Here is a 129,795-nt window from a genome sequence, read left to right as displayed (position 1 = left end):
CTTTGTATGGCTTGGAGTGTGTGTTTTAAACGAAGGGGAGGACATTGGCTTGCTGGCCTTCCTGCATCTGATTTCAGACTCATCTCAAGTGTGCCTTATATGTTGAATAATCATCTTTAGTGTATTTTTAGAATAGGAAATGAGGTAAATAAAAATATGGAAAGAGTCAAATGATGTAATTTACCTTAACTGCCAAAACACACAAACTATTGTTATAAAAATACAACAGCAGACCTGAGCCCTGAGAAACTCCTAAAAATATCAACTTCTAGATGCCAGGACTGAAGTCCAAGGTTCACATTCAGCAGATACATTAATACATGCTTAACTTCAGCTTTTAGTGGGGCTCCTGGGGTATCACCAGGGCACTAGCAAACTCCAGATGTAAGCAGCCTTCTTGTGTCTGCCAATGTTATTAAGCCTGGCTGTGTTGAAATGCCTCCCTCCACTTCTACATCACAACCTCAAAATCAATACAGTTTTGCTTAAATAGGCAACAACAACAAAAAGAATAATAAGGTTACTAATTAAGTCCCACAGTAAATCTCTTAAATACTGCTGCACCATCTTCAGCTTTCCTTCAACCACATTTCAAACATGTTTGTGAGCTGACAATCTTCTAAAATACTATAAAGGTAATTAGAAATGGTAATCATTGTAAAATCCATTTGTGTTAATCTGCTGATTTCTACATGTAGAAGTCTGATGCTTATACATGCCAATTGTAGGCAGCTCTCAGCCACAGAACAGAGCCAAGCAAGCGATTACCCAGAAGCTGCACAAAACAGGACCCCATGTGGTTAAACTGTAGCTTCAGTAAAGACATTCCTCATCTTCAAAGACATTTAACTGGAGTCTGAAGTCCATCTTATCTCTCTCTCAGAGGCCAAATTTTATTAAATTTAGGGCCACAATTGCATCTCTTCCCCCCTTATTAGGTGAGATTTGGTGAAAGAACTCTACTTTTCTGTTCTTCATCTAGGTTAACTTCACTGCCAACTTGAAGGGCCTGAAATTAGATGAGTGAACCTGAGCTTTATTCAGGTTATCTCCCTGCACCTCTGCTCCAAGCTGGCCCTTATCTATTCCACCTCCCCATATGGTTCACTTTGATGAGATGCTGTCTCCTACACACAGACTGGCGCTACAAGTGAGCTCAGATTGTGGATGAAGCATGCAACAGGAGTTGGAAGAGGTTCCTCAGTGTTCTTATACACAAGGCAGCTCCACAGGCTAACAAGAAATACACATCCAGGTGCTACACGTCCTCTCAAAGGCTTATTCATGCTCAGCTGCAAGATAAAACAAGTTGAAGGCACACATGTTTTTCCTTATCACAAAAACTAAGTTCTCTCAGAACTGATGGCAATTTCCTTGGCTGATAGCACAATCTGCTGGGCTCTTATTGCATTTCATGTCCTGATTCATTATAAACTACATCTATTGTTTCCATAGAATTAAAGGTGCTACAGACTCCAGAGTAACTCATCACAATCATTCAGTCCAACTGCCCAGCAAGAGAAGGGCTACTTGTATTTATTTCTATTCTCCTATATCAGAAGGAGAGATGGAGGCAACTTTCCTTGTAACCCCAGGCGCACTTGATAGCCATGAACCAGAAGCACAGCTTCCCTGCTGTCATTCATAACTTGATTGCTACACATGCGTTTGATGTGAGGGCCTTTTGTTTTGCTTTCTGACCAGCCAGTCTAGGGAGACACATTACATTAAGATGGAAAATAGCATAACACTGGAGGCATTTAACCAGCTAAAAATACCATGGGAGGGTCAATGGACATAATTCTGACAAACAGGGTCCTATTTGTTGGATCCTGTTTATTTGATCGTAAGAGGTGAAACTGCTCCAAAGGCAACATTCCAATTCTGTTATGCTGGTGTCAAGGAGAAATAATGACCTTCAGCCCACAAGATTTGCTGTGTTTCCTCACCAGTACAGACTAGATCAGACACTGAGCCATCTAAGATGAAGTTACTGATTTGCCATTAATGCTCTCAACCTCTGGAGTGCCCTTCATGGGTACAATGAAACATGATGAAGTGGTGAACTATGTGATTATACTCATTGAGAGCCTTGGCCTCTCTCTGTATCAGAAGATGGAGCCTACAAACATGCCACCATGAGACTCCTCTGTGATTCAAAGGAGAAGGTCGTGTAATTCCATAAAGTTAAAAATCTTGGGTTAAATATGCCCAAAAAAAAAAAAAACAAAACAAAAATAGCAATGATACAGGAATAGGAATGATACAAAGATGGTAATAAAGATGGTAACAGATATTCAAAAGGTCATTTATGAGGAAAAACTCACCAACATGGATGCCTTCACCGGGAAATGCTGATGCAATCTCCACCAAGGAACAATCTCCAAGAGATGCTGCCTTAGTGGTGGTCAGCCCTTAAATGAGGGGGTGGAGTTGAGCTCCACCCCTTCCAGGAGCACAGCTCTATTACTCTCACCTGTGCTCCCACAGGTGACCCAACACTTGCCTCAGCTGATTAATCAGAGGTTCAGGCTGTGATTACTGATTTCCCATACAATGAGCATGGCAAAGCTCATCTTCAAGGATAGTAGAAATTATCATGGCAAAACTCATCATTTAAGCCATATTTTAATAGCATATTTACCTTGTGATTTAAAACACCTGCATGGCAACTATATCCCAGTGAAAATACATTGGTATAAGTCTCACTAAAGACACTGCTAGTCACAGGCTTGGCTGAACTCCATCACAACTCCAGTCTCTGCTCAGTAGCCACAAATACATCCTCAAAGCCTCATTTGTACAGTGCAGTAATAGCAAAATTACTTTGTAGGGTGTAAAAAGACAGGTGAGGAAAGCATTTGCCATGGAGAAACAGGATGTGGTAGATCTTACCTCTTGCAGAGCCACACAGGAGATGGGGCCAGCTGTTCCCAAAAGGGCAGGGACTCAGAAGTCAGGGCTCACCTTGATGTACCTGAGCTAAAGAGTCCCAAAGGTGGTGGTCAACTTCAGCCAGGAGCCTGTGCTGCCAGGATAATCCATAGAGTACCTGCCCACAGTCAGGCAGAGAGCTCAGCCTGTGAGTCAGTGAGGCTCACAGCCAGGCATAGACAGAGCTTGTGCTCTTCCAACCCAGCTCAGAAAAGGGCTGAAGGCTTTCCCCTAACCTTAAATGGGCTCTTTGGGAGTGGCAGGAGAGCCAGGTGAGGGCAGTCAGGGCCATTAGGGCTTAGCAGGGCCTCTGGACCTTAACAGCAACCCCTTCAGGTCTGCCCCCAATAATGTTATGCAATTGTTTTAAGAATTGTTCCACAATCAGAACAAAGCCTGTGCTTTCTGTGAGTGTTCATCTCTACAGCACAATAGCTTTCAGGTTTAAGGAGGTCAGAAAAGGCAGGGAGGATTTAGATGATACCAAGGGTGTCTGTACATGAGTGATGGAGGGGGACGAGAGGCCACATCAAGAAAAATACCCTAAAGCCACCTATGGCTTTCAAACCTTTGGCTTCGTGCAGTGTAATTGCCTCACAGAGCAAAGGTTTTACAGTGAGGCTGCTTGGCAAGTAGTATGCCTGGTTTTCTACTTGTACTTGAGTTAAAACCAGAGGAAAGGGGATTTTGCAGCCTGCAGAGAGTAGCACAGAAGGCCGAGTTCATTTGATTTTTATGACTAGAAGGGCCCCAGCCTTAACATCTGTTTGTAGTGTGCAAACAAACAAACAAACAAAATCTCTCATTAGACCTCAGTAAGTAGGGGCTTCCAGAAGCTACCCACAAGCAGCTGCCACATGGAAACCCAAGCAACCCGGGCTCCTACACAAGCTGCTGCAAATCCCACCCGGATCTTAAGGAAAAGACAAACCACCATCAGTAGAAAAACTGGTCTGCAAAGGCATGTTACATCTCACAGCAGCAAGGCTTTAATTACCAGACAATAATCAACACAGCAAACTAATTGTCAATGGGGCTCAGACAGTTTCCCCAGCCCTTCCCTACCTGCATCAAGGTACATCAAAAGAACAAAAGTGAAGTGGCAACTGGCTGCTCTTTGTTTTGGGGGTACAGCTGTACAAAAAGGTATTAAATCAGCTTTATTTCTTAAGTAGACTTAACACATTATAGCTTAGAAGATGATGATTTCATGGGAGGAGATTAGAGTGGTTTGAGTCACATTTAATGAAGGCCATCTAAGATCTACATTTTCTGCCTTCTTAAAGTGTAAAGGATTCCAGTGTTCTTCACTATTCAAATTGCTGACTGAACACTGCTAACTGTATACCGCCTTAATACTGTTTTTCCCCATTAATAACTGTATACTTTCCAGGTCTGGAAATCATTGTATCTTAATCTGAACTGCAAGTTGATTTATATTCACTGAAGCAAGCAGATAATCCTCAAGAGCCTATGCTTAAAAATTGCTATTAAGAGTCAGCACAGCCAATGCAGATGGCTGTATGTGAAGGATAATCTCTGCACGGGTTTCATCCATAGAGACTACAGCATGGTTGCACAGCATCCACTCCCATAGGAACCCACGGGTCACATGATTTCAAGAGGCATAAACAAACAAATGGACACGTAAACACACTGAATTGGATACCCAGCCTGGCTGCAGATTAAGTCGAGAAGGAATATTAAGTTGTTTGGGTTCCTATTTAAAAATGAATAAATTGAATCTCCCCATCAATCTGCTTAATGTCAGTCAGATTGACATTAAGCAGTTTAGTAGTGACTTAACCTCACAGGGTAGATTTCTTCCTATGGCACAGGGGTCACATCATGCTTGGAAGATGACAAGGGAAATTTTTGATTTCCTATCCTGCCATGGATCAGTGATGTGGAGGTGGATGTGGAGGTGCTCCTCGTTCTATTTTGGATGCTCTGGGGCCATTCAGAGTAAAAACAATGCTGTCACATAACACCACAATGCTGTAAATATTTCCACACAGGGAGAAAGTCACCTTAAAGACAACAGAGTATAAAGGGGGCTACATCCAGCTGGCCATATGCCCGTTATCATGCTTGGGAAACCATTCTTACCAGGTCCTCAAACTGCACATCCTCACTGGCCTTATGAATGCCTGCAGAACCCGATATGCAAAACGATTGTGTGCCATCACAGCCAGTTTCACTGCATCATATTTTATTGTGTTGGTTTCTCTCTCCATTTCTTATACAGAGCTTAAATCGTTCACACAGCTGAGCTTCCCTGCAAGAGGTGATTTTTCACTCTGCGTTCAGATGTCACACATGCATTGCCTGCACCTGCGCCTGCCTGGGCTTAACCCTTGGGGTCCCCAACTCTTCCCAAGCCTGTGCATCCCTTTGCTATTTGTTTCCCACTCCATGCAAAATGAACACACACAGTGGGTACTTCATGCACTTCCTCGCTACTTTTACTCGCCTTAAATCTTCGCTCCCACCTGAAATGATTAAGCGCTGAGCCTAAAGTGGAAGTTTGGTAATGGTTATTATGGTCTTTAAATGATTTGTTTCCCGGGGCACAATTTTCTGCTTCTGTGACAGGAGAGTTTTTTCTTTGCTGTTGACAGCTATGTCCACAAAATCAAGCCGCCTCAAATATGTTGTGCGACTACATTGTCTTTTGTTGATGACAGCTGATGGTCCAAAAAAAAAAAAAAAGAAAAAGAAAAAAGATACCATTAAAAAATTAAGAGACCATCACAATCCAACAGAATCCATTAACATACTTAAAGTGAGGTCCTGGTGTTAGGCTGGCCGGATGCCCTCAGTGCCTGCCAGAACAAGTGCCAAGACAGTTGTGCCATCCAGTCTGTCTCCTCAGCTGTGCTAAGATTCTCTGGCAATGAACCTAGTTTGGGCATATCTGCCTCCAGGGGATGTGTGCTCCATCTGACAGTGGGATCATTCAGGGAGTGATAGGAACCCTCTGTCCTGCAAGTTCTGCCAGCCTTCACCAGCACTGGACACTGACAGCACAGCTGCACTGAAGGCACTGGAGATGTGCTCATGTAGAGGGTTTTCAAGTGTGTTTTCCACTGCTCCAAATGTTAAGAGTTTGAACCAGCAAGCCTCTAAATTTCTCTGGCCTGCTGGAAGCATCACGAAGAATACACTGCATAGTATTAGACAATAGAGCTGAAAACTGTCGGGGAGGTCAGAAAGAAAGTTGGTGAGAAAGGGGACATTTAAGGTCCAGCAGAAACAGAAGTCTTACTCTTAAAAAAATAGAGCAATTTGTGACCAGAACTGACTGATTTGGAGAAGCTTACACAACTGCAGCATCACACTGATTCCCTTCCTAAGAGCCTTAGATGTGATACCCACTGCAGTGTTTCTCAGGTTTTTTTTCCAGTTAGTGCTCAAACTTTTGGTGCTATCATGCAAAACTCTTATTTTTGCATCCTTGAAAATCTTTTGCATATCTCATTTCAGTTTTTCTTCTCTAAAGTGCAATGGCTCAACTGTAAATACTTCAGAAGTGCACCAAACTGGAGAGTGCAATGGGAAACAGAGGTGTGGGAGCTGTGCTGGCAGCTGCATGCAGTGTACAACACTGCGTATCCATCACGGAGCATCTGCTGGTGGTCCTGCAATGTGTGCCCCTACTCCCAGTGCTGTTTCTGTGCCAATGACTGGAGAGGGGGCTGAGAAATGCAAAAATTCCATTCCTATGAATATTCATGTGAAGCCTTAAGCATGCTTGGTGTGTTTGTGTGCACTCGGTGTTTGTTTCTTGCTGAACGTGCTGGCAAATGACTGGCTATCTGGCAAACATAGGAGAAAGGGTATTCTCTGATGTTATTCCCATTGCACTCAGGAGTTACGCCCAGAATGAGCACAACCTCTGCCCTAAGAAACTCATGTCTAATGCAGGAAACAAGAATCAGATGGGAAAGCTCAGGAAAAAGAGAAGCTTTAGTGGTGATGGTGATGGAGGTGCAACCAGTGGGATCGCATCATATGCAGACCTGGTCATTCTGGGTGGTGTTATTGGGCAGCTGGCCATGAATTTGTGAGAAGGCTCAGGGATGGTGGCTGGAAAAGTGGGTGGCAAAGGCTGCAGAGCCAGACTAAGTGGGGGGACGGATGCTGAGTGAGACAGCACAGCTGTGGCATCACAGCAACAGAAGTCGGAGTTCCGCCCGGCCAGCAGGTCTGTTCCTGCAATCTGTGCAGCCGGTCAGAAAGGGCTGAAATTTGAATTTCAAATGTCAGACGTGAACAGTGACTCGGTCACCAGGAAATTACAGAGCAAGAAGCATTTGTGAAAATCATTTGGTAGTATTTGAACAATCGCTGTGCAACATTTGGGTAAGAGCTCAACCTGTCCTTAGGCAATTTGCAGGTGGAAAGGAATGAATTAATTATTCCCCGGGATTTTGTTTTTTGCTGTTTCGCAACTGTTTCTCTGCAATTCCAAACCACTTCTTTTTGTTTCTCATCTTAATGAAAGAAATACGGTTCTGAGCTAATGCAGTTAGGAAATGTGTTCAGTGATAAATCTCTTCTATTGAGAACTATGTGATGTGTCTTCAATTACTGAGTCTTTGGTGAACAAAGAACTTTTGCTTCCCTATCCCAGCAGACATCAGGCGGGAGTTAACCTGGGTTGTCGTGGTTCCTAGCTTAGCAAATCAGGGGTTCATTTCTCTTTCTACAAACAAAAAAAACCCCAAAGCATTCAACACCTTCTCACTGTAAAAATTCAATTATTTACAATGTCTTGAAGGTGGCAAAGCAATAACAAAGAGCAGAACACCAACCAACAGGAGGTGGAAATTTCCATCAGCAATGTTCCCTTGGATGGCCGGGACGTGATTTGTGGCTGGCTGAATAAATACAGCAAAAGCTCTTGACTTGCATGCTTGAGGAGCCGGATTGCCCCCTTCTCCCCCTCCTCTCTCTCCCCACTGTACTTGATACGTGTTTAATTTCAAAGGTCCTCCAGGGCCTGGCCTCTGGCACCGTGACTGAAATGAAATGTTCTGGTTGGAATGGAGCAGAGGGGATGGGGACAAAGCCCATGGGCTGTGCCTGGCTCCCAGGCTGTCACCGCTCCACCATGACGGACGCAGACAACTAATTAACAGTAGACGCAAATAATTAACGTCTGTGAAGCCAGACAGCTTTGCCTCAGGACCTCAAGGAGCAGAGCAGCCTGCAGCTGCGTGACAAATGCTGTTTTCCAGCAGCCAGAGCACTGTGGAGGGCAGTTATTGCCACTGTGCTTGTGATGGGTGTGGAGATTTCACCAGTGAAAATGCCAGCACGATAGTTTAGTTTTGTAGATGCTGATGCTGTTTTAATGGCAGAAACCAGTGCTGCCCTCTTTATTTCTTTCTATTATTAACTGTGACAAAAGATGCCCAGTTGAAAGGGTCTGGCATTGCAATGTCTGCCCCAACCCCTCCTTCCCAAGAAGGTGATTCCAGACCTGACTAATGTGTTTGTATCAAAATGAATGGCATGCTATCCCTAAGCAGGGATACAGACGTAAGTTTGGGACCAGTTAAGGTCTCATGTTGGTTTTGGGGGCTAGAAATTCCTTCCCACCACCACTTTGCTGTGGGCAAACCGTCACTGCTCCCCAAAAGCCAAGTATGGGCCCTCAATGGCTGCCATGGCACACTGCTGACCTCTGCCTTCTGCACACCCCACTGCTTCAGCAGATGGGCCTTCAGCCTTTGCAGCTTTTATGGTGCCATACTTCACTGAGAAATTTAAATAAATTACAGCTTTGTAGGGCAGAGAATGTTTAGGTTTGATGTTAGATAAAGTGAAGTTATGTCCTTAAAGCTTTATTAATCAGTATGGATACACAAGCTGTCACTGGGAGGGCACACGGCAGGCACCAGAGGTCGGAGATGTGGGTTCAGCACTCCATTAAGCTATTTATCCTCAAACTGGCTGGGAACTGTGATTAGCAGGAAGGGAGGATGTTTTCCCCTTCACTTCAGTAGGTAGAATAGTACTGAAAGCTGACTTTACTGCCCGATTGCCTTCCTCCAGTGCAAAGCGACAGGACTTTCTTCTGGGCTGGTAAATGACATCCCTAAATCTTAACTGTGTGGCAGTGCTGCTAGAGTACAAATTGCTCTTTGCGTGTTCCATGATGATATAATGCAGAAAAGTGAATTTTCATTAGTTTGCAAATAGCTTATAAGATCAGAGAAATAAATATGCCTTTCTCACATACGGAATACTTGGAATATTTGCATATTTCAGTAATGATGATATTTTTATGTGCTGTATCTTGTGGTAATAAATCCATAACGCAGCTCAAGGTTTAATTTCCCCCTAAATGTGATGTGCTTCAGTTTTTCCAAGTTATGATTGTGCACCTGCAATTCATTAAGCAACCCGACCAACTCATTTTGCATTTTGTAGCCACCGTCTTTGCGTGACCTTCTTGGTCCAATGGTTCGAAGATGTTTAATAAATTATCAGAGGAGATTACATTATTGAGAGAGGAGCTCTGTAATTAGTTCAAAGAGTGCTTAGAATCGGGGTGGTTGGAGGCTGCTGAAATTGGACTGGGAAAGTTATCAGTGAAACTCCATCAGAGGAAAGGAAAGCACATACAGAATGAAGACCCAGAATATATTCAGCTTTAAAAATGGCTCTGGGATGGTTGCAGTTCATACCTCTTTCTGTGAGTTTCAGTTGTCAGATGCTCCAAGGACCCTTACCTTCAAGAGAACCAGGACCTGTCCAGCCCCTGTGCTGCAGCAGGGAGCATGGCGGCACAAGGCAGAGTGGACCTGTATTTTAAATTGCAATGCTTTGAGCTGCTGTTCTAAACTCAACCAACGAGCTGTAAGTCTTAAAGAAATAAACATTACTAGTGAGCTAATAAGTGGCAGCAGCGTAGCAGAAAAAGCCATCCTTTCTCATTCATAGAACGTCCCAGCTTCAAATGTATTTCATTACTTTTAGAGTGTTCAATCTTCATCTCAAATCATTTAGTGGCAGTTTAATCAATATGTCAAAATTGTGCACAGTTCCTTCTGCTTAGTGAACAGCTTGCATCAGAAGTACTTTCTGGGTGGTATTATGGAATTGGGCAAATAATTAAATCTGAGACCTAGTGATGGAACTACTTATGAAAGAGCCTCATTATTTCCCTTACAATTTATCTACACACTGCCTTGCTGCAGTGTGTTGAATATCTTTAATCAGTGGACTGCCTGGGAATAAGAGGGCCCTAAAAATAAGCCCAGTCCCAACTCCAAGGTGCTGATGGCTGTGCACTCCAGAAGCACTTCTTCTTTTGTATCTGATAAATCTGATCCTTCCTTTTTTCTCCCAGCACCGTTTGGGAATGTTTCTCAAATTCTGTTTTCTTCACTTTGGAGATAAAACTCAAAAAATTGAGCTCCTCTTCCTCCTTGTATTTTTTCCTCTTCCCCCATCTCTTCATTTTCATCTCCTGCTGCGTCACTGCAGATTAGGAACCCTGTTGTGTAAGGATCAAAATGAAGATAATCAACCATGAGACAGTAATTTGTGAGAAAGGGCTTTTTGTTTTTTTCATTTCTTCTCCCTTGGGATGTAAGATTGAGCCATCCTGGTATGGGCCCTTGAAGGAAGAAGCCCCAGTTACAGACTGCAGCACTCAGATGTTAGATGACAGCACACCTTGCTGCAATGAGATCTGCAGCCCCATGTTTTTCTTCCAGGTGCAGATATGATGGGATATGGATGCACCTACAGCCATTGGGAGCATTAACTGTGCATGAATCAGGCATGGGGTGTAATACACTAAGTATATATTTTTAGTGAATTTAATACATCACTCCTTGCTGGATAAGCAGGGTTTCCCCAAGCACTCCTGACTCAGCAGGCTGAGAGATCCCTCCTGTTCTCAGAGACAGCAATGGGATAACGGCTCAATTATGTTATATATACCAGTACAAACCACGTGCTGATAGAGGGATTTGATAGTGAAAAAAAGCTAAAGTAGCACCTCATCAGGGAAGGTGTATGTCAGCAAGAGTTACACAGTGCCTCCATACCTGTCTGCAGCAACACATCCTTCAGCACACTGTGAATCACTCACACAACTGTGATCTATCCTTCCTTTTAAACAGGGGCAAATCAGCAATGCGTATTAGCCTTTCACTAGGACTTCATGAAACTGTCACTGACTTAATGAAATTGCCATCTTCCCATTCACTTCAAAGAGAGATGGGCTGGGGCCAGCTGTCAAGCAGCCATCAAATTACAATAATCCCATTCCTCTTATTATCAGATTTCTTCTCATGTTTTTAAAGGTGATGGAGAACATAAGCAACTGAATTCTCCTGTGATCAGGTCACTTGCTTGAAGCAATTTTCTTCTGCACTTAGAGCATTTTTCCTTCCAGCCCCAAGAAAGAAGCCAGCAGAGAGCAGAGACAATTTTTTTTTGCAGTATGTCTCATTTTTTACCATATCAGATAATGCAAGAAAGCTTAGCAATAGCCTTAGCACGTGATACACAGGCAATCTCCAGCTGTGATGGCATGAGCTGTGTGATAATTGTTTTCTGCCCTGACGTATTACATGCTGCAAGATGTTGCTCATAGCAGAAGGCACTGATACTGCTGTGATGTGCCTAAATTATTTCGCAAGCATGACAAGGCTCCTGGGGTGGGAGGAATGCTGTTGGTTTATTTGGTGCTCTGCTTTTGGTAGGAAACTACTTCCATCCCTTTTTGTTTCTGCTGCTCATCCAGCACTGTGGTCTCAGTGGGAACAAGGCATGTGTCAGCCTATTGCCTCCGGCTCCTCCATCCCTCACACAGCATCAGGTGGTGCAGATGCTGCGCTGGTGGCAATGGGAGGCTTTGGCAGCCGGGTGCTGGGTAAGGAACAGCTTTTCCTTCCCCAAATGATCATTAAACAGGAGCTGGAATTAAGCTGGTAAATGTGTTCCATCAGAACTGGATGCTTTACTCTCAAAATAGGCTCGTAGGACTTTGTTATTTGGCAGAAAATTAAGGGCTTTTAAAATACAAAACAGACTCTCCCTCCTTTCTTGATATTTATGCCAAAATCGAAGTCTTTGATTACAAAACAGCACCGGGGCCGGCTGCAGCCTGAGCTCCTCAGGGCTCCCCTCTCCCATGAAGCAGGTCTGCTCCGTGCAGCTGCATTTCCACATCAGCCTCATCTTGTTTCAGTTAGAACTGCTTCACTTTTCATTGCAGTACTTCAAAACACTGTTTTGCCATGACCTCCACTTTCTCCAAGGAAAGCCTGTGGACCCCTTTCCCACACTTACAGCGGGATAGCATTAATCCAAACATCCAGACATCACATCGCTACGTGCTTTGGCCTTCACAGGATGATTTTAGCAAGATATTTTGTTCTCTGGCTTGTAAAGTCCATCGTGAGATCAAACCATGTGAAAACCATGTAAGTGCATGGCAGCTTTGGACTTGGAGTGGGTTGGATGCAAGAGCCTGGTGGTGCATCCTTCCACCCTGCACAGCTGAATCCAAGTTGTCAGCTTTCTGCATTCTCATGAGAAACAGTGTAGCTGTGCTCATGGACTCAGTAAACCCCACTTCGTAAGTGGAGGTATCTGCTGAGAGCAGGGGAGCAGCGGGTTGGGAGGGAAATGCCATTTTGGAGTTGTCAGCTTATTTCCAGCCTTGTCAGATGAAACCAACAAAATAGAACGGATTATAAAGAAGAGCTATAAAGCTGAGATTCATAACCCAACAGATTACGTGCAATCCATTTTGGCTATGTATTATTCATCACTATTACATTATTCTGGCGCTCGGCGAGTTCTACATATAAAATGCTGGCACAGAAGAGTGGGGTTTTATTTCGCTGGGCTTTGCTGTGTGAAGGGAAAATGTTATCATTCGAAGGGATCCTGCATAACTAGACAACACAGATGAAAAATAAGCAAGCTTGTCCTGCTGGAGTCCGTGAATTGTTTTGTATATGAAAACCAAGCGAATAATTAATTTTAAAGCACGTTGCCCTTGTTTCACACTGTGAAGCATTTTGACATTTGTGTTGACAGTTTCCCAGTGAAATGCGAATATATGAGTGACATTTGAGGGTAAATCAAGTCAGGTCGTACAGATCTAATTTCTATGAATGTGTATGGTCCTCTTCCCCCCGGGCATCAGAGCGGAGGAAATCCATTCTATTTTTTAAGAGTAAACTTCCATTACTAGCAGCAGCTCCCGATGCTGCCAGAGGTTGTATGTAATACACATCATAGGTACCAAGTAAAAAGGTTATCTCCTTTGACTGTAATCTTTTTACAGCATGAAAGCAGATCCTTAAGCACTTGTGGGGATTTCCAGCCCAGTGCATGGAGGGTGGTGAAAGCCTCCCCTAGGCTGGACAGAGCTTGGGAAGGCTGTGCTGCCTGTGGCAGCAGAACACAGCACTGAGGAACCAGGGCAGGTTGGAGCAGTGCAACATGTAACAAATGTTCGGGTGAGTTTAGGCTGGTATCAGTAATCTCCTTTGCAGAATAAAGCTGAATTTCATCCCAAACTGGTATTTCTCTGGCAAGTATGTACTCAGGGGAGCCGGCCATTTGCCAAGCTGCAAAGATGTTCGTTTCAATGTGCAGATTGCATAGAAACAACGTAAACTTTGTGCTCTGCATCACTAATGCAATGGCCCCAAAAACTGTGGACCCGCCAGGCTCTGGGTGTCCCTTTTAGTGGGACACATAAAAACAACTGAAGTATTAAGAACATTCACCAAAGATGCCAGGAAATGTCTGTCTGACTTTTTATTTCTGCACAAGCCAACAAGATGCCTTGCAAATGCATCACAAATTTGTACAAGTAATAATTTTTGCACACATGGGACTGAGGCCTGGGGAAGTGAGGAGAGGACTGTGGAATTGCTGTGAGCTCCCAGGCAAGAGCAGGGTCTGGGCAAAGATGCAAGGAATCAGCAAATCATAAAGTCATATAATGGCCTGGTTTGAAAAGGACCTCAAGGATCATCTAGTTTCAACCCTCTGCAGTGCGCAGGGTCACCAGCAACCAGACCAGGCTGCCCAGAGCCACATCCAGCCTGGAATCAAGGAGTCTAGGAATCATTGCGGTTGGAAAAGACCACTAAGATCACCTAGTCCAACCTTCAACCCATCACCACCATGCCCACTACACTATTTACATAGAGTTTATGGGAGTAGGGAATGACAATAATAATTCCTATTTTTAGAGACAGGAAACAGGCACAGAGGTATCAAATCTGTGATATTGCCTGTCCTTGACCAAACGGAGGTTTGGGCCCTTCAGGGTACAAAACACAAACCCTGTGCACAATCAGCTTCAGTTTCTCTCTGTCATAGAATTGTTCAGAAAGTTAACATCACCAGACAGCAGATTATTTGCTGTCACAGTTAGTGGCCAGTTACTGTAGGAGATTTCAGTGCTTTCCTCTCTTCTGGGAGATCTGTAGCATTTTCCATCTGCCTGAGGGATGCATAAAGGATTTGACTTTCCAGACAGTTTTGTGCTTAAAATATCTCCTTGCACAGATTAAAGGACTTACTCCCGATGTAGCAAAGACCCCTTGAAGTGTTGGATGGAACACAACATGGTTTTCATTCAGCTTCATCTGCCGGCTTAATTGGGAAGGAATTAAAGGTTGGCCTGATGGGAATTGGTGTTAACTTCAGGGTTCAATTTCCTTTTTGCACTGATGGATGGTGGATGCTCAGAGCCTGTCCTGCTCAGTTAGGCTACGATCTCAAAGCCTGGGAAATTCTGGAGGAGAGAACAGCCCCAAACGCAGCTGTGCAGTTGGACCTTTCCAACTTTGCTGTACAGAGCAGCAGCAGCTCCCATCCATTAGGGCTCAATTTTCTCACTTCCCATGTAATGTTGGAGTTACACATTTCACACTAACTGTGAGCCAGAGCATCTCAGCCTGCCTGGATCCACATGGGCTGAAGGAAAGGAAATACATTAATTTAGCAGATATATATATATAATAGGATGAGTATTTTTGGCTTGAAATCTCTGAAACATACTTTTATAATCAGGAGGTATTCCTAGCTATGCAGGAGCTCTTCCTCTCTCCTATCAGAGCACTGAAATTCACTCTCAGAACTGGAGAGGAAGGAGGAACAAATGATTTATGACCCTTTTTCAAGTTTAGCTTCTTTCTGGTATGTGAAATCTATCGGCTCTTTTTAAGGACTTTATCTGTCCTCCAGACTGAAGAATATTTTGAGCAAGTAATGAAGACATGAATCTTGTAGTGCTTAAAATGACCAGGCATGTTTTATATCCTAAAATAGAAATGCAAAGATTATCACATTTAAGGGTGAGAAAGTAATTTAGTTGCCCATCCTTTTTTTTTCACCCAGAGGGTGGTGATGCACTGGAACAGGTTGTCCAGGGAGGCTGTGGATGCCCCATCCCTGGAGACATTCAAGGCCAGGCTGGATGTGGCTCTGGGCAGCCTGGTCTGATGGTTGGTGACCCTGCACATAGAAGAGGGTTTAAACTGGATGATCACTGTTGTCCTTTTCAACCCAAGCCATTCTATGATTCTCTGATTCTGGACAACACAACTAGTCATTTTCCATCACACTGCTGTTTCACTGACTGTGAGCTGATCTGGCCAAACACTGAAGCACTGCTGAGGAAGATGAACATGCACTTTCAGTGCTGAAGTGAAGGAAGCACTTTCAGAGCTGGAAGAAACATCACTGCAGAGTAACAGATATGGTCAGATCTAACCTCATCTCTCGTGCTGCCCTGTAGCAGCATAAACCAGCTGCATTCAGCCTCTGGCAAATCTTAAAGGGGCTGGATTTTATTTATAGAGTGGAAAAGAGAGATAGAGGAAGAGAAAAAGATGGTGAGTTATAAAAAAATAAAAGGAATACAGCAACACATGTTGCTGCTTATAGGTAATTTATAGCTTTAAATGGTATTATAATTTGATAATACTCCCATCTGATTTATTTCACTGGGTCTAATATGGGTAGGTTTTTTTCTTTCAAGCAACTCTATTTTATCAATAGTGCACAAAGCATTACAAATACTTTTGGCAAGGATATACAGATAGCAAACACTGCATTACTAACCCCAATAATGGAGGAAAAACCTCTTTCTATTGTGCAAGCAGACAGCAATATAACACAGCATTTCCCCTTAGGAATGGATCACACTCTTACAACAAAAGCGCCGTGGAAGTCTTTGTTCTGTTCCCTAAGGAGTCTACGAATTGTCACACAGTCTATGCAGATCAGCCATTCTTTCTGATAACAGACTGCCTTTCTATGAAAGCTAGCTGATGCTTGAATAGCATGACAGCGATAATAGCAATAACAATAAATAAGAGGTGGTTTTGATCATTTGGAAAACTACATGTATTTTTCTTATTCTAAGAAGCTAAAGATCTCTACAATACATGGGAAGCCCAGCTGAATTTGGTAAACCCCTCTGACTTCAGCTGGACCAGAGGAGATGTAACATTCATGAAAGCCTCTAAATATCTTTTGAAAGTAGATCTGGAAAGTAGATCTTTAGTGCTTTCCAGATGCACTCTCTGCTTTCTTGACTTTTAGATAGACTGTTAATGTTCAAACTCTGTTTTGTGGAGATGCATGTCAGCATTCCATACATTTGGAAGCTTTTGTTGTAGTAATACTTAGCATATATTTAATGCTCACCATTAGATTAAGACATCTTCTCTCTTTCTAGATAGAGAACAGTGGGGATGGCACTGGTGCTGTCTGCAGTTCCTTCAGAGAATGAAGCATGTGTGCAACACTTACACCAAGCAAAGTGCCTGCTTGTGACTGCTGCCACAATTCCTGGACATACAGACCCACAGTGATGAAACACCCACAGTGACAGGTGCTTCCCAAAGGCATTTCTATATAAATGGACAAACAGGATCCTGATCATAGAACACGACATCAATTCATTGCAATAACTCAAAGCAGGTAATCATTAGAGAAGTGATCTGTGGTCGTACTTGTTTGTAATAGATAAAAAGTGAGATTTCCATCAATTGGTTTCTTGCAACAACGGGCTTCGTGTTGGAAATGTTTGAATACATTCAGTTTGTTTGTGTGTGTTTTAATCCAACCAATAAGTCCGCATTTGGGGTAAAATATTAGGAGATAAAGGGGAGAACCAAGAAGGTGGGATCTGTACTTCCACTACAGCTATGCCCTGTGCCATCAGGCTGGGGAATTTGCCTTTTGTGTGAGCACAGGGCTGCAGATTGCATCTGCTGCTCCTGCCCGTCATTAGCATTCCCCTCCCGCTCCAGCACCAAAGGGGAGCTGTAATTAAAATTCAATGTGACAGAGCATGTCAAATGCAAAGGGTCCCCTTTGCACAAATCTTTGTTAAGCTCCTGTTCATTTTGTAGCTGTATCAGTTACGTGTGCTGCTTTCTAAGAACACGTTAACAGGAACAGGTTGGGTTTCCATGATATCCTGTGGCAATTTTGTTTAGCTCATTTTCTCGCCCATTAAACAATGTAGATTTATTGGTTGTCTCTTGCTCGTAGAAACAAAGCAGTACTCCATTAATTATTTCTGTTCAGAATCAGGATCCACTCAGCATAAGAGAATGCTGCCCTGGGAATGGGGGCAGCTTTCCCAAGGCCACCCCTTTGCAGAAGGGAGGGTACCTTCCTAGAGGGCAGTTTCCCAGGGTGGAAACCTCTCCTGTTTTGACCGACATGACCACAGATTCAAGAAATACAGGTCAGTGCTTCAGCAAAGGGGCCCTGAGATGATGCTTGTGTAACATGGAGGGCTTGCTTGATCACTGCCCAGGGGAGACACCAGACACCTGAGCTGCATGTGCGCCTGCAGCATGCTTGATAATGTGAAATGGAAAAGCAAAGTAAAGGGAGCAAAGCAAGAAAGGAACATGCAGGGCAGGGGGCAGGGTGGAGCAGGTATCAAGAGGGAATCTGAAGCAATAATGATCTCATACTGTGAGCTAAACCCCCTGAGAGGTGAGAGGGATGCTGGGGTGCAGCAGATCCATCCCCACCACTGCAGATATTCTTCCTTGGCTCATTGTGGCAGACCAATGCTGCTCGCGCAGGCAGGGTAATCAAAGCCATAACATCCCTGGAAAGCAGGAGAGATGTCAGATCTGATGGGGTGATCATATAGTTAATGAGAACAAGCTGTGCCTTGTTGGCTGATGCTGAGGGCAGGTACTAGCAGGTATTTAAGCTGGCAGGCTGCCTTAGAGAGGTGTTTCACCAGCTCTAGAGAGTAGCACTTTTCTGTAGGTATAAAGACATTATATGTTGGGTTAGGAACCAAAGATCCGGTTGGGATCCTCCCCTCTATGTCTGGGGAGATGCCAACTTGTAAAAGGCAGCCCTTGGTGCAGCTCTGAGATTCTGCTTAATTGTAAAAAGGGGATTATGAATGGTTGTGCCTCCAGGTCTTCTGTTCCTAAATTTAGTCATTGCCTCAGCTTAGGAAGCTTCATAGGGTGCAGGCTTCTTATTGTATATTCATAAAGAAATATATTGTCCTGTTCTTTTTTAGACACATGATTTCATTGATGGTTGACATTCCTGAACACAGGGTTAATCCTGATTTGTATTTCTTGATGCCTTTCCCACTTGGGTCTGGATCTATGAAGTCTAGGAGCCTAGGGGTTTAAATAGGCTTTAAAGTACTCCTGAGGCTGTTGCCTGCTCTGGGCAGCAACTACTGTTGTGTTAGGATGACATTTCCCTGCCTGGGGTGAGAGGAGAAATGGTCAGTACCTTCCAAAGCAGATGTCTGTTCTGCATTTTCTCAGCTGGGTTCTCCTCTGGCTCTTCCCAAGCATTCCTGTGGCCTTTCCAAAGAGCAACAGCGTGCTTTGTATGCCACAACTGTTGTCACCCGCTTCATGTCAGCCTCACACCCTGAGATAATCCCCGCTGTCTGTTTGCATTGTGACTTACTCTGCCTCTGTTAAGACTGGAGTACTTAATGCTGCTCAAAATTAATGGTAGGGAGGTTAGGCTTTTGGAAGTCCTGGCCATGATGTTTTAATTACAACTGCCATATTAGCACTTGGGCTGTGAATGTCTGACAGCACAGGGCATGCTGAGCTCCCACAGCTGCTGAAGAAAGCTTCCATCCACCGATGGGGCTCATCCTCTGAGCACAGCCTCCCTCCTCCGTACAGACATCAGGCTTAGACAGCAAGGAGCATTTCCTCCCCATCCTTTAGCAAAGCATTTCTCTGTGTTTATAGGCGTGAAACATAGAAATGTCTGAAAAATGGTTAGTGTTACAAGGTGGGTGTATGATCACTTATCTGTGAGAAGAGGAGGCTGCTGCCCCTCAAATCCCTTCCCCTTGCATTTCATGACAAAGACTGCAGGAGCAAAGTACAGCTCTCTGCTCGCCTGCTTGGCTCCAAGAGGGTTGGTTCAAAGCCTCTCCCTGCCAGGTTCTGACAGCACTCCAGGGCTGCTAAGGGAGTGTGGCAGCGTGCAAGGTATTTGCAAGGCTACTTTGTTAAACTGGATACGTTGTTAACTCTCTCTTTGCTGCCTCTCAAGATGAGATGAAGCATCATTCCGCAGGCAGTAAAAGCTGGTGTCAGCAGTGCCAAAGTCATTTCACACACCCAGGCTAGCAGATCAGTCCATACACACCCTCATAGTTGGGATGGAATAATACATACCAGCTGTATTTTAAAATCTAGCTGGATTTGGACATTATTAAGATATAAGCCAAATTCAGGAAATTACCTTGCTAACAGCTCATTGAAGATTTCCATATATGGTGCTTATTACTGTTATTACAAATGAATTCATAGGAAATTTAATTAAAGTTCTCAAAAAGAAACGAATGGGGTTTTTTATCTCTTAAGCACACTGGCAAAGTTGACTTTTGGCGTATTTCCTTGTCACATAAAGGTTTTCACTGCATTATTTTTCTCTGAGTAATCTTGTTACTAAATTAAGCCTCAGGGTCAACATCAGCTTGCTCTCTCCCATATAAAATGTTGGTAACTTCACTGTGCAGCACTCGTTAAGCAACTGTAATTTAAACATGAAAGTTGCCATTCTCAAATAGCACTTTAGGTAAAGACTGGAGCCTCAGATAGGCAAATAAATGCATTTCAGAAGTGAAATATCAACTTGCATCTCTTCCAGGTAGTCAGAACCTTCCCTGATGTGCTGTCAGAGCCCATGCGTGCCTCTACACCTCACTAATGATGGATTTGGGGCCAGAGAGGCAAAACCAGCCCGGTTCCAGGCTTGAACTCTGTCCCTGGAGCATACATCCCTTCTTCAGGCATTACCTGCCTACTTTCAGGAGAGAGACTGTGCTAAAAGGAAATGAATAATGATGTATATCAGTGGCAGACAGGGCCAATCATTTATGCCCTGCCCTCTGGTGCTTTAAGCCACGAGGAATGATGCGGGAGAGAATGGGCAGAGCTTGGTGAAGCAGCAAATCCACCATTGCTTGTGTAGGGAAGGAGAGAGCATGGCCGTAAATCTGGAGTCAACACTTATCTGCAAAAGGAATGTTACAAACAAGTGCCACGTCTTCTGCTTTGTGCTCCCTGGTATCATGTTGGAGCCTGTAATCTTTTCAGAGAGAGAGAGGGGAATGAGATTATTAATGTAGATAAAAATAACACTGGGCATGAGAAATGTCCTCCCTAAATCCTGTTATGAGCCAGCAGTTACCTTTTCATGAATCTAAGCTGACTTCTTGCATTTCAGCAAAGTCTTTCTTTGGTGCATGAATCACATCACACAAATCTGTTTGCTGGGCTGGAGGGGAATTTAACAAATATTTACTCAAAATGAGCACTTTCATTTCATTTTCTGCCATTGTTCTGCAAGTGTAGGCTGGTCTATCTTAGAGTCCATGCTAGAGAAAGAGGCTTGTGCTAAGATAAAATATCATTGCCATTGCATTTGACAGCTTTAAAACCATACAGGAACTGATGCAGAAATGTTTGCTAGGTAAACAGCAACTTGAAATAGGTGTTTGACTTGCTTCTTGGAAGCTTTAAACTGAATGTCAGATGCTGTCTGCTCCTTGGTAATGGGGATGACTTAGGAACCTTATTCCTAAAAGCCTGTACCTCTGCTTGTAGCCTTTCACCCCATACAAGCTGTAGAGGTTGTGCACCATTCAGTGCACCCCGGCTGGTCCTCTAGCCAGGAGATGACTTTGTCTAGAACTACTCTTAGCTGCTCCTTTCCTTAGGGCTGGGAAGTGCTGAGCAGTGGGGGTAGAACCCCTGTCAGACTGTTACATCACTGCTGATGCCATAAGTGAAAGTAGGTGTACATAGATACATATCCCTGTGGCCAGATTCAGGTGGGCAGCGTGGCAGCAGCCTTGCTGCATTTAACTTTAAGGCATGAAGCTCGGCAGAGGGCACCTCTCCTAGGCTGTGTTCAGCCCTCCTGGGACTTGGTTGCTGCATTATTAGCTGATCTAAAGGAGCTCAGGTGTGCATGTATCCTATGGTTACCAGCCTCCAAGGCTCTTTCTGAAGGTCTCTCCCAGAATTTGAGGCAACTGCTCTGAGTTTGGAGTTATGCTATAGGACAGCAGCATTTACCATCAGGTAAGGCTTTAGGAATTCAGCCACAGCCGGTTATTCCAAGTCGGTACTGTGATGTTTCTACCGCCCAGGTGATGCAGAAAACGAGCTCTTCTGTTTCTGAATGGCCTGAATTCCTGTTTTCCCGAGTTAAAAGCCGGTGCCCTATCGATGCCAGCCTGGCCCTGCAGCAGCTGCGCTGGGGGCTGCGAGCAGCGATGCAGCAGCGCCCTCTGCTGGGCAGACCGGGCAGCAGCCAGAGGCGAGAACAGAAACCTTTATTCGGAGGGGAAGTTTCTTCTCTGCTTAAGTGATAATTACGTTCCAGAAAGTTGGGTTTAGAAGAGTGCTCTCAGCTCCTGCTAGGATCTGAAGTTAAACGTGGGTATTGGAGCTTAAGCGCTGCCCGAAGACCGTGGAACATGCAGATAACAGGACAAGAAGCTCCACGGAACAGTTTGCAGGCGTCTTGATGCACAGCGGTGGGCTGAGCTGGTGCTGAGCGTTGGATGTTAACTCGATCATCTGTTGCCTTGCTAAAATAGGAACTGTCAAGTTTCCACAGAACCTCTGTGGCATTTGTAGTCCCACGGAGGGGTAAAGGGAAATACCCTGTGAAAATGCCCTTGTTCCTTAGTTGGTTGAAAGCTCCAATTTGATCCTTTGAAAGCAGGAGGTTCAGGTGGGACCTCAGCAACTGAAAACTATAGGACAGATTGATTTGTGTGTGGTGGCTGTAATGTGAGTTAGGAGGTCTCTAACTGAGAGGACGGCCTCTGCTGCACTGTACTGAGAGCTGTCTGGAAAACTCTGCTGCCCTTTTCCTCCCTGTAACTGGTAAACTGTTTTCATGCAGAAGAATGGAAAATTGAGCAATGTGCCGAAGGCCTGATCCAAAGCATATTGGCTTCTTCAAAGCCCATCCCAGAAATTTGGCTTCGGACGAATTTGGAATTAAATAATCTCATCCAAATAATCTTCACTTTGAACAATACTAGAAAACAAATTTATTTCTCAGTAAACATAAAGGATGGTGCAGAACAGGTCCAGCAACCACCTGAAAACTTGGATAGGGCTAATCTTGTCATTTGAGAATACCATGGCAGAGGTGATGCTGACAGGACAGGAGTTCTTCACCTCAGTGAGACCTGCAGATGTGAATAACTGAAAAACTTATAGGAAGTTTATATTATCTCCTTTAAACCTTCACTTAGGGAAGAGCAGAGGTGTTGATTGTGCCTGTGGAGCAGATGAAGTGCTGTTGGTGTCCTCCCTTGCACACTCAGATGTCTCTGAAGCTGGCTGTGCTTGGAGGGCTTTGGCCCCACTCCATCTTGCACAACGCTTGCAAGCAGAAAGCAGATGCTTGTAAGGAGACACCCAGAGCAGCCTGCTTGTTGCAACTGCCTTTCAACAAGGCTGCTCTGCACCCAGCAAGGGCAGCCCGGGGCTGTTTGGCCTATCCAAGAATGTGTGCTTCCAGTAAACTCTGCTCCTGAGAGGAAGATGTGTTTAGAAAACCCAGAGCAATTCTATTTCCTCATTTCCACAAGCAGAGATGCACAAAAATAGTAATAATGAAAGGCCTTTAAGTCTATCATGAACTCTCAGTGGGACAAAACATCTGGTGGGTGGAGGATACTGGAAAGGAGAATACCAGACACTCGGCTTTGAGGGGACCCAAGCCATCAGGCAAGGGCTTGCTGGACCAAGAAAACCCCCACTTGCCAATGCCAGAGAGTGTTTGAGTATGTGCCCCAATATCATGCTGTTAGCTGAGCTAGTGAGTGCAGCAAACCTTCTGCTGAGGCTTTGGGAAGGAGTATCCAAAGCTGCTGGGGCAAGAACTTAATGAATTGTTTATTAACTCTTAAGAGCTGTGTCAGAAATAAGGGGTTGATGCAGAACCCTGCACTTTGCAAAGCTCTATCAATGGCAGATAGATAGTAGACACTTGTCACTTGTCTCCTTCCCATCTTCAGTACACTGAGGTCTGGTGGTTGTGCTGGAAGTCAGACTCTGTCTTCTCCTACAAGTGCAAAGTGCATTGGGATCTTAGAGGAAAACTTGAGCTCATCTTCTGTATATTTACTTGGGGGGGGTGGGGGGTGGGGGTGGGGAGACAGGCTAAGGAAGGAGCTGAGATTCTGACCTACAGTTACATCAGCTTATTCAGCTTCAGCAGCCAGAGCACGTGGCTATTAGTAATCTAGTGAAAAATGTAACAACGCTTGCTTAAAAATAAACAGCCCACTCAAAAAAGGAAGTTACAATAAATGAACTGCATGAGAGGCAGCAATAAAAAGTTTATGGCTGCAGTTATAATTTGCTTTAGAAATAAATGTCTCTAAAGTGGGTGATACTGGATATTTTCCTCCCTATGTCTTGCCATTGAATTCCCCACCTGGAATAAAGCAAGTGCCCCTTGGCCAGCAAGCTGTGGAAGGAGACGTTGTTGCACTTAAAGTTACCCCAGTGCTTCTGCCCACACAACTTCCTTTCTTGAAGTCACGCTATTGAGAGAAATTTTTTTCCCTTCCACTTGCTCAGCAGAGCATGGTGAGCTCATAAGGAGGAGACTTCAACTTTCAAATGTTGAACTCTGCCAAGACCTGCTTTGCCTCCTTATGTTTTCTTCAGTAACCTCCATGAACTGAGGCACACTGTTAAACTAATCTTTGCCAGCTTTCACTCCTGATCTGGAAAAGTTACTGCAAAAAGCTCTGATTGGCCTCTGAGTAGTCCCATAGAATTGCAACACTCCCTGAATGTTGTAATTTTGCTAAATGGGACTGGCTAGATGAGACCAGGGCAGCTGAAAGCAGCCCCCATCACCAAAACCTCAATCCAAGGAGAGCACCCAAACAAAATGGCCTGTTGTCCAGTGTGGGAATGGCCAGAGTGTGTGCAGAGTGAACCCAAAGCAAACATGGCAAGTCAGGACAAAGCTCCTGCAGATCACTTCTGTAGAGATGCTTCTTTGCTGCCGCATCCCACCACATCTTGCGGAGATGCTGCCCTCCCACACATGTTGATATTGTTCTCCAGAAGGCGTGTGTTTTTTATTGTGCTGGTACAGTTGGATGAAACTAATGAGTCAATGGCCTCACATTTTTAAACAGATGGCTGAGATATCGCTTTCAATTTCAGTCAGCTGCTGCGCGTAGTTGGCTCTGAGTTTGGGATGGAGTGTTTGGAGCTACACCTGTAGGGAAGAGAGGCTTAACCCAGAAGAACCCCAAGAAGGCTCTGGGCATGTCTAGCAGCATTTTGGTAACTCAAAGTTAGCTTTATGCTGGTCTGATGTCACAGATCCGATGTAGACTTTGCAGAGATGCTTTGGTGGCATAAGGTAAAGCTCATCTCAGGCTTGGCTGGTCTCCAAACTCACTGTGATAAAGTGGGTTCTGTAGGCTCCTAGCATTGTAGCTGATGATATTGACTGGAGCTGCTACTCTATAGCAGCATTGGGCAGCTCACTTTGGGATGGGCAAAGGAAAGGTCCCATTGATAGCGTCTGTTATGCAGACATATTCAAAGTAACAGGGAGAGGAAAAGAATTAGCTATTTATTTAGATAATCCTGAAACAAGGTGTATTAGATGGGAGAAAAGAAAGCCAAAGTGGTACTGAGACAAAGAGATTTACCAGCAGAGCATGAATACTGGAAAAGTTATCAAACATGTAGATATAATTAGTTTTGCCACTTTGGGGGTAATTCTAATGAGTATAATTTAGGCTTTCTGGTGTAGCAAAAGGCATTGTTTGTCACCATGGACCTGTTCAGCAGAAAGTGCCATGTGTCCCTAAGGGCTCCATGGCAGAAAGGCTTGGCTGCCAAATGGGACACATCTCAATGGCAGGCATACATCAACACCACAGATTTTGGGCTTCTGCAGCATTCCCTTCATGTGTATTTCAACAAATCCCTCTTTGAGGAGCTCTGGAGAAACTGGGAATGGGCAAAGAAAGAATTTTGTCTTTGTGTCTTCTTCAGAGGAGCCTGGAAGTGGGAGAGTGCTTTGAGTGGCATTTGTGGAGGCTGCCAGTCCCACATAATTTGTGTAGGAAGTTTCTCACCATTACAGTGTGCAGGGATGCTTCTTCTCCCTTAGTGACCTAATTTTGGTGAGTGAGGACTTTCCTGCCTAACTTTCCAAGTGGCAATGGGAGCCAACAGGAGCCATAGCCCATGTTCAGCACTTCACTGTCTTGCTGACTGCAGGAGGGAACATTTCTGGTGGTCCTTTGACTGCTTTCTGAGAGCCCTGTTAGTGTATGCAGACAAGGTGAAGCTTAATGGACAGAACACGACAGCATTGCTAGAATAAATAGGACCTCATGATACAGAGCAGCCCAATGCAAGCTTCAGATCCCACTGTGAATAACTAGTTGTGGCTTACTGGATTTTAAGAGAGTTTTGCCAAAAGAAAACAACTTTTTTTTTTTTCTTTTTTTTTTTTCCTCTTTCTTTTAATACAAAGCACATGATTTTCCTGTGAAAGACTGTTTACAGACTAGAGCTCTTTGCCTCATCACTCAATGCATCCTTGATATTTTCATTTATGTGGTTTCTTGTTCAACACATGTTTGAATCAGATGACTTCCACTCTCGTTTATCTGCATTAATCTACTGGGAGCACTTTTAAGAGTGAAATGTCAGTCAGGTGCATGCCAGACATGCAATAAGCACTTTTTATTCCTTCTGCTTCCCAGCTCAGTTCCATGGAATTCCCCCTCTGCTGCTTTCTCATTCTTAATGTCCCCTTTTCAGCAAAAGAAAACAGGTCTGGAGCTTTCTCTGACCAATCATTGAGTCATTATGTTTGGAAAAGACCTGTAAGATCATCTAATCCAACTGACAGCCTACCAACAACATTGCCCAGTGATCTGTGTTCCTTAGTACCACATCTACATGTTTCTTAACACTGGGTCTGTAAGGAATGCATTCAGTGAGGCCATGGGACTAACTCCATGCTTAGCATCTTTAGAACATGCCAGGGTGCCCTTTATTTCTCTAATGAGACTCTTACAAAATTCTTTGTATTTCTTCAGCTGATTTCTGGTTTTGCACTGGAGGGATCCCCTTGAGCCTTTGGTGAGTCTAAAACCTGAGATCAACTTGAAGCCACAGGGTTGGTTTGTTGGAGTGATTTTCAGGGAGGATTTTCATTCACCATTAATTAAAAGGCAAAGGACAGGAAAATCAAATAGATGAGGAGTGGTTAGAGGGCAGGCTGAGTGGCAAGCTGTGGGATGGCAGAGATCACAGCACCTCCCATGTGGTAAGGGCTCCTTGTGCCTTTCCATACATTTGGGCATCTGATCTTTCTGATTTCTTGTGATGCAGCTCCATGGGGACCTGAGGAAAAGGGCAAAAAGGGCAACACTAGAATAGGAATGGAATGTCATTATTTATGGTGAATTATTTGTTAGTGCTGAGTGTGGACCATAAATATACACCCTGGCATCTTTTTCATATACTTCTATAAGACTGCATTATTTTGATGAACAGGGGAAGTCTGGAAATCCAGAACAGAATTTGGATAAAAGAAATAGCTGTTTTTTCGGTTTTTTTCCTCCCCATGCTTAAAACAGTATATCTAAGTATCAATAATAGCATGATGGGTGTGCAAGTATGATGACAAAGAATAAGCATGGGGGTGGTGTGATGCTGAGCAGGAACATCTTGATATTTGATGGTGTAAGATGTGCAACTTGATCAAAATACTGCATCTATACTATATGTTTGACATATTTAAACTATACGACATTGCATATTTACTCTGGTTAGCTATATGTAGAACACTTACCTGGCTGTTCTGTGCACCGACATCATAGGCTATCATAGCTGCTGGCATTGGTGCTTATTGCACAGATTGCATGAAAACAGGGCAACATCTGGCAGAGAGCACTTCAGGCCCCGATCACAAAATTGAGTGTGAAAAGGAAATGTGGTTTTGGTGTCTCCTGAGTGCTTTAAAAAAAGCAAGACAGACTCAAGAACAGAACTATTTCTTAATGAGTCCTACAAGTTCTTTCCAGTACTAACACTGCAATGAGCTCAGACAGCATCTCCCTGGAGTGCTGATATGGGGTTTCAAATGCATCTGCAAACAGCAAAAGAACAGTCTTACTGCTGTAACCCATAGCAAAGTCTGTTATGCTTGTCCTGTTGGTCCCAATAGCAGACAAGCAAGAAAGTGCTGCCACACAGCAGAAATCCAGAGGGGTACAACACACTCATACAGATGGGTGTATGGTTAAGTTCTCTTTGCATGTGGGTCTGCTGCTGAATTGTACTGATGGCATCCAAGCCGGGCAAGAATCCTGCTTGCTTGGATCTGCAGTGCTAACGGGGCCTGAAACTTCCCAATAATTATGAGGTTTTGTGATTGCACATTTGCATTTGCTGATGATGCTGACGTCTTTCAGAAGGTGTAGAGAGTTTTGCATGACTTTCAGCTGGAACACAATGTCACCAACACTCCCCCTCCCAGGCTGGTGGAACAGCTCTGATTGCTTGCAGCTCTTATTAATAGACTTGCTAACATCAAGGAAAGCTTTATGAACACTTAGGATATAGGAAAGTGCCAGAGACTACACCTTTTGCTAATAACATGGAGAAAATATAAATAATGCATTTTATGTAAAAGGCTTATGGAGATGCTGGCAATGATTGTGGCTGAAGTGATTGCTTGCAGTTGTGGGTGTGAGGCAAGTACTGGCCTTCTTGGTACTCATTTACAGTTCTGGGTCAGAGCAGCTGTAGTGTCTTGCCCAGGCATTAGCAGGCAGATGAGAGCTCCAAGCCCAGCACAGAACCCTCCATCTTTATCTAGAACAGCACAGGTGAACATGGGCAGGTTACTCAGCCAGGCAAATCTGGCTGCTATGAGTTCACACCTACCCAGTAGACTTAGTGTGCTGCTGAGCAAGGGCTTTCCATGTTGCAAATAACTTTGTGTTAAGGCTTGCTGTGCAATGACATTTTTATGGAAATCACTGCAGGGTATTTTCTCCATTCTCCCACAACAGTACAGAGTGTACTTTTTATTCCATTTTGCCACAGTAATGGCATTAACTTCTGGGAAAGCAGGCAGCATGAACTCCAGGTCTGGCTTTCTTATTGAATAGCTCCTTGGAGGGAAGACAACTTACTTTAGCCATGTCTATGAAAGCTGCTCTGCCAAGTAATTGAGGCCATGTGAAGCAGCTTGAATACCCAGTTCTCATAGTACATCATCTAGAAGGACATGGAAAGTTAAGCCTCTTGTCTGTTCATGCATTCTATTCAACTAACTGTGTAAAATTCGGTCCAGGCAATGGTGTTCTTTTTCAACTCTCCTAATAAACCAAGCAGTGTTGGCATCTGTGCTTCCCAAAGGATTGCCAAGAGTGCTTCAAAAGTAGTGGTTCACTCACTGTTGGTGTCATTGCACTGCATGTGACTGGCCCTATGGGTTACGGTTTTGGTGTATGTTGACTTTCTCCCGAAGTGCATTGTGTCTTCCCTCTTCATGGACCAGAATTGATGGTAACAAGTGCTGGATGAGCACGGAGCAGAGAAATGGAGAGTGAGGATTGATAAGTGCACAGAAGGGTAAACCCAAGGACACAGAGGCATATTACTGACTGGTGGGCAAGCTGCCTAATTTCATGCTTCTTGTATGGATACATTTGAGGTACTGAGAGAAGGGGCATCATCCCTTTATGGCTGTAGGTGGGTTTCAGTTGGAACGTGAGCATCTCAAAACCAGGTATTTGATACATTCCTATGACTGATGTGATCTTCACAAGTAGGCAGTGAGTCTGACAAAGCCCACTTCTTTAATCCAAGTCTCTTGCCTTCACAGAAAGAATCCCTCTGGCAAATTCTCCATTCCAGGCAGATGGAGGCAATGACACAGACTTGCATTGCCTCTTGTCAGATCAATGGCAACCCACTGAGAGAAAAGGGAGAAAAAAGTATTAAATCCCTGTTGGGGTTTCTGCAGTAGACGAGTTATGAATAAAGCACTTAATGACCACTCAAAAAGAGTTTTGGGAATCTTTTGTATGTCTTGGGCCTTTTATGGTATCAATTATCTCTGTGCAGCTTGGAGTTAAAGGATTGTGAAAATATGGATGATGAGAGAAACCAAAGGGATTCTGACTTCAGGTAGGGAATGTGTATCCTAAGACATTTTGAGAAGGTTTGTGCTTCATGGAGTGTAAAGGCCTGATGTGAATCAGGAAAATTAGGACCTTTGTATGCAAGCTTGTGACTACTAAGTACAGACGTTTGTATTTCCAGTGTATAATCCTGAACTCTTAAAAATAATGGAAGTCTTGTTCTCCAAATAGCTCCTGTAATGAAATCTCTCTCAAAAGACAGATGAAGCTTGGGAAGCATTCACAGGTCTGTGTCAAAATAGAAAGCTGTAGAAAGTTCTTACTGTGAAAAAGATGCTTTTTCATTCAAAACTGTTCTTGGGCAGTGGGGAGACAGAACAAACACCTTCCCCCGAAGCTGATTAGATTATGCATGTGTTGGAAAAAAAAATAATAATGTGATTTTGGTCTCACCTTTTATAATAGGATTTTCAGGGACAAGATTAGACCCAAGTGTTGTTGATGTTAAGATGACACAGTTTCTCAAGAAAGCTAAGAATAAGGTGCCTGCGACCAGCACTCCTGGGCCAAGTCCTCTTTTCTTGATGCACTTTGCTCCCTGTTAAAAGCAGTCACTCACATGTCCCTACAGGTTGTGCTGGTTTAAATATAACAGGGAAAATCTGGCAGAGCTGGAGCTCTCTCTTGACTTTAAGCAGTCTAGTTAAGCCAGTGCCGGTACTTGGGGCAAACTCACTGAAACCAGTTAGCTCTATAATCAGTTTAACTAGCACTGATGCTGTACCAAATGATGTTAAATCAGCATTAGAGTTTAACTTGGTTCATTTACATCTGCTGTGGTCTTTGCACTGGTTTAATTAAACAGATTTGTTACACCAAATAAGATTGCCCCTGCAAGCTTTTATTCCGTTGCTTTTGCTGAGTTTTAAAGGGTTGTTCCCTGGTCTAACTGTCACTGTTGAATGGCAATACGTGGTGTCCCACTCTGCTGCCTCTCTCCTAGAGTTAGCCCCCCAGGTCCTCTGCTGACCATGGACCCAAGCAGAGAACCCTCAAACATCTCTTCTCCATCCTGCAGCCCCTCCCCAGGCCAGGAAAGATGACAGAATCATAGAACGGCTTGTGCTGCAAAGGACCTTAAAGATCACCCATTTCCAATGCTGTCCCATGGCAGAGACACCTCCCAGTAGACAAGACTGCCTAAAGCCCAATACCAAATGGCTGCAGGATCTGCAGTTCCTCAGTGCACAGAGATGTGGTGACCTCCAACACTGTCTGCTTGGACTTAGCAGCATCTGTTCACTCTCTTTAACTGTGGAAATCTTAAAAGTTAGTCTTTTGAACAAGAACTGGAAGGAATGACTGAAACCCCAGCCCAGGACTTTTTTTTTGCTTTTCCTAAAGCAGAGTCAGGATGACATTGCTATTGTAGCTTCTGTTTGTGCGACCACTGCTGTTGCTAACCAGTGTCATGAGATAGCATCTGGAAAGAGGAACGCGTGAAAATCGAACTAAGGATACTGTATAGTTCCCCTTGAATTTTTCCATCACCCATCCATTTAAGTACAGAAGAATATGGTAGAGATGAAGAAAGAAAGGGCTAGGAATTAGTGCATGACTCATTAAAGGAACAGAATTCATTTAGGAGCCCAGCTGCAGAATTAATCACCTTCAGTTCTGCTGATAAAACCAGCCTGGGACTGACGGCATTTCAGACTTTGTTCCAAGTATGATGAAGTAATCTTAGAAGCTCTATTTTAAAATACAACTTCTGCTCATCTATCCTGGGGTGCTCGTGTAGTGAGGGGGCCCATTTTAATTCTGAGAACCAGAAACTTCTTCAATGAGAAGCAGATGCAAATCTCACAGGGAATGATTTTAGAACTGGCTGCACATTGTGTGAGGTGAGCAGTCCCACCTGGATGTGGGGGCACCCAGCCTGTTATTCCCTCTCTCAAAAGAATTGCTGGATTCCCCCCAAAACTTCTATCTGCTTCTGGTGTCTGGCAAACCCCGCATGCAAATGAACTGAGTGGAATTATTGCACTCTGTGCAGCTGCTGGCTTTCTTGTACATCAGAGTATTCTGCCCAGTAGAGAGACAAGGTAGTAACAGCTTCTTGCCTTGATCTGCTGGACTAATACTGTTCTCATCCCAGACCTCACAGCATCCAGTACAGGGTATGAGCGCTAAAGCCTGGGAAATCTCTTCAAAATTGTCACATGCCTGTTTGCTTTTTTGAATAGCAGCATTGGCTGCTTCCTTTCTCCTTCAGATGAATGCACAAACAGTTGCTGTGGGGAAATTCTTTCAAATTGGGAACTCTGCTGAGTTGGGTGGCAAATGTTTTGCCTACTGACAGTGATACCAAACGATGTCGCTGCTCCTGATGTCACTAGAGATCCCCAAACTGCACTCTGAGTGACAGTATTGATGGGAGAACAGTTTTAAATGGCATTTGTAGGTCAGGAGAAGAAAAATACAGCTGATGGGATATGTGAGTGAAGCTACTACAAATGAGGGTGGCAAGGAGTAACCATCCAGGGGAAAATAATCATAACAACAAAGCAGCACTGCTCAACATGCTGCCCATGGCTATGTGGCTGTGAGGATGGTTTGGACCTGCTCACAGGTCACAGGCCTTGGAGGAGTGATAATGCCAAAGGAAACCTACATGGGAAAGGTCTCAGTGTGCGATATCTGTAATGCAATCAGTGGAATAAAACTCGCCTTCTGCCACCGATTTGATGTGTGACCAATGACCTTTTTGTGTTTTGTTTTCCACTTTGTTTGTAATTGCTCTTCCCCGCTGGACATCCACAACTGAAAAACACTCAGTGCTCCATAGAATTGCTCCATAGAAATCTAGAACTCGTGACAGCACAACAGCCACATCTTTAATTTCACCTAATATCTCTTTTGAGTTTGATTTCCTTTATTTTTACAGCAAATTAACTGCAAAATTGGCATAATAGGTTCACCTTTAAGCATCATATTTGTTTGGGGGTATGTTTACATATTAATATTCTGCTTTGGCCCGGGGGGAGTATTGTTGCTTTACTCTGAAAGATGAACTCTACAAGAGAATTATAAACACCAATGCTATCTATTACAAGAAGAGCTTTTCATGACTCAGCAGAACACTGTAAAGGTCCCAATTAGCCCAGGTGCAGCGAGACATTGTCCACTGAACACAAACTGTGTGCTGGCCCAGAAAAGGGGTGAAAGACAGAAATAAGGGCTTTGAAAGGAAAGGCTGTGTTCTCTGTGCTGTGAGCTGTACGAGTGCCGTTACTGAAGCTGCAATATCTCAAGAGCAGCGTCATTGCCTGGGACATAGATTTGCATACTGGATCTTTAGAACTAGTGCTATAATTAAAGCAAAGCTGAAACCTCATACGCTGTACATTTTGAACAGCGGAATATATCGTTTTTGCACCTAGAAAAATGGGAAGCCATTACAACCAGCTGCATCCTACTCCTTGCTCCCTTGCACCATCCTTCAGTGACAGAAGCATCCCATTGGGACGGCACTGAGCTCAAGGAGCCACAGCTCAGCTGGAAGCGCAGCTTGGCAGTGGGCTTTTTACAGGTTGTTCTGTTTGTTTGGTGGTTGCTTCCTCCCCCCCCAACTTTTTCCCCCAAAGCAGTTAGCAAACCCACGGCTCCTCAGAGTTATCCCCACCATCTGCCAATGTGGGCTCAAAAAGAACACTCTTTGGGGCCCTATCCAAGTTGTTGCCTCTGATTCAGATTCAGCAAAGTAATTGCTCTCGCTGTGGAGTCGCTGCACGGAATTTGGAGGCTGCAGAGCCATTTAAGACCCAATGCTGAACTGTGTGCTCAACTTTGCTCGTGCGGGGTGCGATTTCATTGATAAATGCATGTAAAACTTGAAGGAAGACTTGAAAATGCTGCGCTAGAAATTCACCCCGCCCTGGGACGGGAATCCCCGGCATTCTGCAGTCACGCAAACCTCACTCCGTGCCGCTTTGACACTTTCCCTGCACATCGTTTGCATTCAGAGCGTCCCTCCCTGCCTCTCACCGCACTCCGAGCCCGTTCCCGCTAGCGAGGGCCGGCCCCCAGCTCGTACTTTTCCACTTTGACCCCGAAACGCGGATTTTCGGGACGTCACGGAAAGCCCCGCCTAGCAAAGGGGCGGTGACGTCACGCCCAGCATTGCATCGAGCCCCGTGACGTCACACCCAGCATTGCATCGAGCCCCGTGACGTCACGCCGTGAGCTCAGAGCGGGGCGGGGGTCGAGAGGTCGCAGGTGGGCACGGAGCGGGGCTTCAGCTGTAGCGCTGCGACGGGCGGAGGCGGCGACCCGGCCCGGCCCGGCCCCGGGGCGGACTCAGTGCCGGGCGGGGCGGATCGCGGCGCTGTGGGCGTGCGGGAGCGGCGCGGCTCGGAGCGGAGCGGAGCGGCGGTCACCTCGCGGCTCTCCTCTGGCGGCGGCGACGATGCAGGCGGAGTCGGGGATCGTGCCGGACTTCGAGGTGGGAGAGGAGTTCCACGAGGAGCCCAAGACGTACTACGAGCTGAAGAGTCAGCCCCTTAAGAGCAGGTGGGAGGTGGCGGCCGGGCCGCGGGGGGGACGCGCCGTCCTGGCGTGGATCGGGGCCTGGGGGAAGGGTACGGGCTGGGAGCGGGACCCGATAAACGGCACCGGACGGGAACATCCCGCGGAGCAGCGCGTTAAAAGCAGCCATTGAGCCGGTGTTTCCTGCAAGAATGGCAGTTTTGTTCGGCCTGCGCGGGGCGGGCCCGTCCCCGCCGTGCCATTATGTAAAGGGCATTGTCGGCGGGGCACGGGGCCGGCCGCACTGTACTGCTTTGCTCTGCACTGTACTGCTTTGCTCTGCACTGCACTGCTTTGCTCTGCACTGCACTGCTCTGCACTGCACGGCCCCGCCGAGTCCTCGCAGTCCCGGCCGGACGGGGGCCGGCAGCGCGGTGCGGTCCGGGCTTTGCGTTTTGGGTGCGCGGTCGCCGCAAGGTCTCGCATTCTGGGCCGTTCTCTTTCATTTGACTTTGAAAGCAGGTGTGTTGTGTGCGAGCGCTGGGGATTGGAAACTTTAGGCGAGGTGTGTCAGCTTCTTCCTGAAGTGTTTTTTTTTTTTTTGTTTTTTTTTTTAAATTATTTTCCGGAGATACGTGCTTTATTCTTATCTGAAGTGGTTGTGTCGCTTAGATATGTTTTTGTTTTAAAGGGGAATAAAAACACACAAGGTTCTATTTGTTGCGGTGTGTTATTGTGCCCCCCGGTGCCCTGAACCCTCCTCTGCCTTCTGTGTGCCTCCACTCTGAGCCCAGGGCTGGGAGCGAACCCTCACCCCAGCGTCAGGCTCTTGCTGCGGGTGTATTTCATTGCAGCCCGGGCTGTTAGCCTGACTTCACAGTCATGGCTTGTGCTTCTGAACAATGCTCTGCGTCCGTCTGTGCGTGTAGCTGGAAAATGAATGGGAAAGTAAATATTAAAAACTGCTGGAATGAACTTGGATTGCGCTGCGTGTCAGACTGACTTCTAATGAATTCTTCATCATGCTCTGAGTGCTGAGGAAACACGGCAGTCTCATAGTGAAAGACATGAAGGGTGCAGAGGAGGTGGACCTGCTGCTGGGGTGGCATGGGGTCAGTGACCGTGTTGTAGCAGTCACTGTGTAGGTCACCAATGCACAGCTATCAGCCTGGATTGCAGCAGCCTCAGATTCCAGCTGGTGTGAGAGAGTTGTACCTTTGCAGTCATTTCCTCTGTAATCTGTAAGTTGTCTTGCACCAGTGTTACAAGCACTTTTGGCTTCTGTGATTTGATGCCTTGCTGTCACTTTGAGCTCCCCTGACTTTCCCCAACATGTGGGCTGATGTGCTGACCTTGCTGTGTCACCTGCTGCCTTGTGTGCAGCTGTCTTCTCCAGGTGAGTCCCAGCATCTCCTGGCCCCATTGAAGAGCCAAGGACCCAGACATCCCTGTTAGGTCCATGTAAACCCAGCCCTAGAGCCAGACTGATGGAACCTGATAATGGGTAGCAGAAATTGCTCACAAGCCTGCTTGCTTCATAGCATGCAGATTATAATCTGTGGGGACTTCAGAAGTCCTTCAGCACTGCTCAGGCCTGAACCCAGTCTGATGGGTGGTTGTTGGGGAATCCGGCATCACTGTGCTGCTTTCTCCTGTAATGCAATCAGAACAACAAAACAAATCAAACGGTGTCATGATGGGGCTGTGGCAACTAGAATTGCTTTCTTACAGTCTTCTCTGTTCTGCCTGCTTTTCTAGGTAAGGCTGTAGATGCAAGCACTGGTGTTAGGGGATGGGGCTTAACAGTGATCTGCTACTTTCCCCGGTGAGAACTGCTGATTTCCTAGCAACATTCAGGGCTTTCTCTGATGCTTTTTAGCAGTAAGAAGTGAGAAGCATCCTCAGCTTACTCATAGCACTGAAATTGTGAGTAGATAGAAAAGAAAACCACACAACTACATAGGAGTGCCAGTGGCTCTGATCCTAGAAGAAATGTTTTATTGGCACTTGAACTCAGTCCTGGCTGCCTCTTGTTCAGGTCATGTTCTCCTCGTGTCTTCCCCAGTTGCTTGTTTTCCAGTGTATGACGTCCAACTCAATATTCCTCCTTGCTGTTGTGCCTTCTCAGTTAGTCCATCCATATTTCATAATTCAAGTCTGCAATCCAAAGCCACCAGGGGTTCAATAACAAAAGCTTTTTGCTGTAAATACTGTACGAAGTTAGGCCAAGCCACAACTGAATGCTAGAGGCCAAGGAAAAATGTCAGCTAAAAGCTTTAATCACAAGAGACAAAGAGAACTCATTGGACAAAGATGCATCATTTCCAGCCATGTTTCCTAAACCCTTCAGGTTTGTGAGAACCTCGCTTCTTGTACCAAGTGCTAGATACACTTAGGGCTCTCTGGAATTTGCAGTGGTTGAACATCTTTGAAAACTGAGATGATGGTTTGGTTGGTTTGGTTTGTCTGCAGTGACTCCTTGCTGTGGGAGGAAACTGGATTTGAACTCATGTGTCAGTGGCTGGGCTTGTTTCCTTCCCCCTCCTCACATTCGTAATTTATTCCTTTACTGCTTCACTTTTGGAGGCCAGTAGTCCTAAATTATAAGTACACACTCTTGAGTACATACCTGTGTAAATGAACAGGTAAATAAGGTTTCTTTATTGGTGTAAGCAGTGCACAGTGAAATGGGTGGAGTTTTATTTTCAGACAATCAATTGAAGAAAGTAATCAGCGATTGTTAGAAGTAAACACAGATGTCACCTCTGCACGCAGACACCAGAACACTGTTACAGTACATCTGTCACTGTGCTAATGTGGTTTCTTTAAATCATTTGACTTGTTAAAGCTCTGCCTTGGGTATCAAACTGGGATCTGCAAGGGAAGGCCTTGCAGCCTGCTGCTGTTGCTCTCAGTTGCTGTAGTATTTACCTTGTCTTGTTGCCTATTCTGCATGCGGTTACCACTTATTGACCCGTCTCCTGCCCTGTTCTGTACACGTTTTCCTTTGGGTGAATATTGAGTGAGTACCACTGAAGGCACAGCTTGACCCACTGAGATGCACACAGTGCACTGAACTGACCCAAATGTGGCAAAATAAATAAACAAATAAATTCAAATGCATGTCTCTTTTTTATTCCCTGTAGTGCGTGTGCATTGGTATGAGCTGCCTCTGAAGTTCCAGGACATAATTATCAGCTGTTGTCATTTACTTCCTTGCTCTAAATAAAGCCACGTACCTGCAGTTCAGTTGCTACTGGTTGTGCTATTTTCTTTTACCCTTTTGCAGCCAGTTTATGTTCAGACTGGTTTGGAACGATGCAGCGACTGGAGTTATTTTTAGTGGAAAAAATTATTAGGAAATGCTTTTAAGTTGCGTGTTGCTTGTAGAGGAAGCTTGTTCTTGCTTTATGAGCAATAGCATCAAGCTGTTGAGTTTGTCATTGCTGCAGCAGTGATGTAAGCTGTCGGTGCCTTCCATCCGCTTGTAGCTCCCCTTTGCCCAGCTGGGATCCCTTGGTGAGCACTTGCTTTCTCCTGGTGCTCTACTGAACACTGAAGACTGAATTTAATAACAGCTCTCCTTATAATGCCCAGTATTTGTTGAGGAAATGTTAATGTAACCAGAAGCAAACATTTGAGATGTGTGCTTACTGTGGAGCCCAACAGGACTCTCCTGAAGTGCCTCAATCTGCAGATGATGGAAATTAAATTTTGCAAATGAACTTTGCAGCGTGATTAAATTTGAACTTGATTACATTGAGGCTCTTCAGCTCTGAATTTATGCTTTACTGGAGGTAGTCTTCCTAGCACTGCTATTTACGGATCTTATTTGAGTGTTTTATATTCTGGTTAGGTTCTGCAATGCAGTTTGTTCAGGCTACTGCTTACATCTGTTCCAGTTGTGCAAGAAGTGGAAAATAGACTTTATTTAGAACTGGTCACATGTGCTTGCATCCAGGAACTGTGTCTCAGCCTGCTTAAAAAAAGAAAAATGTATCTTGGAGGAACAGATTTTAAAAGTTCCTGAAATATTTTTCAGTCTGTTACGAGGATCGTTATGTATTTGAAACTGAAAGGTAATAATGTCTGAGTTGGAAGTGCTGTGCAGTTCATGTTGGCTGAAGGCAATGGTAAGAGCCTGAGCTGAGGGGCAGTGGGAGCAGAGCTGAGCCAGAGGTCTGTGTCTTTGAAATGTCTTCCATCGTGTTTTGGTGACTGAGTCTGTAATCCCACGTTTGTTCTGCACCTCGCATTCACTTCACTCAAAAGGAAACCCTATTAGCCAAATATTCCTGTATTCGTTTATTTTGGAAAACAGACTTGAAAGGAAAGGCTGTAATTGGCGTCCCTGTTGTGTAAACATATGGAGACAATAAGAAGTTGCACAGAAAAATGCTATTTCTTTTGTATTAGGAGCTGGTACTGATGTTTGTAACAGAGCATTTTCCATCCTGAAAGATTCCTGTGACCTTTTCTCTTTAGAAGAACGCTCCCTGCTATTTGCAGTAGGCCTTTGCTGTTTAGCACAGAAACAGAAATAGCCCATGAAATTCTGTTCAGCATTTGCTTTGATAGGAGCTATTAAACGTTACCTTTTCACTTCCCCAGCCTGCTTTTCTCAGGAGAACTGTGCTTGGCTGCCAAGCTCATCATGCAGCACGCAGATATTTTGGGATGGAGCTGACTGCACTGACTCTGCACCTTTGGGCAGATGCACATCTTTTGGTTTCGCTTATCAAACTATTGGCTGTGTTCGTTGTGAGTACATAGACTCTACATGAAGTAAATCCATACCTCACTGCTGAGCCTCCCTCGCTGGCTAAGACTGATTTTTGAGAACCCAGGTTACAACTGGAATTGTTATATTTTTCCATGGAGCTTGTTCTGTGCTGTGTATGTGTGACATATAAACACTCTGTGATCATCTCGGAGGGCAGTTCCAGAACTGTTGGAGGCAGCATGACCAATTCCTGTTGCACTGTGTGGTCAGGATCTAGAAGAAGAGAGCAAAAGAGACCCTTGGATGCATTATCTTACTACCCAATTTTTTCTACTTATACACTCTAGGATTAGAAGTTTAATAGGAAGAAATCCGTACAGCTGTTAAAAATGAGGGTACAGGAGACAGCCCCTGTTTCTGTTCACGTTCCCTAATGAGCCACTTTGAGATGCTGAGAGTGAAATGAGAATAATCTGTTTACTTTTCTGCTAAAATTGAAATTGCATGTTGACTGCTAATTGTCTTTGGAGCACAGTCTGCCATTTCAGCTCTGGGAACAAAATGAGAGTCCAGCTTTCATTAAGCTGCTCGGGCCCTTGGCCATTATTGTCCGTCTCTTTCTATTTAAGATTCTAAAAGTTTTCAAAATGGATTATGGTAGTGTTTGTACTTGATAAAATTTGTCTTTTCCTAACATTTTTGCTGGAACAAAGACAGTGTGATGAGGCAGGGTGGCCTGGCAGATCTTGCTGTACTGTTAACTACTGCATCACTATATATGATGCTCTTTACTGTTTTGCTGCTGGGAAGCACAAGGCAACTACTGATTTGCATATAATTTCACACTTTATCTTGTATGGGGGGGCGGTGGGGGTGAAGGAAGCATCATATTCTAGACTTGTGATAAAATAATGCTATTGCTTCACCTGCAGCAGCTGTAAAGTGCTGCTGCTGATTTGAGCTTCAGGACTGAAATAGTGTGTTCCCTATGAGGCCTGTAGTGTGCCCAGGAATGGCAGGAGGTGCTGCTTTTTCTCCAGGCTGTTGTGTGCCTTCTTAAAGCACTCTGTCTCAGTAACGTTGGCCACAGTGTCACCTTGTGACTCACAGTGGCCTGGCAGTTGATGTCTATGGGCTTCACCTGAAAGTAAGGCATTTAAAGAGGCTGTTCTTCCAGCGTGGTGTAGGTATGGCTGTTACACGTAAAAGAGTTGTGAATGTGGATAAGAAAGGCTTAGAATTTAGCTGCTAGTTAATACTTCAACCACTAACAGCGTGCTTGGATCATGCTCACTTTTTCTGGTAGCATCTCTGCTGCAAGGGCTGCTGTTGTGTTTGTGCTAGCAGCTCTGTGCTCAGCGTGCAGCTGTGGCTGGGTGGGTTGTTCTGTTTCCTTCAGTTCTCAGTGGTTCTGAGCAACTGGTGTGCAGCCCCCTGCCCTCCCCGCTGCCAACAGCTGCTGCGAGGACCGGCCAGGCAGGTTGAGGGCAGAAATGTGTTGCTGCTGTATATAATTACAGCTTCCAGCGTCAGCCGGCAGGGCTGCTCGCTGCGATGATTGGTGCCTGTACTGCTATGTAAAGCAGAATGCGAGCTTAATACTGGGTTTGGGCTACTATTTTAATATTGTAATTAGCAGCCTTTAGCAGTAAACAAGCTTTTTTTTTTTTTTTTTTAATCAGTTCCGTGAAGATTATGCTTTCACAATTTAAGCAGACGAGCATTTGTGGGCATGGGGAGTTTGTTTTGGGATTTGTGTATTACTTGGAGGAGAAGAGCTTTAAGGACAAACAAATACCCTGTGTTTTTTTTCTCTCCACCCGCTGCATATTGGGTTTGGTTTTGGGCAGCTGGAGGGTGATCCTGCAGTCTCTATTCAGTGAGAATGTTTCAGCTGTAAGAACAACTGACATGTTTGTGGCAATGTGGCAATCTCTTGGATTCATCCTTTTAAATGCTTCCCAAAAAACCATGAGCTAGTTTCACAGGTATGTTCTGTTTCCCTTTGTGCTGTTCTTTAGACACAAAATGAACTTAAGTCTCTCTCAAGCTGCTGCTTTTGTTGGTTGCTGTGCATCAGGTTGGATATTAGGTTGAATTTCATCTCAGAGTCGTGAGGCATTGGCACAGTGGTGGGATCACTGTCCCTGGAGGTGTCCAGGAAAAAGGTAGATGTGGCATTGGGGGATGTGGTCAGTGGCCATTGTGGGGGTACATTGGGGTTGGGCTAGGGGATCTTAGAGGTCTTTTCCAACCTTAGTGATCCTATGATCAGTAGACTCGTGTGGCTGGTTGAGCTGAGCCAGCTTGGCTTTTTCCACCTACTGGTTGCAAAGAGTGAAGAGATAAGAGGGCTGAAGTTGTAGAGAGCAGGAAGGTTTGTATCCACTCAGAATTTCATTGCTGTACATGCAAGGGTAATGTGCCTGGTTTGGCCTGCTGTTCCATTAAAGAATTTTCTTGAGACGAATCTGAAGAGGACTTTGCATGGGGAAAATTAGTGTTTTGGGTATATGGAAAGATGTTAATCACCTTTGAGATATTTTAGGTGCTGGAGGCTTGCCAAGTTGATGCGTCTCTAAGCATTAGGCCAATAAGAGGTACTGTAGTTTCAAAGTGTGGATGCTATGACACTGTTCCTCTTCTTCAGCATGAAGTGCTATGCAAAGAGTAGAAACCTGGCAGGGCAGGGATTTTTAGATCAGAGAAACCAGAGGAGTAACAAGAAAAAGAAGTGGGAACCACTGGAATGTTTTGAATGAGGGATGCTTCAGAGAATGGAGAAAGGGATGATTAATGATCTTTACTAATCTTACTCCCAGCCATCCTGTTGTAACATGTAAACACATACAGAAAATAGGAGTTACTGTGATTCTTTCCGGACGAGAAGAAGGCAGCTAAAAGACTTGGGATGGAGCTAACTCAACTTTGAGCTTCTTCAGGGTGGGGAGATGGGAGCAGGCACTGGGAGCTGCCAGACACTGAGAGGTGAGGAGTGGGGGCAGGAGGGGGCTGCGCTCCTGGAGCTTCACACTGCCAAGCTGAGATAGTGCCAGGAGCTGAAAGGGGATGGTTAGGAGATCTGGAGTGGGAGGGCTGGGCTCAGCCTGTTTTGTGTACGTTCACTGCTTCTTTTAAGGATTCTTTGAGGTTTCTCTAAATAAAGAAGGAGAGTTTGTGTAAGACAAGAATTATTTTAGAAGTGCTTTTTCTGGACGTGACCCTGAGTGGTAATAGAAGGTGGTAAAGCCAGGGAGAGTAGCAGTGCAGAGAGAGAGGGCACAAAGCAACTCCTTCCTTCTTACAGTGCTTGTGTACTTCACTCAAATTAAATAAGTTACAACCTTGGAGTGTGAAATCAGAAATGAGATATGCCAACATGCAGGAAGGAGGTGATCTTACAGAGAAGGAAAGGAGAGAAACTTGCTGTGGGCTGCTAGGAGCATAGGGAAGTGTGAGGCCTCTACAGTGTGTTCCTTGGAATGCCATTAACTATTGTTTGGGTTTCTGCTCTGCAATCTTTATTTATACCAAATGTTTACAGTTTTAGCAAGCTCATCCTATCCATCCCGGGTATCACTTTGCTTTGTGAAGGCATGGGCACAGTTAAAGAGTCGTGGGGATTTCTTGTTTATTTATTGCTGCTGTAAGACAAAAGTTGCTATCTGATATTCTGCCCTTGAAGAAGGCACAGTGTAAATCTATTAAGCTGCTCCTTTGTTTGTTGGTTTTGTGCATAATGAGTTTGGAATTTAAGATTAGTGGTGTGCTGTGCAACTGCTTATTTTGTGACCTCATCCTCCCGTTCTGCTTGCCTGCTTGTCCACCTGTCACATCCTGTTGGGCACCTAGGGCTATGTTCCTTTGGTTTTGCATTGCATCATCTCATTTTTTGTGTGCTCTGCTCCTTAGTGGGATTAGGAAAAAGAAAGAAAAAATAAAAACAGCAACCAAAAAAAGAACAACAACAACAAAAACACCCTGCAAAAACAAAAGAAAATACACCCACATGAAGTGGGTGTCTATATTCATTACAGAATGCGTGGGGGAAATGTGGCTTCAGAGAACTGTGCAGTGGTTTGTTCTGGAAGGGACCTTTCAGAATCACCCAGTTCAGTCCCCATTCTCTGAGTTAGGAACATCCCTCACCAGACCAGGCTGCCCTGAGCCCTGCTTCCAAGGCCTTGTGGGGTGTGGAATACTGAGCAGAGCATTGCCTGAGTCAGCCAAAGGGGGGATGTAAGGATACATATTGCAGACATCCATGTTGTTTGCCTTCAGTGTGACCACCACCCTTCAGAAGTGTTCAAACCAGTGAGCCATGGCTTTTTCAAGGTGTGTCTTGAACAGGCGCTATATCATTTTACCTTGTATAATGTTCATTGAGCTTGTAGGAGCAGGAGTGGCTTAGGAACACAGTGAGCATTCACCTGGGATTGTTCTCATCCTCCTCGAGAAATGATTTTTTTGGGGTGGAACAGCTCTACCAGGAAGCATGGAGGATGTGCTCACAAATTAGATCTTTTTCAGCCCCATCTGTTCCTTAAAGGCTGTTAGCCAAGTTTCAGCAATTGGGGTCGCAGCTTGAAATACAGGGAGCTACATGAACCCTGAGTGGCGTTGTTTGTAGCACAGGCAGTGGGATGAAGGCAAAACGTTCCTAGAGTTGTGGGAAGCAGAGGGGTTAGCAAGGGGTGAGGAAATTTACTCTGGAATTGGTAATTGAAGTGCTTCTCTTAGTAATATGTATTGGTAGAGAAGAATATGAGGAGTGAAGGCTCATACAGGTCGCTTCTTGGAAGCACTTAATCTCTTAGGAATGTGAAATAGTGTGTAGAGTAGCAGGAGAAGCTGGAATCTGTAAAAGCGGGTAATTTCCAAGGAGTAAAGTGAACAAGGCAGGAGATAGAGCCATAATCTCATTCTATCACAGACTTGTTTTTCTTTTTTTTTTTTTGAGTTTAGCTTGTTGCACAATTGACAGTCCCAATCTAATTGCAAAACTATTCTGCAAGTGATAATTTGGTTCCCAGCTAACGCAGCTTTTGGTATTTACCACACAAAACGGTCCTGGGAGCTGCCGGCCCTATTGATGCTGGGGTGACTCTTTTGTGTGTCACAGAGAGCTGCATGGAACCTTTGCCCCTTGGGAGCATCTGGGAGGTAGCGGTGCTGCCTCGTGGCGATGCTGCAGGCAGAAATGTCTATCTTGAAATGAAATGAAGTTCTGCTGTTGGATTTGAATGATTTCAGAGACTGTCATACCATTATCTGGTGCGTGTTTCACATCTGTCATTTAGTACCTTTGCGCTGAGGAAGACCAGGTTTACAAAGTAGCAAATTGTAGAAAGTCACAGTATGTGTTTGTTATTGTTTTCAGTGTTTTTATTATTGTCTTTATTATTGTTTTTACTTCTTTCTTGTGGCAAGGACTCTCGCATCTCTTGAAATCCAATTTTATAATCGCTATTCCCTGTATTGACGTGCTACAGTATCAGGCTGTGCTTTTGGGAAGTGCTAAACTTGGCTGCTTGCAGACTCATCCCAAGTACAGAAGATGTTCAGTAGGCGCCGTTTGACTTCATGCAGTGCTATAAAGAACGCTTGGCTTTGGGAGCTCTGATGGAAATGTAGTTCCTATCTTCTGTATGGGAGAAATCAGCGATGAAATTAGAAACTGCATGAACTTCATTTGGTGAGGCTTCAGTAGCCTGAAGAACACCCTTTGTCGCAGAAGGACGGGTGCTCTGGAACTGCAAGATTGTACTGGCTGTATTGCATTTCTGCTGGAACAAAAATATAACTGGTTCAGCACTTGCACGTTCCATTTGTGTATTGTTTTCGCTTTATTTTGTGCATTTAGAGAATGCTGTGTTCGGCAAACTGCTGCTTTAGTATTTTCTGTGGAATGGAAACCATCTGGATAATTTAACTGAATTTTATCTAAGGTCTTGGTAACAGGCACTGTTCTGTTTCTTGGCATCTTGCTTGATGAAGATGAGAATTTGAGTTAAAATTCAAGAAGTTAAATATGGGCTGGTTTATGACCTGGAATTTCAGAAGCAACTTCTGCTTATTTGAAATCTTAAAGGTACTTAACGTATTAAAATGCTGTCCAGTCTCTCCTGAAAACATTTTTCCTGAGCAAATGCCTCCTGTAGGGCTTTTTTCTTTATTTCCCTAATGTACTTTGAATTCTGTGTGCTGTGGGAGTTGCAGGTTAGGAAAGCATTCAGCATTTGTGCCGCGGCTGCTTTGAAAGAGAGCTGTCATAAGCACATGTTAAAGTTAAGCATATGCTTAAAGGCTTTTCTTAATTAAACCGCAGTTCAGAAAAACCCTTCAATGTCTTCTTTATTTCAGAATCCGAATTAAATCAATTGGTTTTGTACTCATAGGTTTAAACTTGTTGCAGCCCTCGGGTAACAAATATGTGGAATCTTCCATGCCTGATCCAGCAAACCCGTAGTGCAGGAGCTGTGCTGCTGTGCTGAGGTTTCAACACATGGCTTAAACACTGTTGGATTGGAAGAGTAGTGTTCATGGTGTGGCAGGTTGTTCAATCCAATGGACTTCTGAGCCTGACGCTGTGGTCTATTTCACTTCCATTGACTGCATGAGAAAGAAAAGTAAGAAATCCTCCTAGGAAAAGATAATGCATTTGTCTTTGTGACGTGAGATGCTTCAACAGGAAGACCACCATCAGTCAGACTTTTCTATCCCCCCAAAAAAAGATTTAGCCACCCATTTAGTTTCTGATGTCCTGATGATAACACTGGCTTGTGTTATTTAATTTTGTTCTGAGTGAGTTGAAGGGAAGAGATAACATTTTTAGCATTGGTATGTTGTAGGCGTTGGGGGGAGAGGCAGTTAGATTTGCCTTAATTGCGAAGAATGATTCCTTGAATGCTGTGTGTACCCATGGTGTTGGCACATTCTGGTGTGGTTCATCCAGAGGAAGGAGTGGTTGGTGATGGCGGTGTTCTGAATGGGAACTGTGCTGCTGGCCTACTCTCAGATCTCCTGTGGAAAGGTTCTGCACTTTTGGATTAGGGCTATTTTCAAGACTCTTCACCTTTTCCTGGTGGCTGTGAGGAGTCCAGCTTGGAGCCACATCTTGTTGGCACTGGGTTCTTCCAAAGGTGGAGACCCCACAGCCTTGCTAGGGAACCTATTCCAGCATTTGACCATGCACACAATAGAACTGATGTATGTTTATTTATTTATTTTTGCTTCACTTGTCCCTAACTCGGATGGAAACTACTTGTTGAATTTTGTATCTCTGTGTTGAAATTTTGTATTACTGTAGGTTTGCAGGGGCAGAACGATTTTACCTCAGTTGTGCTGTTTCAGCTTTGCTTTTGTATGCTGGGCAAGGGGAGTTATTTCTTAATTTAACTGTTGCATTTGGCCATTCAATCAAGTGGTTGTCCAAGCATTGGTAGGGTGGGCAATCCTTGCATCCTTTGCCACACCATGGAGGTTGCCAGGTTTTCTTCATTGTTTAGATTCCTTCTTGATTGACACAGAGCAGTTCTTCACTGTGTTCCTCTGCATTATGGTAGAGATGCAAAGCATGTAGTGAGCACTCCAGCTTTGATGCAGAGGTGTCTGGTGCACAGAGCTGTGCCTCAGTGCTGTTTGTGCAAAGCGCCTGAGAGATGCTCATCACTTGTGATGTTATCAGCACTGCTTAACTTGTATAATAATAATAATTCCACAAGGCTGTTGACTAAAATATTCCAGCTCTTTGATGCACCAGCACTAACTTGTCTGTTATGAATTCATACATAAAGTTAGAATTGCTTTTAAAATAGTAAACATGAACTTTGGTCGTTTCTTGCTCTAAGGATAATTCTAGAATGTGTTCTTCAGTGCCTTTTGTAATGTGGAATTGCTTCTGTGTTCCCCAGCACAGCATACAAGCTTTGTTCAACAAATAACACACGGAGTTGAGTATCTTGACTGTTCTGGCACTGGTTGTCCCCTGTGAAGTTATCCAGGGCTACATTTCAGTGTTTGCTAGTTTGCTTTTGGCAGCTTAGGGACCAGCAAACTGGAGAGCTTACAGAAATTAAGTGCAAATCTTTAACAGGGCTGTTAATTGCAAATAAGAGCTGGGTGCTGCACCGTGCCATAGCAGTCTTTGCTTGGTATCAGAGCAGTGAATGCGTGCTGACTGTACAGGCTCCAGTTTGTGCTGTATTGTCAGGCTCTGACATGTTTTGGTAACTGTAGTTGACTGGGAATAGCAAAACAGCAAGTATGGAAAATAAACCATGTTTACAGCTCCAGCTTTTGTTCCTTCTGCATTTCCAGTAACTGTTGAGAAATGAGCAGAAGTTAAGGGTGGATGCTTTCCCAGAGCATCACGTTCTGGGGGAGAGGGCTGATGTCTCTGGAGCTGCTTAGAAGCTCCGAGGGAAGCTGAGACCCTGATTTGGGTGGGCTCAATCACTGTGTGAGCTGCTGCTTAGGAAAGTTGTCCGGGCAGTTTAACTCTGCAGTGCTGAACTTCAATTAAGTTGTCAGGTTTAGCATTGCTTTAGGCATTAATAGAGTTTTACTCTCACTTAAAAATCTGGTTTAGTAATTAACCTCCATGTTATTCTGGAGTTCAGAAGTTGTTTGTTTAGTGCAGCAAATCTAGTGTCGTGTGAATTAAAACATGAAAGATGCTCAGTAATGAGAAATGGAAACAGGAAAGTGCAGAAATTGGATTATATGCAGTTTCCAGGGAGCTGTGCTAGGTGCCCAGTTCTTAATTAAGAGTTTAATTCTGAAGGCACTGTTTCACCTCTGCATTTGGATAGTTGAGGAATGTTCTGTTTTAAATGGGAATTGAATAATGGATTTTGCTTGTTGCACGCTGACTTATAGTTGCACTCATTCGATGGTACAGCTTTTTCTGCATTGTGGGTTTGGGTGGCAGTGACAGCACAGTTACCAGGAGGTGCAAGGTGTTCATGTGCTGGATGAGAAGTACCAAGAGGACTGAGGCTGCCGCAGTTCTAACTTGCCCCAGAAAATGCCAGGCTTAGAACTGGCCCATCAGTGCAATAGTACCCATGGCTTCTTATCTGTTACTTAGCTACTTTACTTCCAAGGCAGTAATTTGAGGTAAAAGTTCATCTGCTTGCCATCAGGACTATGCACCGCTCAGGGTGTGGCTTTGGGCTACACCTGCTGTCCCACAGCTGCAGGCTGCTGCTGGGAGTGATGGCTGTGCCCAGCTGTGCCCCCAGCCTCAGGCTTGCTTCCTCCCTGCTGAAGGAGTGAGCAGGTGGGGAGAAGGCTGAGGACTGTACGGAGAATCATGGAGTGGCCTGGGTTGAAAAGGACCATAATGATCATCTAGTTTCAACCCCCTGGCTATGTGCAGGGCCACCAACTGCTAGACGAAGCTGCTCAGAGCCACATCCAGCCTGGCCTTGAATACCTCCAGGGATGGGAGGGTAAGTCTCCTCCTTCCATAGCAGCTTGCATTTACATAGAGTTTGGTGGGACATAAAAACCGTACTACTGATTTAAAATTGAAGTGGTTGCATGGCAGCCAAGCCTGTGCTTGGTTTCTTTATGGCTGAATGTTGCTGCCTAAAGCCAGTATTCCTGTGGGAAACATGACATGTATCATGCCTACATTCAATGAAATGAATGAGTTTGATGTGATGACTTTGTCATTGTTTTTTAATGAACCAAGTCTCTTAAATGAGAGAGTGGTAATGCCAGCATTCTGGTAACCTGACGAGGCTCCCCTCTTGAGCTTTATGCTGTTCTATAGGCGTCACATCCCAAATGCACTGAGTCACCCAGCTAATCATCTTATGGCTCGTGCATAGTTGAGTTAATTCTGTGTAATAGTTTACTGATGTCAGCTATGCTGTGGTAGTTATCTATGTGCAAAGTCCTGGTTCATAGCAAATATGACGTAATGCTCGTTAACACAAACCTCTCTGGCCGTAGGCTAAGCTGTCTTGGTGCACATTTGCTGTGATCTATCTAACAGCACACGTGGCTGTGCTTGCTCCTTAGCTGCTAAACGGTAACTTGTTAAACCAAGGTGTTTAGGTTGGCTGCTTCGGTCTCCCTACCACCATCCAGATCTGGAGTCAGTTGCTTTGATTGTGTCTGTGATGTCCAAGCCATCCTACGTTAATTAGTTTTCCATAGAAGACAGATGTGTTTTCCATGGGAGACAGAAAATGTGTATAATGGATGAAACAGGACCGAATTCTTTCAGTGTGTAGCCAAGGCTGGTAACTGTGGACTAGTTTAGCAGGGTTCACATCTGTGTTAGCTTTCTGAAGACAACATGAAGCTATTATGCAGTTACTACCCACTCCAGGATTTGCACATCAATTAGGAGAGGCTGCTTACTCATGCTCCTCAAAAGTTGTGCCAAAATAGCAGTTACATTATGTCAGAGCCCATATTTTCATCCATAACAATTAATCAGGATGTAAACCTTGTTTCTCCTCAGAAGCTTTGTGTATGTGCCTGGGTCTTTGATACAGGGTGCTTCAGAAGGTTCTAGAAGGCTCCTCTGTAGTTGGCACACACCAGGGAAATTATGATGAAATGTGATGTTATTTTTCCAGCAGTATATCTGGGAAGTTCCAATAAGAAAGTCCTCTATAAACAGCTTTGTTCTGCAGTTGTGATTTATCCTGCTTTAACACTCAGGATCCCTGCTTGGGGACCTGTGTTGCTGTGAGGTGTTCGTGAGCTTAGGGTGGGGAGGTGCTTCACAGCAAATCTGCAACCTGAGAGGAAGGCAGGGGAGACAGGTGGCTGCAGGGGGAAAGCATGAGGTAGTGCTGCCAGTGCAGCAGGGAGTCCTTGCTCCCTGAGTATCTGTCAGCATCCCATATAGGTACCTTGCACCTGCACGTCTGGGATCCTGCTGCTTAGATCCTTCTTTCATCAGCCTTTACATTTCAGGTTGCCCCACGATCCCTTTGGATCTTGTGGTTTCCTGGTTGTTCCAGGATGTCATCCATGGTGATGTAATGCTCCTGCTCTGCTTGTATGTGCCGCAGAACCACGTCTGTTTACTTTCTTTATGCAACGCTGCATATGAAAGTTCTGCAGACAGATCTTCAGTGCTGCATGGACCTCTACAAATTAATAAAAGCTGTGAATCAAATCCTGGCTTTTGCTAAAGCTGGTGACTTGCTTGTAACATTTCTTCTCAAATTTCAAGGGCCTGTGGTTCTGGATGCCAGCCCTGTCTCCTTGGGCACTCAGTAAAACTTACTATGGTTCTGAGACTGATGGTAGCAGAGCTGAGGACAGATGCAAAATGTCAGTTCAGATGTGATGCGACAAGGAAGTAGTGTATTTGGAGAAGTGTCAAAACATGATGTAATGAAAACAGGAAAATAGTGGCTTTACTGAGGCTTCTGGCCTTAGTCTGGAACCTGGAGAACTGCCTCCTGACCTTCCGGCCTCTCTGCACATATGACCTGCCTTATGTGCTGTGTCAGAGCTTCTTCTAAAGAAAAGGAGAGGTTCAAAAGTAATCCCAGGAGCTGTGTGTGCTGAGCCATGTGCAGCAAGACAAGGGTTCTTTAGACAAAAAAAAGCACTGCCATGCTGAAAGTGTGGCCGAGGTCTGTTCAGTAATTCTTGATCCTGATTCAGTCTTCTGTCTGCTTTGCCAAATGCCTTGTAACGCAGGGAAAATGATAACTGAGAAAAGATGATGTGCAATAAAAATAGTAGTGCTTGTTCCAAATCCTCCATACGCTAATGGCTGGGTCTGCAGTCAGTAGATTCCAGTGAGGCGTGCCAACAGGCTGCATACCTGCCTGTGATGTGGCCCTCTTTCCATGAAAAGCCATTTGGGTTAGAGACAAGGGTGAAGTCACCAGGAGTCTGTGGTATCTCTGTGAATTAGATCCAGTCATGTAGATTCTTAGAAGAAATGAAGCAGCATACCTCCTGAGGTCCTAGATGAGATTCTTGCTTTAGGAATCCTCTCCTGTTTCCATTTATTTCTTCCCTATTGGAAAACTCGTAGTGAGCATATAAAATCATCTCATTAGACACCATCTGGAAATAGCTACAACAGACTAAATTATGCCTGATAAAAGCTTTCTAAAGACCTTTTCTCTGAGAAAAGGGAGGATGGAAGCCTGGAAAAAGGTTCAACAAAAAATCCAGACTGTTACGTTAGGGTCCTACTGTATGAAAGTGTGGTAATATTTTCATTTGGAAAAAGCACAGAGAAATTAAATTATGATTGAATGGAAATGCTGAAACATTAAAATTCTACTTAGCCTGTGGCTGTTCAATTAGTTTATTTTGTCCCCCTACCTCCAAGATGCCATCTTGCCTTCAACCATACCATCATTTGACCTGTCAGAATTAGAATAAAATTAAGTACAGGTAATACAGTAATACAGGTTTGTGAGGGAAGGAGTAAATTTAAGCAACTAGTCAACTCCTGGATTTGGTTGTCTCAGAAGGCTGTGGAGGTTTTAGTAGGTTCCAAAACAAGTGAGGTGTTGGAGGCACTGGAGAGCAGAGCACATACAGCAGGAAGGTTTGTAGAATGACTTAGGTTGGAAGGGATGTCAAATATCACACAGTTCCAGCCCCCTCTCATGGATGGGTTGTGTGCTTGTCCATTGCAGGGTAGGGTGCTGAGCTGGGTGGAAATGCAGAATTCTACTTAGTACATTTGGTCAGCATCTGGAATTTGGGTACCAATTGGCTGAGCTCTGGGCAGGTTTGACATTTGGTTCCTTCTTTCTTTAGTTATTTCAAAAGCAGGAACTAGTCATCAAAACCTGGACTTAATGAATCACTGTGAATGTTTGATATGTTGGCAGCTACATGCCACTCAGCTTCACATTCTGTTCTGCTGCCATCATTTTAAGAAAATATTGGAACAATGCTCCCCCACTCAAAAAACAAGCAGATCAAACCAAAAGTATTCAGAGAGCTGGGAATTAATATGCAATCCTCCTTCAGTTTATTTGTATCAAGTGTTTGGGAAGGCCTTGGGTAGTACTCCCAGCTGCAGAGCAGGTTTTAGTCAAGAAAAGCTTGGCTATCATTTATTCTGAGCAGATAAATGAGCTAGTTAATCCAGGACTGATGAAAAAGCTCATCTGAGTTGAGAATTCAAAGACATCTGAATCTCTTAGTCCATGTGAAAGGGCTCTGGGGTGGCTTGCTTTAGTTGGGGGATTGGTTGTTATCCTGCCAATCAAGTTTATTAGTTTGGGTTAGAGTTTATTGAGATGGCTCTCATGTCTGACTGTGCTCATCATTGCACACACAGTGCACAGGAGGCTGGTGTGGTGTCTTAGGGTATTATTTCCATTGTAACCAAAATCTTTCCTTCCGTCAGCTATCCATCAGATTTTGACTCGCAAGGCCCACTTCATTGTCCTTCACTGTATGTGTTAAAACAGCTTAGCTCAGAACTTGTGAAAGCCTGTGTGTGTGTCAGTGGGAGGGGGGGGGAGGGGGGTTGGAATGGAGGGGGAGAAGGTGTTTTGTGAGTGTGTCCTGCTCCCCTCAGCTTGGCTGAGGTACCTGAGAGGTATTTTTGCCTTCAGTGGAGAAGAACAAAGGAGTTAAGGTGAGTTGACCTCTCTTGGCCAGGTACATGGTAGGTTTGATATTGACTTTCTATGTCCAAGTCCCACTCAAACTTCGAGAGCATAAACTTTATTAAAGGCTTAGGAGTAGGACAATAAAACCAGAACAAACAAACAAAGTGCATAAACAATGTCCAATCTGTGTAAGCTTCTCTTTGAAACTGAAAGATCAGATGCAGATAATGGAACAGCCGTGGGTGTATTTAGAATGTGTAATAATGTTCTCCAAGAAATTAAATCTTTTCCATCATTTGAGAATTCACCCTGCAGCTTGAGGTTCTGCCCCATCTTTTGACTTCTGCAGCATCAGGGAGAGAAATAAATCTGTAATCCAAGTAATCTAAATATAGCACTGCTAGCTTACAAATGAGACTTCTGATGGCTTCAAAATGGATTCTGTAATAAAAGGAAATGTATTTGACTCTGCCAGAATGTACAGTCCCACCAGAGGCTTGTGAAATAACTGTTACAACAAACATTCTGGGCTGTAACAAAGCTTGTTGACGCATGCGGGTTACTGGAGGGTATTTCTGACTGTTGCTATGAAGATGAGTTAGCAGGAAAAATACTTTCTTTGCAACTGCTGTGCAGCCCTGTGTGTACCGTCAGCTTTTAGAAAGAGACTTAAATGGTTTAAGAGGGAAACTGCCTTTAAAAATGTGCACCAGAATTATGATTTGTTGGGGCCAGAAGGAAGAGAGTGTAAGTTGGTTGGACAGCTAGAAGCAGTATTAGCCTGTGTCACTCTCAACTGACCAGAAAACTGTTTTGCTGGAGTGCTTACATCTTGCAGGCTTTGATTTTTATCTTTTTTTTCCCCCATCAGAACCGTAGGTTTTGGTTTCTCTGCAGTTGTTCCACAAGTGAAGGTTCCAGTTACTCCCACATGCGCTGGTAATGCTTGCAGGTGGTCACTTAAAATGTTTCAAGAAGAGCTCACAGCGCTTTTCTTGTGATGTCCATAGATGCTACTTCAAGCTATTGGGTGAGATTTGAAATCCAGATCTAGAGGTGAGGTTTGCTCTGCTCACAGTTGTCTTTTTCGCAAGACCTTGGCCAAGTACTGAGTGATTGTTCTCCTTCCATCTGGCAGTACTTTGTTCACAGCAATTGTTTGCAAGTGCATGGAGAGCTCTGGTTCTGCTCAGTACAATAGGGGCAGAACCATAAGAAAAGGCATTACAACTGGGCATACAGTGCCATGGTTTCTGCTTGGCTGCACTGGAGGTGCATCAGGGAGAGCTTCTGTCTGACTTAGCAGTATCAGCAATGGGAGCAACTGCAATGGGAGAATTTTGAATACCACTGATGTTAGAATGAAAAAAGAAGTCTGCAACCGACTTTTTATCCTACCTGAAGATGTTTTTTATCCTACCTGAAGATGTTTTTCAGGTTGAAATGATGTAGTTAAAAGAAGTATTGAAGCTAAACTCCGTGTAGTCTGTTTCTATGGGAGATCAGGCTGTGTGCTGTGCCTTCTGCCATGCTTTTAACTTGCACGTTTCTGATGCCCACGCACAGCCCTGGATGATGCTGATGAGCCCCATGCTGCAGACCACTGCTTGGGCTCTGCTCCTTTTCTACAGGTGTCATCATGGCCTGTTGTTGATTTGGGATGTGATCTTACCTCTGGCTGTGGCAGCTACGTTAATACAAGAAAATGCAATGAAAATACCTGCTTGAGTTCTCAGAGATGTTTCAGGTTATATAAAACTGAATTTAAAATAGTAGCCTTTTCACAACATTTGGGGCACGTGTTAGTGAATATGAATTTTCAGCACAGTGCCAGCAGAGTTAGTTTAACAGATGCAGAACTGCATTGCTAAGAATAGTTTCTGCAGTTATCTCCCCACACAGATTTTCTCTTAAGGCATTTGCAATGTGCTTATCTGCACTGCAGAAGACTTGTATGCATCTTCAGACTTTTTTTGTTTTGGTTTGGTTTTTTGCAGAAACTAATCTGCAAGCTTTCTGCTCTCAGAGGGTATCAAAGCATGCGTTTCTGAGGCTGCATTGAGTTCCAACTGGTGAATCAGAACTCTGCACAGAAGAATTTGGATATAAACACAATAAGGAAGTTTAGCAATAGCTTTTTTTTTTAATTCTCTTTTTTCCCCCCCATTCTTAGTTTCCCTTGGTAAACAGCAACACTTGCTGGCAAGAATGGGAATAACAGATCAGTCTGCTGATTTTCAGTTGTTTGGTTCATTTATGATAGTCATCCAGCTCTTCTGCAGCTGTTACCCAGTGCAGAATTTACCTGGTGAGCAGGAAAGTGATGCCTTAGCACAAGATGCAGCCTTTGTATCAAAGGCATTAAGGTCACGGAGCAACAGAAGTCAAATCTGCAGCTTGTTTGAACACAGCTGAATTCTGAGTTTTCCCACTAAAGGAAATTGGAGTGCTCTCATGAGAGAAGCAAACAGAAGTTGGTCCCAGTAATTGCACAGAACTGTCCTTAAGCAAGAAGGGAGGCGTTAATTGAAGGCTGCCTCTCCTTGTTCGCTAGGCAGCAGAACTTTATAGGGTGTGAAACTGTGGTTTTTAACCAGTTAATGAGAGTAGACTCGGTGGTTACCAGGTGCTGTTGGTTCAGGCAGTACTGCTGTTTTCCAAGTGCTGCAGTGGGACCTGAGTGCTGGGGGGACGGGGATGGAGGAAGTGCTTTGCTGGTGAGCATGTGTTTGAAGAACGTTATCTACCTATGGGCTCCCAAATGCATCTGTGTTCTGAGTAGCAGCAAGAAAATGCTTCCCCGGTATTTGACTTCTGGAATTTCTTTTAAGGTATTTGATGATAGCTGGTGGAACTGGTGGTGTGACTTGCTCTCATCTTCTTAGTCTGATATCTGGTTTGTTGGTATCACCAGCTGTGTGAGGCCCAGCCTCCTTTCCAATCTTCCTGTCCTCCAAGGGTTTCACTGAGGTTTTTTTCATCAGTTTCAAACTTCACTTTTCCCAAAGGTGGGATTGGCACAGGCTGCCTGCAGAGGGGATGGAGTCACTGATTTTGATGGTGTTCTGTAGATGTGGTGTTGAGGGACATGGCTAGTGGGCATGGGCTGATGGTTGGATTTGTTGATCGTACTGGTCTTTTACAACTTCGATGATTCTGTGGTTTATCTTGCTCAGTTATTACATGCTGCAACAGCATTTGCAGCAAAATGGGCATTTCTTAAAACAGAAGAAATGTGTTGTGCTGGAACACTCACAGGATTCTCTAAACTCAGAACTATATCCAGTACAGCTGTAAGCATTACACCCTCATTGCTCCATAGTGAGTGCCAACCTGCAGACCTACGTCTGCATTCAGGTTCATCTCCTAAGTCACTTTACACAGTGGCTTTGGGAGCCAGGGGTGGCTGGGACAAGGAGCCTGGGGCCTGCTGTGCCTGAAGCTGCTCCATGAAGGTCTGTAGGACTTCCCCCATTGAAACAGGGAGTAGGAGTATGGGGAAGCAAAGGGAAGCTTGGGATTTTCCATCTTCTTGTGCTTAATTTAAAACAGTGATTCAGACAGCCGAGCAAGACTGGTTATCTGCTCAGCTGTAAGAGAGGCGTTGCCTCCTCTTGTGCCAAATACTTCTGAAGATACATGAGATGGGAGAAGACAACAAAGGGCCTTCTGGAAGCCTGCACAGAATTTTGGGGGTTTAAACAAAATTAAAGATATTATTGTAGATTTTTGCCTTTATATGTGGTAGGAGAGAACAGGGCTTATGATAAATCCAGAATTAAAAAAAAAAAGCCTTTAATCAATGAATATACCTTTGTTGAGGGATCGCTCATTTATTTCTGTCTGACCTGGGTGACTTGGTATGCTTAGTTCCTTGGGAAGGTTACTATGCTTGGGTTTGTTCCTTTCAGTAGCTGTGGTAACCCGTAATGATAGAGTGCTCTGTGCTGTAGGTCTGAGATAAGCGTTGAAAATCTGCATGTTTCTCTGAAACACGACACAAATGTAATAACTTCAGAAGATGGGCTATAGATTAACAAATACTTGGTGAGTCATATGTTCCCCTTGCTGCTTTCTTCTTTTGCATGTCACAAACATTGAGGAAAGCTCATTCATCCCAGATAGGTGTGAAATCCATCTCTGATGCATAGGGTTGTGACTCAAGGAATGGAAACAAGAAGGCCACTTGGTGTAATGTCTGCTGCTGTGCTCTTGCCAAATGCCTTGAGCAGAGTGGGAGATCTGCTGTAGTTTGTTTGGAAGATGCTTTGGAGATTATAGATCTCTTGCATATAACATACCCCAATTAAACGTGATTAGGAGTGTTGTAAGTAATAGCTCTGCTATGAGGATGAAAAGAGGATGAGAAAGGTGAACAGCACAGGATGTGAAGGTATTGGTTGGATATATGGGAGAAGGCAGCACAGTAATGGGAGCTGTGTTTCAGAGGAAATGAGGCAGGGCAGCGGCAAGCAGTCAGGTCACACAGGAGCATTGGCTGGCGTGATCTAAAGCATATGTGAGGGACTGGGTGAGAACTGATTTCAAGGTGAGTCTCCACTTAACCTCCTTGTGCTATCTTAGTCCCCCTCTTTGCTTTTTACAAGACTTTGTCCCTTTTATAATAGAGTAATTGAGTATATAAGATACATCTGTAGCCTGGAGAATTTGCTCTGTGACATCCCTCTTCTGAACCCATGGGCTCCCCTGTGCTTGCTATTCTGTCCTGGAGGGATTCTTGCTTGAAGTTAACTGGCTGTTGCAACTGTAGATGTGCCTTTCACATTCTTCTATACCCACCTTCTGAGGTCACTGTTCCAAATCCATCTCCCCTTACAGCACTTCTGCTGCCCCTGCTTGAAGCTTTTGCTGTGTTCACCCATTCTGTCCAACAGTCTTTACCCTCACAAGCATTTAAAAATGGTTGTGTTGATGAACTGTGCTGCAAGCTGAGGAGATGGCAATATGTTGCTATTGTGTTTTAGAGCTGTCTCAGTGTGGTATATAAGAACACCGTTTTGTTACCAAATGAACCTGTGGTGTTCTCCAGTGGATGCCTCCTACTCCAGTTCTTGCCTTGCTCACCTCTTAATCTCTTTCATCCTGGCAACAGAGGGCTGCAGGAGCAGCTCTCAGGGTTTTCTTGCACGCTGTATTGTTTGAGCAGTGGAGATGCTCTTGTAATTTGCGCGGGGCAGACAAACAGGCTGCGGATTGCTGTGATTGCCCAGGAAATATTCTGCCAGCTCCACCCTTTCTTCCTGATGCACAGCACTGCCCTCTGATCCAACACTGGGCTGAGCTGAAGAGAGGAGCAGAGACGTGGGTGAGTCAGCTTGTGAAGCCTTCAGACAGATGCAACTCCCTGCCTCTGCCTACCTTGCTTGCTTTTCTAGCACCGCTGCCTTCTGCCTCATCCCTTCAGTACCTTTGCATTGCTCTTTTTCTTCAGAGCAATTCATCAGTCTTGTATTCTTTCCTTCAAGGACTTCAGGTTGCCTGCAAAGGAGGGTAAATTGGCGAGCAGAGTTGCTCCTGGACTTATTACAGCAGAAAGCATTGCACAAAATCAACACTGCTGATAGAAAACAAAGGGTGGGTTCTGTGACATAGAGTATAGGGAGGAAGAGCGAAAAGATAATCAGCTATGAAGCTGTAGAAAGCTTCTGTCTGTTGATCTTGTTGCATCATAATGAATTTACCACTCATTTTAGTATGGAAAAGGTGTAGCTGAGTATTTGCCTTTCCTTCCAAGGGAGGAAGAGCTCTATGGTAAGAATTTTTGACTGAGTCTGAAAGAAGAAAGCTGTAGTAAGAGACCTTCAGCAAGTCCACTTTGGCTTAGGCTCCTCTCTTTGACTCTTCCATCTCTGTAAGGGATGATGTGTGGTTTCTTTTTGCAATGTAAGTGTTTCAGGAGGACATAGCTTCTTGGTGGAAACTATCTAATTAAAATTATTAGGTGCTGTGCTTATTTATAACATGTATGAATAATTATTACTCAGAAAGTCTGAGTGTTATTTTCTTGGGAAGTCCCTCATTAGAAACTCTGCATCATCGAGGGTGAGCGGTACTGTTACTTAACTGGTTTCGGTTCACAGCTGGGCAAGGGGAAGAGGGAAAGCTATAGAGGCAAATATAACACATAGAGGCAAATATAGCACACAAGGAATAAGAAAGCAGATCTTCCAGCATCCCAAATATATGCTGTAATTATTTTGCCTTGTAGTATGGAGCTTAAGCCCAGCTAGTGCTTAGCAGCTTGGGCAGTGGAGTGTGGAGAGATGCTGCTGGGAGGGAGGCAGGGGCAAGCTGGGGGGCCTGTGTGCATGTGTGTGTGTTGTTCTTAATGCCAGTGCTGCTGGAGCACCCTGAGCCTGCCACGTACTTTATACCAGACTTTGTACTCTCAGTGAAGCTATGCTTGGTTTATACATCCAAATAGTTGGCCTCTTTCCATTTTCTTTAGAACAGGGACCATTGTTTGTGCTTGGACAACAGTGGCTGTGTTTTCTAATTCAAAAAGTGCCTTCATCATTATTCCTGTTTTGCACATGTGGAAACAGAAGCGGCAGAAGGGAGCACTAACCCTCAGGTAATATGGAATGGCAGCAGTCGGGAGCAGAGCCCTTGTCCTTGCCAAGTCCTGTTGTTATTTCATCTATTAATAGAGTCACCAAGCAAAACTCTCCTGTGAGCTTCTGTAGATGAGGTGCTATTACAAAATATTGCAAAACATAAACAACTCTTCCCTAGCACAGACAGAACTTACTTGGTCCTGCAGTGCAGTACCATTACCAGTAAGCAGGTCCTTAGGCTTGCCAGCAGTGATGTGCTTTAGTGGGTAGGAAAAGCTGAGCTGGAGTGTTGGGGCTGGGGAGCCAGAGCAGGCAGTACAGACACAGACCAGACTGTTGCCTTATTCGTGGGGGCACTGGGGAAGAATCTTCCTGTATTACCTGTCTATGGAAAGTTCTGAGAAGTACTTTCATATGTGGTCCTTTGCCCACAGTGTATAGGAAAATAAGGTGTTCTCATGTTTTTTGCTCTTTATCTTCTGTCAGCCTGTTTTTATGGTCACAGTCCAAACCAGCCATAATGTGTGCTTGTAGCTGGCCTCTCACTGTGATTTATTTGTGCTCTGCTCACTAAGAATTGCTTGCTCCTGTGGCTAGTGGTGGGATTGCTAGTGTTCAGCATGAAGACGTAAGTACTCTTAAAGCCTTACCATGCCTCTATAATAGGAAGGGGCAGTAATCAGATGTAGTAACTTCATTTAACCATGTTCCCATCATACAATTAAGGAAAACTTGTCAGCTGGATTTTAAGTGATGACTTGATGGACTTAGGATTATTTTTTTGCCATAAATGATCCATTATTTCCTGCCCCTCTCCCCCCCAACAGTAATCACATTTAAGCAATGTTAGTTTTGCATCTAAGATCTGTACTTCTGCAAAACACATTGAAAAGGCCTCAATTAATGTTTTTATGGCTAAATTATTAATTCTTAATGCGAGTTCAGTTGTTCCACAAGGGCAGCTTCTTTCTTGGTTGTTATAGCCAATGGCAGGTGAAAAATCTCAGCGTTGCTCATGCTGATCCATCTATTGATGCTCTGTGGAACAGCTGCGTGCTTAATGGTATTTTAGATTTGGTCTACCTTTATGTAAGCATTTTCTGACATGTACAAGTAGATGCCAGAGGTGGTAGACCTGGAATATGATTGTGCTGAATTCATGATGGAGAAAATGTTGTTCATTGTCCTTTCTTTTTCCATACCCCGTTTCTATCTTCTGTGAGAAATACCCAAATGAAAAGGGCTATTTTGGCACTTGGATGGTAGTACCTGTGGGCTGGAGGAAGAATTTGCCCACTGGAGGCTTCCATCTCCCTCAGACCCCTCCCCAAAGTGTTTCTGTTGATCTAAAGAAGCAGTCTCTGGGATTGCTCATATCCTGTGATTATTGGGGCTGTGAGAACATTGCTCTGTGTTATTGCAAGGATATAACTTCTAATGCTTCAGGTGAGTGGACTTATTCATCAGCTGCTCTTAGGAAGTGCTTTGTGGATGTGTCCCCTGGCCATCTGTCCTGATCTCTTTTGAATTTGGGGAAGGTGAAGGAGATGTGCTGAATGCTGTTGAGACTGAACAAGGGCTGTCTGCTTTGAGGTACTGCGTTCTTACCCCAAACACCTGAAGCAAGTCTAGGTGTAGATGCCTACATTCATCCCATGTTGCCTGCAGCCTGCCATTCTCAGCTCTGGGTAAAGAAACACAGAACTGGGAGAGCAGAAGGGAAGGAGAGAGGAGGGTGGGCTTGTTTTTTCCTGATAAGACTAAGACACATGATTTGCATGAGGTTCATTTCTTCAACAATTTGTGGTCTATTTAAGATGAAACCAGCTTGAGCAGCATGCCACTTTTGTGTTGCTATGAAGTACTGAGCAGAAACGCTCTGGGTTTGACCTTGCCTGCCTGAGGACGTGTTGCTCTGGGGTGGATCGTCCCTCTGTGAGCACCAGAACTATGCTGCAGCCCTGCCTCAGAATGAGCTGCTGCTGGAAGGCTCCCATGGGTATGGGAGCAGCTGTCCTTGGGGAGCAAGCTCTGCTGTCTTCAGCAAGGAGTTCTGTTTGGTTTCTGCATGAAATTAGAGCCCTTGGTGAACACACTTTTAGTTTGAAGTGTATATAGTTTGCAGGAAGGATGTTGGGAGTTAGGTGCTTGGTATGGCAGTGCATGCTGATCAAGCAGCTAAATGGCAGCTGTCCATCTGTTCTTAACCTTCCAAGATTTAGACTTTGTTTCTTGTCTCAGTTCTAAGTCCGACTTTATTTTTTTTTCAAATCATGATTAATATTGGCATTCTAGCCAGCAGCAGCACAGTTGAAATCAGAGGCAAGTACCAGGGCAGCAGTATCTCCCTCAGTCACTGATGTGCTAAACAGTAACCAGAGAGATGAGAATGTTCTCAGGATTTTGGGAAGACTTGCTGTCAAGACACCGAGCTGTGGACCAGGTGGCTTGAATGACACAGCCAGATGGATGCTGGTCTCAAGTGCCCCTGGCTGCTGGTGGGGTGACTGCATAACTGAGCACTTAGTCACCTTGTAGGTGAAGGCTTTTTTTTCTTCTCATTTTCTAAATGAGGCTTGCTAAGTTATTCTAAGTGTATGAGGTACTGCTTGGTTTTTGTCTCATGGGAACAGTAGTTAAAAATGCTTAAAAAGAGGATTTCTCAGTATATTCTTTGGTCTGTGTTGACTTGGAATTGCTTACTAACTCGGTGGTGCACCGAGGCTGGGCTCTTAAATAGGTTGTTTAATGCACCCTCTGCTCTGGTCCTTGCTGTGTGTTTGTTTGTTTCCCTTAAAATACTGCAAGAAGCACAGACATAGCTGGAGTCAGGGACAGAAATAACCATGACATTACATTAGACTTGGGCACCGTTCTGGCTGGTGTGCTTTGATAACGTTGACATCTAGTATTTTTAAGTAGACTTTAATGTTTGAATTGTGAGAGCTGTAGCCTCTCCTCACCCAGCTTTTTGCTCTGAGCTTCTTGGTTCTGTTTGTATCCTCTAAGTTCTCATTACAGAAAGACTGTGCTTTTCCCTGTTGATGCAGAAGTGGTGGCTGTGCGTGTTGTCTGAGCTACCAACAGCACACACACTTCTTGCAGAGAAAGGTCACAATTGCACAGATTTTGCACTTGACTCTATCTGCTGCCTTACTAAAGCAATTTTGCAGCTCTTCTACCTCCCTTCCTGTGCTGAAACTCCTAAATTTAGTAACATTACAGCCGGAGGATTAGAACGGTGCTGTGAATTTGTCACAACTCATTTCATTGGTATTGTGCAGATGCAGGCTGTTAGATGGTTGTTCCCGCTCTCTGCTTGCATTGAGGGAGCTGCCAGGAGCTCGCTGGCAGCATTAGATGACCACTGCTGCTCTGGATCCACATTGCTGCTGTGCCTTCCACTGCACACCAGTGGCTGTATTGGTGTTTGCAATACCTCTAGCTTCAGCCTGTCTATTTTAAGCATCCCTGGCATGCTGTAGCCTTTCCAGAACATGATTTGAACTCTCAGGGAAAATGAAAGATGCATCCACCAGAAAGTAGCAACCTTGCAGAAGTTTGGATGTACATCAAGTTTCCTTGAGGCATACCCTATGAGAACTGACTGCTGGTTATGAGTTATGACTGCTGGAGGATTTATAGCACTTATAGAAAGGAACGAGGAGATTCTGATTGATTCTGCATAACGGTTTTGATGTATGTATATTGGTGAAGTACTTCTGTTTTCAGTGCTCAATAGCTATTACGTCAAAGACTTAAATGCAGTGCATTCATGATGTAGAGTAGCATTTGGTAAATTAAGTTCTCTGCCGTGCTCTTGCAAACTTGCTTAGGGATTATGAAACAGTGATCTTCAGCAGCGGCACTGATGTGAAGCATCATCTTGCTGAAGGACTTGTGTGTTGTCTGCCATGCCCTGATGCTCAGCACTGGCCTGTCAGTGTTGGAAGGAGGCGGTCAGTGAGAGCTGCTGTCTGCATGTGCTGTTCTGCACCAGGCCTGGCCGGCTGGGTCCTGGTGGTTGTCAACAGTACTAGAAGTTGAGATCACTTCTCCATTTAATTTCATTAAAAGTGTTTGGATAGATAGCAGGTTCCTTCAACATCTGGATGTCTGAAAGCTACAGTAGTTCAATGGGCAAACTTATAGATGAGTAGTAATGAAAATATGATAGCAAAGACCCTGTGAGTAGATAGCCCATGTCCAGCATGCTGAACTCCTGGGTCGCTCATTGGCCATCAGTGAGTCTTGTTGCAGCTGTGTATGTTTCTATGTATCTCCCAAGGGGTGATGTAACACCTGTGCTACATTGTTTTTCATCCCTTCTGCCATGGGTGAAAGTTTTGTAACTTGGATTAATAAAATGTTTCCATGCTTTTAAGTAGGTGATCTGTTATTTAAGAGAGGAAGGCTATAAGCTTGGGTGTTTCTGTGCCAAGTGCGGACTCTTACAACATCATAGATAGGCAGCTGCGTCAGTTCTGTGTAGAGGAAAAAGTTCTTATCAGGAGTGGTGAGGCACTGGCACAGGCTGCCCAGGAAGGTGGTGGGGTCACCATAGGAGTCATGTAGGGAGGTGGCACTGAGAGATGTGGCCAGTGGACAGGTTGGAGTTGGCCAGGGGGATCTTAGTGGTCTTTTCCAGCCTTAATGATCTGGTGATCTTTTGCACTTGGGCATATTCCCAGTGTCTGAGCAGTGAGCTCATAGAGCAGCAGGGCCATGGGGTGGTTGCTCCCCAGCTTGCAGGCTGTGCTGCTGCACTCGAGCCTGGGTGTGCGAGGTTTCAGAGCATCTCACTTGTATTGGTATGTGCAAAAAGAGTTGGTTTTCCTATCGACAAAATCAATTGCTGTGCAACTTTCCATATTCTTACTTCTCAATTTTGCCACTGAATGTTTTCCAGGACCCATTTTTCTCCAGTAACAATTTTGGGTTGGAAAAGCTATCGTCTGTTTTCCTTTGCAGCTCAGTGAGAAGCAGCGAAAACACTGTGAGGAAAAACTCATTTACGTTTTTAGAACTTGCGGCTGATTAAGTTTTCAGTAACAAAGATTTTTTTGTCTAAGTGCTCACAAAATATGTGTACACACTTCAGCTGTGTTGGAGTGCACAGAGATTAAGGCAGCTATAAATAGCATCTTCTGCGACCCTGCTGGAATTTTCGTTAAGCCTGGAAGCACTGAAGTGTGTGTTTTGTCAGTTTCGAATCGTGAACCCTAGAGAAGAGCTAATGAGTTCTTATTCCTCAGCCCTAATCTCTAACCTAAGTGCTCTCGAAACAGTCTGAAACTGCAGCTCCAGCTCCTGCTGCCTTATTTGCTCTGCTTTGCTTGCTTTGCTCATTGGGTCATTTTCTGCCCCAGTTGGTGTGTTTATGAAAATAATTAATTTCAACCCATATAAGCAAACCCATGCCACCTGTTCAGTGGGTGACAGTTCACAAAACCTACTTTATTTCCTGTTGCACAAGCTTTTCCCCTTGGACACCTTATAAACCACCCCGGTGAAATGAATGGCTTTCTCCTGTTGTTTGCCTAATGAAGAGGTGCATCTGGGAATGAATGGTACCTGATGGGCCAAAGCTGTGCTCTGACAGCATTCTAGTTCTGGTGAAGCATGTCTGTGCTCATCATACCCACAGGTTGGCTGAGATTGTTAGCTCAATTCTGTTGCTTTCATTCAGTGACACAGACAGTGAGCTCATGGAGAAAAAGCCCTGGGAGCATTTGTAGTAGAAAATGGGTGAAGGGGCATAGAGACCCATACCTAAAGGTCATGCTGTCACTGTGGGGCTGTTGGGTATGGCTCTGTACCTCTGGTCTGGCAGCTGTCCAACGTTTGTGAGTGAGTTAATCATTTCTGGTGGGGCAAAGCCAGCCAGCTTTGCTCCCTGCATGGCCCTGGGTGCGGTGGCTGTGCCCTCCTCTTTTTCTTCTTGCATTGCACTGGGTTTGCATGAATCTGTTTGTACTCATGTTTGTTGGCTCTTCTGGTTTTTTGTTGTTTTTGTTTGGTTTTTTGTTGTTGTTGGTTGTTGTTTTTTTTTTTTGTTTTGTTTTTTTAAGAAACAAATCTTACCCACATTAGTTCTATATCCACAGTGAGTAATGGAGACATCAGTGCTCGTTAATGATTCACTTGCACGTTCCCGGATTGCAGTTGCTCAGCCACTTGTGTTGCTGTTATCTGCAGGAGTAGTTCTGAGTGCTATGCTTAGCCCAGATTGCCATGGATCCAGCAGGATTATGGCAGTGAAGGGCTGCCTGGGCTCTGCCTATGTGATGGATAATGTGATTTGAAGTATGTCACTGCAGAGCTGCTTTTAGGGATCTCTGCAGGCTTGGGGAAGTTCTTTGCCTTTGAAACTTGCAACTTAAGTGGTAACTTAAGTCATGTTGGCGCTATATGAAGACCACTTTTAACAGCTGAAAGCAGACAAGCAAACACCAGCTCTGTAGTAACTCAGTTGCAGAAACCCAGGCCTGAAAGTGATGTGTGGGGTGACCGAGTGCAGCCCTTTGTCCTGGACATGCCCGTCATATCCTCTCTAGACTGGTGGAGTTATGCAGGCAAAGCTTGCCTAACAATTGAACTTCCTATTTTGTAACAGGCATTGTTGTAAGCTCTTTCATGGTGACGCTGTTCAAATAAACTTAGAAAAAAAAGAAAAGAAAAAAAAGAAAGAAAAGGGCTCTCACAAGAACAAGGGGATGCTTTTGCTGCCTCTGGCTTAGTTGCTTCCTGTTAAAAAAAAAATAAATAAAAATCATTCACTGTGTAATGCTCGGTGACAGCCAACCCAGTGGTAGAAAATAATCTACTGGGGGGGAGGAAAGGGCTAGAAGCTTCAGGATGCTTTTCACAGCATGGAAGTGCTCAGGCCTGGTTTCAGAGCAGCTTCACAGCAGCACAAAGCCCGGTTCAAGGTGGCCTTAGGGCTGCTGCTGCAGCCAGGGAGCAGATCCTGTGGCAGAGGGCTGCAGGAAAAAAGACTTGGCAGTCTTTCTGATAACAGAAGTGATTTGCAAGGTGGTTACTTCTACTGTAGCCAGTTTTGTTGTATGGAGAAAGAGTTCAGGGTTTGCATGTGGGAAGGGTTTTCAGTGTCGCTTGTCCAGAGTTTGTTCATCCTTAGCGCTGGGGCCTCTTACAAGAAGCATAAAAAACTCTAGGTGTTTTTTTATGGAAAAACAAACGAACCCTGCAACCTGAAGCTCCCTATATAATGGCATTTTATAGGCACAAAATCTGATTATTTTCTCCCTTATTTATTTTTCCCTTTGGTGAATATGAGATTGCTCCACATTGTGTTCATACCTGCAGGGTTTGAGAGCTCCATGCTAGGCATGTATGGGCAACCTTTGGCCATGAACATTTGCTACAAGCATTTAAACTCATTTTTGTTTTAGTATAGTGATAAAGGGAACAAAGCTATTATTAGTGACCATGGGCATGGAAGTTTGCTATAGCAGCAGCACTTACTCATCTGTTTTCATTTGCAGAAGTCTTGTAGCGAGGGCAGACAGAGGTAGTAGCAGGGCAGTGGGGTGAGTGCTAGCAATAGGAGTACAGCTGAGTCTGGGAGCTTACTGGCACCTCTCTGCACAGCCCTTTGGTTTGGTGGCCACCAGCAGCACATATCTGCCCCTCACCAGCCCCTACTGTGCTGGATTGTAGAGTGAAAGGATGAGCACTCTGGGTAAGTTCTGGGATGTTTGTTTTTTTTCTGAACTTCAGTGTTGCACAGTGAGGTGCTCCTCCTGTCTCCAGCATGCTGTGGGGCTTGCATTCAAGCTCCTGCTTGCAGCATAGACAGAGCTGGAGACTCTCGGTTTGTGTGATTTCCAACTTTGTACTCTGATCAGATAAGAAAAATTAAAAATTATCTGACATAAAAGCACCAAAACCAACAAAAAACAGACCTTGGTAAATGTTTCCTTGCTTTGTTTTCTCTGTACAGAAGCATAGCAAGCATGCACACGACCTTTTTATGTGCTTTAATGTTCAGCCATTTGTTTCCATGGTTCACACTGTTGTGAGTGCTGTGAGCTGCAGGGCTGATGCTGCCCTTGCTTTGAGATTGCTGTTCTGGTGCAGTTTTCTCAGGTGTACAGAGAACAGGTGAGTTTGCAGCTGAAAACATAGAATTAAGAATGAAATAAGCTTGCTGATTCCCCTGGGTTTCGAACAACGTCCCCAGTAACTTGGTTATGATGTGCTGAAGTCAGCTCGAGTTCAGCATTGTAATTAAATGCCTGGTGAAAGTTTGCTGTTTAATAAACATATTAAAATCAGCCTCTTTGTTTCCCAGTCCTTCACCAGTTAAGAATCCGGTCTTGCAACCTGACTTTAAATCCCCAAGCTACTGGGACCAAATGCCTTGAGAAAAAGGGACAGAAACTTTTCCAAGTAACTCTTGAAAACGGGTGTTTGCTCAGATGTCTGCATGATGAAAATGCTGACTTGCAAATAAAACCAAACCCCTTCGGTTTGTTACACTTAAGAAGAAAGCAGGAGTGGAGGATGAAAACTATTTGTGCATTGAGGTGTGTTGGGATGGCTGAGCAATGGTGTAGGAAGTTCCAAGTGTTTTTCTGCTGTCTGAGACGATATTGTCAGTGGTTTTAGATAGCAGATAAATGAGGGGGGAATAACTGAGCTGCTTTATCAGGCTGCTTACAGAAACTCGAAGTTTAGCACGATAGCTGAATAAAAGGTCTTATCTATATTTATGGTTGTTAACTGTCATCTAAGGGCATAGATTAAGTAATTTAAGTAACTCTTATGTTTTATTTTTATTCGAGTCATAAATGTTTTTTTCATGCCTTTTTTCTACAAAATATTTATTCAAAAAACATGCCTTCTCTCTTGCCCGCATGGGATAATATTTTGCTCTCAGATGCCAAGATTTTTGGGAGTGTAGACTGTTAGAATGGGAAGAATGTTACCTTTGGTGGCGTATTTACTGAGTTTTTAGCAGGGCTTTGTGATTTTTAGGATGATTTTCTTAATCTGTTCAGTTTTTTCTTCTTGTTCTTCCTGTTTTTCTTTGACACAAAAGATTTTGAGATCACTACCACTTCCTTGTCTTCTTCCCTTGCTTCTGAAGGTCCCCAACTCCCTTTGAAACAGCTACAGTCACCCCTGTCATTGGAATGGGGAGAATATCTGATATAGCCGTTCTAAATGGCTTTTGCCTTGTTTGCATGCATGATTTAAGATCCAAAGAGTTGCTGCTTTTAATTCTGAATGAAAATTATGTGGATGAACCTTAGTCTAGAATGCTTCATGGTTATCTGCCAAACCTCTTTTTGAGGGGGAGGAGGGGTGGGGGAGTTGTTTTGTTTTCTTGAGCTGATGGAAAACATTGCAGAGAAGCTCTTGGGTATTGTTTCGTGAAGGGTAATAATCCAGCAGTTTATGAAATGATGCCACCATTGAACAATGCAGTGAGAATATGATAAACTGATTAGAAATCTTGTGTTTTGAAGCAGCTGCAACTGAACTGAGAACATACAGGCCCACTGAACTGAAAGTATAGAGGCCTGCGTCAAACCAAAGTGACTTCTTAGGGCTTCTGGAGCACAGTTGCTGTGCCCCTCAGGTGGGAAGCATTCCTACTGCCTGCCCATGTAAGTCAGCAGGGAAGGTTCTTTTCGGTCCCTCACACTGTGATCTTTTGCATTTATTGCCATTTCAGCCTTTTATTGCCCTTTGGCCTAGCGTTATATTGATGTTTTCCTAAAATAAGGAAGGATCCAACTTATTTTACATAATAGCTGTAGCATGGTTTTATTGATTGTAAGATACCTGCAATCAGTCTTGAATGCCTCCCTTGCAGGTGCTTGATAGTGCTTCATTGTAATGATTCTGCAGAGGTGTGTGTTGAAAGCTGACTTTTGCCTTGGGCTTTTTTGCTCTTGTTTTAGGGGAATTTTTGACTCTCAGCCTGGAAAGATTTAATATGCTGGCTCTTTAGTAGTACTAAGCCTGTTTGCTTTGAAAACTCCTATCTCAACATTCGTTTGTTAAAGACCAATTTCAAGTTACTTGTGTATAGACATAATAAAACATAAAGAAAATCAAACACGTTTATTTCAGTTCAACACTGTATATTTTGTAGATCCTCTCAGCTTGAACTATTGTCAGTGTTCCAGGAAAGTGCTTGCTCTGCCAGACAGGAGGGTGTTATTCATGTTCTGTAGTGGCATTTTGTACACTTCTGAAAGGGGGGAAAAAGGCAAAATCCAAGAATACTTCAGACTATGTTAAAAGAACATTGGAGGCTGATGATCTTTGTTCCCAGACTAGAAATAACATGGCCAGTAAAGTTGTTCATTCTGTTCTACTTCTGAACTTCACTTCAAATCTTGGACTACAAACCTGCTAAGACCAACAGAAAGGAGATGCCAAGCATTTGGGGGTTTTGTGCTGATGTGGAATGGCAAATGAAGGGGTGTGGTAAGATTCTTGAAGGCGGGCTGACTTTTAGTTCTTTTCTAGCTGACTTCCTAGGAAGGAATGAGAGCTTTCTCCCTCTATCAGAATCTGCTGTAAGTCAACACATTTCTGACATGCATACACCATTTAAAAAACATTTGACTGATTTTTAGCTGTCCATCTTGCTGTTTGAAGTGCCCTGGCCTGTCTGTTGTGTGGAAACCAGGGGAAGCCTCAAGGAGAATGAAGTAAGGTTGGAGTGCTTTTGTTTTTGTTCTGTTCCTCAGGTGAAAAAAGAAGCAGATCTCTGCCAAAAATGGCTGATCTATGAAAATGTTTGGTGTAGGGAAAGCTTTCTGGAGCTGACTTGGCAGGCCAGTTAAACTGGGTAGTGTGGTAGGGTTGACAGAAAGAGAATAGGGACTGAGACAGCTAGTTCTAATGTTAATGAATAACAGTTTATGATTTTTGTCACCTGCTTCCACACTTTTCTTACTCTAGCTTCCTTTGTGCACTCTGATGTCGATCACTTATACCTCTTTCTGTGGGGGGTTTTGTGGATTTAAGAAGTACTAGCTTGGAGGAATCTTTGCATGACAAAAAATGACCATTATTTGGAATCAATTTTCAAACCTTTTTCTAGTGCTTGTACTTGAAGTTGGTCTTATTCTTTGACTTAGTCACTCTAAATGTGTGGCTGCACCAAATTATGGCACCGCTGACCAACCCCCCCCCCCCCTCCCCCCCCATATTGTTTGGGGCAGAAATTGGGCAAAAAGCATAACAGCCAGCCTGAGAAAAGTGCAGTCAGCTGAACTACAGGCACTTGTTTGCAAAGCAGTGATGTAGGCACTCAAGTTGTTTCCACATGAGACGAAAAGGAGGGGTTGCATTTTTGAGGCATTATTTACTGCTCCAGTTCCCCACTCCTGAACTCTGGCTCACTTAGCTGGGTCAACGCATGGGAGAATGTAGGCAGTCCCAAAGCTGATGGCAAGAGTGAAGATGATGGTTCCAAGAAATTGCAGCACGAGGGCTGCTGATGCTTACTTTCCAGCCTGTCCAGAATACCAAGTGAGAAGAGTAGTATTAGTTAGTGTCTGAACTTGCTGTTAGCTCTGGAAGAACATCTGTATGTTGGTGTGACTTGTTAAGAAGCCAGCTTACCTTCCAGATGTACAATGTTTGGCTGTGCTGATGTATGTACAGGCTACAGTTTAATACATTGCTAAATTCCAGCACTGCTGCTCTGTAGGTGTGCTTTGTCCTGTGTCTACCCCATTATGGCCTGTGGCTGGAGGGCATCTTCTAAGTTACTGTTACTGGCTGCTTCGTTCTGCAGTGAGTCTCTGAAGCAATGCACGCTGTTCTTTTGATAGTCCTCCAGCTGGAAACTGTTTCAGGACTGGACTTCTCAGAATATAACTGGTACTAATTTAATCTTACTCATAGCTGGTTCATATCACTTGGGGTAATGCCAAGGTTGTTCTTTTCTGGGTGTTTGTTTCTCTGCAGTATTTATAGACAGCAACACTCATCCCTGTCAACCTCTCCGTTTTGTGAGATTCAAATGCCAAACTTTTCTTTAGCTTCCCACTATAAAGTGGGCTCTGTTCCTTTCATCGCTTAAGTTTCTTGCTCTTGAACAGGGTGCCCAGGCATGAGCCTTTGCCCATGAGGTCTTACATAGGTGTTATATACCAGCAACACCAATGATTTGATCTTCTCTTTCATGTGACCTTGCCTGATGCAACCTGCATCTGCTGTTTTTCACTCTAGCTGGCCATTTATGATATCAGGAATAATACATTCACTTGGCCTTTTTTTCTGTCCCATTGAGTTTAAAATTCCCCCTTTAAATACCAGTGGTGGAGCATAACCTGCAGTGCTTTGGGAAACATGAACAGAGTTGTGGCAACCTACCACAGAAGTCAGGCTAGCTTTCTCATACTGCTGTTTCATATTAAAATGTGTAGTAGGGTTTGCAAAGCATTTACTGTTGCTTCTGACCGAGCATTCCATACATCAAAGGTATAAGTTAAGGGGTGTTTTCCTCTGATCAGTGTTGTTTCCCAACAGTGTCAGTGGATCCAAGGCTGGAGCCTTAGTAGTGGCATTAGATACCGATAGCTGAGGTTACTAGTGAAGAGATGGAAGAGCTTATGTTAAAAGAAAATGAGTGGGAATAAAATCATAGAATCATACAATCACTCAGGTTGGAAAAGACCTTTAAGATTAAAAAATAAATAAAATAAAAAGGAAGACCCAGGAGAACGAGCAAAGCAGTTCAGGTCTGTAATCTGGTAATGAGTTAAAACACTGCTCCTTTGTAAGTTTTGTCTGCTTTCTTTACTTGGGGTAACAAGTGTGCTTCATCCTTTACCCTTTTTATCCACGCTGTATAAGACTGCAAATAAAGCAGTGCAAGCTGGCAGGCTGGGGGGATACAGGGGACAAAGCTCCATCTAGTGTATAAAATGAGACATCTGAGAGCTAACAAAAGAAGAAATCCTGCAGAAGATGGCTTTGCATAGTCCAGACACGGGTTCTGTGGTTTTTGGTAGCCTGTGAAATAGGATTGCAAGCATTTTAACTGTGCAAGTGTTAATTGAATAACTTTGCTGTTCTGCAAGCGGATATGCCTTTTGTCTGAGTGTGTATTTACATACCCTGGCACACAAGGTGGTTCATATTGGCTTTAGTAACATTTTAAGTTGTCTAGAGTATCATTTCTCAAATATGTTCCTTCTATTAAGGTTAGGAGTTGTGTGGCTAGGCTGTAAGTCTGCCAAGAGAAGGAAGGCAAAGAGAAGAAATGCAGGAGTATAATCATCTAGAAAGGTAATACTTCTTAGGGAAAAATATATATATTTTTTCCTCTTCCTGACTTACACAATGTTAAATCTATTGTAAATGGTAGATAAAACGTGTTGTCCATTTATACTTGCATTACTGCTTGCTCTTAAAGACAAAATGAGAACAAGAAATCATCTTGTTTGTTCTGGAGGTTGCTAAAAATAGGCTTCCCCCCCATGACTATTTGGAAATACAATTGTAATTCCCGAATGGGACTCTGCAGCATCCTTTAAAAGGGTGGGATAAATGTCCTCCATGTAATAGATGCAGGTTTGGCAACTAACCGTCAGGCAACTACTGAATTTATAGCTAAAATGAGCAAATAGATTATGGCCAAAACAAGCAGCTGTGATCTAAGGTCCAGATTTTCTGCTGTAGATAGTGAAGGAAATATTTTTTACTTAATTCCCCATTGATATTCCATCCTTATCCAAAATCATGTTTCCTGGCCTGGTAGTGCCAAAGTCTGATTGGCAGAACATGTCATTAGTGGCAGTAGTGGTTCTTTGAGATCTGTGGGAAATTTAAAACCCAGGGAACTGCGCTGAACCTTTCTGAACCAAGGGAGTTAAAGAAATGGGGGTCACTTTGCTGTCAGCAGCAGCTTATTTGCCAACCGTTTGTTTTGCAGTAGCATGCAGCTGCTACCAAGTAGGACTAAAAGCAGTTGGCATGAGACTTTTTAGGGATAGCAATATCCCATTGGCTGCAGGACTTGGGCAATTCTGAAATCGTAATCTCCAGGTGACTTTGTTGCAGATCTGTAGAACTGGTTGACTGATGTAATGTTGTGTAGCTCTCAGTTGTAGTCTAATATGAGAGAAGGTGAGGATTGCTGTGCAGTGTTAGTGGGCTCTCCCACAGGTACTTTGCCAAGGTCATGAGCACTAAATGCACCAGATTAAGCAAAACCCTGTTGCAAGAATTCATTATTAACTGTAGTCTTTGCAGGATTTATTAGTTATAAACTAAGTGCCTGCCTTTATTTTTCTTTGTCCTAGTAAGGCAGATGTGAACTTCATGTCCAGTGAAGCATATTTTGGCACTTACCCCTGCTTGCATGATTCAGGAGTTTGCAGTAGCTGCACAACAAATATAGCTGTATCTTTGAATAGAACTAGCCATTCAAGTGCTGCCATTCTGGCAGTGCAGAAGGAATTAAGAAGGTCTAAGAAAAAGCTTGTAAATAATTGGCAGCTTATTTTCAAAAGGAATTCAGTAGCTGCAGTGTGTTTGGAAAAGTGATATTCATGCAACAGTTCTATCTGAGCACATTACGTAGATGTCATGTCATAGTTGTCATGGGACTGCAAAACTTAGTGTCTACTGAATGGTTTTAATATAAACTTTCTGTAGGACTGCAGATGTATTAACTTCCAATAACGTGTTTTGTTGCACTGAGTTGTTTCTGAGGATCTTTACTGATGTCTTTCTTTAGTGCAACATAAGTCGCTTGCAGAACAGAAAGAAGATATCAAAATAAAATTAAGGCAGAGTATTAGGCTGTATTTATCATGTTCTAAAGAATACTCTTGAATAGAGTAAGGAGGGTCTTTTCCTATATATAATGACACTTTATAAAATCAGAAGGTATAAACATTGCTTGCATGTTATTTTGAATGAAACTTCATTTGTATCACTTTTTATTTTAAATTTTTCTATTTACATGCTCTTAAGTGTAAGTAATCATCTTTTTTTCCCTCTCCTTGGTGTTATTCATGTCCAGAAACAAGGTGTGGAATTGTTTTTAAAAGAGGTTTGATGGGGAAGTGGCAGAGCAGTCCCTGCAGATGCCCATTCCCCAGTAGTCCAGCCATTCACAAAAATCTTTAATATTGATTTAAAGGCTGTGGTTCATGTAGATGCCATGAATTTATAACAGAGCTATGTCTGTTAGACAGCAGATGAAGAGGCTCTGTAGTCCACATTTCCACTGCCTTTCCCCAGCCTTTCCCCAGCCATCTAGTGCCAGCTGCAGAGCAAAACCCGAGGTGAGACTGATATGACCTACAGCTTGTGCTTGAGGACTGTGAGCATGCAGAAAGGATACCCATTTTGAGAAATCCCTGAGCTGGGAGTGGTTGGAGTTTGGAAGCTTGCTTAAGGAGGCCTCCTAACATGCTTGACTTGTTTGCATCTCATTTCTGGTTGCTTATCTAATGGGGTGCTCTGCTAGACAGACTTGGAGCTGGCCCTTAGCAGGAAAGAAGAGGCACTGTGAAGCAGGGGACATCATGCTGGATGTGGTTCTGGTGAGGATGCTGCTGATAGTATTGCAGCTTTAACTGTTGGACTGCTGGCTCCTGCTTTTGATTTGAAATCATCTCATGTCAGGGATTTTGCTGATTGCATTAAATAACCTATACAGAGGAATTGAAGGTCATCTCTTCAATAGTTGTTTGCAGTTTGGCACTGCTTCCATTGAATGACCATCGTCTTACTTGGCCTCAATGAGCATTTGTAAACATCACTACTACTTTCTTACGTGGACGGCTGGAACTTTTCCCATCTTGCTGTCTGCACTGTGAATAACCGAGGCAGCAGGAGTGGTATATCTGTCCTGCTATTGAAAACTGCAACTGCAGTGTAAATATCCAAATGGTAAGTGAAGCAAATGTTGTTGAATGAAGGCCTTTTTTCCCCTCAGTAGTTCAGCCTGTACAGTAAAATAATCCTCTTTATCCCAATAATTCTTCCACAAATAGCCAAAAAATGTAGGACTATAAGTAACGTTTAAAGACTCTAAAACTAAGTCTGTTTAAAATGTGTGGATGCTGAGGAATTGGTTTCTGCAGTCTTTTTAGAAAGAGAAGTTGCTAAACGCACTCCCTGATCAGATCCTGTATTGGCCAGCTAGCCCTGTGGCTACGGATTGAAGTGGGAGTTTGCATAACATCTGTCCAAGGTGATTTTAAAGTTCTAAGTAATGTGTTAGGTTCTCCTCGTGAATTTTGTATTCGCTGTAGTGAGCGAGTCATACACACTGATAACACAGACCTGTCACAAGCATTGAAAATTCACCTTGTGGTTTTTCATTATGAGTGTTGGGGGTTTTTAATCATTTAAGGCAAATCTTCCATAAACACTTTCTCTTTTGCTTCTTAAGATCCTGTTTGCTCAGCATACCAGAAGGAGGATGTCATCTGTGTGAGATGAGATTTCAGGCTGCCCTCTGCATTCTTTGGAAAGAATTAACCTAGTGCATTGACAAGCAGAGTCAGTAAGCAGAAAATCAGGGATGAGTAGAGGGATATTCAGATTGGGAATGATTGAATTCCTGCAGACCTTGGGAAGCCTGTTGGGTTCTCAGTTTGAAGAGCTTCCGGGTAGGTAAACAAGGTGTACAAACTGAACACAGCATGTCTGAGCTTTGTTTGCTGTGGGTCTTTTGAATAATCTTGTGAACTGACTGTGAGATTGATACATTGTTGCCTAAATTTAGATGCAATGAGAAAGGAACCTGAAGTCAGATTTTGGGTCTATGTAGTTAAAAAGTATCAAAAAGTGTGGTGATGTATGTACTTCATCTTCCCTATTGGCGACAGTGTTATCTTCTCTATTTACCCAGATAAAAGCAAGTAAATTCTGCATTGCAAAATCAAGAACTACAAAGGTTATTAATGGAGTGTTATCTCCTTGCTTTTTATTTTATCACTTCTTGGTTGTTGAAGCTATCTGGCTTTTTGTTATAGACGTTTTGCGAATGTGTGCAGAATTCTTTAGAGAGGTAAGTACAGATAAAAGGCGAGCAGCATCTGAAATAGCTCAAAAAGTCTTCAGCAAGGTGACGATTCACTCTGTCAAGCAAAAGGTAAATCTGCCTTGTGCTTTTTCTTTTTTTTTCCCCGTAGTATCTTTTCTGTTTGTGATGACTTTGAAAGTTTGAGAAAGACAGCGTGATAGGACAAGGGAGGATTGGTTTTAAAGTTTAAAAAAAAAAAGGGGGGGGGGAAGTTTAGTTTGGATGTCAGGGGAAACTTTTCACTGGGAGGATGGTGAGGTGTTGGCACAGACTGCTGAAGGTAACTGTGGCTGCCTGGTCCCTGGGGACATGCAGGGCCAGGCTGCATAGAGCCCTGGACACCCTGATGAGCAAGGGCTTGTAGGGGTTGGCAACCCTTCATGCAGCAGGAGGTTGGAACTAAGGGTCCATTCCAAACCAAGGTGTAGTTTCACTGAAGTGAACTTTGGATATGCAGGAGTTATCCTGCAGAAAGCAAGTTATCTTGCACCCATCTGTTCCCTTTTGTTGATAAAGATCCTGAGAAAACTGTGTTCTTGTCCACCCACCCCTCTGATGGCCTTATTACCCTAATCACACTCCTTTTAATTAATGAATGGGGTAAGTGCTTTCAACACCAGTGCATATCTCCTGCTCCCAGGGATGGGTGTGAGGGCAGTGCAGGCTCCAGCTTTGTGGTATGACCCCACAGCACAGCACCGCTGGGCTTTTCCTTTAGCTTCCCACAGGCCACGGTAGGACACATCTGTTCCTTGCTCTGGGCCTGCTGCAGTTGGTAGTTTGTGCAATACCCATCTTGGAGTGCCTGGGCTGCATGGAGCCCACTGTGGCCATCTGAAGCATCACCTCAGAAGGTACTTGGCTGCACAGGCCTGCCTGCTCTGATCCCAGGGGCTGATGATAGCAGGGCCTTTAGTTCTGCCTGGTTCCCTGCTCTGGTTGGGGATCAAGTTCCCAAGCTGTATGTACTGAGAGCTGTGTCCCCAAGTAAACAGGCATTCGAGCAGATCAACTCATGGCATTTTATTAAGTCAACACTCATGCGAAAGCCACCTCCAGAGCTTAATAATTATTTACTGAGTGCTGCTGGGTCATGAGTGAGGTTTTCATTAAGTTCAGAAAGCATTATGCTAGCAGCTTGTGAACGTGTGCTTTAAAGACAGGAAGAAAAATGGAAAACTACTAAGTGGTATGCAGCTACTTTAAAAGGTGGAGGGTTAAATTGTCTGTGGCTGTGAGTGTTCCTTTATTTACTAATGTAAAGACAAGTGCATCTGCTAAACTTAATTCTGTTTGTAACTCGGCCTTGAGCTCCTGGTCGTGGACCTGCATGGAGGGCAGTTGAGGGCTTCACCTCTTCCCCTCTGCAGACTGACTGCTTGGGGGTGGGCATGTGATGGTGGGCCTGGCCAGGGTTAGAAAGCTGGAGGGAGAGAAAAATGGTGGAGCAAAAGCAAGCAGTGTGTCTCTTCACATGTGTAACCTTCAAATAAAGAATCCTTTAATAAAGAGGGCTGAAACACAGTTGTTGCTGTATTGTAAAGGCTGATGAAAGCCTCTGCGCTGTTTATGTAATTGTCAGCCTTACTGCTCTGCCCTTGACAACAAAGGACATTAAAGGGTTGTTTTTTTTTTTAACATTGATACATTAATTCAGTGCCAACCAATTGGCTTTCTGAATGAAATGTCACTGTAACTCGCAATCAATTATTAAATTTTAGGAATGAAGCACAAAGTGCTACGGGGAAAATGCTGTGGTACTTTTCCTTTAAGTAGAGTCCCTTGTGATGTCTGAAGATGGAAAAGAGACTTTTTATCTGCTCCCCATTGTGTTAATTTTGATTTTGCTCTCATATGGTATCCTTCTGTTTTTTTTTTACCTCTGTGGCAAATGATGATGCTGACTGACAGGTTAGGTTAGGTGCTGCTAACATGTCTAGTGCTGGCATTTGTGTCCTGAGGTGTTTACTGCTACAGGGGCCGCAAATTGCACCTGTGTAGACAAACCTAGTGGTGAGAGAAATGATAGCACTCATTGAACAGAAGGAGTGTTGGAAAGGGAGTTGAGTTAGCAGCTTCTGACAGTATCTTCTGTAGGTCAGGCCAGATGTTTGAATTGTGTTGGCAGACCTTCATCTGCTTGCTTGGAGGATCAGCCTTGTCTTGAGCTGATGTCAGATACTTCAGTGTGGGTTGCTTTTCTTTGTAAATAACAATGAATGGAGTAAGGGTAAGGCATTAAATATAGGTATTTAAATCGCATACTGTTTCTGCTCTGATCTCTGAGAGCTGATGCAGCTCCATGGGGTTCTGGAGGTGCTACATCTTATGCTTTTGTTGGCTGATCTCAGAGATAAGTCCATAAAAAACATCATATCTGGATGTTTTTCATGGTGCCTTCAGAATGTCTTCTACTGAGTGTCACCTCTGCCACGTAGGGCAGTTGTGCACACGCTTAGCTGAAATATTTCAGGTATTCATTTGTCAGATCCTGTCTGGAGCAAAATATCACAGGCTGTTGCTAAAATTCAAAGAGAGTGATGGGGAAACAGGTGTGTGGGGCTTTGTTTGTTTGTTTTGATCAAAAATAATTTGGAAAAGCTGGGTGTTTGAGTAGTTTGGCATATGTTTTCAACTCTTGTAATGTTTTATTCCAACTTAAGGGCTTTCGACAGATGAAACTCCTGTTCCAGATCTTTTAACAAGTACGTGGAAAGTGCAAAATATTGTAAACCAGACGAGTAATGCATGTAAACTAGAGATCCTGTCTATTGAATTTCTTGCTCTGAAAACAAAACTGGCTAAAAAGAGACTAGTTTGGTGTTTTGTCCATGGAGACAGAAGTGAAATATTCAGTACCCATCTGGAAAGATAAATTAGGCTTTAAAATATATGGTCTCTTTAGTCACTTGAGTTGATAGCAGTGAAATTAAACTTGATTTTAATATGACCAGTTGCTTTTTATTATGCAACAACTATCTGCATTATAATGTATGCATATAGTAACTAACATTTCCCAGGCATGTATGCAAAGGATTTGTAATTTAGATTTATTTGTTAAAATGTTATCACTTAATCATTAATTGAATTGGCATATGGCATTCATAACTAATAACTCTGCCTGTATTACACTATGCTTATTAGACTGCTAATGGATAACTGGTTTAATCATATGTCAATTAAAAGCATGAGTCAGTTTCATTTATTGCAATTAAATGATATCCATAGACTGTGTTTGCAGGAAGTATCTCAATCACATCAGGTATCAATTGCCCGTGTGGGTTCTGTTACTGACTGTGTAACGCCTCGCTGAGTCAGTTCATGTATGTGAGCTCTGCTGGGTGTCTGGGTTCTGCATCGTACTGCAGTGTATTTCTCTGTGCTCAGCACTGAGGGAAGATCTGTTCATGTGGCAGAGCTTAGAGGTCAAGCAGCTTCAAGTATGATTTTTTTTCAGTATACTTTTGACTAAGCCTTTGACATCTGTCTTGAATTTTGGTTTATGGCTTTATTTGCTTTCCAAATAGTATATGGTGATGAAACCCCAGCACCCTTCCATTCAGTCAATGCATCAATCTGCTGGGAGGAGCCGATGGAGTGGGGGATGAAGGCTGAATTTTGCATATGATGAGAGAATGAAATACTGAGGGAAATTTCAAATGCTTCAGTTTCTACTGTTCTCTGTGCTGCTCTCGCTGAGTTGTAGCAAGTAGAAGGAAAGCTGTGTCAAACCTTAGTGTGTAGAGAGGGCCCTGAATAGACCAAAAAGCTTCCTCAGGTGATAAATAATGGGAAATCTGAACAGCAGGAGCTGCTTTGTTTGTCTGTTTTCCTCATGAATGGAGCATTCTGTCTGGCAGGTGGTGCCTGATAGCAGCACAGTCTGGAACAACTCAGTTGGTTTCTGTGCCATGTAACATCACCGTGCACACACAGCAGTGATGTGCCTGCTGAGCTCACTACGCTGTTAAGCTACATTGCTTTCTGGCTTCTGCTTTGCAATAAGGATGAACAGGACATTCCGTAATCTCACAAGCTTGTTTTCTCCTTCAGTTGGCCCCCAAATCTGGTGGTTTGGATGGAAGATCAGGCAGATCAGGCTCTTCTTCCTCTGGCCAGTGTCTGCTCTTATTGTGATGGTTGTTAGGAGTACATTGCTCGTTCTTGCGTTACCTCGTTAACTGCAAAAGAATTTGAGATGAACTGTTGGGTTATCAACTTTGCAGCATTAGGTGTCCGTAAGAAATACCAATAGTACACTAAAGAGAAGTCTGCTTAAACTGACACAAAGAAAGCTTTTCTTTAGCATGAGGAATGAGTCCTTCCTTAAAAGCTGCATTTCAGCACTTTTTTTTTGGTGCTTATCTATTGCAGTAAACCACTAAAGTGAGTTGTGTGAGGAGAACCATTGGGGTGCCGGGAGGAAATGTCAGCACTTCAGTTACATGAGTATATAGGCCATAAATATACCTGTACTGGGGGGTGCAGGCACAATATCTTTTTTTTTTTTTCTTTTTTTTTTTTTTTACTGATTGGGTGTGTTTGATGAGAATGATTTGGAGACTTTTTTGGAGCTCTGTGATTCTCTTAGTTTGGGAAATGTGTGTTTCCAAGCTGGATGGGAACTCTGAGTAGCTCTTATATGCACTCAGATGTGAGGTTCTGATGGGAGAATGCTCTGTATTAATTGGGAGGGTGGTGTTTTTGCAAGTATCACAGTCATTGACTTGTCTTGAGCAGCTAATTAGTGCGATTATTCCACAGCTGCATTAGTTTCACCACAAAGGTTTTCTCTTGTTTTATCAAAAGGATCAGTGTCTCTGTGAATGTTTCAACCTGACAGGTCTTAAATAGTGAGGCTGTCTCCTCCCTCTGCTCCCTCCCTGCCCCCAGAACGTGTGCTCTGGAAGAGCAAAGTTTGATCTTTGGTGAGAGTAAGCATGGGCTCTCCTTTTGCATTTTCATGGTGAACACAACATTGATCCTAAACCAAGCTTTCAGCAGTGCTCCTGTTGGACAGGCTCTCAGTGTCCACGGTCCTGAGATGAGAGCTAGAGAGATGCTGAGCCCTGAGCTGCTCTGTGTGCTGCCCCAGCAGTATTGTACAGGTAGCACTGAAACTCAAAAGCCAGAGGTGGAGTCTCTCTGCAGGTTTCCCAGGCACACTGTGTATCAGTTTGGTCCGTGGAGTCATGGATTCCTAGCTGCTTCTGACTCCTTTCTCTTAAAGGATGTGTATTTTGATGTTTACCTTCCTTCAGAGTTCTGCTTTATAGTCATGTCTTATAAATGGAGTCTTACTTCTGAGGGTGAACAAAATGATTGGGTGTTTCAGAAGATGTCTCTGACTTTACGGCAAAGTGCTGTGCTTATCCTGTGCTGCCCAGTGTTGATGGCTCTTGAATGTCGCAGTTTAGCTGAATGTTAACCTAGCTGGCTCAGCAGGCTTTGGGAAGGGTGGCTGCTTTCATGGTAGACGTAGACTTATTTATTCTGAGCTCAATGATTAGACCTAGAGTATTGTCTGTACCTCTCAATGAACACAAGTCATTCTTCCCAAACTTATTTTAAAAATTATGAATGTGAGTGCCTGCTGCTATCTATAAAATCTCTTGTTTTTCTAACAGTTGGTTGCTGTAAAACTTGAAACGGTGAAGCACATTTTCCAGCTGGATGTTGGTGTTTAGAAGTGGTTGGTTGCAGTCAGGGCAGCACAATGCGGCTGCTAAGTACCCGCAGTAGGTCAGCCACGCACCCGTCTTAGTGCGGCATTTCCGTTTGGATTCTGCTCTGTGGTTCTGCAAACCCTGAGCCTGGGAGCAATGGAGCCCCTGGTAGAAGCTGAGCCGTCTCTCTCTGCTCTTCCCACAGCAATTCTGAGCATCCTGGCGCTTCCAAGCCTCCCTTAAGCTCCTCCAGCATGACCTCACGAATCCTGCTACGGCAGCAGCTCATGCGTGAGCAGATGCAGGAGCAGGAGCGTCGGGAGCAGCAGCAGAAGCAGCAAGCAGCCCAGTTCATGCAACAGAGAGTCCCCGTCAGCCAGACACCTGCCATCAACGTCAGTGTGCCTGCCAGCCTGCCCCCTGCCACGCAAGTACCCATGGAGGTCCTCAAGGTATGTTGGGTCCCCGTGCGCCGCTCTCACTCACTGAAAAATGGGCATTATGCAACTGGGATGTGGGAGAAATATTTTCAGTACCAAAATCTTGCAAATAAGCTTCACTTTGGCTTGATTTGCGTTTAGTTTGGTGTCACAGTATTCAAGATGGAAAATCTTGTTAGCTTGTGGCCTTTTTTTGTTTAAACTTCAGGATCTTGGGAAGGAGGTTTTGTTACAAAACTCCTGTTTCTGTTGTTTTCCCATTGGAAGCCATTGCTTGCTCTTTCTGATGCTCAAAAGGAAGAAGATGATAATACTCAAGTCAATAGTTCATTTTACAAATAATATATATATATGTGTGTGTATATACATATGCTTTTAAAAAATTGAGTCAAAACTCATTGCAAAAAGAGGCTTCTCAGAAAGTCTTAATCTGAAATACGGTGAGTTTCCAGCCCCGTGCAACAAGCCTTGGTAATCCTTTTTTGCTTAAATGACTTGCTGTTAGAAGCTCTGGGTTCCTTGTCCTATTGGAAGCTGTAGGAGCTTGTTAGTATCTCTCTGTCCAAGGGGATGTAGCTTGCTAATTACTCAAGGGAAATCTTGAACAATTAGAAGAAAAGAGATAATTTCATGCTCAGAGTAAGTTCGCTTAATGTAAAGTAATGTTCGCTTAAAGTAGTGTTAGTAAAAGTGCACAAAAAGTAATGGAAAGATATGATGATATATCTTGAGAGAGTAGAATTTTCATTTGTTTTGTAAAGTTATCTATTATCTTTGTATTATTGCTGTATCTTTTTATTACAATTTTATATTCAGTAATTTTTCTCAGACAATAGGTGATTTCTTACAGGATAAGTTAACTGGGTTACAATGCATTCTTGTATTTTGCCCGTCTCTGTTCTGTATTAGTGATATATAATAGAAGATTTAAGCTTAAAACAGACTTGCAGGCACAGTATTCCTAGGCAGTCTCAGTGTGTTTTATGTAGGAGATGCACGGTGGTCTCGTATATTGAATCTGCATTATGGTGTTGTGTTGACAGTGCTGTTACTAATACTTAGAGGAATACTAGGAATATATAGCCCATGATGTAGGAATAAAACTGATTATCAACCATATATTTAATTTTTGATGGGAATGCATGTGTAAAGCACTTCTGGCATATGTGTGTATACTAAGGAGTTTGAAACTGACTGGGAGAAGCTATTTTGTTTTAATGTTTGTGCATCCTGAATTTGCTAAATTTGTTTCCATATTGTGACATCCGAGTTACAGTGTGGTTCTAGCAGGTATATAGGTGAGGTAGTTTTCTATTCATAATACACTTGGTTAAATAATTGTATTTTTTGGTAGTTTCGTCCTAATTCATCATGACATGAAATGTAGGTGGTTTTGTTTTTTCCTTTTCTAACTCTCTCTGAAAGCTTATAGGAACATGTTTAATTCCTGGTGATACTTAATTGTTAAGGAAGGTGTGTAATGTCATGAAGTTTTAGCAGTCGTTTATGTTGTCCATTTTACTGCTGCCTCTTTACATGAGAGAGAAAGGGAAGGATGTGAAGGATTCAGACTTGAACCCTTGTCTTTTGGGGTCCTAGAGGAAGCATCTGTCCTCATTCCCTCTACTTGGCAGGAGAGAGGACACCTCCTTGGCAGTCTCCTTGTGCCCCAAAGGCAAAGTGCTTGACCTAAGAGAGAGGAAAAACTAGCAAATACACACTTACCTGGTTTGTAAGTTGAAAGTAATGCCTTACAACAAATGCCTTTTGCAAACAGACAACTGTGCATTGAAGTAGTGGCTGGGGAAATGTGAGCTACTTGATGGAATAAAACAGCATCTGACTGTCTGTCACCTGCATTTACATAGCGTTACAGGCAACAGGAGTGAAACTGCATCCTTGTCATCCTCCTACTCTGCATGAGACAAGACTGCTTTGCTGCTTGGCTCAGAAGTTGTGCCTAACAGTAAATGAGGATCTTCCTGGTGCCGATAGGCTGCCAGCCAGCTGTGCCTGGAGTATGCCTTGCTGGTGACATCACTTCCCTGGAGCTGCTTCTTATACTTCAGTTGTTTTTAGCTGTAGACAAATTATCTGTATAAGCCAAACAGCATTTTTAATTAGATGAATAGGGAACTACATGTGGTAATTTTATTATCCAGATGGTCTGGATTTAGTGACCTTAAAGAATGAGAGTGTAAAAATGTCCTTTTTGTCTTTCAAAAACGTTAATCTGTGAAGCACTTTTCTTTGAGGGAGCTTTTTGAATGTTACTTCACAGGCAAATAATGCCAAAAGTAGCAGCTGTTTTATATGGTTGGCTTTGGTGATTTAAAATCACATTACAAGCGCCAACCAAACAGAAAAGCCAAATAGGTAAATTTACTGTTTGTATTTTGTAATTACGCCACATGACTGGCCCTGTCTCCTCTATCTCCCAATATTAGGGGAATAGTACTTGACTGGGGATGGTATTTTGGGATGACTAGCTTAAAAAGAAGCTGAAACTGTTGATGAGCTTGCATTTTGTATTTTCAAGATGCTTAAGATGTCATCTAAAACAGCACAGAAAGAGTAATATATATTAACCTATGTCACATTGCATAGGAATCTCCAAGTTACATCATGTGGTCATTATGTTCAAGAGTATATGAATAAATAGGATTTTATTTTCTTGAGTAATGACTTCTTGCATCATTTCTCTGCTATGTAATGTAGCTTGGCAAGGTAGGAAATGACCTGTTGGAATTTAAATTTTGTGTTGCTTTGTAAAGTGTAATTATGAGATGGACTAGGAATAGGGCTAATTCATTTGAAATAACATCTCTTCTGATAGCAGGATGAGGGTTTGTTAGGGCTTCCAGTTGTCCTCCTTCACCACTGATGCTAGTTTCACTGGCATAAAGGTTAATTTATCCTTAAGCACCTTTCTCATCCATATCCTACTAGTGGTTGAGGAATGATGCTGCAGAAAGATGTCACAAGGGGTTCCTTGCTTCCACTCTGCTTCTGGACTTCCTTTTTGGTAGTAGTCCTAGCAGCTGATGCTTACATGTGGGGAGCATCTACTGTTACTGCTTTCTGCTGATGGTAGCTTTAATGCTCCCTTCTCACCTGTTCCCCATCTCCTTTCTCTGTGAGTAGCTTGTTCTAAAATGAGTGATCTGCTGTCTGTGTCACTGATGGCGTACAATAATGTTGGTAATGTGCTGGGTACTTTGAACATTTATCTGTCACAGAGGACCTCACTTAGGATTCCTCCTGCCTTGCTGCCTAGGTGAGTTTCCTCATGGTGTATGCTAACTGCTCCTTTGGTGCTAAAAAATACAGCTCTTGACTGCTGTGAGTTGTCATTGTTTAAAGAAAACAAGCCACATCTTTTCAAATACTGGACCCAGATGCTCTCTGTGTTTCTGTCCTTCCTTCATCATTCCAAGAGTGTTTGCCTATTGTAGGGCAGTGTTTGCAGGCTGACCAACACAAGTCCATTCATCTTTCCTAGTGCCATCCCTGCAATCACTGTAGTTTGTGTTATCTTTTGCCTTGAAGTGGCTTTTCCAGAACCAGCAGGAGCCCACTCTGACCTCTTGCTTAACCCTTGTGGCATTGTTCATTCAGACTTTAAATGCACCACCATGAAGAACTCTTTGCATCAGACACCCTGTATTTGTTTGTATTTGAAATGCCTTCTGAGTGATGCTAATAATTGTGGATGTATATAAAAAAATACCTTCTCCTCATCTTTTTGCAGTGTGCTCTGTTGCAAACAGTGACCCATGGTGTTGTTGTAGTCCTTCTGTTACTAGAGAAGGCTGGGCAGTTAGAAATGGTATTCCTTGTATAGTAAGTACCATGAAACTCCATTGTATAGCAGACCTATCTTACAGTTCTGAAGAACAGGAACAATGGGATGTCAAGATAAGTGCATGGTACCATCTGCTACAGTAAGAGTGTGTTTGTGGAAATGCTTATCTGATTCCAAGTTAATTTAATCAAACCTGACAATAGGAGATAGTGGTGTGTGCCAGTATGTTAAATAAGTATGGCTTGTATTTGCAATTATAACTTGGAGAAGTGATTTGCCAGAACAGGCCTTGGTGAACTACAGATACAGCATAGCAGAGCCAGTGAACATAGCTGAAGCCTACAGCAAATTCTTCCTTAGGAAAAACTAGCTTTTAACTAGACAACCACTGAAGCCTGTCTTGCCTGCTAAGCCTTTACGTAAGTAGAAGCATCTCTTGTATCTTCAGTCTTTTGCTTGATTAGTGAGTTGTAAGCTACTCCAGAATAAGAGATGCTCCTAATGTCTGTAGTTTTCACAAGATGTGAAATGTAACATCTTTATTAATACAGGGGTTATTAGATATATAGGTTTGGGTGTTTTCTGGGGAGATAGTGCTGTGAGCAGAGCAAGGAGCTGTAAATCTGCTGCTCCTTGTAGAGCTGGTGCCTTGCACACAGCCAGCGTGTTCCAATAAGGCAGTATGCTGCTGTGGGGATTTAGTTGGCACTCTGCATGGGCGTGCTGAAGGACCAGATCTACCTGGTAGCTTGAAATAGAACTTCTGACAAAGATGAAGCATGATAACCTCTCCAAAGGTAAGGGGAACTTGCCAAGTTGGTTCTGCTACTGCTTCAAAGTTTTCTTTCTGCTGTGTTTTCTGATGTCTGAGTTACCAGGCTTTGGGAAAACTGAGGCTCGTTATGTGTTAGGGGCTGCTTCAGAACTGTAGGAGGTGAGTTATCTTCTCAAAGATTTGTGGGTGCTCATAGCTGTGGCTGTTAGAAGCATGGAGGAATTTCTGCAGCCCACCAGGTAACAGGGTTTAGCAGGCTGTGTTAAGTACTTTTTCAGCCAAAGTTTATTAAAAAACCCACCTTACTACACTGTACTGGTTGAGCCCAGATTGTGGAAAGAAGCAGCACTGCTCAGTGCAGTTGTGCTCATTGCCTGCACGGTTTCCTTGGACAGAAAGCAGTGCCCAGAGCCCCCACAGAGCTGGAGAACAGGGAGAGTCATGTGGAGGTCTGTGGAAGCCTCTGTTGACAGCTTTGATAGACGTTAAATGTTAAAATGTGAAAACTTAGATCTGCTTAAAGTAATCTTTAGGCATTATGTATACGCACAAATATTTCAGTTCTTCAGCTAGTTTGGCAGCATTATTCTCCAAGACACTGAACCTGTATAGTGAATGTATTCAAAGTGACAAGCTAGAGACATTCCTGCCATTCAGGAGAGGCTTAAGGAATTTCTTATTGGCTAAATTACAAATATGTAGCATTTTGCCCAGCACTGCATGGCAGTTTCAACCTGCCTGACCGTGACAAGATTAACTCTTTTCCTCCCCCTCCCTGGCAGTAATATTAAGGGAAAAAAAAAAAATAGATTAAGAAGTACCAGGCAGAGATGCAAAAGCTTGAAAGAGCAGAAACCAGCCTTACCTTGAATGATTCTGTCTGTCATTGGATTGGTTCCTTAATTAGCCCCATGTCCTTTAACCTCTTGAGAAATAAGTAAGGGATAAATTTGGGGATAAAGACAAAGACGTCCAGAGATTTACCACACACCGCTAGGTAATTCATCAAGGAATGTTGGTAATTAGCCCTGCCTCTTTCCTTTCTGGCTCATTTAATAAAACTAGTTGATTTAAAATAATGCCTGCTGGTTCATTATCAACTACTTTAAGAGCCGAGTTATGAACTTGAAACAAAACCCAGCATTGTGTTGTCGATAAAGGACATGGCAAGTGTGTTTTGCTTTGTAAAAACAAAATAATTCTGTCCCCCTCCCCCTTTCCCCCCTCCAGATTATTAGATATTACTTTGCTTTTGGATTACCGTTTGGCTTTTAGGGTGTATTTGTTTCTGATGTCTACTACTGAGAGACAGATAGGAGAAAAACATTCTAAGATCTTGATGTCAGCTTGTGTTAAGAAAGCATGGCCTGATGGAATTCAGCTGAAGACTGACTTTACAATAGTAGCAGGCCAGCTGAGGAAATGAGTAGTTGCTTTAACCCTTCATACCCCTTGGTACAGGGGTACCTATAGGAGATAGGTGCCAGGTTCACAACTTTTTCTTAAACCAAAAGAATCAGTCTTAGTAATGCATCTCTATGCTTCTTGCAGTGGAATTGTCCCCGAACTGGGGATAGAAGACATCTGGTTTGTCTTCTCTTAGGAAAGTATTTATGCAGCATTCTTCAGTTAAAAGTATTATTGAAAGTTTATTTCTTCTTTATAGGTAGAAAAAACTAGATGAGAGGGTCAGACTAGAACTGGATCAACAGACTGCTGTCTTTGCACTTCTGTGGGAGAAGAGCTCTGTACTGGATTCTTTACATCAGTTGCTAGCCAGTGGGTCTGGTTAGGTCTCTCTGTCTGATTTCAAGAATTAAACCATTGTTACTGTAAATCTTCCTTTAATAATTAATGGCAGACTAGGATTGGAACACTCCTGAAACTGCTGTGAGCTAGAGGAAAAGTAGACTGTGATAGCATTCTGCTTAAATGTTGAACCTTGGGCTTGGCAGATCTTGACTCCTTCAGAAGAACAAATCCTTTAGAAGACCTTATGGTAGTACCTTTGGGGATAGACTTGGATATTGTGTTTTAGTGCAACCATGGAAAAACACCTTCCTTGCTCATCTTCCGTGCATCCCCTGGGCTGGTGCTTGTTCTTGGAGAGCTTGTGTGTTGTTGTGACCCAGCAGAACAGTGTGCCTGATTCTACATGCTTGACAGACTGTTTAAATTAAATAATATTAATATGGTGGTCTTTGTAGAATCATTACCCTGCCATTCCTTGGTTCTCGGTAATTCTTTCATCGCCAACTACAATATTATCTTGTTGCTGTTGAACATGTGGGATAAGTTGACTTGTTGGGATACAGATCAGCCCTGCAGACTGTCCATAGAAGCACTTCCATTGGTTCCACACTAACCTATTTATTTGAGACTTGTTAATATACATCTGTAGTTTAATCAGCTTAGACTTATATCCATTTTTTCCAAGTTTGTAATGATGTAGAGCTCAAAACAGAGTATCTTAAATTTTATTTTATATTTAATACCAATGTTTTAGAATGTGTAAGCCAAACTAATAATTTGGGTGGCCCACACATCATACCCTTATCCTTTCAGCCTATTGGAACAATATTTGTATTGTGGACCTCTGTTCTTTAGTGTCTTTGCCTTGCATAATTACCAGTAGGCTGTGATGTTTCAGTCCTTTGAAAACTCTAGGATAATTTTTCCAATCTAAGCATTTTTTTTTCTTTTCTTTTGAACTTGACCCCAAGCAGCACACATCAATATTACAGTAATTAAACTAGTACATGAAAAGCTCTAAGCACTGCAGAATGCTTTCAGGAGTCATTCATTGCACTGCACTTTCCTAATCTCTCAGCAGATGGCATTGCAGTTTCCAAGAGCATCAGTTGGGGAAGCTTTGAGATGCTTGTGAAGTTGCCTTTCTAGACTGTTCCCTTCTCTGATGAAGGCTAATAGTCAAGTGACAGCAACCGGCTTTCACACGTTATTCTGATCATGATGTTTGTATTACTGTGTTTTGTTTCCACCGACTAATATCTCAGAGGTGCCTTTAAGCTGTTAACTGATTGAATGTGGAAAGTCTGTGAAAGTCTGCTGGTGGCATCGCACTGGAGCAGAAAACCTGTTCAGCAAGTACAACTTGAATGCTTTGAATGGGGAGGGGGGGAGCAAAAGTGATAAAACAGGAGTGCATTTTCCACTGAACATTTCCTATCATCAAAGCTGTGTACGGCACAATTGTATTGCATTGAATTATTCTTCTCTTTCGTGCTTAGTGCTACAAATCCTGTTTTTGTTTTCTCATAGACAGTGTCAGTGTTAAGTTTCTTTTTAGCTAGTTTGGGGCTATAACATCGAACTGTGTATACTTAATGGTAAACTGTTGCACTTGTCTCTAGCCCGGCTTCCAGTGCATGTAGTTATTTTCATTGCTTTGTTTCTGACACTGTTGTAGCAAAACCTCTCTATCTTCCCACCTACCCAGTAACTTCCATCTCTTGCCAATGTCAGATTTCTTTTGTTTCTGCTCTTTCCTTAGTGCTGAATGCATGCTTTTCATTTCTAGTTGTGTTTAGGGCTAAGGACCAAGGCTGGGTATAGCAAGTATGTTATGATAGCCTGTACTTGTGTGTTGCTGTTTGCTTTCAATTCTTTCTACACACACCATTCCTTTTGCAAGGTGAATGGAAAATCGGTTAAAAGAGTATGTAACAATATATAATTACATACTAAATATTTCTGTGTTCAACAATTAATGTGGATTACACAACCCAGAAGCCATTGGGCATCTTCATGCACCTTACTTACTGGAAGCTGTGGCTTCTGACAACAGAATTCTTGTTCTTGATTTGATTGGAATCAGCCTCGTCTCAAAACGAACACATTGACATCAGCAGGCATGTCTTATGTGTTTAAAAATCCACTGAGTTTCAAAGAGCAGTTTTTCTGTCTTGGGGCAATGTAAGTCTTGTTCGAAAGGAGAGGACGGATGGATAGATACAATGACATAGGCATATCTGCTCACCAAAATGCATCATAGCGCAAAGGAGTGTGACAGACTGCTGAGCCATGGTGGCTTGGGAAGGAGCTGCGTGGCAGTAGCTGGATGGGGCTTTGGATCTCAGAAGCTGCTGAGCACCTTTAAAAGGCTCCAGTTCCCTGCTCTAACCTCTAGAAAATCTTCACGTTGAGTTTCAGGGTATTTTTTTCTTCTCTGATACTGGCTTCTCTTCTTTTATTCTACCTAGTTATGGTGCAATGCCTTCCTCTAAATTAGTATATTGTACTACACTTGCAGTGATATTAGAATGTTTTCTGTTCTTAATTCAAATCAGAATTGAACTGTGAATTTGGAAGGAAGTTTGTACATCGAGTGGAATGAAGACTTTTATTTCAGGCTTTGTTCCTAAAAATCACCTGGTAATTCCTGGTTGAAACAACTAAAACATTATGGACTTCACAGTTGATTAGGAAGCAAATTTCCTTTCCTTTTCAGAGGAAGAGATAAACAGGCAACCAGTGGAAGTCCTCTTTTTCAAAGCGGGTGGAGCAGAGCTTCTGTTATTGCTACTACAGCAATAAGGGCTGTTTTGTTGAAGCTATGTGGTGCTCTGCTATCGCTACATAAAGTTGGTTCTTCTCTCATTAAATAGAAGTGAGACTTCAGTTAAAAATCCAGCAAGCATCTTTATCATCATAACTTGTTAACTGAAAAATCTTCATTTGAGCAGTCTAACGCTATCTTACTATTTAGCTGACTATTGTATGAAAATTAGGCTTCTTGGAGCCCATTTGATATCCATGTGAAGATTTGTCATGTCTATAAAGTTCACTTTAAAAGAACTTTAGGGATTCTCATAGGCTTGTTTAAAGTGACCCAGGGAAATGTTATATCTTTTCTCCAACCTAAGTTCTATTTTCATAATAAATAGTGCTTTTGGAGAAAAAATCTTTCTGGCTTAAGTTTGAAGTAATATTGAATCCTTAAGTATAGCACAAGCTAACAAAATCCTGCTTCCTAGCTTCCACTGGAATGGCAGCCTTCTGAAATAACCACCATAGTCTGGGTCTCAAAGAAACAGTTTGTTCAGGGAAGGAGTAAAATGACCTTGAATGAGTCAGCAGTTATGTGCAGCAATTGTAAGCTTTCTAAAAGGAAATGAATCGTGGCCCACAAGCACCATTCGTTGTACAGCAGTTAATGGGCTCCTTTCACATGAAAGTTCATGTATTCCTTAAGGGTTCAGCCTTGTATGGTTTGTTGTGTAAAAGGAAAACTAGTATTTAATCACGCTACTGTGGCTTTTCAAAAGAGTTTATGCTTTTCTGATGTACGTTGGCTTTTGGAGGGTAGAAGAGTGGTGCCATCTGCTCTGGAGTGCTTCTCACTAAACAAGTGGTCGCTCTGTGCTAAGTGCCGTTTCCTATGGGATTGCTGCTCAGAATTGGCTTTCTGCTTTTCCCAGGAGTGTTTGATGTAAGCAACGAGGGAAATGCTTCCAGACAAGGCTTCTGCCTGAGCCCAGGCTGCTTGCAGGACTTGCCCTTAGAAAGCCTTTATCTCTGAGATTCTACCTTCTCTAGGAACTGCTATTAATTCCTCTTATCTGCGTTGACTGAAGCTGGTAGGACGAGTTTAGCAGACTGCCATGACTGAACCCATCCCGATCGTTCAGTGTGATGCAAGCAGTACATCTAGATTCTCTGCTTTGGATGCAGTGTGTACCAGGGAGTAGGGGCAGATAACTGTTAGAGAACTACAGCTAATCTAGAAGTGCATTTCCTTCTCTAATTCCAGACAAAGTGCCTCAGCTAAGTATTGCTTCCAGCTGTCTATAAGAAATAGGCACCATCTGGAGTAAGGCAGAAGCAGAATTGACGGCCCTTGGCATGAGCAGCAACCTGCTTTTGCAGTAAATTCCCTGTTGTACCTGCTTATTAGAAGCTTGTTTATTTTTATTGATGAATACTAGTTATGTTTGTGTCAAAGGGAACTAAGCAGGGAGCCCTCCTTCTCTCTAGCCAGGACAAGGAGTTCAGCCTGTGAGAGCAGTCTAGAGCTGGTCTCGTGTGAATGTCCTTGCAATGCATGTGGTTTTCTGAGCCATTTCCCTGCAGAGCTCTGTCTTGCACTGTGCTGCAAATGTACATCAAGCTATGGGGTCCTGGATATCAGCTGTGAATAGACCTGCTGGTGTCCAACCCTGCTGTTGGCTGTTGTGGATGTGCTGGCATCTGCTCTGATTCCTATTGCCCTTTAGTTTTCCTCTGTTCAAACTTTCAATTAAAAGAAACACAGTTCATTGTGAGCTTATTTGCATTTTAAAGCATTAATATCTCTAAAGGCTGTTCTGTCTTATAAAGAAGTGACATACTGAAATGGATTCATATCTGAAATATAAAAGGGGGTAAGAAAAGCAGGGGGAGAGAGAGTGTTACTATATAGTTAGTCCACATGTAATCTCTAATTACATCCATCTAACTGTCCAGGGCCTGCTTGCCTTCTGTTGGGCTGTTTCTGTCCTGTCTCTTGGGTAGGTAAAACTTCTTATCATCCATCAGTAGTGAAAGGTATTTCATGGAGTACGTGCAGTATCAACTGTATTTTCCAGTGGCAAAAAGTGATGTGTATATTTTTCACATATCTTCCTTGACTGGAAGATACTATCTCTGTTTCCCCTTGGGATCATAGTTCTGTTCCTATAATAGCATTTCTAGGGTTAAATTAGTGTGGGTCAAGTGTGGTTTAAAACAGGATTCTTTTGAGACCAAGCCTGGAGGCCCTGGATGTCTCTCTTAAGAGACATTTTGATCTTCTGACAAAACCAATACTTCTGAATCTCTTGGCAGTCCTGGTTTGCAGCTAACCTTTGGAGATCTGGGCTGATAGCACACACCCGGCTTTGTATCTCATGAATGTGCCCTCCTGGTGAGCTGTTCACTTGAGCTTTTATTTCTTTTTTGAAGTTCAGATGAAATCATTGAAAAGAGTTTTCTGTAAAGTGCTTGGGAAGGTGGAATTTGTGGTACTGCGTTATAAAATCATATTCATGTCCTGTAAAGAGAGTCCTAATGCTGGCACCAGCAGGACTCTGCAGTAGGGCATCGAGAGCTTGCAGGCCCTTGCAAGGCTGAAAAGGCTTTTTGTAGGGCATGTCTGTGTGCTGGAAATGCTGAAGTTTTGGACATTTCTTTTGTGTGACATTATTTTCATAGTCTTTAAGTATTCCTTCAGGGAATATTCTTGTCCAACATCTGTTGAAGTAATGCTTCCGACTGCAGTTTCTTGTTACGGTTGGCCAAACAAGGCTAATGACAGCTAGCTGAATTTTTGTCAAAAGATTTCACCTGTTCAGCTGTTTGTGCTGCAAGTTCTCCTTCCTTTGGCCTGAACAAGGGTCACTTCTGTGGACAAGATCTTCTCATCTCACAGTGTAACTAATTATTTATCTTCCATATGTGAAATAACACAAGGCAGAGAGTTTTCAACAGCTCATGTCTGCAAGACATGGGAAGGCAGGTGTGGGGAAGGTTATAAAAGTGGCTGAGCGGCTGGATGTTGTTTTTGTCGTTATAAAATAGATCATGATGCTACATCTCTTACATATGTCAGGCTTGAGATCTTTAAAGGGCTGAAATGTTGTTGTCCTTTATTGAATGAGCCTCTGGTAGTCTGTCTTCTTCCTGGGAGCCAGGAACTAACTACCATCTGGCTGTAACAAGAATAAGTTCATGGAGTACAGAGGTGAGGTCACGCAATGTAATGGCTATTTGCCATAAGTACATCTTTTTGATACAGAAGTATTAAGGCAGTATTCCCTTAGCTAAGAATGAGCACCCCCCCTGCTTTTTACTGTGGTTTAAAATTACAGTGCAATAAACACATGTAATTTTTTTTACTTCTGTTACCTTTAATATCTTGTTAGAGCTGACATCACAGTAGACACACCTTCTCTATGAGTGAGATGTCAGGAAATAGGATGTGTAATTTATGGAAGTGTCAGGGACACGAGCACTCTGCTCCCTTGGAAAAGTAATGCTGACAGTGCAGGCTTTCAGTTTTGATGCTCTATGGCATCAACTTGGCTGGTTGGGTTAATCTTTCTCTGGAGCAGTGCATTGCCTCTCAGTAAGGCCTGCACGTACCTTTGTGGCTTGCCAAAGTAGCAGAAAAATGCCAATTCTGGTATTTAGCAGAATGCTTCCGATCGCAGCCAGCTGAGTTTGCATGAAGGTGACTTGGATTGTCTTACATTACTGAGCGTGATGATTGAACGCTCTGAGCTACTGAAACTGTTTTATTACAACCCAGTAGATTTTAATACAGCCATAAATAACATCACACCTCGTCGAACAGAAGGATAAAAATCAAGCAGTTCAGTGGTAAGCCAGCGTGTGTTCCTTTCGCTTATATGAAGTCAGCTATTTTTTTAAATAATTTTTGACTATTTCCAATAATCATATTAGAAGCATGAATAAAATGGATGCATTTAGACTGCTTTAGTCTTTGGCTTATTCAGGCCCTCCGTATTAGGGCTGCCATGAGACATCGTAGGCTGTAGGCAAAGTTTTATAGAGCCCAGTAAAGTCTTTCTAATTCTTTATTAACTGTGACATGTAGAATCTCAGGGCAGTTTATCAAGTAAAACCGTGAAACCATTTTGAGTTAACAAAATGCTCATTCTCTTGCTAAGTTTTTCTCATGGCACTGCCATAAAGCAGATAGCCCCCAAACAAGCACCTTCTAAAACAAGTGCTCTTTGTGCTGTGTAGCAGTGTGGTGCTAAGCGATTTGTTAAAAGAAGCGGTCCTTTCAGAATTATTATCACTTTTATTTTTGGATGTTCCTTTGCAAGCTTCAGTAGGAAGGTTTTTCAGTTAATGGTGTAGGCCAGACACTGCATGTACTGTGCAGTGTTTGTTACCTTCAGTGTATGTTTTCAAATGTTGATCTTGATTAGCGATGCGCTCTGGATATCTGCTTTGTAAGTGACCTTGAGAGCACGCTGCCAGTCCCTGAAACTGTGTCAGCAATGAGTGGAGCTTCATCTAGATCATTTTTAGCTGTGTGCAACAAGTGGAGAACTCCTGATGCACAGTGTGTCTCCGGAGCAGGTTTTTCCTCTTGAATATAATAAACCAGGCGTTGTATCTGAGCTTACAAATAACTTCTATTCTAAAAAAAAAAGAAAAAAAGAAGAAGATACAAGTATGATTTTTCTTGTGGCTTCTGGCTATTAAATAACTTTTGATCTGGTGCCATCTCTACATCTCTCTCCCTATCTTGCATTCCTCTGCTGAATGTTGAAATTCTGTAAGTAAATACTTCAGTAGCCTGTGGGCAGTGTTCTGAACATCACTTCATTTTTATATGCTAGATTTGTGGATTTGTAAGACCTTTAAATCAAGCACATTCCTTGTTTAACCTCAAAGAGCTGAAGATAATGTTCTTCAAACTGGAAAGTTACCTTGGCTCAAATCTGCATCTCGCAGTCTATTAAATGGAGCAAGTTCTCACAAACTAATAAGATTGGCGTTGAGGGTGTGAAGTTTTTAGAAACCAATGTTTATTTTATATTTTTTTTTTGCTATCATATACTGTTTGAGCAAAATTACCTGTTTCAGCTTCAGTTTCACCTGCGTAGTGTCAGTGTTGCACAATACATATTAAGTCCATGCAAAGACTAAGTAGGTTTATAGGATTGAAATTTGTCCTGTTTACAGCTGATCAACCTTAGCAGAACAGGGCCTGTAGGGCAGTGCTTCTTCTCACCTGTTCAGAAAGTCTCCTCGGAGCAGTCTGGATTTTGAGGCTGATGTTCTTCCTTCCATATACCGTAAATGCATGCTGTCTCATCCACAGGTTTTATAATTCCATCCAGGATTTCTGAATTGCTTGTACATAGAAATGTTCATAGCTTTAAGTTATGTTCTAGTATGTCAAGACGCTGCTAAGGAGAAGGGTCACAATTCTGCATTTCTTCCCTTCCATAAGAAGTGCAGTAGAATTAAGCAGTTTAAAGACTTGCAGTGAACCAGAGACCTGGGATGTGTGCAGGTCTAGCAGGGGTTACTGGGGGCTGGAGTTGGGTACTGCAGTGCTGTGTAACTTGATAGTCTTGTTCAGGTTCTAAATATGTGATTGCAGGTCAAAGCTGACAGTGCGTTTGGCAACCTTAGGAGGAAGGTAAGGTTAGACAAACGTTTTAACCTCTCTGAAGTGACACTTTGAAGTCAATAGCAACTTATGTTAGTGGTCCGGATAAATTCTATGTTGGTCCTGCTGTTTGAAGGGTAGATGATATTGCTATGAAAGGCCAAAAGATAAACCAAGAACAGAGGTGGTTTCAGACCATCTGTACTGGCTTTGGGATGACTGAAGTGTCTAGTCCTGTCGTTCTGCTTCCTTGCAAGTTAATGTCCTACTGGTCTTGCAAGAGAGCTTATGGAGCAGCTTTGTGTCTATCCGTTTGTACAGGGGAGTCTTTCACACCCTAATGCAAGCAATCTAAAGGACTCCAGTGCAGGTGAGAGGGAGGAGGGCAGAAATGGATGTAGATTTGAAGTGCCTGAATCACGTGTTTGGGGTTTTTTTGTTGTTTGGGTTACCTTGGTAGTAATTCAGGCTTGTTTTTCAGATGCACTCTTGTGGCTGATACTGTGTTCCGTTAGTCATATTTACACTCCAAAGCACCTGGTGTATGTGAAATCTATTGGTGTCTGGCATTTGATGGAGTCAATGATTTGCCTGTCTTGAAGTGTAAAATAGTTTTTTGATTCGCTATTGGTAAAGTATATAAAATAAAAATATGTGGCACTTACATCTGGAACTAAGCAGCAGAAATGTTTGTTTCCTATCAGAAAACTGTTGCCATTCAAAGGATGAGGTTCTATCTGAAGACCACACTTACGAAATGGCAGCTAACATGTCACTAACCTGCAAATTACATCAATTCCCATTGTCTTAGGCTGATTGGTTAACCTCTCTTTAATTTCTTTAGATAATGTTGTCATGTGCTTCCATATCTAAAGCACAGTTTTTAAGTACTAATCCACAAAATACTTTGTTCTTTTCGTCTGCTTCCATGTCTTTCCCTTGGAGGAAAATGTCACATTACACAGAGGAATTTTTGGTGATGGGCAAAACAACTCCCAGTTCATTCTGGACAATGTGCCTTTTCATTTTTATAACTGTGCGTAAGAAGATGTCTATTGGATGCACATAGATTGCAATCATACTGCTGGATCTTAAATAGTCTTTTTGTACCTGCCTTGGGTTTTCATGTTCAGAGGGGTTTTTTGGATAATTTAAGTAGCCAGAGGGTTTTGTTAAGCACTAATTGATGCCATTTCTTTGCATTGACTACATCTTAAGATAAAATACTCTTTTTTTGCCTGTTGTTCCTCAGTAAGTAAAAGTTAATCATCAGGTTTCTTTTCTTCTTGGGCCTTCTGGTCTGCGTTCTCCTAGTCACTCTACCTGGGTTTTAGACTGAAAGAAAAGGGAGCAAATAATCTCTTAAAAAGATGGAGGGGAATGGTAAAACAGCAGCCAGAGAAGTTATTAAATAGATTTATCTCTCTGAATTCTCAGTAACCCTATAGGGGATAATGCATACTGCAATGCAATCAACTGTGTTTTGTTTATGTTTCAAGTGAGGTAGCTGTTACATCTTGGAGGAATGATAAGGTTTCCAAAAGTGAGAGGGCTGAACTTCTAATGTGAAGCTACTTTAGAACGCTGATGTCCTTAATGAGAAGGAAGTGAAGCTTCCTTCCTTCCTTTGAATACTTCATATGGGAAGATGTCTTTGAAGGTTGTCTTGCTGGTTGTTTGAATTTTGGAGCCAGGTAGTGTAAGAGTTCTTCCTGGTATTTCAGTGAAAACCCATAATTGATACCTTAATGAAGTAATTGAGGTTGTATGTGGTATTGAAGATTTCAGCAGATCAATCAGTGGCGGATATTGCTTGCAGAATCTGGGTTAGAAAACTTAAGGAGAAGTTAATTTAAGCACTAGAAGAAAACCCACTGGAATGGTTATGTATGTTTAAGATTAACTTACCAGCTACCCCAAATCAAGTTAAATGAGTATGCATGCTTTGACAGTAAAATGGAGTCATATTAATGCAAGAGGCACTGATTGTTCTTCTCCTGTTCTTCTCAGTCTTTTCCTCACATGAAATTATAGGCACCTGTTAGGACAGCTTAAGAAGCGTTTGCTGCTGTTGTTTTTTGTCATCTCCAAACGTGATGGGTCAAAGCAGTTTGAAAAAGTAACTTTAAAGGGCTGGCCCAGGATGTTGAGCTGGCTTTCGGATGCAGTGGGCCTTGCTGAAGCCTGTAGCTGTTACAAAACATGCCACTGGATGTGGTTTTAGCCTGTTTTTCTTTGTGTACCATTAATTGTTAAGCAACGCAGAATTTTAACCTTTTTTAAAAATCCCATGACATTTAGCTGTCTAAGCAACAAAAAGTTCTATTGAAGGGAGAAAACTGACCCAAAAGTATTTTATTTGTGATTATTAACTGAAAGTCCTAAGGCAATTTACTTGAAACAAATGGTCTTTTAATTAAAAAGAAGAAAAAAAAAAAAGAAAAAGTAAAGAAGTGGGGATGAGGGGATGAGGGGAAAAATTCTTCCTCTCACTTGGTTATCTGTCTCCTCTAAATCTCCGCTATGTTCCTGTGCCTTAGCCTGCCTCTACGTAAGTGAAGCATTAAGTGGTTTGGCTTGCTCCCACAGAAAGGTTCAGTGGTGTTTTTGATGAAGGATCTTCTTATGTGTGTGATGTCTGATGCTAATGGAGGAAAAGGACTGCAAATGCTGTCAGATGAGCAGGGCCCATTGTCAAAGCAATACATTGTAAGATAAGAGTTACAGAAATTAACTCATTTACTGGAACTTAATTTTTCATCTTCAGAGTAGATCAAGTGAAAAATAAATTTATCTGAGTAACATAACTCTTACTGGTGGTGAAAGGGAAATTGATTATGTAGCTGGGGACCAACAAAGCAAGTGCCGTGCTTATCATAGCAGACTTGTGTATTGTGTTGCATTGCGATTTAGTGCAACAAATCTGATTAAGCTCCCCAGAAATGCTATCTTGAGTATGCTTTGCTGTGCAGCAGACTTTAGGGAAATAACTTGAGCAGAGCAACTTCAGGCATGTATGCTTTAGCACAGCGTTTCTGTTGGGTATAGAGGATAAGAAAGGGCTGGAAGGTGCTGGGACTGGACTCGGTGACCTTCAGTGGTCCTTATGGGTCCCTTCCAACTTCGGATGTTATATGACTGTGGGCAGTAACAGGGCAGTGTGGATGAAGGTATATCCAGGTTGTGCCTTAGCCTGTTGTCAGCTGTTCCTAAACTGGGAAACCTCTTCCAGCTGTATGGTAAGCTGGAGTTAATGTGGAGGTTGAGGGAGGCTGAAGAAGTGGCCCAGCACCTTGAAATCCTCCTCCTGAGCTGCAGGTCCTCTGTGGAGCTGGGTGATGGGCAGCCGTGGCTCTAGGCTGAGAACAGGGCAGTGCAGCCCTGTAGCTTTGCCCAGTGTACCCCATGGCTGGTGGGTGTGTGGTTGGCTTGTGGGGTTTATTCGGTCGTTTCCTACTCTGTACTTAAAAACTTTTAACCTTAGCGCTAAAGAAAAATACCATTGTCTATTAGTATGACTGGAACGAAAGATGAATTGCGAGTTAGCCTTGAGCGAACTGTCAATCTGACTTTGATAGCCCATCACTTAAAAGGTCCTTTTATGTTTATGAAAAAGCATGACGTCAAAGCCAGGGGAAAAAATACCAATACTTAGGGCTAAACTTGCACGGCTCCAAGAAGAGCCCTTGTGAACTGTTTGTTTCTCTACATGCGTAGCTAATTACCGTAGGTTACTATAAGTCTGGGCAGTGGCATTCAAGTGCTTCTGGTTTGGGGCAGCTTTTTCCATGGTGCTTCCATGCATGAGTCTCTGACTGGAGTAGCATAAAGGAAAGGATACTGCAGTTACTTCTCTCACAACCGTATGAGTATTATGCTGGAAATGCTTGAGTATAATCATTATCAGGTGAGTTGTTATTTGCAGACTTACTTTAAAACCTGCTGCTAGGAAGGCTTAAATATACAGGAAATCCCTTTCCTCTGATGTCTAGTATGCTTTATTATAATTTCTTCCACAAAAATGAATGGGGACGTACATGGTCAGATGTAACGGCGAGAGAAGTTGCTTTAATAGAACTTTTCAAAACAAAAAACATTTCAGAGAACTATTATATCTCAGTTTCTCAACCTTTCAATACAGACATTAATGATGCAAGATACATGATAGTGTTTCCAAGATACAGTGAAATTTTTGCATGAAAAATAAAAGATCTTTCTTCTCTTGCTTACTTAAGGTGAACGAGAGTAGTTCAGTGTGATGGATATGTTTTCAAATATATATGAAATATTGCACTTTATTCAGCCTGTGACACTTCTTGTCTTGCACTGTATTTGTTTAATGTGCTGTTAAACAGAATGTCTTATTTGATTTGATTAGGCCACGTATCTGAGATATGACTAATCTGGAGGCAAAAAGGTGGCATATTCTTCTTTTTTCTAAATAATTCATTTGATATTTAAAAAAATGTAACGTAAACTAAAGAATGTAATTTGTTCTTTAGTACCAGTCTGGTAAGAGACGGGAACTGATCAAATTTGGTTTTAGTTGGTGGCTATCAATGAGTAAAACGAGTTCTGCTATGCTACTTATTTTTCCATATTTGTGTAAAAATAAAGCGTCACATATCTGAAGGTCTAAACAGGGGAGTGCCATTCTGGACTATCTGCGTAAACTGGAGAGGCCAAGCATGGATTTTAAGTGATAAATCTTGTTACGTAGAAGAGTAATGAGAACTTGTTGGTTTACCGTTAAGAAAGTTATTGAAACATTATCTCATAAACTCATTCTTCGCCACTGAATGTGAATTAGCAAAGTGCTGAGTTCCTCGGCACAGCGCAGGTTTGTACTTTGAGTCAAATGCTGCTGGGCTGGTGTGTGTCACAAACATATAGCCCAGCTTGGTTCTATATGCAATTATGCTGTAAAACAATAAAGCTCTCTTAACTCCTGTCATACAGGTGCAGACTCACCTTGAGAATCCAACCAAGTACCATATTCAGCAAGCCCAGCGGCAGCAGGTAAAGCAGTACCTCTCTACCACTCTAGCAAATAAACATGCCAACCAAGCCCTGAGCTTGCCATGTCCAAACCAGCCCGGTGATCATGTCATGCCCCCTGGAACTGGAAGCAGTGCACCCAACAGTCCAATGGCTATGCTCACCCTCAACTCCAACTGTGAGAAAGAGGTAATATGCTCTCATTGTGTATATTCTTCATTGAAATGAAATCTCATTCTGCCTTCTTTCTGTTTCAAACTGTGTTTGCTCATCGTTAAGTTATGTTTGGCTTATTTTCTGAACTGTGTCCCTTGAAAATGCAATTACTACTTCCCTGTCTCCCTAACGAATATATTTGTATACAACAATTGAGCACAAAAACTGTCTGTAACTTCCTCCTCTGTGAACTATTTTACCCAGTTTATGCTTATTAAAACTTCAGTCTTTTTCTTCTCACTTGCTCGATACACACAGTGAATAATTGACCTTTGGAAGAGTACAAAGCAGTTTTGTAAGCTGCAGCTTTCTGGAATAATGTTATTTATGGCTCATTCAGTATAAAGGGAACAAAGAGCATAACAAATAATAACTGAAAAAATCAGATATTTTTTTCTCTGTGTGAAATATTTTAAAAGATTTTAGAAATTCTTGTAGTAAAACCTGAACAAGTCTCTTGTGTGGCTGGAATACCAGATGATCTCAGCTAACATGTCAGATCAGATGTTACTAATTTGCTGTTTTGGTGCTCAATGCTGCTAATATGAGACTTCTCTAGCCTATGTACAGAAGTCATTTTCCATCTTAATCTTTGCTGGCGCAAACTTAGATGTGTGTTTTATGCACTCAGGTGTGGAAGGAAGATTACGTGAAAGATAACAGCAGTTACACGAATCATGTTAATAACTTTGCATCTTGACAAATCATAGAGAACTGTAGAGTTGCCCTTGTCCTCTGGCCTTTATGCCAGAGTTTTAATACAGATGCACTCTGCGCTAAAGGAAAGCATTATCCGGCTTAGAAAAACAGTGATTGCAAAATTGCTTTCACGCATACAAGAGAATGTACTTGTGCTCCATAGCTTCAAAAGAGGTGAAAATCCAAGTTCCATCTCAGTTGCACCCAAATACATATATATTTTTTCCTCAAGTTATTTACAGCTTTGCTTTACTGTGTCATCAGGCCCATGTGTGCATGACAACATTGAAATATGGTGCTCTTTTTGGGACTGAGGCTGTGCCATGAACTCAGATCCATGCTTTGCTTTTTTTCTTTTTTCTTTTTTTTTTTTTTCTTCTTTTTTTCCTTTTTATTTCTGCAGGGATTTTATAAATTTGAAGAGCAAAGCAGGGTCGAGAGTGAGTGCCCGGCTCTGAATACCCACTCACGAGCATCATGCATGCAGGTACTGGATGACACAGGACTTGGAGCACTGAAGACTTTATGATGAGAATATTTATTTGAAGTGATAATAAACACTAAACTTGCCCAGTAATGTTCTTAAGAAGTTGAATGTAAAACAACAAAAAACATTCTTAAATCATAAATCTGCTGAATCCTTACATATTAGCATCAACAACCTGAAAAAGCTTATCATTTTCTGTAACGTTAGTGCTACGACAGTATAACAGTATCAAGCATGCTTTAGGGTTTTGTTTCAGGAAGTCTTTCTAAATCAATTTTTCTGAAACTACATGTATGTGTTGCTGCCTTGATAGTTTGGAAGACCCCATTTCTGTGTAATATATGTGCTTATTTGGGGAGAAGACAGAAACATCTTTAATCCATCTGTGATAAGTTGTCTTTTTTACAAGACTTCAGACAGGGCTGTGCATATTGATTCTTTTCTTGCCCTCTCTTCTAGACAGTGTTATTTATTCTTGACCATGCCTTCTTAAGCTGATTTGAAAATCCCCTAAACTACTTTCAATTGTCAGTTTTGCTTGTTTTGTTTTTTACTGTTACTTAAGCTCCTTTGTCTGTAGTGAGAAAAAAGGAACAGGCAATCTGTAAGACAACTTATAGCATCTAAGTGGGTGCTTGGAGGACAGTGTTCCTCCAGACTGTGCAAGATCTTGCAGAAGAATCTTCCAGAAGATTGCTTGCACCACATAATCATTACTGAGCTGCTCTTGGATAGTGCTTCCTGGGAGGGTGTATTAGGTCAAATAGACTCTAGTGTTGAAGAAGGGCAGCCTTTCATCAGCCTGCCCTAGTTTTGTTTCATTCCCCATGAAGATACTGGGGGCTCAAGCATTGCTGTCTGTACACAGGTTTTTATCCCACACTTTGGCTGAGACTCAAGGTGAGCTGGCAGAGCTGGAGCCCTGCGTTTGGTGACAGGAAAGTGTTGGGACTTGTGCAAAATCAGGGAAGAGTGTTTCCCGTTCCCTGTGACTCATATGGGCATCAATATTCTGTGCTTTTCCTGCTAGGAGCAGCTTGTATAATAATCTAGTGACTGCTGATTGGAGACTTGGGTTAGATCACTAAGCCTCAAGCTTTGTCATGGTCTGGCTCCCTGGCTAGTTAGTGGGATTGGATTTGGAGTATAGCAGAGTTGGGAGAAACCTCCTCTGCTTTGGCCCAAACTGCAGAGAACCAGCATGTTGCTGAAGTGCTTTGTTAGACCTTTGTATCTTGTTGTTTAATGATTTTGTAAGTTTTATTGTTTTTTTTTATATAACTTTTATTATTTTCTTGTTCCCTTTTACTGCTGCAGATGGATGATGTGATTGATGACATAATTAGTCTGGAATCGAGTTACAATGAAGAAATCCTTGGCTTGATGGACCCAGCCTTGCAAATGGCAAATACGGTACAATGGTCCTTTCCTTTTGCTTTCCCTCTTAAGCCTAGTCGCTGCTTCTGAAGAGGATGCAAAACTAGCGTAACTATTTTCCTCTGAGCAATTAAGTAGTAGTTATCGTGCTGTCCTGTGGAGGTGTAATGAGGTTTTCTTTGAGAACCTTAACATATACAGTTGCAATGAAAAGTATGAGTTTAAAAATGCAGGCTGGAGTCGGGAAGAAGAAATACAAAGGACAGTTTTGTTTTTCTTATTTTAAATTCAAGTTAGTTAGTGAGAAGATTGTAGTAGTGTAGTGAATTGAACTGAAAAAAGCATATAACCCACTGATGTTAATGGATGTGTTAATCAAACATCAAAGTTGACTTCAGAAAGCCTAGAAGGAACCTCTGGTGCCCCTGGTTTCCTTACCTTGCTATGTGAGTGTAAGTAATTGAATGCTACACTTAAGCATGTTTTACCATCCTTGTCCAAATCTGTTGTCATGCAACTGTGAAGCTTCAAGATCATATCCTTTGCACAGCCTGATCCCAAGTGGAGAGAAGACCCTAGTAAGATGACAACAAAAATGATACGAAATTCAAACAGAAAGAGAACAAATGAACAACAAAAAAGGGGGGGAAAAATCCTTGTCCAAACAAACCAAAGGTGGAGGAATGAAGCTTAAAAATTGAACAGGGGAGGAAAGGGTGTTGGAATCCTGGGACAAAAGGCAAGAGTGCTGAAATGTGCAGGTTGGTGAGCAGGGGAGGGTGGTATGCAACCTCCAAGTTGCCATTTCTGTTTGCTGTTTCACATTGCTGAGAGCATTAACATAATCGTACTTCTGGCATAATCTTATTTTGATCTTTTGTGGAGGGTAGCTCTAGTAAATTTTTTGCCTTCGGCTTAAGTGCTGTTAGATCTGGCTGAGTAGATGTCTGCCAGTGCTGGCGTCTGGTTCTTTTTTTATCTAGTGCCAAAATTTACAGCTTACCACATAGCATCAATTTAGCAGCACAGGTTTACGTTTACTGAATGTACTTGTCTGATGTCATGTAGCCTAGTGCCATGCTCCCACAGATTCCCACAGCCCACTTGGAGGCATGGTGCATACCGCAGGAAGTGGCCTACCAGACTCCCTTATTAAACAGTGCCCTTTGAGTAGACTGAGAAATAACTGCTGTGTCCTACCAGAGAGAAGAACTTCCATTTAAGATGACTTCAAAAGAGCATAAGTCCAGGCATTTCAGAGGAAAACTTAAAAACCCATGAGAAGGAAAAGTTTTCAAGACTTGTTATTTTCTGTAAGGGTTGTTTGAGTTCGTCTGCAGTCCTTTCTTTGAAGTTCCACTGGATTGGAACCCATTACATGAGAAGAGACTCGGACTTGTTTGTGCTTCTCTTCCTTTCTCATTTTACAGGGACTTCAGTAGTGTTTCTTTCCTTCCAGAATAACACCTAACAGCATTCAGTGCCCATGTAGTCACTATTTTGGATAGTCCTATGTCTTTCCTTCATGTTGCATGACAGCAAACATTATAAAGTTTTCCTGATCCATGTTTGCTTTGTGTTTTTACCAGTGTACGTGCAAGTTTGCTATCAGATTGTTTCTCTCTTCTGGTGTTCTGTTGCCAACCTTTTCATTCTTAGAAGAGGTGCCAGTCCATTTAAAAGAAGTTCAAGTGACTTTTAAACTTGAACTGCTCGAGTTGTTTGAATTAGCTAGGAAGCAACATTATGCTTTCCACTTTAATTAGTCTTTCAGAAATTGTTAATGTGATGTGGATGTAAAGAAGGGATATGTAATAGCAGAACTAAGTATACTAATACTCTTAAAGTGCTGGATTAAAAATAAAAGAAAAGCATATTTCAGTCCTGAATTAACCTGGTACCAATCCTGAAAGTGATGGAAATGGAGCCATGTTTCTGAAAATAGGTTTGGGGAAAAAATAAACCTGATGCAACACATGCTTTTCTTTTGGAATAGGCTCTTAAAACACAATGTTTTACTAATGAGGAATAAATGTCTGTAGACTGAGCTAAGCAGAGGTAGAAAAAAAGTCAAGAGAGGAAATGGTCTAAAGAGATGCAACCTATAAATAGCTGTGCTGAGACTGCAACAAAGGCTGCTATTGTTCTGTAACCAACAAAGAATGAAAGGACTGGTTTGTTACATTTGGTAACAGTACTTAATTGATAAGCAAAATCAGGGGTTTACATGTAGAACAAGCTGAGGGACATTTCCAAGTACCTCTTAATTGAAAAGGGCTCATTGCAATAAATGCCTATGGATGTATTTGTAAACTTTAGTACTGGGTCACAGGTTAACCAGCTTTGCTTCTGTGGTGTACGGTGTCACAGAATGGTCACTGGTTTTGCTGAGGGGTTTTTCTACTTAGCAATTCAATTACTAACTCACATCTAGGTACTGTGTAAAATACTTGCGTATGTTGAGTTGAAATGGCAGCTCGTTCATCCAGCCGATAACTTCTGGCAGAAAACTTTGCAAGTGCATGCTGCTCCACTTCTAAAGGAGACTTCCCTGTGGAAGCTAAACCTCACAAGTAGCAAACAGTTGTGTTTCAAGAACTGTCACTGAACACGTGCTTATAGATAAATAAGGGAGCAACACACTGCATCCTGGCTAACAGAATCCTTCCAGTGAGTAACCTGCAGAATCTTACATAATAATCTCACACAGTGTTAACAACTATGGTGCTTGTATGGTGTGAAATCACAAACCTCTTGTAGCAAGCAGGGGTCCATCTTGCATCAAGTCAAGCAGCATGGTGACCTTGATTGTTCTCCGTGTTTCATTATAACCTGATCTCTTTACCCATGGTTTCAGATGCTAATTTCCATTTTTTTTCAGAGGAATTTTTTGCCTTCTGCAAGATAAGTTGTAAGTTATAAGTTCTGGGCTTATAAACAAGTCCTTTGTGCTCTCACCGTACTTAAGAGCACGAATAGAAAAAATACATCCAAGTCAGAAGGCTGTATGACGCTGTTGCTGCTCCTCTATCATGGCTGTATTGAGGGAACATAAGATATCAGGGTGAGCCTTGTAGAGCAGCAAGCAAGATGACAGTTGCAGTGGCATTAATGCAGGTGTGCCACAACTAGGAAGGACCATTATGAAGGACAGCTGGGCATTAGATTTATTTGATGTGCTTTTAATACACAATTCTGTATTGAATTCAGAAGCTAAGGGGGAGCTCGTAGATTTGTGGCTCAAGATCTTGGTGAGAATTCAGGTACATTTTTCCTCTGTTACCTTAAGAGTCAGTCAGAGGACATAATTTTTGCTGTTGGCCACTGTCTGCTCAGGATTTGTCTCAGCAAATCTCAGCATACCTTCTAGGTGATGGTACCTTAATGAATTCATATCAGCTTTGTTTCTTATGGTAGCTCTAGATGGCAGATAAATTTTCTTACGTCTCGGTCTGTCAAGGACAGTCAGTAGGAGTTTAATAGTCTATGCTGTGACTCACTCCATTGTATTCCGCAGCGTTATTTACACGGGTGTAAAGTTAATAGTCTAATCTGTGCAGGATCAGTGTCTCAGAGGGACTGGTTTTCTTTGCAGCAAAGATAGGTGTTGCCACTCAGATAAGATATGAAAATGTTTTACACCTGTCTTTTCAAAAGCTAGTTTGAAAACAAAGAGTAGACGGGTAAAATGATCAGCTCAGGAGAAATATAAATTTCTTTAGGTTTATTTGAATGGAAAGGGGCAGTTCTGATCAGTGTTATTGGAACGATTTCTTAGTATTTCTTCATAAATATCTTTGTTCAAACATTCCCAAATATGAATTACAAAAGCAACGAGTAAGTGAAGAAACAAAGTCAGAATCATCTTCTTCCAACCGGTGCTTATTTTATTTGATCAAGGTGAAAAGCAAATTGACTTGAAACCTACAAAATGTTTTCAGTGCAAGGAGCTTCCAAGTCTCATGAAGAATGTGATTGATGAGTAGTGGTTTCTGTCAAGCAGGTAACGTGCATCGACTTGGTTGTACTGGAAAAAAGGAGGCATCCTCTGAGAGCTTTCTGTAGGCTCTTTCAGACTTTTTTGCATAAGAGAAGTGATGAGGGTGGAGTACACTGAAAGATAAGAGGGAAAAATACCACATTACTGTCAGCCAGAGTTACCTCTTCTTTCTTAAGACTTTTTGTAACTTCAGTTGAGCTGTGCTTCCTTTAAAGAAAAGAAAAAAGAAAGAAAGAAAAGGAAAAAAAAAGAGTAATATCTGCACATTCTTCAAAAGAGAGAACATAACTTTCCCAGTGTAGGTGGTTTATTCCTCATGCCCGTGCATTATGCAAAACTATTGCTGGCCTTATTACAAACTCTGTTTGTGTGTGGAAAAGTGCACAGATTTCTTAGCAGAGGTTAACTCATTTCTTCTGTGGGAAGCTTTTTATGAGGGCAAACTAAATAATCATTTTCCTTGTTTATCTTTTCCAGTTGCCAGTGTCTGGGAATTTGATTGACCTTTATGGCAACCAAAGCATGCCTCCTCCAGGACTTAACATCAGCAACTCCTGTCCAGCTAATCTTCCTAATATAAAAAGGGAGCTCACAGGTAAATACATCTCAAATATCACCTTAGAGGTATGGTGTAATTGTTTTGAATTCAAGTGATCTTGGACATAATTTCTGTTACAATAAAGAAAATATGGACAAAAAGCTCTGTTTTCCTTTGCAGCCAGTTCTTTAGCAGCAGATGTATTACTTGGTGATACAGCTTGTGTTAGGTGTGGGTTCACTGTGACAAATTAAGACGATGCCCTTAATTATTGCAGTCAGATCTGCTCGTTTGAAATGTGTCTTAGGAAACTTGCATGTAACTCTTGCAGTGCTGTCTTCTAGTTTGAACTTATTTCTGTGATCAGTGTTAAACTTTAACAAGTTGACACCTGGAGTCTCTCTGGGATTCATGCTGAGGAATGCTTCATGGTGAGGGTTTCTTCTAGTAGGGGACAGCAATGTACAAATAACTTGTAATGTGGAATTTGGGTGTCAGCATCCTACGCCATGTGAAATGTGACGCTAGAAAGTATTTTGAATTGAGGTGAAAATGAAATGTCCTCTGAAGTTCTTGTCACATCATTTCTTCAAGTAGCAAAGTTGATCTCATCTGAATAAGCTGCAGGAGCTAAGGGGAGGAAATGGGGACATTACTAACTTAGTTTAAAGGATTAGAAGGGAAGCTCTGAGTTCTCAAGCCTAATTTATTTTTGCTGTTTTGTTTTGCCTGTAGATAAAAGGATGTAACCACATGTAGGATATGATATACAAAGCAAACATGTCTGCAAAAGATAAATGGAGATATGTTGTAGAACCAGTGACAAAGTCACTGTAATATCCACAAGTGTTTGTTCTTAAGCCCAGCTGAGAGTCGTGCTATATGCTGACCTGGTAGAGGCATAGTTTTCTTGTCTATCTTTCAGTTGTGAAAACTCACAGGCTGACTCAGTTGCAGAGCAGGTTCTGGTCAGGAATTAGTTTAAGTAGAGCAATTCTAATAGCTCAGGAGTCAGCTTCTCAGGAGGAAATGCCACATTTCTGAGCTGGTGGATATTTGTGTTTATATAACAGCACAGAATTTGAGTTCAGTGCCAAAGGAAGATGCAGTAACTGCACAGTGACTTGTGGAAGTTAGAAAAACTTGGTCACCATATTAGACTATGATGACATCTGCTCAAGGTCCTAAGTTACGCGCGGCTTAATTGCTCCAGTTATATAAAGCTACAGGTGACTGTAGACTGAGCTAAATGCCCAGCTTACCAGATATCTAGACTGGTGGATTCACTACAGATGATTGTGTGAGACTTTGGGTGAAGAAGGCAGAAAAAGATGAGATTAATGGGAGAAATGGTTTCATGGAAGTCCTTAATTAGTCAAAATAACATACAATGTCAGTGTTCAGCCTTTACCTGTAGACAGAAATGGTTTAGGTGAATGCTTTTTCTTTTCAAAACACATGGTAGGAGATTACATTTAACTTACAAGGAGTTTAGTAATTAAACTCAAACTTAACAGCAGCTGCTTTGACATAATTGATAGTGTTTTCTGACAACTAGTGACTTTTAATACCCATATGGTATTGCAGACAGAAGTCTAGGTAAGAATGATTTCTTCTTTATGTACCACAGAAATTTTCTAAAGAGACTGTAGTTTAATCTGTACACATACAAGTGTCGAATAGTTTTTGGTTCTCCATTTCTTGATAACGCTGTTGGAACTAAATTGGAGCTAGCTTGTAAAGTTTAAATCTAACATTTGTCAAAAACCTTTCTTCATCCTACTGTGTAAACATCAAAATGATAAAAAAAAAAATCAATTATTTTATCCCAGCATCTGATGCTGATGATTGTTGTAAGTTGTCAGCTGTAGTTATTGAAGCATTTAATGGGAATCCTGCTCAGCCTCAAGTGCAGTTTCAATCAGGGTTGTCCTTTCAAACCTCACATCTGGTTTCATAGAGGAATGTCAGATTAAGCCCAGATTTCTTTAAGAAATGCCATGATCTTTCAAGCTTTTTTGGGATTCTTTGGGAGTGTTTCATTGAGAAGCGTATGTCTTGTTATAGTGCATGTAATGCTGGAGTAGCCAATATTCAGTACTCCAGGGGAAGTGCCACTAGTTTTTGTGGATTGAATGAGACTTAATTCATGTTCCATTAAAAAGAAAATAATACAGGAAAGGATCTTACTTGAGTGAAGGCTCAAGGATTTCACCTCGCCTTTTTCGAAAGTTTAAAATGAATTAGAATAAATGTTAAAGTAGCTGAAATTGTAGGAGAAATGTAGAATCAAATGAGAACTGAAAATGCAGCATTTTTAGTAGGTCACTTAAGTTATACCTTCTGTGTTGTGGTGATGTGCATACATTGCCATGAAATGGCATAGTCTTAATTCCCATGAGAAGAGCTTCTGACTCCTGGCTGCTTCACATCCTGTGCTGGGAGCAATGCAATAAGCATGTTGTTCCTCTAGTTCAGCTTGTGCGGTATGTAAGCATGTTGTCTGCATGTGTACGTAGGACAAGGTATGTTGGATTTCAGCAACACGTTGTCCTCAAATACCCTGCTGAATCAGGGCCTCCGTGGGAAATGTTCTCATCATGTAAGTCAGCATAGGAAGTGTGGGAACAGAAGCTCTGCAGGTTAAGCTGAATACCAGCACTGTGTTTTAGCAAGTACAGCTTGTGTTACAGGCCCTGTTCACTTCTTGGGGAGAGTGTAATGATTTATTTGACAATTATCAATCAGTCTGCCTTCTCTAATGTTTCACAAACTGAAGTGTTGTGTTTGAATTGCTTTAATTCTAATTACTTCATTCACATGCACAGCATGTATTTTTCCTACAGAGTCAGAAGCGAGAGCACTGGCTAAGGAGAGGCAAAAGAAAGACAATCACAACTTGAGTAAGTTCGATTCTTCACTTTTAACAGTAATTTTAGTCCTTATTTCAGGCTTTTATAAGTATTGAAATGCTAGGTTTATATATCCCAATGATGCGCTCCGTGAAGTTTGTAATAGTAGTTCATTATGTTATTCCCATGGGTGAAATATCTCTAATCCTCTTCAACAGTGTGCTTAAAACTACTATTCAACTTCTACTTTTTGGGGGGGGGGGGGGGGGAAATAGTTTAATAAGTGGTATAATCCTAAGTAGGATTCTGTTTATTAGGACTTTGTCAAAGTATGTTCTCAAAGGTGCTGCTGTCAGCAGAGACGCCAAGGGCAACATCTAATCCAATTGCTCTTAACAAATTTATCTTGCACAGTTTGGCTTAAAAACAAACAAAACAAAATCTAAGATTTAAGATAAATGGTCAGTTTATAGCGTTAAACATCAGTGGATGTCCTCAGTGTGACGTGCATGTACTAAAAGAGTACATATTACAGGGTCTCTGTTCATTGCAGGATTGTTGGCCTTCAGAGGCCCCTTCCAACAATAAGGATTCTGATTCTATATAAGCAAGTCTGTATTTTGTGTTCCTTTTCCTGTTTTGGGATATACTTGAGCATGTAAACTCCTGTCTCTGGATTTTGTTACACTTTTCCCTTGGAAAACATGTACTTCTCATTCTTCTTGGAGTCCTATGCTAGCAACCATCGTATTTTCAGAGTCCCATTTTAGACATGCCACTTCAACAGCCCCATGCTTTTAAAGTACAGATAGAACTTTTGCTTCAGCGTGTCCACTTGTAGGAGAGCAAAATACATTACTATGCCACTGAATTTTAAGCTTCAGGCAACAATTTCAAAGGAGTTTAAAGAACTCTTTAATGAGAAGCTTTATACTTTGTCATTAAGCGAATATTACTTGTAACATTTGTGCTTTTTTTTCCTAAAGTTGAACGAAGAAGAAGATTTAATATTAATGATCGTATAAAAGAACTGGGCACCTTGATACCCAAGTCAAATGACCCGTAAGTATGATGTGCCCCAGGGGTCTGTGGGAGGGAAGTGTTGAAAGAAAAAAGAAATCTTAGGGGATAGAGAAAAAGCTTTCATGCTTTAAAACACTAATAAGTGTTTGTGGTAACTTCCCAGTAAGGCAGGTTGTAGTTCCTTTGGGTGATTTCAGTGTTATTGATTTGTCATAACTTTTACCTAATGCTGGTTCAATAGCAAGGAGCCCTCCTCACTCCAGAGCTTCAAAAAGCATCACTTCAATCAGAAACACTGAGGCTGTGGGGGAGATTTATATAGTTAAATAGCTATGAGCTATTTAACTCATAGCTTCTTCCTTAGAGGCTTTTTAGCTTCCTCTAAGGCAAGGCAGCATTATGTATTATCAGCCTGCAGAACAAGTGGATCTCTGGTCTGTAATCTATATTAAACTTTTTAGGAGTCAATGTGGGAAAGAAGGTGATGCAGGCAACCTCTGTGTGTGGTGTGCATATGTGAGAGAGTCCCTCACTGAAGGAGCTTCACACCCATGTTGCAACCTGACATTTGTATTCTTTAATAACTAAGTTTAAAATTTGCTGCTTTTTTGGACCTTTTTTCTTCCTGCTATAACACAGCTGTGATGCAGCGCCACCAGAAGGATTACTGCAAGCTCATGACATTTTGAGTGGTGTATTGTGGCTTTTATTGTTGGCTATTGTTGCAGAGAGGACAGGGGGAAGAGCTCTGGGCGTCATCCCTGTGTGCAGTGCTGCTCACTGAGCAGAGGGCAGGAGCTGAGGGAAGCCCCAACCTCATGGGTAGTGCCTGAGCTCTGCGTCCTTCAGCTGGGATCGTGCTCACTGTGATTTGCCTTGCAAGAGCTGTGCTCTGGCCCCCTCTAGCGCATTTCAAAGGCCTTCCACATTCATCAGCTTGGCAGGAATGTTATATAACGTGGGGTGTAATCCTAGCTGCTGGTATGAAGGTACTGACTTCCACACGAAGTATCTCTGAGAGCCTTAGCTTTTCCTTTTGTGTTCATTTCAAAGGGATATGCGCTGGAATAAGGGAACTATTCTAAAAGCATCAGTGGACTACATTCGTAAGCTGCAAAGAGAACAGCAACGCACCAAGGAACTTGAGAACAGACAGAAGAAATTGGAACATGCCAACAGGCACCTGCTGCTCAGAATACAGGTTTGCTGATAAATAAGTTGCAGGTGCTCTTGATGTTGTAATGTGCAGCTGCAAAATAGTTGTGACTGAAGCTTGTTAATAGGAATTTGGGCTGGGGGGAGCCACAATTCTAATTAATGGTAACCAGTACTGTGATGGCTGCAGAATTTTTATGGAATAAAGCAGGATCCATTCGTTTTCAAAAGTAAAAATAAAAAGCCAAACATACCAAACAGCTGAAGCCCTCTGCAGGCAGGTTGCTGTGTGCCAGGCTGGCTACAGGAGAGCCCTGAGCCACAGCTAATCTACAAAGCAGATAATGAAGCTAGAAATACCTGAGAGTCAAGTGTGGCAGCAAACAGCTTTAAAATAGAACAGCCTGGAATGAGCTTCAACATAGCTTTTGTGCTTTGCTGAGCAGTCTGTTTGCTTGAATGAGAAGATAAGGAAACACGGTCCTTCTGCAGGACAACATCAAGCAGTGGCATTTCAGAGCTAAGTCACATCACTTTTTAAGCATCTTTTATCTTCCTTTACCCATCTGCTCTGGTTCCCACTTCAATCAAAATAATGTAAAGAAACAAACAAAAACAACAACAACAAAACATAAAGCCAACACACAAAACAAAACTAACCCATGAATAGTGGGAAATGTATCTGCCAGCAAACAGCCTAAAATCTCTATCAAAATCAGCACGAAAAGGGAAAATGAAGTGGAATAAGGAACTCCTGTGTATTCTGGTTTTGGCACATTATCTGATAGAGTTGCTGCTTCTACCTTCTCTGATCTTACAGCATGCCATTACAAGGTTGTTGTCTTAGTGTGGAAATGGAAAGGGTTATTAATCAGCCTTAGTGATAAGAATATCCAGGAACAGGGCAATCACAACAGTGATTGTGACTGCTTAATGTGATGCATAAATAGAAGCAAAACATCTCTCTTACTGCCATATTTGAGAACGGGCACTTAAGTGAATTATTTCACTATCTGCCTTCAGTCAAATGCATCTGTAATTAAATGGGAGAGTGAGCTTTAAGCCTTATACAGCCAGGATTCTTGAAAACTTTGTGTGAACTCTAAAGCCTTTTTATGACTTTCCTGTCATAGGAATAATTTCTAGTGCAAGAGTAACATTGCTCAGTTCTGGCTGACCTCTTCACTTTTACCTTTATGAGAGCTTCAGAGTGAGAAGTGTGCACTGCAGTGTTGTAGCAGGTAGTAGCCACCTCATGTGGACAAACTCTACTTTCCTATGCAACATTTAAAAAGCTCGTAGCCTCTCTTTCTGCTACTTCAGTTTTTTCAGCTCTTTCAGCGTCCAGCTTCTATAGCATGACACTGGTTTGAGAAGGGGCCTGAGGGGTGGGTGGGAATGCATCTGTTCTGCAGGGCATTGAGGGAGATTCCAAGAACTGTGAAGGACTTGTGTTTGGTAGTATTCATCCACCTCTTCAGAAGAATATTATTTGGATGGAAATCTGCAGGGCAGGAGTATGCAAGGTGCAAGTGTTTGCTGTTATCACAAAAGGAGGAAATAGTTTGTGTCCAACAGAAGGAAACTGTAAGTCACATTACATAAGATGTAAATCAGATGATGATAGATTTTACTTTCAGATTTTTAATTTCTCCTTTTATCCTCTTTCCCAGGAACTTGAGATGCAAGCTCGGGCACATGGACTGTCCCTTGTTCCATCCACAGGCCTTTGCTCCCCTGATATGGTCAACAGGGTCATCAAACAAGAACCTGTGCTGGATAACTGCAACCAAGACCTCATGCCGCACCACACAGACCTGTCTTGCACTACCACCCTTGATCTCACTGATGGAACCATCACCTTCAGTGACAACCTCGGAAATGTGACTGAACCAACTGGCACTTACAGTGTTCCTGCAAAAATGGGATCCAAACTGGAAGATATCTTGATGGACGATACCCTCTCCCCTGTAGGAGTAACTGACCCACTGCTTTCCTCTGTGTCTCCTGGAGCATCGAAAACGAGTAGCAGGCGGAGCAGCGTGAGCATGGAGGACACTGATCATGCTTGTTAGCAAATACTTGGCACGCCTTTCATAAACTGCTTTGGTTCTTGATCAGTAGATTAAATATTTTGCCTTTTGTAGAATTTTTTTGATTTTTTTTTTTTTGTTTCTTGTGCTTTATCAGTAGCCCAGTGTGTGCGTGTGTGTATATATTATATATAGAGGATTTTTTTTAGAATTTTTTTGTGAAGAAACTTGTATATTCTATTTTAAAACTACCAATGCCTCCAACTATATTGTACAGCAGATGTACAGTATCTGTGAACTGGATTCAACGAGAACTTTGAACTGGTCAAATCTACTCAAAGCAATAGAATTACAAATGAAGAGTCTGCTTCTGTTTGGGGGAGGGGGGGAAAGGGGAATCATAGAATTGTAAATGCAACCTACTTACGTGGAGACAAAATGTGAAGTTACAGAATGTAAAGATACCAAAAAAGAAGTCCAATTTGTAATTGTATTGATTTAATAGTGCTGCCTTAAAGATACAGTGTCTCTCCAACTTTGATCCTTATAGACAAGCATTTAGGGAAGAAGAATAAGCAAACCACTCTGAATACAATAACAAAAGTGTTAAGAAATCCTCTTTGTGTTGACGATGATATAGAAATCTCTTGCTGAAAATGAAATAGAAATCGCAGCGAGATGTGAGTCTCTTCCTCAGAGTGCTCTTTGATTTTACACTGAGCTGATTTGGGTTTTCCTTTTGATCACGGTACAATTTTCTTTTAGCCTTCGGTTTTGTTTTGTCACAGGCATTGATGACTTGCCTCCAGTAAACCAAGAAAGGAGCACTATAGGTTGGTATGCACTCTTTGGACGGTAATAATGGATAGGTTTTAACAGCTGGGCACATTACGTTGTACATATCTACTTGGCTTTATTTTTTTTAATGGCATTGTACAGTTTATTCTGATTTGCATGGGTTCCTCAGTTACCTTCAGCCTTTTGTTTTAAATATATTTGTATTTCCTTTGTCAATTGGCCTCTTAATATTGCAGCGTTTCTTTCTGACATTTTAAGAACTCATTGGAAGTTTTCTGCGTTCTTTGTAAACACTTGAAAGGAAGCTTTTATGCAGGGTTCTGTGTTTTAAGAGAGATTTTGGGAATATTTTGTATATTACAGTCTCACTTTGAAGATGTTTTTAAACACGTTTAAGGTAGAGTTCAAATGTAGGTTAGGTAATAAAATGACTTGTAGAGAAACTGAACTTACATATTTATTTTTAGTGATACAGAAGAAGTAGTGATATGCTTGGAAACTTAACTATGTAGTAGATATACCCGTCATAGTAATTTGTGTTTTATTTCAGCACTGACGCTGACATAAAAACAAAAAAACAAAAAACAAAAAAACCACAAAAAAAGAGTAAATTACTGTATCTGCAAATAACTGTTACTTGATAACAATGTTATTAATTTTTAACATGCAACAATGTTGTAAAAGTAGTTTGGTGCATTATCTACTCAAGTGTAGTCCTATGCAATAACGGTAGTTATACTTGTATTATATCAAGCCTAGATGTTTTACAGAGATGACATATGGTGTTATGAGCTAGACTGGTTGAATGGATTTCTCAATAGCAGCCTACAATTGACTTGCAAGTGGCAGGCAAGCATATCTCATTCAGAATGAAGTGCCTTAAACTCTAGTTGTAGTCTTCCCCAACTAGCACTGACTGAAGTGTGACATAGAAGAGAGCGAAGGGTGGTGTTTGTAGGAGGCTGAAGTGTGGCATGGTGCCTACGTGTAGAAAACAAGAGCTTCCCATTCTCCTTTGTGCTACACTGGAAATGATGGAGAATAAAAAAAAGAAAACTCAAATAACACAGCAGAACAGTTAATGACTTGAGCGCCAGTTTGGCAGGCTCTGCAAGGAAACCGTGGTCACGGCGGTTGCAGTGTTCAGAACTTCAAAGTGAATCGACAGGGATGGGGCAGCCCTGGGAGTTCTGTAGCTGTGCTGGGGCTTGCTGAGCTCTCAGGTGAGCATTTTCCCTTCAGAGGCATCCTTGGAGTGCCTGGCCCCATGACTCCTGGCGCTGGCGGCAGTGCTCGTGGGGCTCGGGAGGGCTGCAGCTTTCTGTGATAATAGTGCTTTGGGGTCCACAAGTGTTGCTCTGTCCCTGCATTAGCCTGGGTGCAACTGCTGAGTTGTGGCTTTTTTGAAGGAGGAGCTGGAGTTATGTGATAATGATGCCACATCTCAGACAGATTAGGGGAACTGTGTCTTTCCTTCAATGGGTGAAGCTCTGGACTAGGGAGGATGTGCTACATCCATCTGGGTACTTAGGGCAGGAGGTGCTCTGTTTCTGCAGCTCCAGGCTGAGCGTGCAGGTATGAGCTTCTGGTGTTGCTGTTTGGTGATGGTGACAGGTGAAGAAGATCAGGGCTGTGACATGACGTGCTTGTGGCCGTAAGGCAAGACTGCATTACCCTTCTTGTTAAAATGGGGCAGTTCTGCAGCATTATGCAGTGAAATCGGGGTGTGCTCGCATGGGGTGTAGAAACTGTAAACCACTGAGTATATTGGATGAGGCTTTTAGTTTGATGTCTATGCTGGTCATTCAGAAACTGAAGTCTAAACTGTGGTATATAAATGCTCTTCATGCTCACATGAAGCTACTGGTACTCAGCAGCAGCCCTGACTTCTGAGTTTTGGCTCTGTGCTGTGTGGAGGTAAGGACTCCAAGCTGTTGTATCAAGAGCTGTGTTTCTTGCTAGAAGTGACAGCGACTGCAGCAGTGGGGGCCACATGTTCTCTGTTGCTTTGGGGTAACACACAACTCAGCTGTGACAGTTTGTTGTTCCCCCAGCCCATTCCTGTAGGCCACAGCCCTCTGAGTTTTCTCATTTTTGAGTGGAGACATGTTCCTTGTGCAGTGGGGGCATCTCCAGGAGATGCAGACCTCTTGGGTACGTGGTGATGTTATTTCACTTTTGTGCACTGTGGGACATGTGTGACCATGATATTTTACAGGGGATCCTGAACAGAGGGCAGGGACAGCAATTTAGAGGCAGGGATGGCATTAATGAGATGGAGCTGGATGGAGAGTTGTTGTTGCCACTCTGCCTCTCTGATGACATTGTTGTGTGTGACACTGGGCCCCAAGGGATGGGGTGCTGTTCTCACTTTGCCAAAGCCATGCAACCAAGAGGAACGTGCAGAGCACCGTGGAGTTCTTCCTTTCTGCTTTTGGCCTAGAAAGCAATATTTAACTCTTAACGACCTGCAAAAGCAAAAAAGGTACGCAAGGAAAGCACAAAGCACAAAATAATGCACTTACGTTTATATTTGTTTGACATAAAATGCACTGGGGGGGAAGCTGATGTTGATAAGAGTATAAATACCTATATTTCTTGAAAAAGTGACATTAATTACTGCCTCTTGCTATAATGCTTGGTACTGTAATGTTGATATTCATCTGCTGTTGACTGCAGCAATAATTTGTGTATGGTCCATAGCACTGTAAATTATGGATCAATATTAATGTATCCAATGAAATAATTTGAACTGTTGTTCTTGATAGATGGATTAAAGCATTTGGTTTTTCACATACGTGTGTGTAAGCCACTCGTTTTCTGTCTAAGTGAACCTTGTTGATTCCTTTGTGCGTTCGAAGTCCCAGCTGTCTCCATGGCCTGATGGTGAGTGTCTCCGTGTGCCCAGTGTCACCCCGCACCTCTGGCTGCACCAGGGTTGTTCAGTTGTGTGTGTATTGCTGTAGCACCAGGGGCTGGAGCTATAGAACAGATCCCATTTGGGAAAGACATGTTAGAAAGCAGTGTTTAACTCCAAAACGCTGTCTACCGGATTGACCCAAAATTGCAGCCAAGTGTAAAGAACAAAACATGGGCACATGTCATTCTGTCTGTCCCCTTCACTGGACTCTTGCCTCATACCCCCATGGGGCTGTCTGCCCAGACCACCACTACTGGCTGCCACGTGCCAGGCATGGGCTTGGCAAGCCTGTGGGGCACCCAAAGCTCTCCCACTATCACTGCTGCTGGGTCACATCTCCTGCTGCAGCCCTGCACAGCCTGCCTGCTGCTCACCCCCAAAATCTCCTGGGTCATGCCTGGAGCTACAGCCAGAACTGGTGAGGAGATGACATTTGTTTTGTCCTCCACCCTCATCACTTTACTGTCTCAGGTGTTGCTCTCATTCATTCCTGTCCTGTTCCTCCACAGGCTGTGCTCACACTGTGCAGTCCTCACCTTTGTGGACATTGCTGTAGCAGCAGGTGTAGTTAATGTATCATCTCAGGGCTTTCCAGCCCAAAATAATTATAACAAAATGAATAGAACTTTTGAAATTGGCCTCTTAATAGACAATGGATTTTTGAGGTATACAAAATGCTTGTTAATTCGAGTGAATTTAATTTGCAAACATATCGATCCACCTGACTTTGCTAGGAAGAAGCAGAAAAGCACTGCACGCTCTTTGCAGAGGGTATTTGAGTTAGAGGTTGTGAGTGCCTCCAGCAGGGCTGTCCCTTTGGAAGTTCAGTGTGCTGTCAGGACATGGCAGTGTAATTCTGCAGTGGTCAGTTTGGTTGTCAGAAACACAGCATGCTGTTTCTAGGTTAAGTTGAAGTAGTTTGGTGTATTTTGGCTTTCATGGGATCAGCTCGGTCAGTGCTGTGTTTTGGGAGTGCCTTTCTTGCTGGTGGTGGAAGCAGCTCTGCTATCTGTGTGCCATTTGTGGCTGGACTGCAGGACCACAAGAGGAGTAGGAAGAAAACGTGGATGGGATAAGAGCTGTAAGAAATCGGTCTATTCTGGTGAAAGATGGCAGCTGTGCTTCTTAGAAACCTTTTATTTCCTTTGGACAGGACTGAAAAATTCTGTACAGAAGATGAAAATGGATGAGGTTGTCAACACAGGTAGGGCCTGGTTTGCAGCTGTGGGCAGTGGGGTGCTGAGCTGCAGGGCTGGACCATGCAGTGCTGCATCCTTATGTCATGCTTTCCTCCCAAGGGACTGCTTGGTGTCCCCACTGTCCTATTTGGATGGAACACTGGACATTCATTAAAGCAATGGGACAGTGGGTGTGCAGTTTTAATGAGGGCAGCTTCTTCCAGTGGGCTCAGTGCTCAGTAACGATGCTGGCTGCCCCTCAGTGTCTGCAGAACCACAGCATCTCCTGCAGCTGCTGTTGTGCTCAGAGATGTTTGCTCAGCCAGTTTAAATACATTTAGCCAGAATCTTTCTGCATTATGTTCCAGACCCCTGGCCTGATCCCTGTTCTACATAGCATTGAACAGTGCTGATAGTCACAAGTAATAAACATTCGACTGTTGGTCACTAACAAGCATCAGAACCCTGAGAGCAGCTGAGAAGTAGTTTGCAGAGCAGACAGATGTGACAGAAGTCGCTTCAGAGCTTGCACATAGTAAAGGATCCCAAAGGCTCTCCCACCACCAATGCAATGTTGTGCAAACAGCTCTATGAAGAACTTGGGCAGAGTGCAGCTGGATCCTGCATGGCTTTCTGCACCTTGGAGCAACTCACCATAGAAGGTAATGGGGAAATAGCAGTGTTTCTAGGTTTAATGTCAATAGGTCAATTTGAAAAGCAGGAATTAAAGATGAATAAATGAAAAAATATATGTTCATAGTAGACGTGCACACACACAAATGCATTCCATACAATGAGGTGTATTTTAAAAGTCCCTGCTTAATTAGCAGTATTTTCTGCCTCCTTCCCCTGATCTTTCAGTGACAAGCCTGGCAGAGGCACTCTTTATCAGATGCTGAAGCAATTTAGTTGCTGTCACATGCCTTTCTTGATCTACACGTATTAGTCACACAGCCTTTTTATGTTCTTTAGCATATTTTAGTATGTAATTAAAAACGTGGCTGTCTGCTGCCAAGCAACCAAGCATGTCAGAGGTTGATTGTATTCTGTCACCTGCAGCAAGAGGAGGATCAAATCATAATCGGCGTTGTTTTTTTTAATTGTGCTCTGGCTCCTGTGATGTGTTGTTATACACACACACACCAGCTCATGGGGACGGCAGGCAGTGACCCGCAGACAAGTCCTCATCACCAGCATCAAACAGCTCTGAGGTGTTGGGTGTGTAAGTTGTGGCCCTTTGGGTTCCTTCCTGTTGGGCTGTGCAAAGTGGCTACTTGGCCTCTCATGGGGCTAAAGTGCCTTTGGGCCTTTAAGTGTTCACGATGAGTAATTAAGTGGATGTTCATCTGTCGGTCTCTTGAGCACAGATACACACATGTGTGTTCCGTGCAGCGATGGAATCATTATTCTAAAAGCTGTCTGGTATTAATAGCTTTTATTGCTTCAGCAAAACAGAATCCAGTACATCAGCACAAACTGATAAGACAGAAAGAAAGAAACAAACAATAATGCTGTAAATAATTCAGAGGCTGTTTGTGGATTGTGATTCTTCTGATTCAACCTCCAGGGAGAAGGATGACATTGCCTTTATGTTTCCTGCAATCAGCATGTGATACATTGCCTGTCCTGTGCCTGCCAGGACATTTGATGTGGCACTGAGGCTGCTCAGAGGTGACAATCTCACTGGGTGTCCCCTGACTTCTCTTGGCTACACCTATTGACTGTGAGACCCAATAGGCAGCAGTGGGACAGTACTGTACAAGGCCATGGATTAACTAATGAAGGGAACAAGTGCCACTTCCCACCAAAGGAGACACAAAGCTGCTAAGAACTACAGTATGGGCATTATTTGTTTCAGTTGTGAGTGATCCCCCCTGTGAGCACAACACAACTCTAACGAGTAGCCTTCCCACTACAGCATCTCGATAGGCAAACTAAGCTGATGTCCTTGCTTCAGGCAGCACAGAGGCATTCATAATGCTGCAGGAATTCATGCTGCTGTATTCATTCTGCCTTAAATTCAGCCTTGCCCACCCACCCACAATTCTGAGCAGCTCTGGGAGTGGGCAGGATGCTGGGCACAGCTATGCAGCGCTCACAGGGCAGCTGTCCCCTCTTCCAGCATTGTCCTGCAGTCCTTAACCCACAGCTTATAGGCACCTTTCAGCGTCTCCTCACTGGTGTCGTTGAATATCTCTGTAAAACAAAGCTTGGAGTTAGCTGGGTGTCCAGGAAAGTTTTTCCTGCTTGTGCACAATAATTCACTAGGAGGACAGCTCCTCTGAGGAGTTCATAAGAGCCTGGTTTCTTGTGAGTGCACAGAGGCTGAGGTTGGTGGAAATATTCTGGGTATGGATGTAAGACTGCAGCCTGGTCCTATGCATTGCTTCTGCATTAAGATTTTTTAATGTCTTATAGGTAAGAACATCTCACCTGAGATGCTGAACAGATCTTTTGCTTTCCAGAATTAGTTCCGGACACACTACATTCCTTTCAGCAAGGGCAATTTAATAACTATTTTCAAGTGTAATGAAGGATCTTTTTCCTTGTATGACTCTGGTTTGTCTGTCCTAGCATTCTGCTTAGGTTGTTGGTTTGCAAAGCAAAGCAGTCAGTGACCATCCAACTCCTGGTTCCATACCCAAATCCTAAGGCTGAGAGAGGTCCCTGAAGCTTGGGGCCATGCCCACCTTTCCCTAACACCCAACCAGAGAGCAGAGATCAGCGCCTGCCCTTGTGAGGGAGCAGTAGGTTGCCATGATGCCTCCCATTCAGATGTGACCCAGTGGATTTTGGTCCATTCTTGGCACTCCTGCAGGAGGGCTCAGCCTCCCAGCAGGACTGCTGAGATGCTAAGGACGCACCATAAACACCTTCATTGAACTCTTCAGCACATCCCCATGCTTTGTACCTGCTACTCCGAGGCCGGTGGGCAGTGGCATGCGGGGCTGCCCCCCTCCGTGCCGCAGGCGCTCCCTCAGCGCTGCCTGGATGAGGGCCCAGCTGCAGGCACCGTGCCACACGGGCAGCTCCAGGCCCCGCATGCACTGGATGATCTGGTCCTTCTCGTCCTTCGTGATCAATCCCCGTGTGTGGGCCACATATGTCATGAAAGCCATATCGATGGTCACGGCTTCTCCGTGCATCAGCGATGGCAAAACCCTCTGAAATGGAGCAAAGGGAGGGTGGGAGAAATGGGTTGAGTTGCCAAATATACAAATAACTATTTATTTCTTAAATAACCCATGAAAATTAACATTCAGCTCCGGGCTGTAGTAGCATGGGTATGCTGGGGGTTAATATCTTGTGATTTATGGTTTGCAGAGGATGGTCTCCTTTACATGTGATTAATGGCATGTTATATCTCCCACAGGGATCCAGGATCCAATTCTCCTCCTGTTCAAATTACTGATGAAATGCACAATAGGATGGAGAGAAGAGCTCTGAATTTTGCATAAGGTCTGATTCTCCCCACTCATTTCTCAGTGGCAATTTCCCCCCAGCAATATGGGCTGCGGTCTCCATGCCTTTGCACTCCTATAGTTAGTGCTGGTGGTTTCTAATGGCTCCACTGAAATCTGGTCACTTCTGTGCCTTGGTAAATGCTTGGCAAGAGAGCAATAGCAACTTCATGAATAGGAAACACAGCTGGGCTGTGGGGGAAACAGGGCAGCAAAATGCACCCCCTGAGCCTGCAGGACCAGGCTGGGTGCATTGGGTGCTCTTCAGTTGTTTGTTCAGTTATTGTGTTTGGCTGAGCTACTTTCACACCAAGTTTTCATGTTGCTTTTTTTTTGTTAGATGAGGTAATGCAGCATGAAGCCTGTCACTCACCATTTCCAGCTCTGGGCTTATAAGGTGACCAAAATCCACCAGTCTGTCCAAGTCATCCTCCCAAAGGTTGGGAGCCAGCTCTTCCAGCATGGTTTCAATGGCAATTCTGGTGGTCTGCAGTGCAGCATCCCCACGGTTGGCAGAGCCACTATAAGACTGGAACTTGGTGTCCAGCAGGTATTTTCCATGGCTTTTGAGCAGGTCAAACAGCCCTTTGTGCTTCATGAGTGCCATCTGGAGTAGAGAACAGAAGAGGTAATCATAAACAACTACACGATCCTTGTACGTGCTGCCAACAACAGAGTGTTTTGATAGAGTGATGTACAATTGTGCTGCGTGTTAGCAAAGAAATACCTGTGCAATTGGAACAAGGGCAGATTCTACACTTTGTGGAAGAGAAGTTGTGAAAGTGCTGCAATGAACAGAATATGAGGGTTCAAAAAGGATATCTAATACATTTGAACAGCTTGAACTTTGCTTTATCAGAAGTTTTCCAAGCTCTTCAGGCGTAAAACCATTTACTGGGTGCACTTCCCAGGTAATTTTAGAAGTAGAATTTGTCTCACAGGAGATTGATTGACCCCACTCATCACACTCCTGGAGGTAGGTGCGAATGATCTTGCAGATTATTAATCCCCAGTCTAATGAGCCTCAATTTGTCTGTGAGCAATTCATTTAAATGTGCTACAGATCAGTCTCTTTCTTCCCAGGTTGTGCTTCCTGTCTATGTCAGGTTTTGGGTTTGGGAGTTTGTTTACATTGTATATAAGGGAAAAAAATTAGCAAATTTACTGTCTGTAACCATAAAGATACATATAGATATGTAGCTATACAGATACGTAAATATACTATATAGGTATACATACAGTTACAAGAGCCATTGCAGCCTTGGTGGCCCACTTTATAGCCCACAAATCTGCCTAAATAACACTGTAGATGCTGATAAATATCTTACAATTATTTCAGTTTTAAAAACTGCAGTTGCAGGAGTTCATACCTTTAAGATTTCCCCAAGGCCATTGGAGATGTGTCGCCGAGGAATGCTCTGTATGAAGGACCTATCCAGGAAGCTTGCTACTGGGGGGGTGTAGCCCCCAAGCTTGTTCTTGCACTGGAGGAAGTTCACTCCATTCTTTGCTCCCACGCTGGCATCAACGTAGGAGAGGAGGGTTGTTGGGACACGGATGTAAGGAGTGCGTCTTCTATAGAGGGAGGCAGCTAACCCCACAATGTCCAGGCAAACACCTCCTCCAATGGCAATGATGGGCTCTGTTCGCCTGTCAATACTGAACTTCTGGACTTCTTGCAGGATGTTCAAGACCAGGTCCATGGATTTCGTTTCTTCTGTGGTAGGCAGGGCGAGGATTTTGTGCTGCACGTTATTCTCTTCAAAGTAACGCCGGACTTTGGAGCCATAAAGTTCATCCACAACTTCGTCTATGACAATAAAACGCCTCAGCCTCCTTTTGCCATTAGTGGTTAGCTCGAGTTTCTGGGTGTCAGTGGTGTGACCCCAGAGAAGAGTAGTGTTAGATGGATCCAGAATGTTGTGTGTTTCTACCACTTTGTAGCAGAAATAGATGGGAGCTTCGATTGTCCAGGAAATCCCACCTTCAGAGACACATTCTCCTCTGGCAAGGATGAGAAAACATAGATTGCAATCATTATATTCCTCTTTTGTACCCTGCATGTCTGAACTGGTTTAAGGAGGTAGCCAAAGGTGGGGAATACATGGCATCTCTGCCTGCGCACTGCAGAACTGTGGGGCTGCAAGATGGATAAACCCCATCATGTCTTAGTGAAAGGTCAGATGGATGAAATTCCACGTGACAACAACCAAACAGAACCATAAGGATTGAAGAAATAAGTCATTTCCCTTCCAGTTCTCATTTGTCAACAAAACAGCAGAAAACCCCAGACCAATAATTTCAGCTTCCCAGAAGGGAAAGAAGCGATTCTTAATGTTTTCCAAAGGTTTTATCAAGGAAGCCTCCTCTTCCTGTTAGATTTTGATGGTAAGTGTTGACTTACACCCATCTACCTTCACACAAGCAAACACAGACCTCCATGGAAAGTAGTGTCTCTACCATATATCGGTAAGAGTGAATTGATGTTCCTCAAAACAAATATGATAGAAATAGGAAGTGCTTCCAGACAGGGAAAGAAAATGACTTGAGAGTTGGTAAAGATTTCTGTACTGAAGTTTTAAGAGATAAATAAAAGCTTCAGAAGTTAGCAGGCATATCTACCTAAAGCAGCAAAGAGCACAGCCCCACAACCTATCTGTCACTTCTGCTGTTGTGGAGGGAAGAAGAACAGGAGGCTTCTTTGGTTTGTTGCAGATTAGGAAAGGAGATAATAATAGCAAGAAAGAACAAAATAAAACCGTGAAGTGTATCTTATGAGACTCTTCATCTGCAGCTGGAGAAAAATTGAAAGTTTGTTTTCTAAATGAATGGATGGCTCATTGGATAATCGGGTTTCTCTACATGCCTGATTTCTTCCCACATGCCTGAGCTTCCTCTTACAGATCTCAGGTGCACTTCTCTGCTTTCTTTGACACCAAACTCTCTGAATCTGGCTCTAAGTGTTAAAGAAAAGCAGTGTAAATTTACACCTTCCAAAAAATTCTTCTGGCCTTTTAAAATACACTATTACTGAAAGTATTATTGGGCATATTTTCATGCACAAACATATGTCTTCAGTTTGTAATTTTACTGCACCTGCATTCATCTCCAGCATGTGACCCTGAGGAAACACGACCACTTTGGATGTTAGCTGGTGGGACTGGCATTGGATGGCGCAACCAACACCCACCACAGCCTCTCATCTGTATGAAAACAGCAGAGAATTTGCAGCTGAATGTCCCCTTGCTGAAGGATAGCTCAACTGAGGTGCATCCCATTAGGGACACAGCACACTTTGCACAGCCAGAGCCATCCAGCCTTATCATCGATGTACTGGGAGAAATGTGAGCTCCTATACTTACATTTTTGCTTCGGAAAGAATTATGCCATCCTCGATATTGGAAAGGGTTTCTCCCTTCTTGACCCGGCACCATGTGCTCTTCACTCGCACCAGTTGGAAGTCTGTCTGCTGGGGCTCTTCAGGAACTGCAGCCGCAGCCATCGGCACAAAACCTTCTTCTGACACAGGCATGTTTCTAGGAAAGCCAAACCTCTGCCAGGAGATCTCATGTAGCTTGGTGACTTTGAGGTGCTTTTTAAAGTCTCCAGGTGACCAGATGTTGGAAGGGGAGGTGGCACAGACAATAATTACAAAACCAAGGTTATCTAATCTGAGATGTGAGTTAGGAGTGTTAGGAGCATCTGAAGACACGTGCAGGCTCCAGGATGGCGTTGTATAATCAGCTAGTTTTATAACGCCTAAGGAGTACATGAGAGAATGTGGATTAATAACTAACATGATGCCCTACAGCAAATTTAATGTTACGAAAACAAATTCTGTGATCCTCAATGCTGTTGAGGAACTTGCTTTTTTTGCATGAAGACTCTGGGGCTCTGACCTGCTCTTACTGGGGGAGATGGGAGTGGGAGCATAGGGATGGTTTTGACACTGGCTTCTTTGAGCTCTCATTCCCAGCTTTGCATTAAGCAATGAAAAGAGCTTTTTTTTGTTGTTGTTTTCAGATATAACTGTAGGTTCCAAAAAGCAATCAGAGGCTGTTTGATCCCTGAAGGGCTGTCTGGGGGATGAGCAGAGTTTTGATTCATTTGCCCAGCTTCCTTGGGACTCTAATGCACTGAAGTTTCCCTTCAAAGGGAAAAATTAGCAGTGTGGTCTGAGTGACAGAACCTTCTCCTGGTCTGCTGGGTTCTCAGGCTGCAGATTTCACCCAGCTGTGTTAAGGGGATGCCAGATCTCCTCCTAAGCTGATGAGCAAAGCCTGCTGCCCTGGCCCAAAGTCACAGGGGTGCTGTGAGGAGGGCTCCAGGGGATGGGTCCCTGATGTGATTTCACCAGTAAGCCTGGAGGTATAGACTCATCTTTCCCTTCTCCTCAATTACCTCTCTGAAAGCAGAAAGAAAACCCAGGAAAACTGATACCAGGTGTAAAAGCAGAGGCTGGGAAATGTTCTTCAAAAGCCTGCTGAGCAATAACTAGGTCTGGTTGATCTGAAGGCTTAATAGCAGCCAAACTCATCAAGGAACCTAGATTTATATCAAATTCCATTTTGGGAAAGAGCTGCAAGAACAACCTCCCCTGAAGCCATAACTGCTGCTCCATGGAGGGGGATACCACCTAACATGGAGCTCTCTCTGCTGGCTCTATCTGCGGATGGAAAAGCACTTCACAGAGGGGATAAGCTGTTACCTCCATTTTATAGAATAGGAGAACAGAGTCCACCAGAAGAGAAGCACTGTGCTCAAAGTCACCTCCAAAGCAAGTGGAGGGAGGAATAGGTGGCATGTTAAAGCTCTTAGCCTGTTTATCAAATACTCTTCTGAAATTTTAACTCCCAATCCAAACACAATTTGCATCTCTTTCTACATGGGCTGCAGGTTTAATGCAGTTTGTTGTTTACTATATTATAAACTGGAATAATCTTGCAAGGAGATCTGCCCTCTACATCTTGTTTATTTGTTTTGATTAATAGCAATCTACTGAGTGTTGGGACTTCTTTTATTTGCTTTTCTATTACTCTTTTGTCCTGAGCATTCACTTATTTTCCATTTATATTTTCTTAATGTATTTAGGAGGCATCCAAATGACTTGTATTTCATTTCAGAAGGTGACACGCATATTTTCCAATGTTCATCTGTT

At 43.0% G+C, this 129,795-nt stretch overlaps 1 protein-coding gene across 7 annotated transcripts; it reads left to right on the top strand.

Moving 5' to 3' along the window:
* The first annotated feature begins 34,030 nt into the window (after nt 1-34,030).
* On the top strand, nt 34,031-119,875 carry MITF (melanocyte inducing transcription factor). Of its 7 annotated transcripts, none has more exons than XM_015875346.3 (10): nt 34,031-34,216; nt 81,956-82,202; nt 101,862-102,089; nt 103,219-103,302; nt 104,620-104,715; nt 109,157-109,274; nt 112,064-112,120; nt 113,056-113,131; nt 114,146-114,293; nt 115,921-119,875. In XM_015875346.3, exons 1-10 carry the CDS (start codon nt 34,113-34,115, stop codon nt 116,320-116,322), a joined length of 1,560 nt encoding a protein of 519 aa, XP_015730832.1. In that variant the 5' UTR covers nt 34,031-34,112; the 3' UTR covers nt 116,323-119,875. The 7 variants fall into 7 exon arrangements, with proteins under 7 accessions (XP_015730832.1, XP_015730831.1, XP_015730834.1 ...); XM_015875345.3 differs by having other exon boundaries at nt 112,046-112,120; nt 115,921-118,080; XM_015875348.3 differs by lacking the exon at nt 103,219-103,302.
* The last annotated feature ends 9,920 nt before the right edge of the window (nt 119,876-129,795 follow it).

The sequence above is a fragment of the Coturnix japonica genome, chromosome 15 (assembly GCF_054131305.1).
Source record: "Coturnix japonica strain WE chromosome 15, WE-NBRP24, whole genome shotgun sequence".
In the NCBI taxonomy this organism is placed as follows: Eukaryota; Metazoa; Chordata; class Aves; order Galliformes; family Phasianidae; genus Coturnix; species Coturnix japonica.
The sequence above is the reverse complement of the archived record's forward strand: the minus strand, read 5'-3'. Positions and strand labels throughout refer to the sequence as shown.

Excerpts from the sequence above, each read along its gene's own strand:
- MITF (XM_015875345.3), top strand. The coding sequence starts at position 34,113 with ATGCAGGCGGAGTCGGGGATCGTGCCGGACTTCGAGGTGGGAGAGGAG. Across the intron at positions 104,716-109,156 it reads CCTTGCAAATGGCAAATACG|TTGCCAGTGTCTGGGAATTT; the intron begins GTACAATGGTCC and ends TATCTTTTCCAG. Across the intron at positions 109,275-112,045 it reads TATAAAAAGGGAGCTCACAG|CATGTATTTTTCCTACAGAG; the intron begins GTAAATACATCT and ends TCACATGCACAG.